The 117,262-nt window shown below is 41.3% G+C and overlaps 9 protein-coding genes and 1 pseudogene across 13 annotated transcripts; 7 read left to right on the top strand and 3 right to left on the bottom strand.

The window, feature by feature from the left end:
* Positions 1-8,028: 8,028 nt before the first annotated feature.
* Positions 8,029-14,607, top strand: LOC133503973 (uncharacterized). Its single transcript, XM_061826027.1, has 5 exons — positions 8,029-8,120; positions 8,968-9,291; positions 9,527-9,673; positions 14,025-14,062; positions 14,137-14,607. Exons 1-5 carry the CDS (start codon positions 8,063-8,065, stop codon positions 14,281-14,283), a joined length of 714 nt encoding a protein of 237 aa, XP_061682011.1. The 5' UTR covers positions 8,029-8,062; the 3' UTR covers positions 14,284-14,607.
* Positions 14,608-16,252: 1,645 nt separating this feature from the next.
* Positions 16,253-28,600, top strand: il12rb1 (interleukin 12 receptor subunit beta 1). Its single transcript, XM_061825483.1, has 17 exons — positions 16,253-16,319; positions 16,412-16,657; positions 16,752-17,034; positions 17,981-18,104; positions 19,634-19,788; positions 20,117-20,253; positions 20,340-20,379; positions 21,262-21,384; positions 21,542-21,618; positions 23,390-23,615; positions 23,986-24,114; positions 24,541-24,639; positions 25,247-25,402; positions 25,476-25,631; positions 25,718-25,793; positions 27,680-27,755; positions 28,209-28,600. The coding sequence occupies exons 3-17, from the start codon at positions 16,959-16,961 to the stop codon at positions 28,263-28,265; spliced, it is 1,707 nt and encodes a 568-aa protein (XP_061681467.1). The 5' UTR covers positions 16,253-16,319; positions 16,412-16,657; positions 16,752-16,958; the 3' UTR covers positions 28,266-28,600.
* Positions 28,601-29,305: 705 nt separating this feature from the next.
* Positions 29,306-36,581, top strand: ddx49 (DEAD (Asp-Glu-Ala-Asp) box polypeptide 49). The gene is made up of 13 exons (XM_061824543.1): positions 29,306-29,555; positions 29,987-30,110; positions 30,334-30,419; positions 30,493-30,614; positions 32,358-32,545; positions 32,632-32,772; positions 33,210-33,285; positions 33,408-33,484; positions 35,305-35,402; positions 35,492-35,566; positions 35,686-35,774; positions 35,873-35,944; positions 36,298-36,581. The coding sequence occupies exons 1-13, from the start codon at positions 29,441-29,443 to the stop codon at positions 36,463-36,465; spliced, it is 1,431 nt and encodes a 476-aa protein (XP_061680527.1). The 5' UTR covers positions 29,306-29,440; the 3' UTR covers positions 36,466-36,581.
* On the bottom strand, positions 36,477-58,094 carry LOC133503202 (regulator of nonsense transcripts 1). Of its 2 annotated transcripts, none has more exons than XM_061824540.1 (24): positions 57,630-58,094; positions 57,105-57,247; positions 52,477-52,566; positions 50,323-50,490; positions 49,709-49,889; positions 49,361-49,522; positions 48,481-48,568; positions 48,149-48,247; positions 47,689-47,797; positions 46,939-47,098; positions 46,581-46,699; positions 46,328-46,492; positions 45,100-45,214; positions 44,823-44,966; positions 43,575-43,788; positions 43,357-43,474; positions 43,060-43,216; positions 42,802-42,944; positions 42,534-42,708; positions 42,350-42,431; positions 42,094-42,258; positions 41,758-41,975; positions 38,984-39,106; positions 36,477-38,708 (listed from the first exon to the last, which is right to left on the bottom strand). In XM_061824540.1, the coding sequence occupies exons 1-23, from the start codon at positions 57,798-57,800 to the stop codon at positions 38,987-38,989; spliced, it is 3,306 nt and encodes a 1,101-aa protein (XP_061680524.1). In that variant the 5' UTR covers positions 57,801-58,094; the 3' UTR covers positions 36,477-38,708; positions 38,984-38,986. The 2 variants fall into 2 exon arrangements, with proteins under 2 accessions (XP_061680524.1, XP_061680525.1); XM_061824541.1 differs by having other exon boundaries at positions 48,484-48,568.
* A 2,213-nt stretch (positions 58,095-60,307) lies between these two features.
* LOC133503932 (pyroglutamyl-peptidase 1-like) lies at positions 60,308-76,304 on the bottom strand. Of its 2 annotated transcripts, none has more exons than XM_061825947.1 (5): positions 76,108-76,304; positions 71,521-71,573; positions 69,596-69,712; positions 66,181-66,413; positions 60,308-64,645 (listed from the first exon to the last, which is right to left on the bottom strand). In XM_061825947.1, exons 3-5 carry the CDS (start codon positions 69,596-69,598, stop codon positions 64,450-64,452), a joined length of 432 nt encoding a protein of 143 aa, XP_061681931.1. In that variant the 5' UTR covers positions 69,599-69,712; positions 71,521-71,573; positions 76,108-76,304; the 3' UTR covers positions 60,308-64,449. The 2 variants fall into 2 exon arrangements, with proteins under 2 accessions (XP_061681931.1, XP_061681930.1); XM_061825946.1 differs by lacking the exon at positions 76,108-76,304 and adding an exon at positions 75,956-76,082.
* A 1,060-nt stretch (positions 76,305-77,364) lies between these two features.
* lsm4 (LSM4 homolog, U6 small nuclear RNA and mRNA degradation associated) lies at positions 77,365-82,760 on the top strand. The gene is made up of 5 exons (XM_061826178.1): positions 77,365-77,505; positions 77,942-77,983; positions 78,096-78,194; positions 79,087-79,267; positions 81,229-82,760. The coding sequence occupies exons 1-5, from the start codon at positions 77,503-77,505 to the stop codon at positions 81,330-81,332; spliced, it is 429 nt and encodes a 142-aa protein (XP_061682162.1). The 5' UTR covers positions 77,365-77,502; the 3' UTR covers positions 81,333-82,760.
* Positions 82,761-85,131: 2,371 nt separating this feature from the next.
* On the top strand, positions 85,132-87,406 carry LOC133503986 (transcription factor JunD-like). The gene has a single exon (XM_061826061.1). The coding sequence runs from the start codon at positions 85,348-85,350 to the stop codon at positions 86,164-86,166; it is 819 nt and encodes a 272-aa protein (XP_061682045.1). The 5' UTR covers positions 85,132-85,347; the 3' UTR covers positions 86,167-87,406.
* Positions 87,407-89,688: 2,282 nt separating this feature from the next.
* On the bottom strand, positions 89,689-102,760 carry rab3ab (RAB3A, member RAS oncogene family, b). Of its 2 annotated transcripts, none has more exons than XM_061825437.1 (5): positions 102,626-102,760; positions 95,582-95,806; positions 93,588-93,706; positions 93,183-93,307; positions 89,689-90,895 (listed from the first exon to the last, which is right to left on the bottom strand). In XM_061825437.1, the coding sequence occupies exons 2-5, from the start codon at positions 95,804-95,806 to the stop codon at positions 90,705-90,707; spliced, it is 660 nt and encodes a 219-aa protein (XP_061681421.1). In that variant the 5' UTR covers positions 102,626-102,760; the 3' UTR covers positions 89,689-90,704. The 2 variants fall into 2 exon arrangements, with proteins under 2 accessions (XP_061681421.1, XP_061681420.1); XM_061825436.1 differs by lacking the exon at positions 102,626-102,760 and adding an exon at positions 101,320-101,513 and having other exon boundaries at positions 89,692-90,895.
* On the top strand, positions 98,228-98,346 carry LOC133504155 (5S ribosomal RNA; annotated as a pseudogene).
* mpv17l2 (MPV17 mitochondrial inner membrane protein like 2) lies at positions 102,713-108,732 on the top strand. Of its 2 annotated transcripts, XM_061825435.1 has the most exons (6): positions 102,713-102,835; positions 102,918-103,098; positions 104,412-104,573; positions 105,031-105,107; positions 106,052-106,180; positions 106,291-108,732. In XM_061825435.1, the coding sequence occupies exons 2-6, from the start codon at positions 103,017-103,019 to the stop codon at positions 106,393-106,395; spliced, it is 555 nt and encodes a 184-aa protein (XP_061681419.1). In that variant the 5' UTR covers positions 102,713-102,835; positions 102,918-103,016; the 3' UTR covers positions 106,396-108,732. The 2 variants fall into 2 exon arrangements, with proteins under 2 accessions (XP_061681419.1, XP_061681418.1); XM_061825434.1 differs by lacking the exon at positions 102,713-102,835 and having other exon boundaries at positions 102,906-103,098.
* The last annotated feature ends 8,530 nt before the right edge of the window (positions 108,733-117,262 follow it).

The raw sequence follows: 117,262 nt of genomic DNA, 5'->3' as shown, positions 1-117,262 counted from the left end.
GTCTTCATGTCTTCCCTCACAACATCCATCAACCTTTTCTTTGGTCTTCCTCTCGCTCTTTTGCCTGGGAGCTCCACCCTCAGCACCCTTCTGCCAATACACTCCCTCTCATATCTGAACATGTCCAAACCTTTCTCTAAGCTTGTCTCCAAAACATCCAACTTTGGCTGTCCCTCTAATGAGCTCATTTCTAATCCTATCCAACCTGTTCACACCGAGCGAGAACCTCAGCATCTTCATTTCTGCTACCTCCAGTTCTGCTTCCTGTTGTTTCTTCAGTGCCCCCGTCCCGAATCCGTACATCATGGCCGGCCTCACCACTGTTTTATAAACTTTGCCCTTCATCCTAGTGGAGACTCTTCTGTCACATAGAACACCAGACACCTTCCGCCAGCTGTTCCACCCCGCTTGGACCCGTTTCTTCACTTCCTTACCACACTCTCCATTGCTCTGTCTTGTTGACCCCAAGTATTTGAAGTTGTCCACCTTTGCTATCTCTTCTCCCTGGAGTTTCACTCTTCCCCCACCGCCCCTCTCATTCCTGAACATATACTCTGTTTTATTTTGGCTAACCTTCATTCCTCTCCTTTCCAGTGCGTGCCTCCATCTTTCCAATTGTTCCTCCACCTGCTCCCTGCTTTCATTGCAGATCACAATATCATCTGCGAACATCATGGTCCAAAGGGATTCTAGTCTTACCTCGTCTGTCAGCCTATCGATTACTACCACAAACAGGAAGGGGCTCAGCGCGGATCCCGGATGCAGTCCCACCTCCACCTTAAATTCTTCTGACACACCTACAGCACATCTCACTGCTGTTCTGCTGCCCTCATACATGTCCTGTACTATTCTAAGATATTTCTCTGCCACACCAGATTTACACAATATTACTGTGAAGGTGTATTGCTCTGCTCTTTTCAATATTTTCGGGATGGATTTAACAGATTGAATGTGTAAATGTTTTAGACCAAGGTTAATGTTGGAGTCATATTTGGCTCTGCTCCGCCAAGTAGTTACAGTTGACTACTCACAAATTCACATATTTGCAGATACTTATTTTTGTATTATTTTATTTTTTCTTGGAAAACCGTCCATTTACAGTTTCTGTGGTCTGAAATGCACTAAGATGCCACAACTGAACTGGATACCAAAGAATTGTCCAAAAGTCTTCATATGCCACAAGATGGCGCCAAAGCCCTTTCTAGGTCCTAAGGAACTATGTTGAAGTGACTTATCTCGAATGAGAGACAATTATGAACACTTTCACGAATGGCATCAGTCACTCGTATACTTTTCACTATTTGCATAAAGGTTTGTTTGCTAATCCCTGCAAACGAAGTGGAGTATTTGGTACTCCACAATTTGTCAAAAGGCTTGCAAATTAAATGTCGATGTTCTGTGTTTATTTCAAGGTGTGCTGGTACTTGATGTCAATGGGGAGGGTGGGATGAAGATGGGGGTCTCCGAAGAACGTCTCCAACGGCAACCGGTGACAGAGATGACTGCAGTGTCTCTGTGGTTGCTAGGGAGCTGGCGATGGTTTGCCTGGTTGCTAGGTCATGTGCCGGAGTGAACACACGTTTCACACTCGGTGACACTTCTCTAGTCACGCAAGTTACTCCAGCCTCGCTCGGTCGGAATCAACACTTGATGTGATTCTGTTATTTTTACTCGAGCACCAGAAAAGTCAGTCCTTTGGGGCAGACAGCGACAAGTGGACAATATGTGTACTGTGATTTTCTTTTTTTATCCTTTGTGTACTTTACTACTGTGTACTTTAACCTTGCTCATTGAAATAGCGCTAAAATGCAAAGATAATTTGCTGCGCAGTACTTGTATCACTATAGTCACGTTTTTGTGAGTTTGACATTTAAAGACCAGCTAGAATGTTTTGTCACGCTGTGTGTGTGTAATGACTAATTTGGGATTAGACGTTAGCAACGATTCCCTTGCGATACTGACAATAAAGCAGACATCTTTGCAAAGACTTGAAGTGAGCAAACCGTGTCCTCGACACGCTGTTTACTACAGTATTTCTGCGAGCTTCGTCTTTGGTGATGAGATTGATGTTCCGTGAAAAGCACAAAAAATGCAATTGGCCCAAGTTTGGAATACAAAACTAACCCAGGGGTTCCCCACTAGATAATTGTTTTGTCACAAGAGCGTTTACTAAGAGAGCCTGTTTCTGCGTTCCCATGGCAACAAGGGCTTTCCTGCTCCTCTCATCAGACTGCACACTTTTCCCATCTTTGCCGCGTAACACGGCGCTTGGCGGTTTCACTTTTTTCCTCAAAGTCATCATTCAGTTATGAATTACAGACTTGGGTTAGCCGGTCAATGAGAGAATTATGTGTACACAACTTATAGAACATTTATGATGGTGCAAAAAAAATCTTTTTATTTTAGGTTATATATCTTAAAGTAATAGTAACACATCTGGTCATTGAGATTGAATAATAATCAATTATTATTAAGAAAATTGGGTAGCTATAGTAACTGATCCCTTGATCAGTCAATGAACCCAATTGGAGTTTTATGTTGTAGATCAGGTGTGTCAAACTCATTTCTGTCGCGGGCCGCATCATCTTTATGGTTTACCCCCCAAGGGCCGTTATGACTGCGAAACCATAAAAATCCTTAATCATCATATTTACACACAGGTTTATGAACTACTTTTGAAAACAGAAATCAAGGGTCAAGGGTTTTGTTCAGGTTTATTAACACTTATACTGCTTATAATATCTGAAAATTATCCATCCATCCATTTTCTTCATCGCTTATCCTCATGAGGGTCGGAGAGAAAGCTGGAGCCTATACCAACTGTCAACGGGCAGGAGGCGGGTAATACCCTGGACTGGTTGGAAGCCAATCGCTGTCATGATCCTCCCGCTCCAGCACGAGCTGTGCGGGTGCCCGCGTGGGTCCGACCAACTTTGTAAGCCTGACTCAGGACGATGCCAGGTAGTTCAAGGAGAAACGTTTATTATATGCCGAGGTCGGGGATCGAGCAGGCAGTCCAGTGCAGCAGGGGTAGTTGGGACGTCGGGCAAAGAGAGCCGGTGAGCGGGCAGGCAGGAGTCAGTACACAGGAGAATGATCAAAGCAGACAGAAGTATCAAAGGAGTCAGGCTTACAAAGTTGGTCGGAGAACAGGCGAAGGTCGGTACACACGGGTTGTCGATCAGGGATACCGGAGCACACGAACGGGACATGAAGCGCAACGAACTGGCGCCCGCCAGTTGTCATCGGGGTCATATAAATACACAGCATAATCAGGCTGCATGAGCCGCAGGTGTGCACCTCCATCAGCGCACCCGCGCAGGCACCAGCGCAGGCACCCACGCGGGCGCCCGCACAGCTCGTGCTGGAGCGGCAGGATCATGACAATCGCAGGGCACATCGAGACAAATACCCGCACTCACAATCACACCAATGGCAATTTTGAGGGTCCAATCAATGTTGCATGTTTTTGGAATGTGGGAGGAAACCGGAGTGCCCGGAGGAAACCCACGCAGGCACGGGGAGAACATGCAAACTCCACACAGGCGGGTCCGGGATCTCAGAACTGTAAGGTCAACACTTTACCATCTGAGCCGCCGTGCCGCCCTGAATATTACCATTTATGACAATTACAAATTTTGGGACACATTTTCCCAAAAATCACAGATTTTGACACAGAAGACTTCGTAGGCCACATAAAATCACGTGGCGGGTAGATCTGCCCCCCGGGCCTTGTGTTTGACATCCGTGTTGTAGATTGTTGATGAATCACATCTTGAAGCAATTGAGGCAAAATGAGGGCAACAATGGAGGCCCTGTTGATTTGGTCTCGACTAGTTTGCAATCTAAAGAAAAACAGCAAAATGACGACTCACCATGACGTGGCATATTCTCCCAGGTGGCAAAAGACAAAGCATTCTACAATGGCACCACAAGTAAACAGCCGCTTAAAATGTCGTTTGACCAAGGCTGAGCAACCACGGGGTAAATAGCGGGAATGAAGCTTTGTGGCAGGAGGCCCAGAAATTATCAGCGGAAAAGAAAATGCTACGGAGCTACTCCGATTGGAAGGGAGAGCAGAGATAGCAATTCATGAAGTGCCTTAACCTTGGTCATGGTTGGGGTCCCCTAAAGGCTACCATACTTTCATCATTTGTAAAGCCTAGCTACTACTGAGTGGTTCTTTTTGATGACTGATGCTTTTTGACTTCTAACAAAATTAAGCTACAGTAGGTGCTGAACCTCCCTGAAATTTTACTCGTAAGACCAGAATGACTTGAGTTTGAGTTTTCTGTTGCTTTTCCTAATGGGAAACATCTGCTCTTTGGACTCTGAAATGGATTTGACTTACCCCTTATCCTCACTGGGATAGGCAAGCTGGAGCCTATCCACTCCGGGCAAAGGGCGGTGTACACCCTGAACTGGTCGTCAGCCAATCACATCACGCATATACACAAAACAACCAGAGGGTTAGAGAGTTCAATAATGATATTGTGCATGTTTCCAGGATGTAGGAGGAAACCGGACTACTCGGCTAAATCGCATGCAGGCACTGGGAGAGTATGCAAACTCCACACAGGCGAGGCCAGATTTGAACCCAGGTCCTCAGAACGGATACGGGTGCGTAATTTAAAAACAATAACCCTTTTTTTCCCGTAGCTGATTAAGGAAATTTTCCCAAAGGCCAATCCCTAGTAATACTGCAATATTTGAACATAGATACACTGCTGTGTTTACATTTACTTGTAATTTGAGCTTCACACACATTGGTGACAAATGCGATGGCTTCATATCAGAGTGCAGATGTATTATTTGTCTTCAACACCAATCAAAAATCGATTATAGATATTGTTTCTGTCAGAAGGGAACCGGAAGAGGATCAGTGTAACAAAAGGACGTCAGTAATGGTAAAGACACCTAGTTAGAAAGAGCTGTACACCACTCTGACGGTCAATAGTTTATAAGCACAGATGAAGGAGCTGCTTTCAGATGCATTATTCAATTCCCTCCACACGGGGGCACAATGGGACCAAAACCAATTCTGGATGGTGCTGCGTAGCCCACGCGGAAAAAAGGAGACATACAAAAACGGTTGAAAATCCATCCTTTCATTTTCTGTACTGCTTATCCTCACGAGGGTCACGGGTGTACTGGAGATTATCCCAGCTATCTTCAGACAAGAGGTGGGGTACACCCTCAACTGGTCACCAGCCAGTCGGCGGGCACATAAAAACAAGCAACCATTTGCACCTAAGAGACATTTAGAGTCTTCAATCCATGTAAGTTTTGGGATGTGAGAGGAAACCGGAGTGCACTGTAAGTTTCTTTGCAGCTAATCACATATATTTGGTTTTCGTTCAGGTATTTAGCCATTCAATTTTTATATTTTGTGACATAATACCCCCTCCTGCGAAGTTGTTATTAGTGCGTTGTTTTTTTTTTTTTTTTTTCACTTTTCCAACAAACCTAACTATCCACATGACCGCATCATCTTCAACTGCAGTTGGCAGGCATGGTTCGCCCCCATTTTTCCATTCCCAATGCTAAGAGATTCATGGCTTCACAATCAATCATTTGTTTAAGAACTGAATCCCTTCCCAGTCCAGGACAAATGACTACATTCGACAAAAATAAGCTGTAGCGTGAAGATAATTAATCTAACAAAGGTAAAAGAAGAAACATTCAGCCCACTGAGACACATAATTGTGTTTCTTATGGCAAGCCAACTGTGCCTCTATTTTTGTGGCTGCACACTGCTGATGGACTCTTGCCACCATCGTGGATCCATATTCTATGCCGCTTATCCTCATTAGCACTCTCACTGGAGCCAATGTCAGCTAACTGCGGGCTAGAGGTGGGATACACCCTGAACTGGTCGCCGGCCAATCGCAGGGAACATTTAAGCAAACAAGTTTTCAAACTAATGGGAAATTTACAGTCTTCAATTAACCTACAATTAATCTTTTTGAGATGTAGGAGGAAACCGAAATACAGGGAGAAAACCCACACGGGCGCAGGGACAACATGTAAACTCCACACATGTGAAAGCGGATTTGAAACTGTGTCCTAGAGCTGTGAGGCAGCTGTCCTAGCCAGTCGCTCACCACGCCGCCTACTCTTGCCACTATTAAATGTGAAATATTTTAAATTTTTCCTCTAACCGAAGAAGAGGGTTTCATGTTCCAGTTTTTTTTTTTCCTTTAAAAGAAGGTCAGCATACATTGTTTTGTTTCAGTGCACAAAAGTTAGCGACGGCATACTGTCTGGCAGTCTCTGTTGCCACACATGCATTGTCTGGACGTAATTTCACAAGTTCTCTATGAAGTACTGGAAACAAAACAGCATGCACGGCATCACAAAAATGTTTGCGGGGACTGCGTTGGTTGGTGTCGTTTATCAAACGGACGTTCAAATTAGAGCATGTTCCAAATAGTTGGGTGTAGTTTCTAGGTCAAGAAAATGAATGAGGGGCATCATGAACACATTTGCACAATATGGTCATCTTTTAATCATTATTTCACAAAGACCAAAATGAATTAAACTCATTTACTGCCATTGAGGCGGCACGGTGTATCAGCTGGTAAAGCGTTGGCCTCACAGTTCTGAGGTCCTGGGTATGATCCCGGCCCCCCCTGTGTGGAGTTTGCATGTTTTCCCCGTACCTGCGTAGGTTTTCTCGGAGCACTCCGGTTTCCTCCCACATCCCAAAAACATGCAACATGAATTGGACACTCTAAATTGCCCCTAGGTGTGATTGTGAGTGCGGCTGTTTGTCTCCATGTGCCCTGCGATTACCTGGCAACCAGTTCAGGGTGTCTGCCTCCTGTCCGTTGACAGCTGGGATAGGCTTCAAAACTCCCGTGACCCTTGTGAGGATAAATGACTATGGAAATGGATGGATGGATACTGCCATTGACAGCTGTTGAAGTGAAATGTTCATGTTAACATTGTGGAAAGGCAGCGAATGAGTTCAACAGAAATTGTGTTGTGATATACACATTATTCATGGTGGGAAAAAAAATTGTGCATTTGGAAGAAAGAACTTGCTACACCGTTTACATACGTCTAAAATCTAATTAAAATAATAAAAAATATTTATAGGCAGCACGGTGGATCTACTGTAAAGCATTGGTCTCACAGTTCTGAGGACCGGGGTTCAAATCCCCCCTGTGTGGAGTTTGCATGTTCTCCCTGTGCCTCCGTCGGTTTTCTCCAGACACTCCGGTGCACTAATTGCAAAAAAATGCATTAATTGGACACTGCCCATAGGTGTGAGTGGAACTGTTGTCTGTCTCAATGTGCCTTGCGATTGGCTGGCGACCAGTTCAGTGTACCCCGCCTCCTGCCCGTTGAGCTGGGAAAGATGCCAGCACTCCCAGGACCCTCGTGAGGATAGGTGGCTCTGAAAATGGATGGATGTATAAAATATTTCTATTGAGCTTTGTGGTTGCTTTGCCAGTTGTTATTGTTTAAAAAACAGAGACACGACATTTTTGATTGAGAAAATGTGCTTTCATTTCATTGTCATTCTTCAATGATAATTTTCATTCTAGTCAGTATTTGCGATGTTTTCTGACACACTTGAAGTGAACTTTTGTGATTGACCTAATACTTATTTCCCACCATAATTAGCTCATAATTTTTTTAAAAATCAGCACAATGTGATTTCATTGACTGTATTTCCGGTTCTTCGATGATCATCTCATTGTTACCGTTCTGTTCTGTGGCGACAACACAAAGAAAAAAATGACTGCTCAAAAAAGTAAACCACACGCCTCAAGTCATCCTAAATGAAGTCAGTATTGCCACTCCAGTGATATCTCAGAATTCAAACCATCAACATTTTCTGAACATAATCACACAATGGTTGCGGTTACATCATGGCAGTTTTGCTTCAGATGACGGGAGGAGCTTTCATAGCTAAAGATCTGATTTTAATTGAAGTTCCACTTCCTGTTCTCACTTGATTCTTCCTGTCATACTAAGACATTCACAGCAGGTTAACATTACCAGTCCAGAGTAGAAGTTCAAGAACCAGTAGTAGAAGTTCAAGAACTAGGATATGATGCACAAACTTCCTTGTTTACTTTCAATGATAGCACCATACTTGTTTATCAATGGTAAGTCTTTTTTTTTTTTTTTTTTGATAATGTGTTGTGTTTAAATACTTTATTTTCACATCATCATATCACACTTACGAATGGATCAGACCAAAAATGTGTGATCTCATAATAATGACAGCTAACTGTCCTTCGATACTGAGAAATGTTTGTTGTATTGTTATATTGTAAATTGGTAGACACTGTGTGTATTGGATGATTTGTTTACTTCTTAAATCAGACTTTGAAGAAAATGTTTGGATTGTAGATGATTTTTTTGTGAGATTTTAAAATGCATTAATTTTCATGTTTAAAAGGAGGACAGAAATTGGATGTATTTATGTCTTGTCTGTCTTTTTCCACCTTTTGCCATCGATTTTTTTCACAATTGTTTCATGAACACTTCATAAATTAATCAGATTGGAAACAGGAAATATTATTTTTACAGTCTATTGCTATATTAGTATTTATGTACTGTAACATGGTTGCTTTATTCCATTCAATTTCAAGTAGAATCAAAGGCAGCCACAATATTCAATATTAATTTTTTAATTCACAATTGAATGATATAGTACTACGCACCGTTAGTTACTAAAAACATTGCCGTCTGTAAATGTGAGAAACAATGTCGATAAACCATCTTACAGAAAACAAGACAGCCTATCCCAGCTGACTTTGAGCGACAGGCAGGGAGAGGGCACAGATGGAATAAAACAACCATGCAGCCTCACACTATACACATTATTAATTGTATAAATTTTACACGAACCATAAAAATCCCATCTCGCCCACGCCGTTGGAACGAATGATCTAAAAAAATTTACCCAGCAGTAGGAATCTCCATTTTATGTATTCTGTCTCCATACAGGCTGCAGTCGGGAAGACGTCGTGGGCATCCTGGGCCGGAACATCACCCTTCGGTTCACATTTAACACCAGCATCACTAACAGCAGCCATTTTGTGGTTTACTTAATGGGCAATAAAACGGCAGAGTACTGTCCTCGAGGAGATTGCCCTGGAAAATCCAGTTTTGAAGTTTACTCTAAAGATTCTTTTGTATTTTGCCACATTACAAACCTCACGCAGAGTCACGGCGGACCGTACACGGCCGCACTCCTCCACAAAACTAGACCAGCTGAGAAAAGTAGCACAGTGCACCTCGTCGTTCAGGAGGCGAAAAGCACGAACAACGGTAAGACCCGAAGTACACGTTTTGTTTGGCAGAATATACACTGTTCCTCTTTCCGTGCACTACATAATGTTCCTCATATCTCTAAATCTGTTTCAAAAATTTCCAATGCAGTTTAGTAGAGTAGAACAGAATAGAATGGACAAAAATAAAAATACAATCTCAACTGAGCATTTGGTGATCTTGGTTATCTCTGCATCAGTTTCACAATTTTTTTTTCTTTTTTACACTCCCGCAGTTTCTCGTGCCCAGGAGAACGATAAAACGACCGAATATGCAGAAGACAATTTTTCCAGTGCGATCATCGCCGTATTTGTGATTATCCCCGTGGTCTTGTTGGTGATTTCTCTGCCTTTGCTCTTCTGGTGTCGTAAACGAGTCAGAGGTTTGGACTTTATTCACTTTCATTTCAGAAGTATGTTTTGTCATTCATTAAATGCAAAAGAGTTCATCAGGGGTGACTGACTCCTATCCATTGATCGTGATTGATTCCTGACAATTCTAGTTAGGCGTGATAGGCTTAACTTTCCTGGAATTCAAATGTTGATGATTCTTAGGATGAGAAAAATTATAACTGCGGACCTTTTTCCAAGTACTTTGGAGACCTTCTGCATATGACTAATATTTCTTCAGAACGTGTCATTGCAATTGCTAAAGTCTCACCATATTTACAAAAGAAGAAGAAGAAAAAAGTATTTGCCGCACACCTGGAGACAAGTCCTTACAGGACAGGGAGCCATTTTAAGAACTGAAGCACAAATCAAAATGCTCTCCATATGCCCCACTCAGCAGATGCATTTCATCACCCCCCCCCCCCATTTCAAAACATTGCGGGTGTAGACTGTTTGTGTTTATTCATTGACAGGTCAGTGCATTTAACTTCAGATAAAGTTTGTCAGATCAAGAATTTTTATTGATGAAAAATTTTAAATACCATTTTGTATTATGTTCTATTAATATCAGTTGAAATTGGAAATGATCATTTCTGAGATTGAAATTTTTGTTTTCTATTTTATTTATGTATTTGTTTATTTTATTTTTAATTTACTGTTATGTTATATTAATCCAGTAAGTTATTTTAAGGTCTTGAGATTCCCTCCCTAATCACACCTGCAACTTTCTCTGCGCGCATGACTGACCACACCTGTACATTTTTCAAATGTGAGTGACTGCAACGTCTCGCAGTTTGGAAACAAGTTTTCATGACTGCCCGACCTTCTACAAATGGTTTTGCAGCGATAACATTTTTTAATCGTGGGTGAACAGCATCACTAAATATCAGTCAGTCAGCAATGGACAGAAAAAAAATGTTTTCGAGGTCTCAAAATATCCCTTATTCTTCTTCCTTGACCCACTCGGTATGTTTTTGTGGGTCACTAAAAAATGAATACAATACAGCACCTCACACGTGGAGCCTCCAAATCCAACACAGGGTCACAGATGTTATTTTGCAGCATGTCGATGTTACAATATACTGAAGATATTTGGTGCTCAATTGCAGGCTGTGTGGTGCGCATTCACCAACTGTAATTTTTCAAATATTTTTGGTTCACTTAAATCATGTTTGATGGGCTTTAATTTTACCACAAAAAGATGCTCCTGATGTTTAGTATGCTGCACTTAGTCCTGCGTGAGCTGGAGCGATCTCAGTGGTAAAATGGGAGTGCTGAGTGTTTCGTCGCTGCGATGGGGGGGTGTACAAGAGTGTTTTGTCGCAGCGATGGGTGTGAAGAAAAGCAAGAAAGATACGGTGAACATCAAGCTAACTCGCCAGCTTGCTAGAACGCGCCTTTTTGTGCACACGCGCAATGACAGGTCAGAAAAGGCCAGGGTTGGCTGAACCGACTGTCAGTCAATTGACACAAGGTGAGAAGCATTTCTGGTGGGGGAAAATATTATGAATCGGTGTGATTAAAGAATCAAAAATAAAAAGCAGACCTTGATATCCTTTTGAATCATGAAGTGACTCATATGCTATACATGTGGCTCCCTTAATTCCTTTTGTGCCCGTTCTTACAGAGACAGAGAAAAGCTTTCTCTTTGTGTTTGAAGTTTTCTTGTGCAATTCACCTTTAAAATTGCTTCTATGACCTGACAAACCAACGGCATTACCCGCTCATGGCCTAGAAATATATAGACTTAAAACCACACGTCCTACTTACGGAATCAAAATATGACACAAAAAAAGTAAAACAATGCTTTCATTACCTTTGTCATGTAACAGGCCTTGATTTGTTCAAGACTAAATTCATAAACAATTTACACAAAAGGCAGGATTAATGAAAAAAAATCATCTTTTTTATGCTTATTGCAAAAGACTACATATCATACAGTGAAGAACATAAGTATTTGAACACCCTGCTTTATTGCAAGTTCTCCCACTCAGAAATCATGGAAGGGTCTGAAATTTTCATCGTAGGTGCATGTCCACTGTGAGAGAGATAATCTAAAAAGAAAAATCCAGAAGTCACAATGTATGTTTTTTTTAATGATTTATTTGTGTGATACAGCTGCAAATAAGTATTTGAACACCTGAGAAAACCAATGTTAATATTTGGGAGAGTAATCTTTGTTTGCAATTACAGAGCTCAAACCTTTCCTGTAGTTGTTCACCAGGTTTGCACACATTGCAGGAGGGATTTTGCTCACTTCTGCACACAGATCTTCTCTATATCAAACAGGTTTCTGGGCTGTCGCTGAGAAACACAGAGTTTCAGCTCCCTCCAAAGATTTTCTATTGGGTTTAGGTCTGGAGATTGGCTAGCCACGCCAGAACCTTGATACGCTTCTTACGGAGCCAATCATTGGTTTTCCTGGCTGTGTTCTTTGGGTCATTGTCATGTTGAAAGACCCAGCCATGACTCATCTTCAATGCTCTGACTGACGGAAAGAGGTGTTTCCCCAAAATCTAACAATACATGGCCGCGGTCATCCTCTCCTGAATACAGTCCAGTCATCCTGTCCCATGTGCAGGAAAAAAAAACCCAAAGCATGATGCTACCACCCCCATGCTTAACAGTAGGGATGGTGTTCTTGGGATGGAACTCAATATTCGTCTTCCTCCAAACACGGTTTGTGGAATTATGACCAAAAGGTTCCATTTTGGTCTCATCTGACCACAAATCTTTCTCCCATGACTCCTCTGTATCATCCAAATGGTCATTGGGAAACTTAGGACAAGCCTTGACATATGCTGGTTTAAGCCGGGGAACTTTCCGTGCCATGCATGATTTCAATCCATGACGTCTTAGTGTATTACCAACAGTCAACTTGGAAACGGTGATCCCAGCTCTTTTCAGGTCATTGATCAAGTCCTGTCGTGTAGTCCTGGGCTGATTCCTCACCTTTCTAAGGATCATCAAGACCCCACAAGGTGATATCTTGCATGGGGCTCCACTCCGATTGGGATTGACCGTCATGTTTAGCGTCTTCGAATTTCCAAATATTGCTCTAACAGTGGAGCTTTTTTCACCAAGCTGCTTCGCAATTTCTCCGTAGCCCTTTCCAGCCATGTGGAGTTGTACAATTTTGTTCCCTGGTGTCTTTGGACAGCTCTTTGGTCTTGGCCATGTTATAAGTTTGAGTCTTACTGATTGTATGGGGTGGACAGGTGTCTTTATGCAGCTAATGACCTCACACAGGTGCATCTGATTCAGGATAATACATGGAGTGGAGGTGGACTTTTAAAGGCGGACTAACAGGTTTCTGAGGGTCAGAATTCTCGCTGATAGGCAGGTGTTCAAATACTTATTTGCAGCTGTATCACACAAATAAATCGTTAAAAAATCATATATTGTGATTTCTGGATTTTTCTTTTTAGATTATCTCTCTCAGAGTGGACATGCACCTACGATGAAAATTTCAAACCCATCCATGATTTATAAGTGGGAGAACTTGCAATATAGCGGGGTGTTCAAATACTTATTTTCTTCACTGTACATAGCAATGTGCAAATCCATCCATTCTCAACACCGCTTATCCTGGTTAGGGTTATTGGGGACTGGAGCCTATCCCAGATGACTTTGGGCAAAAGGCGGACTCCACCCTGAACTGGTCGTCAGTCAGTTGGACACAGGCAACCGTTCACACCAACACTGAGTGTGAATTGAGCCCACATTACCCACACCAAAATCAGTTGAATGTACCACTACACCATCTGGGATGTCACGCTGTGGCGACCCCTAACGGGACAAGCCGAAAGGAAAAGAAGAAGAAGTACAGTATGAATATTTAATAAACGACAGAGGGATTTTCTGTCAAACATTTATTGACCAAGATAAACCGTATTGCGTATGCATTATTGAATTATTCTCCTCTATAATATCAACACATCAGTGGCATTACAAAGAATCAATGATACTTTTGTTCAGCGTGGAAGTTTGTGGGAAAAATATAGCATCCTAAAATATTAGCAATTGTGGCAGGGCGAAACATAATAATACATCGAGAGAGCACAAGAGCATTGGATGATACAAAAATATTGTGCAAACGATACAAATAAAAAAAGGATCATGAAGCAACAACCATCATATTGCAGAGGATTACTCTATATGTACTTTGTGATGATCCAGTAACTTGAAGCTACCCATTTTTCCAGGGTTGGGACTCATTGTTTCCACACATGTACATCCTATGACGTACATAATTTCAACTTTAAAACAATCTATGGACTCGTATGAGTCTAATGTGTTCCATTATGGTAATTTGATTTGCTCAACTTTTGTTCTTTCTTCCAGGCAGGACAACACAACAAAACTCCCCACCCACAAAACAGGTGAGAGAACACATTCTGTCATCAATAAACATTTTTAAAAAAATTATAAATTTTTATTTTTGCTGTCTTCTAAGGCTGACAGTGTGGCATCCAGTAGCATGCACGAGGGCGCGTTTGCCTACAGTGTCCTGAACTTTCCTAAAAGAGAGGTCACGCCGTTGGACTGCAGGGCAAACAATACAGAATATGTCCGAGTTCACCACCACCCTCATCAAAAATGAATGTGCACAACTGGTCTTGCTGCGATTGGCTGGCGACCAATTCAGCGCGTCCCAGAGCACTCACCCAGATGCAGCTGGGATAGGCTCCAGCACACCTGCGTCCCGAGTGGAGATGAGCGCTACGACGGTTTTTTTTTTTGTCTAACCACCGCTCAGTGATAGTAAGCAGAGGGTTGTAAAATGTACTATACATAAATAAATGTCAACTTAATAACTTTTTTTTTTGTTTTCCTGAATATAAAACGTTAGAAAATGAGAAATGCTTTGGGATTTTATCTCATTTAAAATTAGAATTTCCAGGAAGTGTGAGTAACTGTACTTCTGAGAAGGTGAAAACTTTTGGTTTTATTTTCTGTAATCGTATCATCACAGTGGAATAGTGCTGGGAATGTATTTTGTTTTTTCAAGTCCATTCGTGACAATGTTTGTCTTGGCAGCCGCTGTATGTGAATTGTGTTTGTCTCCGCCATGACCCTAATGAGGACAAATACTGCATAAAATAGACGGATTACTGGTAGTTACTGTTTTGGAGTTTGATTGAGGAGCTCAGAAGCGTGGTGTGTTTTTTGTGTATTTGTTTGTGGAAGTATGCCACCATCTCAGCAGCGTTTAGCAGACCCTATCACTGTCATTTTGCTCAGTTCTCATATTATACATTGTATTTTTTTTTTAAACAGACGAAAAATGGCTGTCTACCAGTTCCAGACAAGTAATGGAGAAAAGTAACGGCGTTTGTTTGCCTTTTGATAATGTCGAAAATATCATTGCAGGATGTTTCACACGAGCTTTGAGTTGCATGGAAGTGAAGTAGAACAAGTGCAGTAACAGATGACAATCTGCAAAAGACGTGTGTGTAGTCCACTATAGAAGATGTTATGGCCCCGTCACACCATGACGTTCTGCCCAGCGTCCTATAGCGTTTGAGGAAACGTTGGTAGTCGCCCATGTTTGCCGGGATAGCTCCAGAGTAGCGTTGTTTCCACGCCAGTGAACGTCAATGATCGCTGGGAATCGGCGGAGAACGCCGGTCCGGAAAAAAAGTTTTGAACATGCACAAAAGTTCTCACCGAGACCAGCGTTCATCAACGCTATTGTTAGTCAGTCGTAACTCTAGCTTTACTTGGTTGTTACTTAATCGTTTGCTTTGCAGTGAACGACTCACTGGCAACCTGTCAACGCCCACTGAACAATCAAACAAACAGCGTGTAACAAAAGTGAAACGAACGTCGTTTGGTGTCCATTGAGCGTCATTCGAGCGTTTCCTTAACTTCCATGCATATGGGTATATAAACCGATGCTTTGTAAAAGCAAGGTCCATTTAATATTAAGCTACAGTAGACGGCACCTATGATGGAAGACCCAGAAAGCAGCAGTACGTTTTCGTGGAAAAACTCCACCAGACTATCCTCAACAGCCCGGTCCAGGATCCTGCAATCGTTTCTCTGCTTCTTTTGTCTTTTTGTCGGACCGTCTTCACTGGGGTTTGCAAGGTGTTTAGAGTCCTCAGGGGGTGTCACATGGTGCGTAACTTCACGGATGTGCTCTTCCTCCTGTTGTTTTTCCTCCAAACACATTGCTCGTGATGCTTAGAGGCTTAGCTTTCTTACTAGCAGCGCTAGTTGCTGAAGTCCGCGCCCTCATTTTTTTTCTTCTCGGCGGCATGATGCTCACTGTTCTAACTCACGACAACAACTGAAGTGACTATGAACTTTCCAACGTTTTAGTGCTGGTTCCGCTGTAAAAATGATACGCCAGCAAAACCCTTTTCTGTCGTTATTCACCCATTAGTCACATGCTCAACACGCTCGTCTTACGTTGACAAATCGCTCGTTGCGCCCCAATGACGCGTTTGCACCCGCTAGTGGTTTTTAGGGGTATCTTATTTGGTCGCTGTTACACGCTTTTCGTGCGTTAGACACACATTAAGTCATGCGTTAGACACACGTTAATCACACGCCACATGTGTCATCTGCGTGTGAGAACGCTGAAAAATAGAACGATTGAAATGTTCAGAGGACGTTGACCAGGACGTAATGGTGTGACGGAGTCTTAATATAAAAAATAAATGGGGTTAGATGATCTTAATGAATATAAATACTGATCCATGTAACGCGTGTAAATTCACCAGGGCATGCTACGACATCCTCAATTCGGGAGCAAGGTGCCATTAGGACAACACAGCAGCGGGACCGCGAATGAATGTGCCACTGCTCCCTGGTGGCTGTCAGAACCTGTAATGTACACATCCTAAGTGCCAAAGTGACAGCACTGAACTTCACCCTGTCGAGCTGCCAAGCAATGAGCAGTCTTCACTACAATACGTTTTTGTCAAGATGTTTTCACTCTTTTCTTGACTTCCAGTGACAGTTACCAGGTAGGTAATATTTCTGGTCGGTTGAGGTAAGCTTTTAGGAGCAAATAAAGTTGTCAAAATACTGAAATGGAGACAAATAAATGTCTATGTGCAGGCTTGTGTGGGTGGCGTCACACAGACATACTGTACAGTATATGGAAGCCATCAGTACAGCAAAACACGTGGTTTTCTTCACCTCACAGAACCCCCACCAACCTGAAACCTGTGACATTTCTGAGAAACCGTTCTTGGTTTCGTGAACCGGGTTGAATGGAACACCTTTCTCACACACACTATACTAGAGATCTCTTATCTGGAACTCATGGAAACCTCAGGCTGGAATTCACCGCTGCGATACATTGCGATATTGCTTATATTTCTTACAACGTCCAGCAAAGGTAAATGAACACAAATATTATCACTATTCATTGGAAATATTCTTCAACCTAGCCATTTCTGACTTCCTGTCTACGAACGTAATCCTAGCAAAGTGCAGGATATGATGCTTATCTGATATATATTGTCTGTTGTCAGAGTTTGGAAGATGAATTTTATTTCAGTAGCTGAATTAAAAAAAGTGAATGGTGTATATCATACAGATTCATTAATCACATGGGAAAATACTTTTCAGAGGAACAATTCCTACCTAATGTCTATCTTGAAATTGATTTGGATACTTTTGTTTCAATTTTAAGTTTTGGATTGTAATTAGCCAAATGTTACATCAAAATGATTAAAAAATAAATAAATCCTCTGTAGTTAATCTACCCTACTTTTTGATTCCAACTCCTTCAATAAATAATAATAATAATAAACTAATAATTTTGCCACGATTTTCTAATTTATTAAGATGCACTTGTATGTTTGTGTTGTTATGATTTCAATATTTTTAAGGTTAGCCGGGATAGGCTCCAGCTACCCAGGTGGATGAATGAATATTAACAATGAGGGTCACGTTGACCTTGTACAATGAGACTGATTATCAAGGGTGTTGCTGTTGTAAGTTGGAGGTTTTGTTCCTTGCTCAAGGGCATTTTGACATTACTCTGGAAGAACAGCATTATCTGTCTATCTGTCCATTCATTCTTGAAATATAAATGTGCTTGACTTTTGGCATCAATGATATGGTTGGCTTGTATTTGGTATCGATAACAACTTTGTTGACTTTTTAGTGTGCCAAATGACAATTGATTCGGTGTTGATTTAACGTATGTGTGGTCTGAAGCTTGCTTTCATACCACAGGCAGCAGTGTGGTAATTTCATTCCTCTTTTTTTTCAAACCCAACATTGGGAATCTGAAAAAGTGAGAATCAGATCAATGAGATTATATTTCTTCCAAAAAGGGTCCGAATGTGAGCCTCCTTCAAGTCCCCAGTGCTTCAGAAGAAACAACGAGGCAACTGTTTATGACTGTGAATGGCATATGAATACAACACAGAGGGATGTGACATTTGACCTCCACTTCAGGTAAGAACTAATATGTAAATTAAGGATAAGTTAATATCAATGTTAGGGTGAGCATCTGACTAAATTGAAAACTATTATAATTATTCTCAAATCAATTTCTTTCATTATTAAAACACATTGAAATGTCTCTCTTGAATCTTTCCCAGTCCCAGAATATATTTGTTTCAAATTCTCTTCCAACTATTAGGACTATATTGTAAAAATATTGCGCTTTGGCACCCACAGATTCACCAATTTGTGGAGGTGTTTTTTTTTTCAGACCCCCCCCCCCGCCCCCCATTTTTTTCAATTGTATTTTATTTATTTATTTTGGAGGGTGGGGCAACCCTGAAACACTTATCAATGGTTTATCACCATTGATACAATAATTTAGGGGATTTAAAAAAAATTACTTTTAGCCCAATGCAATTAATATAATCTATTATCTGCTGTCTGACCTACCGGTCAAGTGTCCACATTGAAACCAACATTGAAACACGAGATATTTAAAAAGAAAGACGGGACACAGAAAGAGTTTAACGCTGGCGCGGCGGCGCACTAGCGCTATTGCTAACGCTAGTGCTAATGCTAGCGCCACGCTAAAGCTAGCGCTAACGCTAACAGTGCTCGTTAAAATAAAAGTTATTGGTAAATATCACTGAGACACGCCAGTAACACAGCAGCAACACGCTAGCACAGCGCTAATGCGAGCGCCACGCTAAAGCTAGCGCTAATGCTACCAGGGCCGGTTAAAATAAAACTTACTGGTAAATATCACGGGCGGCACGGTGGAGCAGCTGGTAAAGCATTGGCCTCACAGTTCTGAGGTCCCGGGTTCAATTCTAGACCTGCCTGTGTGGAGTTTGCATGTTCTCCCCGTGCCTGCGTGGGTTTCCTCCAGGCACTCCGGTTTCTCCCACATTCCAAAAACATTCAACATTATTTGGACACTCAAAACTGCCCCTATGTGTAATTGTGAGTGTGGCTGTTTGTCTCGATGTGCCCTGCGATTGGCTGGCAACCAATTCAGGGTGTCTGCCTCCTGTCCGTTGACAGCTGGGATAGGCTTCAACATTCCCGCGACCCTCGTGAGGATAAGTGGTGAAGAAAATGGATGGAAAATGGATGGTATATATCACTGAGACACCCCAGTAACACAGCAGCAACACGCTAGCACAGCACTAACTCTAGCGCAGCGCTCACAGGGCCGGTAAAAGTCACTTCCTCGGCACATATATTCAACCGGTCTCATTCTTACCTTTTCTGTTAAAGTGCCCACTTGGAACCGTTAGAAAAAAATGCACAAATTAGCCGCATCACCGTATAAACCGCAGGGTTGAAAGCATGTGAAAAAAGTCGCGGCTTGTAGGCCGGAAATTCCGGGTAATTAAATCAGTTCTACACAAAAAAACACATTTTAATTGCTTTAAAACACAATTAATCACTTCCACAAGAGCTACAAAAATCTTAATTATCTGATTATGCTCATACCTAATCCATGTCCTTTATTTTCTTTGATCTGATTCTTTCTGTCTACATACCCTAATCAGCAGTGACATAATGTTTGAGAACATTCAAGAAACCCGCAAAGAGATCAATGAGGAGGAGCTGATCAAATATAAACGTGTTGAGATTTGGGTGGAAGCTCAAGTAGGAGATTCTGTGTGCACCTCAACCAGCACCTCTGCCGTACTCAACGAAACAGGTGAGAAGAATACATGTACATTTCTGGTTAGTGTGGAATGCAATACAATATTTGTTGGGGGGGCAAAATTTATAATGGGTACTGCGACACCTTATGTCACCCTTCCTTTGGTGTTCCATCCACATTGATGTGGTGGAAAAAATGTCAAGAAAGGGATGGCAAGAAAGTGAAATACAGACACTAGCCAAAAACACGTGTGAATTGGTAACAACAACAACAAAAAACAGTTGGGTGCAAAAAAAGAAAAAAAAAGGCACATTGAAGCCATCTTGCTTTATTGTGATTAGTATAGGATTAGCAGACAATAACTTCTGCTCCCCATCAACAGTTAAATTTGAAGTGCCACAAAACATTTCAGTGGCCTGGTTTCAAAACCACCTCAACGTGACCTGGAAGGCTCCAGAGAAATACCCGGCCTTGGCTGATGTCTGGTTCCGACTCGATGAGACCAAGCTGTGGGAACAGGTTGTTGTTTTTCACAAATCCCGTGACCAATGAATGCGTTTCCTTACTCTAATGATCATTTTATTCGTATGTTATTTCCATTACAGAGACTGAACACCACACAGTTCACACACAGTAACAAGCGATGTGAGTACTGTTGTATTTTACATTTCGTAAAGTTAAGTCAACTGCTATTTCTTTTTACTCCTTGTTAAACGAAACAAATCAACTATGTTCATCTAAAACACTACTGATCTTAGTTATTATGCATGCAGTGGTCACCACATTAGGAAGCGATACCACCTAGTTCACTACAATATGACAAAATGGTGACACAATGGTGGTGAAGGGCCCAAATGCAAAAAAACTGATCCACCAGACAAGTTGCAAAGGACTATAATAATCATTTTAAGATCAACTGTGGCAGGTCAATTCAAAGTCAGGATACAAAGATGTTTATTTCACAGTTTAAAGGGTCAGGCTTTGAAGAGAGAGAAGTTGACTTGGGCCAAACTAATGCAATGTTCCGTAATCCACAGCAAGGTCTGGAAATGCTCCGTTTTCATTGTTGTAATCCACGATTCACAAAGAGCAGAAACGGGGAAAGTCACACCTTGCCGACCTTGACGGAGAATCCCCACCAGACAGGAACAGGCAAATGTGATCGAGAAGGCAGAACTCTCTCTGGATTGCGTTGTACTGTATTGCCTGTTTGATTGTTGGACACTCTGACACTGGCTGCATCGTCAACAAGGGCTTCAAAAATGAGGTGGAACTAATTGACAGTGGCTAATAGAACATGATTGGCTGACAGGTTAGCCGTGCAATAAAATTTGATTGGCTGACAGATTGGCTGTCTGTCAAGGCCAACTCTGACAATATGTTTATATTAAGTTTCTACTCAGCATTTTTCTTTTTTTTTCATATTTGGGGGTGGGGTCAACTTTGTCAGATGAATGAAGACCACAGAAAAATATTTGAAAGTATCGAATTTATTTCATTGTGTCTTTTTTTGTATTTTCCACGTAGACCATGTACTTGTTAAGAATCTGCAAAAGCGTACATCCTACCAGCTGAAACTCAGACATCGGACCAAAGTGACCCGTAACCCGCTGTGGAGTGATTGGTCTCCACTCATAATTGTTCCTGCAGGTGAGATCACATCTATTTGAACTTTATTACTGATATTGTTGTTTGATTGGGCTATAAATGCAAAATTGAGACATTCACCAAATCAGACACTGAAGCATTAGTTTGTCCACTTGAAAGACGAACAGGCTGCTCACCATTGTTTGACTTTCCACTGCAGAGCTTGAAGATAAACTGGAGGTTAATGTGACGGTGAAGAAATTAAAAGGTGCAAGGAACGTCACACTCGTGTGGAAGGTAAGACAAAATTGGGACAATTTTCCAAAATTATTATGCATACAGGAATGAATTTAAACAAACATGACACTTTGCATATGATGGTTCCCCTGTTTACTGCTATAAATCTCAAATCTTAAACATACTTAAGTAGTAGTATTGAGTTTTAGAGATGAGCCTGATTGAAGGAAAATTACTCAAGGAAGATAGTCCACTTGATAAAGACAAAGTTTTTATTTTATGGCCAGAAAGAAGTAGCTTTCTGCTGATGAGGATTGAACAATATGCAGAATGAGATTTCTGTTCTATTTTGTGTTTGTGAGTCGGTGCAACAGGAAAATCTATGTGAGAAAAATGTGTCACATAAGAGAGCAACTGTGAAACATTCACAGGCAAATAGCAAGCTGGTGATTTCAACCAAAACATGCATTCATTCACAAAGCTATCGACGTAATTTGGCCACCACTAAACAATCTCATAAGAAGTAATACTTACAGTGGGCGTCAATATACATTTTTAAAACCGTTTTATTCACTGACGAATGCCACAGATACACAGAGTTCTATCTGATTGGTGGGTGGCTGTGATGTACCACATCAATACTGGGAGGTTCGGAAAATCTATGAGGATGAAGATCAGTAGGGCAGCGACTTCACAAGGCAATTCGTTGCATCCTCAAATGACATACATTCAGAAATTAGCCTTGGACTCATTTTCATTTTTCTTTTTCTTTTTATGATTTGTACACATTGGCAGAAGTATGACAGACATTGTTCACATTTTGTCTTTGAGATCCCATTTCATTGACACCTCAATAATTCTCACTATGAATGTAGAATATTGAAAACAACTACCAGGATGTTGCAGATGGTGTAGTGGCACATTTGCCTAACTTTATGGGAAGCAGTGTGGGTTCCGGTCCCACTCAATGATGGGCTGAATGTGGCTGTAAATGGTCTTTTCTGGCCATGTGCGCCATGAGATTGAATGATGACCAGTCTAAGTCGTCTGGCTTTCAGATGACTTGGACTCAACCTCGCCACAGGCCTCTCTCAAAGCCATGGAAGAGAAAGTTTGTTTGGACAGTGACTTACGTGGGCATCGTTGAAACCCAACTTGACATACTTAAAGTCACTGTACAATACAATTGTATCTATCCATCCATCCATTTTCTTAGTTGCTTATCCTCACAAGAGTCGCGGGAGTGCTTGAGCCTATCCCACCTGTACAACTTGAACTGGTTGCCAGCCAATCGCAGGGCACATCGAGACAAATAGCTGCACTCACAGTCACACCTCGGGGCAATTTAGAGTGTCCAATTAATGTTGCACGTTTTTGGGATGTGTGATGTGTGCCCGGCGAAAACTCACGCAGGCATGGGGAGAACATGCAAGCTCCACACAGGCGGGGCTGGGATCAAACTCTGGACCTCAGGACTGTGAGGCCAACAGTTTACAGCTGTGCCACTGTGCCACACTCTTTCTATAGATGTACAAATAAAATACAAGTCAGAATTCCAAGGCGTACTGTCATACACAGTAATCAGTGTTTATATTGACAGTATAGAGCTGAGAGACCATGTATTAGAATTCCCTCCCCGGGATGGATTTAAAAACCTCCATGGCATGGAGGAAGAAGGATTTCCTGAGTCTGTCCGGACAAGGACAGTGATGGCAGCCTGCCACTGAAACTGATTTTCTGCTTACGTATTGGATCTCACTGAGGATGTATCTCAGTCACTTGGTACAGTTGTGTTTTTTTATGTCTTACTGAGCAGCACTCTGTCCCTCAGCCAGTTCCCCGTGTAGCAGCGGTACCCGAAGTGAACTACATCCTGAGGGACACTCAGTCTTCCGGAGGATGTCCTTGCGTGAAGACCCATCCCAGCGTCAGGACTGAGTACACAGATTATGTTTCCTACGCACCGGTCAACTTTTCTGTTACTGCCACAAATGCAGCAGGCTCTTCTCCCACAGCCATCGTACGCATACCAGCAGAACCTACTCATGATTTAAAACGTACGATTTACAAAGTCAACTTGGAATTGGGAGCCGCATGTACTGTATTCCATACGGACAAAAGAATTGGGACACGTGGCGATTACACCCACGTGAGGTAGCAATTATAGGCAATATTGTATTTCATCCAGAAGAACATTTGTGATTTGTGAGATGCCAGTGCTTGATAGGGTTGAGGTCTGGGTTCTGTGCAGCTTCCACCGCCATGCACTGGGGCACAGTCACGCTGGAAGAGGTAAAGAAGGGGTATTAGCCCATTTCTATTCATTGATCAAAAGATGTGTTCCAACACTTTTGTCCATAGGGTAGAGTACACTGTATATATCCATAAATGAATATCCTTATAAGTGTTGTATTTTGTATCTTACAGCTTGCAATAAAACACTACTGGATAAAAAACTGAACAAGACCACCTGCCTCGAGTGGTATAAAGATCAAGACGGAGATTTAAGGCTTGTGGCAAGGAAGATTAAAAGAAACATGAAGGGTTTTAGAAACAGTAAGTTGCTGTTAAACGGTCTAGATCCCACTAGAGTTTCTTTTGACTTGACCCGTTAGGGGTCACCACAGCGTAACATCTCAGATAAACGCTCACAAAAAGTAAAAAAAAAAAATTTTTTTTTACATTTGAAAGCAGAGGTTTACATACACTATTCATTAATTTTGCATCCACTAGTCCATACAAAAAACTGTTGGCTTTTTTTCCCTCACTACCTGACATGAAATAGAATTAAAATTCTTTTTTTTTTTTATAGGTCCATTAGACGTCAGAATAATGACAGAATGTAAATGTACTGGATGTAAACGTATCACTTTGAAGAAAGTAATGAAAAAATGTCCCCAAAAAATACATCACTGGTCTTGATACCTCACTTACAGTAGTTATGTAACTGTTTATTTGACCATTTGTCTTTCTGTTATAAAGGTATTGAGGACTACGTGGGTTACGTTTACTTTGAGCACCTGTGCATCAATGAGAGGCCAAAGACAGTACAAATGTGCCGCTTTTATAAAAATGAAAATGGTAGGTTCATTGGAGCATGATCATCACAATTACTGTTTGCTTAATGGCGAAAAGTTGAGGATTGTAGTTTGTCATAAGTGGGGTATGCATTTCATAAAAAACTTTAGGGCACTTCTTAATTGGCTTTTGCACTGTTTCACGTGACAATCGCTGAGCTCGTGATTTTTCCAACCTTTGTGCTGACCGCGTTGATCATAAATATGGCCCATGGCGGATTTGCCAGAGCGTCTGCGCTGCAGTGATGTGGACTCTCCATTGGTCTTTAAGAGTGAAGAAAGAACCGACCCATAAATTGATCTGTCGATCAACTTTCCCAGCCTCACCGACAGTAATGATCCAGTTTCGAAACTGAAAATCATGATGCTCAATAACACAAACGTATGTCACCCTTGAAATGGCAGAACTGTGACACACATAAGCCGCAGGCTTGAAAGCGTGTGAAAAAAGTCGCAGCTTACAGGCCCGAAATTACGGTACTGGCTTTCCTTGGTTGTTTTGTTTTGTTCACATTCATTGTTTTTGGGGGGGCTTGGGGGGGGGGGGGGTCCATCATCCTCGCAATGGTATTCAACATAGCTTTTAACTCAAACTGTCTTCATCTTGTCAGTTCCAAAAACAGCCCCCCAAGACTTATTCCCCTATGATGAAACCCATAGCTCTGCGTCACTGTCCTGGAAGGCCATTCCCGCCGAGGATACGCGAGGTTTCCTCACACACTACAATGTGTGCAGTTTGCAAATAAATTCCGGGGTAGAGCACAAACGTGAGTACATAACTGAGATGATCCAAAGCTTCACTGAACACAGTGACATTTCCTAAATCTCATTTGATTTCAGAATGTCACAGCGTACCAGCTTCCTCAGTCGAAGACCATCTGGTCAACTTGACTCCAGCAACAAAATACAACATCACAGTGGCCGGAGTGACACGAGCAGGAGAAGGTCCGAAGGCCACAGTAACGTTCAGCACGCATCCAATGAATGCTATGAAAGGTAATTGGATCGTCCATTCGTGTAGAATACGGTGCATGCTAAGGGAGTGGCTTTCTACCAATATTTTTTTTCTTTCTGACCAATAGGATGGTTAAAACTTGGCCTGGTTATGGGGTTCCTGTTCACCTTCCTTTTAATAGTGTGCACGTGTGTCTGGAAAAGGTGGGTGAGCCCTGCTTTACACAAAGTACATTTGCAAGTAAACTAACTTGTGATACATAGGAAACAGGGATTTAGCATTAATAGGGCCTCGAGTGAAACACCAGGAAATGAAACAGAGTCGTGGTTTGCATCTGAAAGGTGCCACAGTGGGATAGGCTCCAACTCAAATGCCAAATAAATGATAACAAGCACGATAAAAATAAATAGATGGATGGCTAAAAATTCATCAATATTAAAAAAAATTGACCTAGACAAGAATTTAAAAAGTCTCACTTTTCTTTTTGTTTTTTTACACAATTGTGAATGTTGACATACTTCATTACGTTGTTTCTTTTAAATTATTATGATTATTTGATAATGGCACGGTGGAGGAGCTGGAAAGTGTTGGCCTCACAGGTCTCAGGACACGGGTTGAATCACAGTCATCCCTGTATGGAGTTTGCATGTTCTCACAGCGCCTGCATGTGTTTTCTCCAGGCACTCTGTTTTTTTCCCCCACACCCCCAAAACATGCAACATTAATTGGACACTCTAAATTACCCCTAGGTGTGATTGTGAGTGCAACTGTTGTTTGTCTCCACGTGCCCTGCAATTGGCTGGTAACCAGCTCAGGAAGTACCCTGCCTCCTGCCCAATGATAGCTGGGATAGGCTCCAGCACTCCCTTGTGAGGATAAGCAGTGCAGAAAATGGATGGATGGATATTTGCTAATAGCCTGGTAACTGTAAATATAGAAAATGTACAATATTAGAGAATTTTACTATCAGTTCAACCTTTATGATAGGGGTTTTGTCAAAATACGATTTGAACGTGCAGGGAAACAGTACTTTTCACTGATGCTCAAAAGTAACCCAAACGAGTCCAGAGGTGGCAAAAGTACTAAAACTATGTAATTAAGTAGGAGTACAATTGACCCTACCTCTGTGTATGCCTCTCTACTGCTTATGTTGTGTCATTGTCTCCGGAGGTTGTACATAGTTAAGAACACATTTTGATAAAGTACAGACTATATACTTCAGAAAAAGGAAAAGAAACATTTTTACAAAAATAAATACTGAAGTAAAGTACAGATGCATGAAAAATCTACTTAAGCACAGTAACAACAGCAACAGTGATTACTTGCCACTTGTGTGTACATGAAGAAACTCTGTCCTGAGGACATTGACATAAACAAAAATAGCTTTCAGTGTGTGTGCACGTCACGTTTGTTTGTTGCATTGCACATCAACTGAGAACTCTGAGCAACCTGCTGCCTTGCAGGAAGTGGGTGCAACGTAACAACTCTGAAATTCTGGTTTTGTTGCTAGTGGCCTTTTAATACAACTGGCGGCTTCATGAAATTGTTGGAGTAGATTCTGTGCAGGCAAAGTAGCAAGGACAGTACAGTACTACTTTTGCTTGGAGGAGGATTTTTTTGGTGAGCACTCCCTTTTATAACACACTTCAGTGGAACTGCCAAAGTGGAACCCCCCCCCCCCAAAAAAAAAAGTGATGCGGTCATGTTCTCAGGTTCTTTTTTTTTTCAGTTTTCCCATTAACATGAATTGTACATTGGCATCAGACAAAGAAAACACAAGGATCATATAACGCACATTTAAAATAATGATTTCATTTACTGAGGGGGTGGGGGGGGGGTATTTAAAGTTCCCTTTGTAGAAGAGTAATGGCCCCCTGAACCTAATAAATGGCCGGGCCACCATACTATGTAAATAGTAAGCTGAACAGGACAGGGTAAAAAGAACGGGAGTTAAGAAAATAATCAGGCTGTTTTTTCATGATCTAAATGCAATGATAATTAGAATAAGGATGTTGTAATACTCCAGCAAAAGGATTATTTTATTCAGCAGATATTGCTGGCTAATCTAATATTTGTTTCTTATATTCAGAATGAAAACGAAGATACTTCCTCCAGTACCAAAGCCCGTGGTTTGGCAATTTGACTCTCATCGATCACTGAATGGGGTAAATCTTAACATGTTTTTATATATATATATATATATATATATATATATATATATATATATATAAAACATTAATCACCTAAATCATCTTTGCATTGATGGCAAGTTTAACTCACAAGGAAGATTAGAAAAACATCACGTGACTGTGACTCTGTGTGACATTTCAAGCGGAATAATTCCAAAAGTGAAAAAGGAGAAGGGAGTTAGAATTTGGTTGTTATTTGATGTCTTTTGGGGAAGCCGAGCAAAGGTAAGAAAGTCCCGACCATTGCTGAAAGATGATGTGAGAAAAGTGTAAGATTTTGCTTTGGCTCGTAAGCAACGTTCTGCAAACGCACTCCGTTAACAGTGTTCTCATGGGCCATAGTAGTACTACCTTTACAAAGTGGAAAAAAATGACTATAATCTTGAAGTCAGTCAGAGTAGGAACCTCTGATATGTTGACCGATAACAGGTGAAGCTGGAGGAGAATGACGAGGTGGTGCAGGATGTTACACTGCAGCTGCTGTAGCCGAAGGACCGCGCTCAAAGGGAAGATGCAGAAGGGACCATCGTGTCATCAAAACTTTTTATCGAGCGGACAAGGATGTCTTACAGGAGCAGCGACGATGCCAAATATGGAATCTGGATCAGGATCTGCTTGCCTCGCTGCTATACGGGAAACGATTGCCATTTGATACAAAGACGGACTAGTGTTGCATTGATTACTCTGCGATCATGTATTGAGTATTTCCTCCAGAACTGTTCAGTCACCGTGCTATTTCACTTTACTGCATGTGTCACACCACCTCCTTCTCCAACCACAGAACACCTCCAAATATGACAGCCTCAAGGTGGAGGTTTAGCCATGTGCCACCCTAATATGGATTTCAAATAAAAAGCATGTACGAAAAACACATCTTATGCTTGAGTTTCCCACTGGGATCAAAACAGTCTGAGCAGATGGAAGGATAAGTTCTAAAATTGTCTCACCTGAATAAAGGGTTAGGTTTCAAAAATATTTGAATCTTCTAATATGATTTAGCGGAGTTTGCATGTTCTCCCCGTGCCTGCGTGGGTTTTCTCCGGTTTCCTACCACATCCCAAAAACATGCAACATTAATTGTTGTGTGATTGTGAGTGCGGCTGTTTGTCTTGATGTGCCCTGCGATTGACTGGCAACCGGTTCAGGGGGTACCCTGCCTCCACCCCGTTGACAGCTGGGATTGGCTCCAGCGCTCCCACGACTCTCATGAGGATAAGCAACTAAGAAAATGGATGGATGGAGAGATTACGATATAAAATAAGACATTGACAGCTTCAAATGCCAGCATTTTTTTTTTTTTAGATCCAGTAGGTGTCAGTAGTAAACAACATCAGCCTCATTTGCTTAAGATACGTTGAATAAATTACTACGATGGAAAGACACATTATACAGGTCACAGGAACCTTGTGCTACCAGTAACTCAAAATTCCTGGGCTGGTTGATGCAAAACCTCCTCGAAAAATTGGGGTCATACCACCGTTTGACCACTAGAGAACCCCAAGTGTATTTGCAACATCTGCTATGCTGCCTTTGTACGACAAAGAAGAATTGACATCCATGTTGTGAACGTGCAAAGGACACCACATGAGCTCGTCCTGTCTCAAGTAGAATTTAACATTATTTCGTAGTTATTTGTTCATTTCGAGCGCGTTTGAAGCAAAATGAGTGACTTTTCGTCGCTCGGGCTGTCAGACTGGCTCATTAAACAGTGTAAGCAGTTGGGCATCAACAAACCAACTCCTGTTCAAGAAAATTGCATGCCAGCTATCCTAGAAGGTAAGAAAAAAAAAAAACACGAAATATAAACAACCTGATATGTTAATGTAATTCGTAACGTGTTAATGGAACCAAACGTTTGCGGAAAATACTTGGAGTACCTTGAAGGTAAAAAAAAAAAAGTTATATACATCTGAAAGCTCATTCAACATTCATGCAACATGACAAACGTTAAGTTCAAATTATCTGAGCCTACCTTCATTAGCCACGAGACGCCAAGTCGTAGATTTAGCTGTGGCGAAAGGGAACGCGGTAATAAAGTTAGAATTACCGGGAGTATATGCATGTAAAACACTTTCGAGCCTTCAAGAAAATCTACAGTCGAATGAAAATAGTAAGTAAGGCATGAGCGGATGGCGCCTTCTTGTGGCACTTTACAACGCAGGAAACAAAGAACCACCAGTCCTGTATTTTGTGCTTTTTGGACCCAGGTCGTGACTGTATGGGCTGTGCCAAAACTGGAAGCGGAAAGACCGCAGCGTTTGTGCTTCCGGTGCTACAGAAGCTGTCAGAAGACCCTTATGGCATCTTCTGCTTGGTACTGACGCCCACCAGGTTGGTACTGGACCAATCACACTGCTGCACTTTAGGGTCATTTAAGGGAACATCTGCATCTTTGGGTTTCATTATACACCAATGTTTTTAAAGACAGATCAATTTTTTTCTGTTCTGAAGCGTCTGAATAATAAAGCCCTCCCAACCAACACTGAAGTGTGTTGCTATGTTCAGCCTCAACTCATTAGTCTGATAATCTGCGTGTCAATGTGCTGTCGTGCAGGGAGTTGGCTTACCAGATTGCAGAACAATTCCGAGTGCTTGGGAAGCCACTGGGTCTGCGAGAGTGTATCGTCGTCGGTGGAATGGGTAAGTGCGGCCAGTGCGAGCGGCGATTTAAACTCCGAAAATTTCAAGGCACGGTGTGGTGTGTTCTTCTCAGACATGGTGAGTCAAGCCCGGGAGCTTTCCAACCAGCCTCACGTGGTCGTAGCCACGCCGGGGAGGCTCGCTGATCACATTCGCAGCTCCAACACCTTTAGCATGAAGAAGATCCAGTTCCTGGTGAGTTCATCAAAAATACTGAAAGCTTATGCTGCATATCACTTGTAGGATGCATTGTCTTCTTAAATTGCCACTGTCATGAAATGCATAATTTTGACTACGTTATTATTGAAAAAAACGGCAGCCGACATGGACCCATGTGTTTTTTCACCACAAAACATGATTTTGACGTATACAGCTTTTTATAACTCCCGCCATGAAATTCCTCTCGAGGGATTTGTTTTCGAGAAGAAGCAAGAAGTGACGTACATGGCCAGACCGCCCTCGAGTGGAATCGTTTGTTTCCATTAGTTTTACCTGCGGGAAGGTAGCTTGTTGTTCCTTCGTGTTAGCCAAAATGCCGGCTTGTTGCATTGCTGGACATTGCTTGAACGCTCGGGAAAATGGATTTACCCTTCATAAATTTGCAAGAGACTCGGTTTGTCGTGAAAAATGGATTCCACAGGTGCCAAGGACGAGAGCTTTGTGGGTTCCAAATGACAGGTAGGTGTGTATAGAGCTACTAAAAAAAATAATAGTTTGGGGCAAACCACATAATCCGTCTCTCATAATGTAACAAAAGATCCGCGTGCATATGACAGGGGTGCTGAATGTGTCGATGTGCGCGTCGGACGGGTTCCGCGTCGGGCTTGCCCACAAAGGCTGCCGTGACAACTCTCCAGCGAAGGCTGCCGTATCATGCCTCACAGACGAGCACGGCTTCGGCCACTCATCTTTGGCGCCGAGGTGGCTTGTCATGGTGCCGAGCCGGGCCGTGTTGTCATCGCTCGCGGCTGAGTACACGACAAACTGTCATACTATCGGGGAGTCTGTTGTCAGTTAAAAGTGAGCCGCATGTAATCTAAATATGTCTCAACAATAGGATAATATTGCCCCAGACACTTGACTTGATTGTGAGACGTTCTCTTCTTCAAAAAGAGCTTCCGTGTCCGAAGGGGCGTGTTTTCAATGGCGAATGTCCGGGGTGACGTCACAGACAGTAAATGCAGCCAATGTGGCGACAACTTGGATGTTGAATGAGACTTCCACAACTTTGCGCATGGATGACATGGTCTCCGCTCATAATTATTATTTCCATGTAGACATTGAAGTGAATAAAGTTACGTGTATTTTTCATTTCACTATCTATTAGAATGTTTATAGGGAGGACACTTGACCTTTAAACCCTGTTGAACTCTGTTATGCCATGTAAGGCAGTTATAGGGACACAGTAACCTAGCATTCATGTTTTGTACCTGGAGATACTCATAAGACTGACTCTCAGTCTCCTCTCTAATCAGTTTCAAACTTGGATTTGAGGCTAGGACTCCGTGCAGGCCAGTCAAATTCATCCATGGTAAACATGGATGCACTTATATAGCGATTTACAAAGCCTCTCGTTCACCCTCTGGGAGCAAATGAGGGTTCAGTGTCTGGCCCAAGGACACTTTGATATGCGGACAGTGTTAGCCAGGATTCGAACCAGATACCTTTCAGTCACTGGACGACCTGCTCTACTTACTGAGCCACAGCTGCCCATACTAAAGTCTCTCATCTACGTCTTTACCTCACTTTCTGCAGAGACATCCCAGAAGAGTTCAAGATGTTAATAGATAAATCTGATTCTGATTATAAGTGCAGAGAGTGGACCAATGTCATATTAAACCCTATGGATTAAGAATGGGATGTCAAATAAATATCTGAGTCAAGATAGTTGAGTAAATACTTTTGGCTGTATAGTCTCCAATATGACATGTCCGGCAGATTTTGGACGAGGCAGACCGGCTGCTGGAGCAGGGCTGCACAGACTTCACCAAAGACCTGGAAGTGATCCTCGGAGTGGTGCCGGCCAAACGTCAGACTCTTCTGTTCAGCGCCACGCTCACCGACACGCTGCAGGACCTGAAGAGCATCGCCATGAACAGACCTTTCTTCTGGGAGAGCACATCCGAGTGGGTATCCTGCAGGTTCTCGTTCGGAAGTGACGACGTCTGGGGTAGGCTGATACGGTCGCTGAACGCGTCGCCGTTGTTATCAGGACGCGCACGGTGGAGGAGCTGGACCAGAGGTACATCCTGACTCCTGAGAAGGTGAAGGACGCCTACCTGGTCCACCTCATCCAGACCTTCACGGATGAGCACAACGACTGGTCAATCATTATCTTCACCCACACATGCAAGTAAGACCTGAGACCTGATAAGGATAGAAAAGACATTGGCAGGATTGAACAGAACATTTGAATTTGTTTTACAAAAAAAATTGCTTTGAGGGGGTGGAGATTGGTCAGGATAGGTCAAACCAACTGTCAGTCAATCGACGTGAGCAACGTATTGGCCACACCTGAATCAGGCAACGGGATGGATGATAGGATGATGGTTATTTTTCTCTGGTCATGCGATTGACCAAAACATCCTTTGACACATTGAGCACCCCTGTTTTAGAGAGTGATTCGACAGAATGGCAGCATGTTTACATAACGCTGCTAGCACGAGCCCCATCAATAGCTCGCTAGGCGTATCGTATTGAAAGAAATTCAATGTATTTCCCCCCCTATAATTGTTTCAAATGCACGATTTTCTCTCTGGTTAGTACGAAAAAAATTTTGGTTTTCCGCAGGAGCTGTCAAATCCTGACCATGATGCTTCGCGAATTTAACTTCCCCACAATCTCCCTTCACTCAATGATGAAACAGGTATGGAAGTCATCGTCAGACGAAAGATGAAAACCCCAAATGAAGCCCTAAAAATAGCGGAGCTTGCTGGTCTGTTGTAGGTCACTTTGCGAGGGTGAACACTTGACTCTTTGGTTTTTCAGAAACAACGATTTGCCAATCTCTCCATGTTCAAGGCGAGCGTCTATAAGATCCTGATTGCGACAGATGTAGCTGCCAGGTAAGGAAGTCTCAAGGGGTTAGGGTTATTATGGCTGGGTGATTATTTAGTTTATTTATCACGCCGTAAGCATGTGCCCACTAATGTGACATGGCTGCAAACAGAGGAATTAGTTGCCAAAAGCTGTCAGTCTGTGGAATTGGGTAATTTTTGGGACCGTTTGGGTGTGTTTTGTGTTATATAATGAGGTGCCCTATTTTGAGGTAGGATGCCCAGAGTGACCCCAATTCCACTCTAAACCACATTTTGGGGTTAAGATCTTTTTGGGAGAACAAATCAGAATCATTGTGCATTTTCTTCTGCGGTTCCTCACATTGGACACGAGGGCCCACTGGAGGCCACTACTCAGAGATTTGTGCCACTTGGGGTCACTTTGCCACCACCCGGGGCAGGTGTTGGGGCCTTCGGAGGAACACCTCCGGGGCTCCCCAAAGGGTACTTGATACATCTTGGGCCACTTTGAGAGGAATTAATGCACTCTCTGAGTGAGGTTTGCTGCCATTGCAATCTGACCAGTCCGAAGCCATCTTTCGTTCCGTAGGGTCGACAGACTTTGAAGTTTAGGGGCTGACCCGTTGGATGTTACAAAGGCCAGAAACCAATTTAAGTTGTTCCCACCACTTGGGACCGAGCGGCAAGCTTGGGGAGCTTTCTGATAGTTGTCTTTACTACTCTGACGCATAGAATGTTATCTTGCAATTCTGATGGCGCTTTTGGAAGTTTGGAGGCATCTGAAATCAAGAATACTCGTCCAGAACACGAAGAGGCACACTGTGAAATTTCAGCCTACTGGTTCGAAGCGTTTGTGAAATAGGTAGGGTGCTCTCTGTCCGTTTTGGGGCACCTCTGGAGGTCCTTGACTGGGCCCTTCTCTGTGTTTTGGGGCACCTCCGGAGGTCCTGCACGAGCACTCTGATACATTTTGGCCTTTTGATGGAGTAATCATAGAGGGGCTGAGGAGAGTAATATCAGGCTGCATAATCATGATGGGGCACTTTACCCCAAAATGGTAACTCAGAAGAATGACAGGGACGATTGCCCAATCTGTGGCAGGGACCCCAACGGTCCCCTAAACTTCATCAAATTGCCCCCTCCATTGTGCCACTTGCTGGCCATATCCCAGTAATTACCAAAATTACCCACCGATTTCAGGCAATTACTCAGTGGTTCCCCAAAAGGTCGCAAACAGTCCTGTAGTGTATGTGTGCTGTATGATACACAAGACGCCCCGTGGAAGGCAATTACAGTGGAATGATTGAAATTTAAAGTGTTCTTTTGTGGGTACAAATAGTATTTTAAAGGGGAAATCCAGTGGTTTGCATGAACAATGTATCCAATAGGTCATGTAATATGTACCCTATTTTGACAATGTGAGGTTAAATCCTCTCTCATTTAATAGTGTTTTGAGATTTTTATCGACAATTACACATTTTCAGGGGTGCTGCCATTTTCGCGAGTCACATGACCTACGTGCATGGATGTGATGTGTTACGTGCCATTCCAAACGCTCAATTACATGGGACACCATTTAAGACCAGCGCTGATTTCTCAGATTTATCATCATCTGATGAAGAAATAGCAGTATCGGTTGAGATTTGAACCTGTGGCTGTAATTAATGTTGAATATTCGGATGGTTCTTCGGGTGGAATGACGCAGAGTTTGAGTACTCTGATGCTTCACGCTACATAACTGCGTTAACAAAGGCTCCCGGGAGCTCCGGGCCAGCAGCCGCGGGTTGTTCTTCGGGTGGGAATGAGGCGGAGTCATAATTTGTTAATTAATGCATATCCCCCCCCCCCCCTTTTTGATTTTGCTACAGGGGCTTGGATATTCCAACTGTACAGGTTGTAATCAATCACAACACACCTGGCCTGCCAAAAAACTACATTCACAGGGTGGGCCGAACAGCCAGAGCAGGTAGTCGCCAGTTCAATGCCCATTGGGAAGGCTCAACAATTCCTGTTTGGTCATAGAATCGTGACACAGTTTGTTATGCGGTGTTTCAGGCAGGAACGGGGTGTCCATCACACTGGTGACACAGTACGACATCCACCTTGTCCACGCCATTGAAGAGCAAAGTCGTAAGCAATTCTCAGAAACTCTTAAGTTGGTGTCTTTTGGTTTAGAGCTGACTAACTATCCCATCTATTATTACATTGTCAATGCAACAGATAATTTGCCATTTTTTTCTTTTCTTAAGAGACTAAAATGAAGGAGTTTCCAGTAGAGGAGAAAGAAGTCCTGAAGATCATCACACAAGTCAACGTGACCAAACGAGAGTGTGAAATAGTATGCCCTTTGCTGCATTTGTTGCCATTTGTCAGTTTTCACTGGAAATATATGCCTTCGTTGTGCATGCCTCAATGAAATACTGCATGTTTTTCCAGAGACTTGAAGCTACAGACTTTGATGAGAAAAAGGAGATTAACAAGAGGAAACAGATGATCCTGGAAGGAAAGGCAAGCATCTTTGTTTGCTTTGGAAAACAAATTGAACTGTTACAAACATTGAGTTTCAGTCATCCTTTTTCTTGTAATGTGAAATACAATGCATGTGGTTTTTGTGATTTTTTTTTTTTTTGGGGGGGGGGGGCAATATAAAAAAAAAAAACTTTGCAGGGAGTGCATTTCTTTTACAAATGTTTCTGAAAATGAGACTTGTCAGCAAACAAAGTCTAACCAAAACTCCACTTTCCTCATTGAACGACCATTTTGTGTTTTGGAATAAATAAATACTCTCTTTAGGAGTGATTAATGCTGGGAATATACAACTTAATTTGGTTGATTTTCATGTTGCTTTGGTCTATTTCAAGGATCCAGACTTGGAGGCAAAGAGAAAAGCAGAACTGGAGAAGATCAGGAACCAGAAGAAGAAGTTCAAAGAACGGATCCAGAGGAACATTGAGGGACAGAAACAAAGTCAGCTCAAAAGGAACTTCAAGAGCAAACATATAAAAAAGACAAAACAAGGAACAGACTGACACTTGTTGGGTGGTTTGATCTTTTATTACTGTGCAATATCAAATTGTTTCATATTTATGACATCCTGCAAATCAATGACAATTTTATACCATAAATGAATAAATGCAATACTCAGTTCTTGGCAGCATTTGATTTTATCACTTCACAGGAAATGAGATTGCTTATTTGAACTTCATATTTACATCCCGCTGATGGATGCATGTAAGTGCTGCCTTTAGATGTTGACAAAAATCATGGGAACGATCGAAATCAACTTATCACTATACTGACATGACACAAACGCATTGGCTGTAATAACACAATGCAAGCATTTTTTTCCAAAGCCATTACATGTTAAACAAGTACAACTTAGATGAAGGTAAAAACTAGATCTATACTTGATAAAATTGGAACCACAAGCAGAGTCTGAGAATCGAATGAAGAAAAACTGTTGCCAACATGTTGCTACAAACTAGTAAAAGTAGACAACTGATCAAAATGCACAAAAGCAAACTGATTTCAAGAAGCAAAGGAACACCACAAGAAATACACAACATAGGCAAGTCTGTTGCATGCATCTTAAGTCCACAGAAGCACAAAAAAAAAAAGTCCCATCTTCCATTGATGTCACCCCACAGAGAAGGAAGGTGGCTTATAAACTTATCACCTGGCCTTGTTTTTTTAGAAAAATAAAAGTTTAGCCCTGGGATGTCTGAAAGGGCTTCAATGCTGGTCATTTGGATTTGACAACTACAGTACATTCATGCTTGTGCTGCAGCTACTTTTTTTTTTTTTTAAACAAATATGTAGGCACTGATTCAAGGTCAACAACTGCCATCGGCTGTCCAGCCAGCACTGATTGCCTCGTTCGGTTTGCGCAATAAGTGCATTTCGATTCACTCCAGAAGGGTCCCTATGGATGAGGAGGGGTTGTTTTTATGGCTACAACTCCTGATGTAAAATGTTGTACATTAGGAGATTTGGTCTCAAGTTCGTACATCTTCATCTCTGTGGGTGCATGATAACCACGAGCCTTGCATGATGCACAACTGCCAACTGTCTTTGCCTTTGTCCCATCTTCATTTCTTTCCAAGCCACCTTCCTTTTCTTCTCCTACAAGTGTGTGTGCGTGCGTGTGTACACTGATTAATTAACAAGCTCACTGCAGTCCTTGGTTCCCTTCACCAAAAGCAGGGGTGTGTCAACTCTTCAAAGAATTCACAAGCCTTTTTCCAAATTCAAGCAGACACAAAGAGCTCATGGGCATCCAAAAGATTATAGAAAGCAATAGCCTCAACTGAAACAGACAATATTCAATGCTGGTCAGGTTTGATTTTTTTTTTTTTTTTTTAAGATTTTTCAAATTTTGTGCTCTGTGATTAAAAAGCTACTTCAGAGAAGACAATGGTCTCAAAGAGAGCGGCATGGTGGCATATGTACCGTGCCTTGGAAAAAGTCTGAAATCCCCTAAGCCAGTCCACCACTAATGTGTGGTGCAAAAACCACTCCACGAGAAGACACTGGAAAAGAGCCAGTGGTTCTCTAGGCAAATGGTATAAAGTTTGTCAGTCCCAGGCTCCAAATCGTCAGTGTCAAGCACAGAGAGTTTTCTTGCCTCTCCCCAGAGAGGGGGAGAGAATGTGTCGACTGCCGCGTTTCCTTCAGAGACCCCTGAGGATTTTGGGACCCTCCTCCCAGTGTCGAACAAATTTAGATCAGTCCAAGACTTCTTGCGAGTTTGACATTTTTAGGATGATTTTTTTTTTGCGTTGCCTGTTGGATCACTTTCTGCGATCGTGCCTCGTGCAAGTCTGGAGAACCAATTCTTCAAATTCTGCCGGAAAGCTTGGAGCGTCACCTGCCGTCTTTCCCGGCCTCTGCGAGGTGAATGATGATTGTTGGACATTTGGGTTGGCGTTTTAGCCTCGAGACCGTTGGCCCGTCCCCTCGCTTCCCCTCGGCAGCTGGACAACACGTGACCATCTCCTCGACTTCCCTCCTCACTCGTCGCACCACCGTCGGTGGCCGCCTCCTGCCCGTCCACTGGCCTTTCGCCTCCTCCCCGCCCGTCTCTCCGTGCCTTCGTCTTCTACCCTCTTATTTCTCTCGCTGGTCATTGGTTTGCTATTCCGTCGCTTTCACTCGGTAGTGCTTCGGTTGTAGCAGAGGAAAACAGGTATCCATTTAATGATTTTATTATTTCCCAGATTAAAAAGCTAGTGAACCAAGCTCAGCTCAAGCCTAGCTCACTTCTTCAAGCAACCTGGAAACAGGAGAACAGTTTTTTTTTTTTTTTTTTTTAAAGTGCACACACACTTGAACTCAGTAAGCATAAAAAACAGCAAGACACCTCTGGAAGGAAACTTTTACATAATTTCTAGATTTTTATGCTAAAATTCAGTTTTCCATGATTTTCTAATTTATTAAGAAGCACCTGCAGTTGCTTTCAAAAACAGTGGTTTATGAATGACCGACAACTTTTTGTAGGATTCTGTGCGCGCGCACCAGATGGAATCTAAACTATGTCGGAGCACTTACACTCTAGTACTGTGACAGGCCGGTCACCCCACCATGCTGGTATGCACGTTCACCCTGGTAAGTCGAGTCCTGAGACAAAGCCACGTCGATTTGGGACTTGAACTCATCACCCAAGTAACTGTCCTGTAAACAACATAACAGGAGAGAGGTTCTTGACTCCCAACCTAATGTGCCATCAGAAACCATCAAGTTGACTGTAGGAAATCATCCAATTTAAATCAATTGAAATTTTGGTTTGGTTTGCTTCATCCCCCGAAAGGGTTGGGCATTATTTGAAGTTGAGCAATTCCAGTCCCTAATTTCGATTCCGGTTCCAAATAATTCTCAGTTCCAGTTCTTGTACGGGGTTGTCAAAAGCACCAAAAATGGTTTGAATAAAGGGCGTCCAAATCATGAAGATCCATTTTCTGAGCAGCCCGCAGGAGATACTAAAATTTAACATTTGACTCTGGTTTCTAAAGAACCAAACAGAAAACCTATAAACTAAAAGGCAATGTATGTGTAACCAAGCAAACTGAATTAATATTCATCAACTTTTCCGATAAAAGTTAAATATTGCATTGTTAAAAGTTAGTGACTTATCTCAAATGGTTTATGTGCGCAAGCTTGAACGTGACATCCTTTTTTAAGCTTGCAACATTTATTTTACAGGGTACGCACCAGAAATCAGCATTTTGGTACAAAATTTAACGAGAAAGGAGAATTTTTAAAAACAAATGAAACTAGACAGCAAGACGTAAAAGTAATGCATGGATCCAAATATTACAAAACTGCTTCTTTGCTTACCCACCGATGAGGCACAAAGTGTAGTGTCAGTGATAATGTAATATTTGGGAATTTTGTAATGTAAATTGCTAGCGTGACCTTTGGTGAAGTTTTAGGTCACGGTTAAGCTTGAAATGCAACCTAAAATCTAATGACGTTGGGATGCCATGTTAAAGAGAGAATGCAATTATTTGCAAAACATGTTCAACCTATATTTAATTGAATACACTATAAAGACTAGTTATTTTATGTTAAAACTCAACCTTTATTCATTTTTAAGCAAATCATTAGCTTTGAATTTTATCCCTACAACACGTTCCTAAAAAGCTGGGACAGATGATGAAGAAAGTTTTACATTTGAAAGATGCCAGGAGAACCAGAATATCAGTCCTGGTTCCAATTGGTTCTCAATTCCCATCTATGTCAGTGATATACAATGAAAGACCCAAGATTGCAATGCTCTTTCTTCCCCTAGCAAGTTCAATTAAACTGCGAATCCACCTGTTGCCATCCACACTACAGAATGTTAACTTGTGAACATCCAAATTTCACACTGAAAAAGGAAATTTGTCAGTCTTCACACAAGACCATAATTTCAGTATACAGTGAAGCGGTGCTTTGAGATACAATTTTCATTCATTCCTTGACGACACTCTTAACTTAAAACATATCTCAACCAGTCATAAAACAGTAATGCCAATTAGAGTACCCCCCCCCGCCCTCCAAGACAGATTGCACTGCTTCTTGAGTGCACACACTGTCCACCTGGGGGCAGCATACAATGTGTCAAATCCTCTCAACTTCTCAATACAGCAGTTATAGTCATTTTTCAGAGGATAAAAGAATCTTTGCGTGGGTAAATTATCTGTCTACAAGTGTTGCTTCACCATTTGTATTCAGAGAGTTACAGGGTGACAACGCTGCTCTACAGATGCTAATTGTTTGCCTGTGTGCAGATGGAGTTTTCCAACTATGTTGAAAAAGTAGCAGAAATCTATGTGGTTGTTTGAAACTAATTTTATTTTTTTGTTTTGTTTAGTTTTAAAGTAAGCTTTAGCTGAGAGTGGGAATAAACATGTTGAGGCCACTCTTTTGAATATTTACTAACATTACATTATGCTTAAAAAAAAAATATATATATATATATATATATATGCACACACACACACACACACACACACACACGCCGGCTTGCTAGAACGCGCCTTTATGTGCATGTACTCGACGAGGTGGACGATAGTCGAGCGTGCTTTTTTTTTTTTTTTTTTAATAAACGCCTTCACACTGCCTCGCGATCGACGCAATGAGCACCCCTGGTGTAACTGAATTTCCTTTGACATGGCTCATGATGTTGATGACTTTCGAAGTAAATGCGCCCGCATTACGTGAAACAGTTCTGAACATGTGCTTTTGTACATGCTCAGTACAGTTAACTTGGATTTCCTGTTTCCGGGTAAATAACGGTTGTTTTGGAGCAGACTTGTTTAGTTAATGTTTATAAAATAAACACGTATATTAATGTCAAGACCACACAAAATAAGTGACGTCTTGAGAGAATGCGTGGGGAGGGGCGTTACTCTTACTCGTGTTAGTGCCTCAACATGGCTACGCTCGTGAAAGCAAAACAACGAACTCAAACGCATGTTCGTTCAATGTTAACTAATAACCGGATTAATTTGAGGCAATTTTCCCTCAATTTTCCAGAGCAATTTTCATGAAAATTTAAAAATCCGACATTCCGGAAAATCTGGAGGACTTTCCTCACTAATGAATTCAATCACCCACAACCATACAGTGCTCATGTCTCGAGTTTTCGCCCACAACTCAAAGCAAACAAATAAATACACACACACACACACACACACACACACACACACACACACACACACACACACACCACACACACACACACACACACACACACACACACACACACACCACACACACACACACACACACACACACACACACACACACACACACACACATCACTAACGGTGATGAAATACCTGGGACAGTTCTGGCTGGGAGAGACCAGGCTGGCTCATCTGGGAAGGCTGACTCATTGAGATGTAGCCTTGAGTCAGTGGCCCCTGTGAGAAGGACTGGGACGCCCCGTCCTGGCTGGCTTGGCTGTTTAGTCCGTGACCAACACCTTGGGTTGCTGAGCCACGGGGCCTCTGGCGCCCACCACGTCCTGACTTATTCCCCTTCATTGCTCCACGGGCTGAATAGATCACAGAAGTGTTTTAATGTAGAATTACCTGTGGTAAACTGGGTAATCAGTTGGCTCGGATTCACGGTGTCCTTTTTTTCCTACCATATGATGTGAATGAGTACCTTACCTGCAGCGGGGCCATTAGTCTGGCCTAAGTAACTGGGCGGAGGCATGGGAGGCATCACCAGGTTGAAGGGAATTGGGAGATTCATTGCAGCCATGTGACCAGGGCCCGCTCCAATCATTCCGATTTGGTCATGAGTTTGGAAATACATGTTGGACGGGCGACCAACTGTAAGACAAAAACAAAAAGTAAGATTTAAGAACTGAGCCCAAGTCGTGGTAAAAATACCCTTTAACACAGTAAAAAGATAAATAAGCACCAGTATTGCTGCGGTCATAGGCTGAACCAGGAATGAGAGCTTCACGGGCATCGTACATTGCAGTGCTCATGAAACGTCCGCCCTAAAACAACAAGAAAAAAACTGAGTTGCTTAGTAGCAGCAGCCACGTGAACAAATGTTTCTAGAGTGTGGAATTGCACTGCTGTCATCTTGAATAACTCACAGGATTTATGGTGTTGACCAGCTTGCGTGGCTTGCTGAACTGCATCAGGCTCTCCCTCAGGTTGTTGAGGGGTCCCTCCACGAGGACCTTCTGCTCCTTGTAGTTGTTCAGCAGGTTGTTCCATAAAGGCTGCTTAGAAAGGGCCTTGGGGTTCCCCACAATGATCACTCCATATCTTCAAAAACAAAGTATTTTACAGAGTCAATAAATACAAGCAAAAGTGGCCATGTTGTGTTTCATTATTTAAAAATGTTATGTATTCCCTTACTTGGCTCTGGTCAAAGCCACATTAAGTCGACGTGGATCATTCAAGAAACCGATGCCCTGATGCTCGTTGGCACGAACACATGATAGGATGATGAAGTCTTTCTCTCTGCCCTGGAAGGCATCCACACTTGCGATTTCCACTTGCTGTTATGGGATAGGAAAATGAAGTGTTACTTCTATGCACATGGTTGTGTCATGGAACAGTGTATTTAGAAAATAAAAATTAAAAAAAGATTTTGTGCTCCTGGGTATGATGTACCTGATAGAGTTTAGTGTGCAGAGATCCACTGAACTGCATATATTGGACCAGGTAGGAACGCTGACCCTCATATGGGGTGATGATTCCAATCTGGTCAGGTTTAGCACCTGCCTTCAACAGCCTAGTGGTGATTTTCTCTACATTTGCAGCCTCAGTCCTCAAAAGAAGACAAAAATATATGTATACAAACCAAATCCAACTAGTGGCAAGAGGTGGTTCACTGTTAAAAATGTTGATTGTGAGCAGAGGGATTCTGACTGAATTGCCTGGAATAAGGAAAGCTGCCACAGAGGTTACCTATTCAGGTAGGAGGTTCCAGAGCTAGCAATTTCTTCCTGGCCTTGAGTCACATAAAAGAACATGGGTTTGTCTGGCTGTGGCCACTGGAAGTCAAAGCCTTTCTTGATGCGGTCAGCTGGAAAGAGTAGAAAAAGTTCATGCATCTCTCTCATGGTGCAAAGTCTTATTCTCCTTGACACTGCTCCCACAACTCAATAAATTTGACGGAAACAAACCTGCCGTGACGCCATTTTGCAAGGAGCCCTCATAAAAGATGTTTGATGGGAAAGCACTGAGCGCTGGATGCATTCGGTATTGGACCTGAAGGCGAATTGGCCGGATACCTAGAACCACCAAGCGCTCAAAAAGCGACTGAGACAACCCTGCCTTGGCCGCCTTCTTGCACATCACCACAGGACCAAGTTGGCAGTGGTCCCCCACCAGGATAAGCTGTAGAATGGCAAAAATTGGTCATTGTAATGAAAATGAACAGAGTTCACAAAAATAAACTTCATATTCCCTATAGGGTTTAACTACGCTTTCTTTGCTGAGGGTGAACATTTTGAAAAGAAACATCCAAACAAACTTAAGGTTTAAGTCCTAATGTACCATTTTCGTTACTTTAAAGTTAAATTGTAAGGTATGGTAAAAATATGACACGCCCTTACAAATGAACACATACAGGGCCCCCTCAGTTTAAAATTGATTTCCATGCCCAGCAGTGACAAAGCTAAACTATGCATGCACAGTCAGATTTTGCCTGAAAACCACCTTCCATCACCAAGGGCACTGAAGATGAAACATGGCTGGGTCTTTCAGCATGACAGTGATGCAAAACACCGCACGGGCAACAAAGGAGTGGCTTCGTAAGAAGCATTTCAAGGTCCTGGAGTGGGCGAGCCAAGTCTCCAGATCTCAACCCAATAGAAAATCTTTGGAGGGATTTGAAAGACTGTTGCCCAGCGATAGCATCAAAACATCACTCCTCTAGGAGATCTACATAGAGGAATGGTCCAAAATAACCAGCAATAGTGAGTGAAAACCTTATGAAGACTTACAGAAAACGTTTGACTGTCTCCGTCATCTATTGAGATGAACTTTTGTTAGTGACCAAATATTTTCCACCACATTTTCCTAATAAATTCTTTAAAAATCTGACAGATGTTTTTTTTTCTTCCCCCTCTCATTTTGTCTCTTGTAGGTCAGGTATACCTATGAGAAAAATTACAGCCCTCTCTCATTTTTTAAGTGGGATTTAAAAAGACTAAGTACTTTTTTTTACCCCAGTGTACAGCAGTGTGAGATCAGTTTCCCCATATGGAATTATAACGAGTATGATACAAAAAAGTGTTGATTGTCCACTATTCATAACTTTGAAACGTCACATATCAGGACCGGGATAAACTGAGGACTTAGTACACCTACGACTTGACCAGGAGCAGGATCTCTTTTACATTTTGTACAACGTTTTTGAAGAATCATACCTGCTTTGCTCCAAGAACAACAGGCACCATACACTCTGGCTCGGTGGCCTGTGTGCTCTCATCAATCAGGATGGAGCGAAACTGCATCTTGGCCAGGCGAGGGTCTCCTGCGCCAACGCAGGTGCAGCAGATCACATCTGCATTCTGAACAGAAAAGGACGAAAATTACCATCCTCAAGCCTCCTCAAAAGTAACTTAACTTCTAGGGTTAGCAACTCTAAATTAAAAGGCAATAAAAAGAGCACATTTCGAGACCAGTCGTTTTGGTTGGACTCACCATGAGCAGCTCCCTCTCAGCAGTGCGTTTCAGGGCTCGGTAGCGCTTCTCGTCGGCAGAAGAGAGCTCACCAGTCTCATCCTTTAGCTGCTGAAGTTTCTGAAGTTCTGGCATGCTAAAAGTAAAGCAATAGGATGCCAGAGGAAAATCCATGTAAGCTGCCAATTCAAATACGCAGACTGCCGCTCCTGTCCTTCTTCCTAACCAATATTAACTCACTGGATAATAAATTATATCAAATTACTTAGTTTATTAACCCAGTGATGGAAATCAGATTTGCTTCATACAGTTTTTAAACCCTTTCCACAGGAGTTTGTTTCCTGTGAAATGTATTTAAAAAAAAAAAAAAGACTTAAGGTTTACGCATGCACCCACATACTCGCAATTATGAAAAACGACAATATATGACATCACCACAGAAAAACGTTTTATATTCCTGGTGACACGTTTTGCAGTGGAAATAGTGTTTAAATAAGGTAGTGAGTGATTTGTGACTTGATAGTGTAATGTTTATCAAATTTAGCTATGGGCTGCTGTACAAGTTTGATAAGATAGCTCCCCCATCACAAAACCAGCAGCAGTCCAAATGACTGAGTGTTTTTCTTTATAACTATTCTCCAAAATGAATAAGTACTTTAGTGAAAACAGACATTTTTAAACAACAATGCTTTTGGAAAGGCAACATGGCCATTCAACTAGAGGCTGCTCTAGCTGCACTCCATTATAGATGTCACCATTTACGCACATGTTGCTCTGCTAAACTTCCTAAAGGTTGCTCGGCCCGCTAGTATGAAAACAGTAGTGTTTAAAGAACCAAGTAACCTCTGCATTAAAAATGTAATGTGAAATAATTTTCTAAAAATATTTTCAAAAAAAAGTCATAAATGTACTGTAATCTGTCTCTTTTCAGTAATGGACCACATTATAACACCCCAGCACCAAATTTGAATAAGTAACGGGACATGACACCTGGCCAAGCCTGTTAAGCAAGGTGCTTGTGTACACCTGGCTGGGAAACATTTGCTGTAAGGTAAATGCAAATAAAGTACAGGTCTACAGGATTATAATTCATTCTTTGGTACAAGAGCTAAAACTCTTACAATACATCCTGAACAACCAAGGTAAGATGCTGGTAAGTCATTCAAAATTGGGCTCACTTGACCCTAGTCATCCTCTAAAGATTCATGACTTTATTGGGGCAGTAGGACTCTAATTTCCATAGACTGACCTGTCCATATTGCTGATCTGGTTATGCAATGCCAGAAAAGACACTGGTGACTCAATAGCCTCACGGCTTTTAGCACACAGCCTGACCACCTTAAGCCCAGTCTTGTCAATCTTCTCGGTTAACTGGTCCACTGCAATGTTACTGGGAGCGCACACAAGGACTGGTCTACAAAGTCAGAGAGAGGACAATATTAACAGAAACAGATATTAAAATGTATTACAGAATTCAGAACTAAATTTAAGAAGACTGTTACCCGTTGCCTTGACGTGAAAGGTGATAGACAATAGTGGCAGAGGTAACAGTCTTGCCAGTACCAGGAGGACCCTGGATAAGACTGAGAGGTCTCTGTAGCACCGTCTTCACAGCATACACCTACACACACACACACACACACACCACACACACACACACACACACACACACACACACACACGAGTAGTAGTACATATTACAAATAAGAACACGAAAATGGCTTTAATGGTCAGCAGATAATAAACTCATGAAAACCCAAAAATTCCACCTTCCTGAACCCATATAAATGAATAACGACAACCTACCGGAGACTATGGTTCTACGAAGGGAAACAAAAAGGAAAGCTTGATAAGTCTGACCTGTGAGTGATTGAGATCAGGTAGGCCCTGGGCAGTGAAGCGCTTGGGCAGCTGACACTTGATGGTAACATCTTCCACCTCGTGCCCCAGCAGTTTGTGGTAAATATAGCCTGACACAGAGGTTTCATCCACAGCAAAGGTCTTCAGAGCACTCTGCATCCTACAATGGGGTATGCAAAAGTGGTTAGCATCACTGCCTGACACCCATTTGATATGAACAAAAAATGACAAGCCACATCTAGTGTGGAAGTATAAATTACAAAGGAACACAAACATTTTGTCAACCAAATCAAGGTAGTCAGAAATCCATCCATTTTCAACAGTTTATCCTGGTTAGGGTCACTGGAGCCTATCTTGGCTGACTGCAGGTGAAAGGCAAACTACACCCTGAACTGGTTGCCAGTCAGTCACAGAGCATAAATGTTTAGACTTGCAATTTTCTGAATATCTTGTTCCCATTATTCAAGAGTGGAGTTCTGATTTCCAGTCGAAGTTAGCACGAACAATCAATGTCGCGCAGGTTCTAGGGCTGCAATGGTATTATCCAGAAAAACATAATGTCAGTTGAACTACCTTCCACTGATGTGATATTTTGGATTCTTCATGACACTTTTTAAACTACATTTTTATGTATTTTAAGGTGCATCAGTATTCACATTTTACAACTCACTATCAGATTATACCAAGTAATAGGAACAGTAGAGGTTAGTAAAAGAGCTGCAGAAAGAATCATATCCGGCATTAGCCTACCTGTCAAAGGAAGTAGCCTTCCACACAAAGTCCACCTGGAAGTTATGTGGAATTTCCACAGGGGCTCCAACACTACTCCTCAGTTCAATAGCAATTTCATCCCCATAGTCTATAAAAGGAAGCTGTGAAGGAACAATGGATGCTTGGAAAGTGTCTGAAAGAGCCAAGTTTGTCTTTTACAGCCGCTACACAGTGGAAAAATGTGGCTGTAAAATTACATTAGTGCCAACACAACACACACACAAAAAATGTAAACAGATTTGTTGGCGATGTGTTAGCCTTTAAACATGACACCCTTTCTGTAATATCCTACCACTAGAGATTTTGTAACTGTAAGTAAATCTCCTACCAATGTGAACCCAGCATTTTAACATTTTGTTGAACATTATTTTTACTCAGGGGGCTGTTGTGAAATAAAAGGATGAAATGAAACCAGAAGTGTTAATTGTGAAAAGGATACTGTCTGGAACTTTGATGACATGGCCAATCCCTTTCCACAGTGGCGCTAGGTCTCCTTTGTAGCGCAGGCAGATCTCATCACCTTGCATTAAGCGCATATCTGATATTGACAGAACAGAAAGCATATTGTTTGAATACACAAAAACTAAAATTGGTAATAAATCCAATGACAATTCATAAAAAACAAAACCTGACTAGAAGCCAGTAAAGAACAAAACCAAGCATGCATGCATGCTACTAAATAATGACGGTTGGAGGAAGTTGTGCGCAGTCAGGGGAGGAGACAAGATGATCTTTCTGCATGACTGGGAAGAAGTGAATCTCAGGAATTACCACCTGAATCTGTCTTCGGCAGAGTGAAATATGCAATCCGCTTCTTATTCAGTCCCAAGTCCCACCTTACTGTTATATTATCTTGGGTCTGCAAACAGAAAATATTAAAAAAAAAATAAAAAAAAAACTTAATCAAAAGGATACAAAAGTATACTACTGTAGAGTTCAACATCCTTCTCCATTGCTTCCTGTACACTCACACACGATTATGTTCACAGCCCCCCAGAAAATCAGAAACCAGACTCATGAACAATGTGAAGGACTGCTAAAGTATGCATCATGGAGCAGTCCCTACAGAGATAATAATTCCTCCGGAAATATGGCATTTGCCATATCAAAGAGCTACGCGGATGTTCATGACTTGGCCGTGCCAGATGGACTGAATAATATTACCCAAGATTCATTCACCACAACATGGCAGATGATTGATTAACGAGCAGCTAAACTAACTAGCTGGCTAAGTAGAAGCAGATGTTGCCAGCCAGCAAGGATTTACACTTCTTACAACTTAAAAACAAAACAGACCATGGCCATGATTCAGTGAGGGACCCTGGCCAAAGTCAGCCATTTTAAACTAAAAAGAAGCATATTCTCACACCAGGCAAAATGTCTAAGCTCTCCTTTATAGTGTTGTGTGACAAAATCTGTAACCAGTCCAAAGTTTTCAAATAATCAAATCAAAGTCATCTTGACTTTGGAATAATACAATGAGTAATGATGTGCATGTGAGTCACTATTCATTCGTTACAGTCAATGAGAGTAGCGATTGAGGATTTACATCTTGGGACAGAGCTCTAACATACAAACATTTCAACGTTTCTTTACTGTAGATAAACCAATACTGCAGAGAGGCTTGAATTTAGAATCACTGCACAAATACCTGAGACTCCTTGAGCTTCTTGTCGTAGTCTGCCTCCAGTTTGACCAAAGGACCAAAAATGTTTTGGTACTGGTAGGCATCTTCATAGCGCAGCAACACATGTTGGGGCTCTTCATCCACACCAGGTTTCTCCAAGTCCTCCAAGGTGGCAGTGGGGTTGTCCTGAAAGAAATAAATTGCAGTATCTGTAGGCATCATCCACATTAAAACTGTTCAATCACTGGTTGACGCCAGTCTTTTAAAAAAAAAAAAAAACAAAAAAAACAACCATTTACATCTTCTAAAGGGTCTCGCATAATCTAACAAAGATGCCTTAGTGAATAGCCATCCAGGATGTCCAGTACCAACCTTCCAGAGTTCCTCCAGCTTGTTGATCTGCTGGGCAGTGATCTGCCGGGCACGCAACTGCTCCTGCTCCGACGGGATCTTCACCAGCCATGAGAGAAAACAGCGATCTTGGATCAGCGGCTGCCACTGGGAGCTATCCCAGTTGATGTCTTTCAGGCTACTCTGGCTGGCACAAGGCTGTCTGTAAGGAGACGTAAAGTTCAGACAGAACCACATGAAACTTGAGGTTTCGCTACTCATGACCAGCAAACCAGAGTTGGCCAATATATTAGAGGGTCAGGAGAGGTAGTAAACGCTTTTTTTTAAACTGCATCTTCCAAATGAAGTTGTTTAGTCAATTTCAACAACCCTGTTCATGGCACCCCCGCCCAAAAAAAAAAAACAAAAACAGTATTTGCATTTAACAGTCAAATTTTTCCAACAGCATTTCCTCGACAATAAAACTCCAATTGAAGATTGTGAAATGACAAATTGCTACGTACAGTTAGATCTTAACTACTCACACATGAATTGCATACAATTATATTCACAAGAAAAGAAAGACTAATCTTCTGGGGGTGAGATAAAATTTACAAGACATTGTGTTTCAGTACAACTTTGCCACAGTCCCTTACCTACAAAGGAGCACCACTACAGAATCAGCCTTGGCAGGGATGAAACCCAGTAGGAAGACATTGCGACACCCGCAGTTGTAACACTCCAGCACAGTTTCTCCCAAAGGTCCATCTTTGTGAAGTGTCACTTCTTTGCATTTGGCTCGTACCAAATGATTTACTATGTGGCTAAAAGTGAAATGGTGAGAAAGGTTACGAGGTTACGACATTGAACAAAAATATAACCCACACTTTTGTTTTTGCTTCCATTTTTTTGGGTGAGTTGGACTCAAAGATCTAAAACTTTATACAGACACAAAAGCCCGTTTCCCTCAATTGTTCTTCACAAATCTGTATTAGTGACCATTTCTCCTTTGTAGAGCTAATCCCACCACACAAGTGTGGCATATCAAGATGCTGATTAGAGAGCATAATTATTGCCTTAAGATCGTCACAATAAAAGTACACTAAGAAATATGGACTTTTCAGATCTGGGGGGCTCAGAAAACGAGTCAGTATGTGTTCTGACAACCATTTGCTTCACATAGCACATCTTTGCACCAAGTTGAACAAGTTGTTTTGCGGGCTGAAGAATGTTGGTCCACTCTTCTGTGCCAAGTTAGTAGATATTGGCATGAACCTGAACACGTTGTCGTATACGTCAATCAAAATCATCCTCAAACATGCTTAATGGGTGACATGGCTGGGAGTATGCTGGCCATGCAAGAACTGGGCTGTTTTCAGCTTCCAGAAATTGTGTAAAAATCCTTGGAACAAGGTGCCGTCCATTATCATGCTGCAACATGAGGTGATGGCCGTGGATGAATGCGAAAATAAGGGGCCACAGGATCTCGTCACATTACTCCGTGCATTCAATATTCCATCAATAAACTGCGTGTATTTGTATCGCCTGTAACATACACTCATTCCACCGCTACCAGGGGACACACAATCAAAGTTGACGTCAGCAAACTGTTCACCCACACGACACTAAACATGCTCTCTGCCATCAGCTCTGAACAGTGAAAGATTAATCCATGAAGAGAATACCTCTCTAACTTTCCATCGAATCTGAGTATTCTCCCAGTCAAATTGGTTACAAATATGAACTGCAGGCAGGTCAAAATCCCGATGAGGATGACAAGCATCCAAAGGAACTTCCCTGAGACGGTTTCTTACAGTTTGTGCAGAAATTCTTTACTTATGCAAACCGATTGCTGGAACAGCTGTCGGGGTGGCTGGTCTCAAACCATCGAGGTGGTGAACATGCTGGATCTGGAGGTCCTGGGTTGGTGTGGTTACATACAGTCTGCGGTTCTAAGTCCGGTTGGATGTACTGCCAATTGTCTGAAATGCCTTTGGAGACTCCTTATGGTATGGTAGGTAGAGATAACATTCAATTCAGTCAACAGCTCTGGTGGACATTCCTGCTGTCAGGATGCCAAACGCACGCTCCCTCATAACTTGTGACATCTGTGGCATTGTGCTGCGTGATAAAGCTGCACATTTTATAGTGGGGTTTTATTTTTCCAGCATATGGCACAGCTGTGGAATAATCATGGTGTCTAATCAGCAATTTGATATGTCACACCTGTGAGGTGGGATGGATTATCTTGACAAAGGAGAAATGCTCAAAAAGATTTAGACAGATTTGTTTAACAATATTTGAGGAAAATTGTGTATCTATAAAAAGACTTAGATCTTGAAGTCCAGCTCACAAAACATGGGACCAAAATAAAGTTTTATATTTTTGTTCAATGTGAAAGTTCAAGTAAAAACAAACGGGAAAACAATGATAATACTCTAAATGATAGAACTGGAAAATATTATGTAAAATACTACGTTACATTGACAAGTGAAATTTGGCGACAGTGATTCAATTCTGCCTACACCAGTCATAATGCAATTGAATCTGTGTGTGTGTGTGTGTGTGTGTTGGTAATGGTGGATAGGGGAGGGGACAATATGAATAATTAGCGAGTAGCAGCTTCTCTCAAGGTATGCAGAGCTGTATCAGGTTTTGTTGGAGGCAAATGTAGTTGTTTATAAAGGTTTTATGGCAATGCCAGTCTGACTAGTAAACAGGTTATTTCAAAAGGGGAAAATATTTTCTCACATTCTTGGGCAGACTGACATTTAGGACTCCTGTATAATGCAGATAGTATTCCTACACACCTGCCAGATGTATTTCCACGTCCATTACAAAACCACTTTTTGCTGGTGTTGCAGTAAACCACACAGGCTGGATCATGAATGCCACAATAGCTGAAAAAGTAAAGTGTTGGACAACATTTGGATTTTAGTGCATGTAGTCAAACCGAAGTACACGCACAGCTGAATAAATTTGAATTATAAAACCATGGATTTTTCCAGTTCAATTCAAAAACTCAAATTATAAAGATTCACTCCAGAGTAAACTATTTTTTTAAATTATGCTATGGTACACTGAATGGAAAACACACATTTTATCATCTTAGAAATTTTAATGGTACACAATAAAGTCAAAAAGATTTTCATATGGAAATGACATTAGAATTGGCCTTCAAAAAATTATTTGCTTGTAGTGAATGAATTTTTTATGATCTGAGTTTCACTCATGGAATTGCAATGTTGAAAATACTATGAGTATTTTAATTTATCGAGATGTAGTTGAAGCCAGAAGTTTACATATACTGTACAAAGACATTTCATTTTTTGTCTCACTGTGAACTCAAATCAGACAAAACCTCTCCTGTTTCAGGTCAGTCAGGATCACCAAAATTAATTAATTGTGTTAAATGCCACAATTATGGGAGCAAATTTCTTTGAGAATTTTATATTATTTTCTCCGAAGTAAAACATTAACATACATTTTGTTTAAAAAAAAAACAAAAAAAAAAACGAGTAACATTTCCTTTGAAATGCATGACTTGCATTAAAATGTTTTTGGTAACCTTTTTGGTAAACTTCTAACACTATTCTGCAGGAATCCTGCCCCATTCATCCTGACGGTCTGTGTGACTGAGTGAGGTTTGTCAGTTGCCTTACTCACACACGCCTTTTCAAATCTGCTCACAAATTTTCAATGGGATTCAGATCAGGTCTTTGTAATGCCCACTCTGAGACATTGCCTTTGTTATCCTCAAGCCACATTTTTTTTAACCATTTTGTCAGTATCCTTAGGGTCATTGTCCATTTGGGAGACCCGATTGGGGCCACGTTTTAGCTTCTTGGCTGATGTCTTGAGATGTTGGCGTAATATCTCCGGATGATGTCCTTTCTTCTTGATACAGTACAGTCTATTTTATGAAGAGCTCCTGCTGCAGCTAAACAGCCCCACAACGTGATGCTGCCACCAACATGCTTCACAGTTGATATGGTGTTTTCAGGGCAAGCTTCCTTCTTTTTCCATGCAGATAGGATGGATATTATGCCGAAACATCTCCACTTTAGTTTTATCAGACCACAGGACATGACCCCAAAAGGTCTTTTTCTTCGAGTCTTTGTGCAAACTGTAATGTCTTTTTTGAATGTATTTTTTAGGAGTAATGGCTTCATTCTTGAGGAGTGGCCTTTTCTCCCACGGCAACGTAGGACTCGTTTCACTGTGGATAATGACACTTTCTTACTAGCTTCGTTCGGCATTTTCACAAGGTCTTCAGCTTTTGTTCTGCATTGATTTGCACATTTCGAACCAAAACACATTCATCTGTGAGATACAGAGCCCTCTCCGTCCTGAGCGGTGTGTTGGCTGGATATTCCCATGACGTTTATACTTGTGTATAATTGTTTGAACGGATGAACGTGGCATGTTCGAGCATTTGAAAATTGTACCCAAGGATGAACCAGACTTGTGGCGATACACAATCCTTTCCCTGATTTTCTGTCAGGTTTCTTTGGATTTTCCCATGATTTCAAACAAAGAAGCCGAGTAATTGAGCTGTGGCCTTGAATACATCCCCAGGTGTGCTGTCAATTAACTCACATGTATCAGTTAACCTCTCAGGAGCTTCCAAATCCATGTCCTCATCATCTGGGCTTCCCCATGTTCTTTAAAGACATACTACCTTTTGTTTTAATGAAACTTTTAAACCTGAAGAAAGTAACATGATTCTCTAAGAAATTTTGTCTCTCATTATTGTGGAATTTAGCAAATATAAATGACTGACATGAAACAGGAGGTTTAGTTTGACTTGACTTCAGACAATGAGAAAAAATTAAATGTTTTTGCAGTGTACGTAAACTTGTAGATTCTACTGTATATATACACTCACCTCATATTACATACACATTACAATTAAGATGCCACTCCACAAGATAACCGACTAGTCAATGGTGTGTGGCCAAACATTTCAGTCATAACATTGTTTTGCTGTGAAAACAGTACTTGCACAAAGGAAGTAAAAACATCACAGGAAGCCGGTTTGATGGTTGCAAGTCATCACAGTGTACTTTAGCTTTTAGCAAAAAACACTAATTGGCTGTTTGCAGTGTCGTGGAAGAAACATGAACCTTAGTGAACCCTGCTATTATACTTCAATGCGTTCAGCAGGAGTATGTTCAAACACTACTTTTTTTCTAGAAACAGAAAAAGAATTTAACATTAAGCACTGTACAACTGCTGCTTCATGTTACTAGTCACTATTTTGTGGCATGAAAAAATATCAACGGGACTAACAATGTTAAACATTATGAACTGAAAGCAATGAAACTATGTACAAACGAGTCTTGTAAGACAAAATACTGTGGAGCTACTTTTCTAGCAAAGACAATTTACTAGTCCCAGTTTTTGCATAAACCTGTCCATTTGAGACTTTCAGGTTGCAGAAACTCGACACTTATAACTCATTTGGAAAATCTCATTTTGATGTCATGCTGTAAAGCATTAATGTTGGGGAAAGGTTTCTTTTGTGCAATGTCAAGACAACAAAACAAAAAAAAAAGTCCATCAAAAAAAATCCTTTACATCTGAAAATGGTACCGATATAGATTATGGGGATTTTCTACATTTAAGATGATTGAAAACATCCAGCCATCCATTTTCTGAGGCGCTGATCCTCACATGGATCGCAGGAGTGCTTGAGCCTTTCTCAGCTATAGAGATCGTGCGCGTGATGGTCTGAATGATCCCCGTGCTGAAAAATCTCCTTGCGATTAATGTGCATGCGTTACTAATAGGGGAATTCTGGGTACATTGTAGACCCGTACCAGGAAATCCCTCAGTCTCATAGTTCCCCTTCTTCTACATAGAGGGAGCTAACATACATTATATCAATCTTTATGCGAGTGTAGCCCTTAAAACAAAAGTTGATAAAAAGATATACACATACATGTATGTGTGAGAATAGCACAAATTGAAGAAGCATGGATGGGGATGTTTCAGACTGTCCAGAAGTTCACAAAATATACACGCATTAATCACAAGGAGATTTTCAGCACAGGGATCGTTCAGACCGTCACACCGGTCAAACAAAGCTGCTCAGCGGTGTGGGAATCCCTGAACCGGAGCATATTTTTCACAATGCCCGAGACCTATTGTGTTGTCGGTTGTCACAGTAGACGAGACAGTTCTTCAAAGATATTATTCTATGGAATACCGGGGGGGAGAATCGATGAATTTCGGCAATTGAATGGGATGGATGGTCCCCAACGAAATACACATTCTTATGTAGCGATCATTTCATTTCAGGTAAGAATTATTCTTCTCAATCTCAATTTATAAATATTTATAATGCCAAGTTGACTCATTTGAGAACAATGCTTATTTTAAAAAAAATAATTGTCACAGAAGTTTACGGAGATGACTCCCTTCCAATCATAGGTTGGTATTTGTATTGAAAAAAAAGTGAATGGGTTCATCACTATGTGAGATTTATTTCTGATTGAGAACAGATCAAGAAAGATTGTATATTTTAATTGGGCATGTATCTAGGCTATGCAATGAAGCATGAGCAATGAAGTATTTGTATGGGTCCAGACTTTTATATACTTTAAAACTCTTCTGTGTAAATCTCAACGACTTATTCACCAGATACATGAGTATATATGTATGTCCAAGACAGGAAAGCGAATTAACAGTCAAATTTCTTATTGGCGAAAACATCGACTTCAGCATTAAAAATGGATCCTCTATGCCGAGGGTCTGTAATTTTTCCACGTATCTTTGTTTATCATCACCTATCAAATGTTTAACGGTATCGGAAAAACTCTGGGTGTCGTGCTATTGTACATATTTTCGTTTTGTCTCAACGAAATTGACTTTTAACAATGCTTTGTTTGACCGGCGGGATGGCGGCATAAATAAAAATCACGTGATTTTATGACGTAGGCGCATTCCCTCTATAGTCGGGCAGGAGGCGGGGTACACCCTGAACTGGTTGCCAGCTAACCCCAGGGCACATAGACACGAACAACCATTTGCACTCAGAATCACACTGTAGATTTAGAGTCTCCAATTAATGCATGTTTTGGGGAAGTGGGAGGAAACCGGAGTGCCCACAGAAAACCCACGCAGGCAAGGGGAGAACATGGAAACTCTACAGAGGCGGGGCTGAGATTTAAACTCCAGTCCTCAGAACTGGGAGGCCAATGCTCCAACGGGTTGTCCCACCGTGCCACCTGATTGAAAACAATAACTTGAAAATACATTGATGGCAAAAATATTTGTCTGCAAAGGACTCAACTTTTGTAGGAACAGAATCCAAGAAAATTGTTCACTGTAACGTTTATGTTTGCTTGAGCTTGTTCTTTAAATCCAGTGTTGAAGCAACTGCAACAAGTGTGGGTATTCCTTAGTGTCGGTAACGTGTTGCTGTCAAGTGTACCTGCAAGCGTGCACGGGCAGGTCCTTCGTGTAGTAGGCGTCTTCTTCATCCTCCTCAAAATTGAGTTCCGCCAACAACTGACTGGCTTTAGCCACAGAATCTTCGACCCCACCGTTGTGGAGCCCTTCATCGGGACCGTTTACCTGCGGCACATTACACTACATCGCTAACTAGTCAAAGCTAATATTAGCGGGGAGAAATCACATTGCGGAAAAGACGCTGAAATAAAAGTTTCGTTAACGTCGCCATACTGTGAAAGCACATTTTCTCCCCTATCTTACGCAAACAGATATATGGATTGAGTACTATGAAATATGTAAACTTTACAAATACACACATCAATATTAAAGGTTTATCGGAAGGGTGGCTTAGCACAAGCTAACAGTCTCAGCTAACGTTAGCAACTGTCAAGCTAAGTGACGAGTGGTCCAATAATGGCCACTTCGCATGCTTGCTAGCTAGCCTAAGCTAACGTCAGTAAACCGGGCGTTGTTGATTCTTCCCAGCATACACAGAGACGCAAACCTGGCTTTCCAGCTGGCTCTGGGTGTGCCCCTGGGTCTGAGTCTGGCTCGGAAGGGTGAAGTCGGTGAAGTCGTATTCGGAGCCCTGGGTGTCCGCTCCGAGCAACTCGGTTTCCTCGGTGTCCAAAAAGGTGAGGGTCTGGGAGCTTGGCCCGTATGCCTCCACACTCATCTCGAGTCAACTTTCGTTTCAGTCAAATATTTTCGGCGGTCGTGCAACTAGTTTAGACTCGGCACCGTATGTGCTCGTTGCTACGTGGACGCGAACCCGACACGAAAAGTCTGACGTTAAACCCGGAGGTAAAATGGTCCCGAACAGAACCTCGATAGGCTTCGGAAGGTCCAATAGCGACGGATTTCTGTGCGGCGCTCGCCGTGTGACGTCCCTTACGTTTACAGTGAAGAGCAGAGAGAGGCGATCACATGAAGAGCTCTCACTCAGGGCTCGTTTCCGGGTGTCGAAAGACAAACGGGGTAAAAAGCTTTGCGAAGCAAACATCAAAGACATCGAAATGATGTAGCATTTAATGTGGCCCGATGTTACATCACAGCAACCCTCACGTATCTTTTTACCCTCCATCACATTTCTGTACTTACGGATGCAAGAATTACGGTACCTATTTGGTAGAAAGTTGAATTCACTTCAACATTTTTAATTTATCTTCTAAATAATTACTTTTGATTTTTTTCCCAATGTAGTAAATGGGACTTCAATGTAACACGCTGCATGAGTCTACGTAATGCGCTGTTTTCCAAATTAATCACTTTAATGTAATGACCCCATGATAAGTATACTCAGTGTAGTGAACAATTAACCAACATTGCCCATGATTGAATGTACGTAGTTGGATGTACATGTAGGTGGATGTTTGGTGGGCTTTCGGTGGGGCTGTAGGCACAGAATGGCAGCCACGCTTCTGCCAGACTCTCGAAGGAGCTTAATAGCATCATGTGTGATCGTAGAGTCAATGAATAACCTTCACAATTGTGTAGCGTCTCTGGGTATCGAGGAAAGCAATATACACTATAAGTCTGATGCATTAACAGTTATCCTATAATGTCAATTATTAGTCTTCTTGCACTAGGATTATATAAATCTAAATGTTTAACTGTAAATATTATTTAATCCATCCATCCATCCATCCATTTTCTACGTTGCTTATCCTGCAGCCAAGAGGTGGGGTACACCCACAACTGGTTGCCAGCCAATCGCAGGGCAGATATAAACATACACAATTCACACCTACAGACAATTTTGAGTCTACACTTAATTACCATGCATGTTTTTGAGATGTGGGAGGAAACTGGAGCACCCAGAAAAAAACTCACACAGCACACAGAGAACATGCAAACTCTACACAGGCAAGTTCGGATTCAAACTCAGGTCCTCAGAACTGTGAGGCAGATGGGCTGACCAGTCGATCACTGCAGCACCTGTCATTTAAAGTATAGTACATTTTCCTGATACAATACCTTAGACTTCCATTTAAGTTCATGTATTTTATTGTCACATATACTATCACGGTAATGCTCTAAATCAATTTTCTTAACGTTTAAGAATAATTATATATATTAGGGCAGCACAGGGTGGAACAGTGAACGACTGGTCAGGGCGCCTGGCACACAGTTCTGCGGGCCAGGGTTCAAATCCCGGCCCCACTCTTGTGGCGTTTGCATGTTCTCCATGTGTCCATGTCAGTTTTCTCTGGGCAATCCCATTTCCTCCTCCATTCCGAAAATGTGCATTAATTGGAGACTGTAAAATTGCTCATACGTGTGAATCTGGGGATGAATGGCTTTTTGTTTATATGTGCTCTGCAATTAGCTGGTGACCAAGTGACGCTGTACCCTGCCCCTCTGCTGAAACACCTGCAATAGTCTCCACCACCCCCACGACTGTAGTGAGGATACGTTGTACAGAAAATGGATTGGTATACTTAGCAGCAATTCATTAAACTATGGAAAATGGATGAGTGAATAATTATTTGGTTAATGTCCAACAACACTTTAGAGGGAGTCCTCGGTGTATGACTGAGATCCGTTCCTATAGTAGCGACTTAACTCAAATTTCGACTTAAGTTGGATTCCACCATTAAAGTCAGAATTTACATCAAAATAATTTGTATAAAAAAACAAATACATTGAGATAAGCAAGATGATGTACTTAGCATTAATGCTGAGTGGTGGATGGAGAAGAAGGGGAGGCTGTGCTTAGCGATTGTGAAGGAACCTGGTCCTCAATCCTCTCCATCTCGACAAGTATCAAAAAACCTTCTTTTGTGATCATTGTATCTGACATAGGAACGGAATCCTTCATATGCCCCAAGATACGGGCTTTGTCTTTAATAATTGTCACCACAGTCGACCGAATGAAGCCTTGGTGGTCTCTAATTTTTTTTATGATCTTGAGCTTCATTTCCATGGTGACGGATTTTCTTTTGGCTGCAGAAAAATTGCTAAAAGACACAGCTTTCTTCTTTGGGGCGATAATGTCTAAAAAGGAGGGCGAAAAATGTGAAGATACTCCCGGCGCACAAACACGGACAAGCATTAGCCAGACAAAATGGCGGACGGGGGACGGGTGTCGTAAAGTCAAAACGTCTTAGGTCGAGACCGTCTTAACCCGAGGACTCCCTGTCGTAGCAAAATGTTTTTAAACAAACACGTGACACATGGATCCATTTTTAACATCCAAATTATCTTTATTTAAAAGCCTTTCCTGTTATAAAGCCAATCTTACTTATTGTAACAGTGCCTTGATAATGTCAGAAGCAGGGAACAAGCCTCACATGCCATGTTCCCAAACAGAGGTATCGTACGTACTTACATTAACTCACAGTTATAATGTTGAGCCCACATTGAGATTAAAAAATAGATTTGAGGTAGCCACACATTTGCCTGGAATATATCCAAATATATCTTTGAACTGACCGGCCATCCAACATATCAGGCCTTTTCCAAACAAAAATAAATAACAGCAAGGCACAGGAGTTAAGGTGGGTAAAAGTCACTTGAAACAAACTAGCTATACATTTGTGAGCAGCTATTTCGATACAGCACACCGCATTCATATAGTTGCACTCACAATGCCACACCCCATTAAACATTAGCACCCACCAATTCTGCCAACTTAAAATACGACAACAAAGGTTAAATGTACAGTGCTTGACAAATATATTAGACCACCCATCAGAAAAATGAAAACACACCATCCACAATCATGGAATACTTCAATGTAGACTCGTTCAATGAGCTTTTAACATTTTTCAGTTTCAAAGGTCAATGATGAATTTGAAATCAAGTGAAACTGAAAATTAATTTCCCCTTTTATCCCAAAATTTGGGCTGGCTGGCAAACTGTTTTTGTTTGTTTGTTTGTTTCTGTTCAGGAATAAGTATTCCTTTGCATCTCATATTGCACTGTATTTTTTTCATCATCGGGACTGTATTCTAGCATTTAAAAATATAACATTGGTTTGAATAACTTCTATATACTGGTTTACAGAAACAAAACGAAAAAAAATATTTGGGTAATCACCAGTGCTGCTTATTCAGGGCAGTTGTGCCATAAACCATACACTGGATGGTGGTTTAATCGATATGTTAAGCATTGTACAAGCTCTATTTCAGTTAACTGGTTGCTACTTTATGCCAAGGAAACAAAAAAAATCAACTAGACTACTATTACCCATTTTAAAATATATTTAAACTGAAAGCTATGAGACTACTATGTCATGCTGCAACACAAAACAGTGTTGAGTTAGTTTTCTAGCCAAGACAATTTACTCCAGCTCTTCCACAAACATATATTCATTGGGGCACTCGGGCTGCAGAAACTATGCACAGCTTGGACGCTATTTAAAACAAAACAGACCAAAAATCACATTTTGATGTCATGCTGACGAGCCACTATTGTCAGGGAAAGGCTGCAGTTGTACATGACCAAACTGGAGACAACTTGAAAAAAGACATTGCCATATAAGATCACATTTACATCTGGAAGTGGCACCAACACAGACTAAGGGTATTTGCTACATATTTGTTAATATTACTGAGCAAAATAAACAATATAACAATAATGGAAAAAACATTAAACAGTGTGTGTTTGTCTGCAACTGTACATACAGTGCTCAACATAACTGAGTACACTACCTTTGAAAAGTAAGCATTATATCTATTTCTCAGTAAATAAATGCAATTTTCTGAATTTTGACAATGATTACACAAACCTGTGGTAAGATTCTTGGGAATTTCCATTTTTTATCCTGGACATTAATCGGTGTGTTTTATTGCAACTTTGCAACAATAAATGAATCTTACAAAATGTACATTCTTTTGTGTGTATATCATCGCCAAATCTCATCTGCAATCAATGGCCGAAGGTTTTCTCGCAAATGTACTCCTGGCTGTTGAGCACTGTACTGTATTGTAATAGTAATTAACTACAAGTGGAAAAACTATTTTCTTGAGATAGTAAAAACAGTTTATGGCCAAAAAAAGTGGAAAAACAAAGTGCTACAGAAATCAGAATTTCCGGCCCAAATCTGACTTGACACAGGTTCACAGATTCTTATACAGTATAACTTGAGCAAATATTAATGACCTTGGAAAGCTTTAAACAAGGAAAATATTTTCGGGCTTTACAATTTGAGGAAGGGAAAACATTGTGCTTATAGGCAAAAATGGTACTGCAATCTGTTTTTGCATAGGGAACAATGAAAGAAGAAGAAAATGCAGTCTATAATCCTTTGTTGTACATTTCATAAAAGAGGTGTTAATTCACTTTCCAGTCATCAATGTTACAGTGTTAATTGTTCCACTTTTGTTTACATCACAGAATATAATCCACACCTTTTCAGAAAAACTGATGCTGCAAAAAAGAAAAATCTACAAACTGCATTCATCCATTCAGTTTCTGAATCACACATTCTCACCAGCGGCCTCATTTATCTCAATAATGAACATAAAACTTTGAAAATTTGGTTGTCGAACTGGAATTTAGATTAGGATTTATCTCAATACAAAAAATCTGTATTTATCAAGTGTGCTGACACCTGTTGTACACACACCAGTTCCACCTGTTCTAAACTGCCATGCTCACTCACATTTGGCCTCATTTGCATTGAAAAAAAAATCCCTCCAACTGACCATATATGGTCGCCGTAATCCCTTTAAGAATGTGCTCCTACTTCCCTCTCCAAAATCATGGCAAAAAATGGCGGAGAAAAGGAATATCTCCCTGACCGACAATGATGTATATAGTATTTGTCTGAAAACTGGAACCAAATCAAAAAACACTGTTTGGGACAATTAATGCAGCCTACAAAAGTATATATAAAAAAAAATCACATGGAAGAATGTAACCATTACTCATTGCCCCCAAAAACATAATGGAGCAGAGACAAGATCTTGAGTTAACTGCAGGAAGACAAGCAAGTCATATGGATAACCAGATTGCAAACATTATTGGGGACACATCATTGCAGCCAACCACCTTCAACAGCTCCTCATGCTCCAGGCGGACATCCACAGAGCTATTCTCTAGAATGAATGAATGATGCATCCTTCCAAAAAATGTGAATCACAAATTACTTGTGCATTGATAGAATGAAAACCTTTCCTGTTCGCGTTGCTGAATTTGTTGTGCGATGGTGTTTTTATTGAAATGTGTGGGCAAACCATTATTCCACATTATTTGGAAAACTGTTATTTAATTGAAACCGTTATTTAATTTATTTAGTTTCTTGGTGATGTCTGAAGGGGAACTGGATTTAAGTTGGGGCCAGGGAAATACAGTAATAGTATCCAACACTGCCAGGATAATACAGTTTTTTTGTTTGTTGTGAAATGCTGCATGTCTCAAATCTCCCACAAAAATGTCTTGGCGGTCACAGCGACATTGTGCCACTAGCTACAGTCTCGACAATATTACTGGCTATACAGCAAACAATGATTTACGTTCTCAAATAATTATGCAGCCTTGTATACCTAGAAAACCAGAGGAGATGTGTTAATATCATATTCCACAACCTTTGATCAGATCTCAGGGAGCTGAATTATTGGATGCTGGTCAGAAATGGGCTACAAACTAGGGGAATGTGAGATTGAAACAAGTCGTTCCCAATTTTAGATGACCTTTTTAAAAGAAGGCAAATTCACAACTTCTTATAAAGAAAAAGTCCAGAAACAATTCAACATAAATGTGAAATAGCACAGATAGACTTAAGATAGAGAGCAGGATTTATGCTAAGGTTTTCTACTTGAACATACTTATTTAATTGTGTAAGCATAAGCATTCACAATGATAATCTGCTGACTGGTGGTGGCATGTGTATTGAGAATGAAAACAAACAAAACATCATCAGTAACCTGGAACCTTGAGACACGTAGAAGGCAAAATCCTGAAACATGAGAATGAACATTTCCTAATTCAACCCATGTAAAGCTGGCAAATGTGCCTTCTGTAACCATTTCAGTAACCCTAAAACTAGAAGGTGCAATATTAGTAGCCACATTTGGACTAATGCTGTGTAGAGACTGCTACACGTTGCAAAAACTACAGTTTTTGTGAATCAAAAAGCTTCCTGTGCTTTGGAGGTAAAAGCTAAAATTCACACATCTTTATCGTTGCAACAGGAAAATCTATCATTTCACCATTATTGAGGGGCAAAATAGGAAATTTAAGCAAGAACAGAGAGTGCCCTACACACTGAAGCTTTCATTACATCTGACAGGATAGGAAAAAGAAAGAACTTGGCTACTTGTGGTTGAGTGCAATTTGTCTTGCGTGGCTGGAGAGGCTGGCTGGCATCGAGAGGTCACTTAGTGGAAGTGCTGCTGGCAGTGAATTTTCTCCTTAGCGTTATCCAGAAGTTCCAGCATCTCCTGCACAATGGCCTGCAACGCACGGCCCAGGTCTTCACCACTATATGGCTTCCCAAGAGGAGGCACGTGAATGAACGCCGAGCGACCATGGCTCATGTACAGGGATGTGTAATAGGTGAAGTCACATAGATACCTGTAAAAAAAGACAGGGTTGAGCAAAGCCTGCGGCTAAAAGAAACAGAAAGAAAGAAACACTAAGAATTCATGTATAGGTCGCTGTTTAGCATCCATGGTGATTATTCTATCAAAAAATTCAGAAATAAAATGCTCTTATACTACCAAGTCTTAATCGCATGGCAATAGCAAAAGGCATGAATATAAATTACTAAACCCACCAAACAAACATTATTTGTAATAGAGACTGATGGACTTTGAGGAGATTTATTTGAAGTGACTATTCTGTTACCACATGGGCATAATTATATACAGTATATGCTGTACGATATATATTACGCTCTCAAGTTAAACCCACTCATTCAAAGCTATACTATAGCTATGCATTAGGGCCAGGTAGAGATACAGTGTTGAGTAATCAATGCATTGAAAATCTTTGACCTGTAATCCAATACTGATTCAGCAAAGTTTCTGAAATTAGGCTTGTCACGCTTATTTTTTTTTTTTTTTGCAAAAAACAATTCATTTCCCCATAGCTGTCACGATAAACGATAATATCTTTATCATGTTTTTTAAGCCTCTAGAATCATGGAAAATAATGGCCATCATAATTTTCTTAATATTTTATTTTTTTGTTTTGTTTGATTTTTTTAATATCAGTGTTCTTATTGATTGATTGATGATTATAGTTATTATTATTTCCGTATAATGTTTCTCTATTAAATTGTGTTTCTTTAATCTGTGATATTGATCCCTGGAGCCCTTCATCTGTCAATCAAACATACTCTGACGTTTGCCAACTACTGGTTAAATAATATGCCCCACAGAGGCTATGCTTGAAAAACAGTTAACTTTCCAGTGTTTGTGCTAATTAGGGAGGAAGACATACCACAACTCGGAGAGACGTGCTTACGTTTTTAAGTGACTTCTATCCAGTTGAGCGACCTGTTATTTCCTTAGCTCGCTGGCTCATTAAATCGCGGGCTAGTGAACGTAAACTGTAACTTTTTCTGTGTGTTAATTGGGCACTAACATACAGCATAACTTGGCATGAAGCCCTGACATCTTAAATCACATTGCTCCGGTACAGCCAGCTGTTTAGCTCCTTAACTCGCAAGCTAGCATGTTAGCTCGTAGCCTAGGTTGTTAGCTTGCAGGCTATCTTATTCACATGCTAGCAAATACAGTAAACGGGTAATGTTTCCTTAAGCATCTCTGTTGTGTGAATGTACATGCTACACATGGAGCAAGGCTGTGGAGTATTGGACAGAGCCAACACCGGTGAGATCACTAGCAGCGACTGACAAAGTTGTCCAACTCTGTCACCTCATTGTGTGATCAACACGTCGGCTCACCACAATAACAATTTATCAAGTCCATAAAAACTTTTGTTTCTATTTTATTTATCGGACGATATGTCAATATAGTAATTATTGTGAGGGCCTCTCTGAAACGATTCACCTCCTGGCCAGTGAAAGATACCTTGCATGTGCCCAGCCCTACTATGTTTGACCAATTCCAGATGATCTCAAACAAAAAAAAAGTGAAGAATACCTTCCAGCATCTTTAGAGACAGACACAGCAACTCCTAGTCCAGAGGCAGTCACTCTCTTGCAGACTGATTCCATGTCAATAACGGAGTCAATACAGTCTGGGCCCCCCACAATGCAACACTGTGAATCAGGACAGAAGCTGCTGTTGTCCAGGCCCTTGTAGCCATGATTTCTGCCACACTTCTCTAACGTGACAGTGGTGGCCATGCCTGATACTCCTACATGAACAACCAGCTGGAAAATGGAAAAATAAAAGCAGATAGCGTATATAATGCTGTATGTTTTGCAGAAAAACATGGTGTAAATTAAAGAACTACTGCAATTTGTGTAACTTTCAATGAGACTTCAGCAACCCTCATTAGGTATATTGGCACACTCATCATGAGCTAACTGCTCCACTTGTCTCAGGTTTGAAGGCTGCTTTCTCCAAACAGCATAAGTGAGCTCCTTCCACAGATGTTCAATAGGCTTTAGTGCCCACAGAAGGCCACTCCAGAATAGTCTAATCTTTTGCTCATAGCCATTCTTGAGTGTTTTTAGCTGTGCGTTTTTTGTCTTCATCGTGTTGCAAGACCCATGACCTCTTGTCTAAAGATAGCTGGGAAAGTCTCCACTACACCCCCCTTGTTAGGATAGGCAGTACAGAACATGAATAGATGGATTTTCAATCGTGGTGTCATCCTTGGTCATCTTCCATGAATTCCAATTTGGCTCAAACAATCATAGATGGGATCATATAACAATAATGAACCTTGACCTTGGAATTCAGGACTTTTTTCTCATCATTTGTATTATCAGTCAATTATCATATAGTCAGTCAATTTGTCATTATTCGGGCACATCCGGGCACGTTGGGTACCATCCCTTGGAACTTGCATAAGTCAGAAAATAACATCAAGCTGCATGGAGATCGTATTATTGCCTTCACCTTTATCATGCTTGTCTAAAATTTTGTTTCGAATCACCTCAAACAACACTCTCCTTCACTTCCTCTGGTCTATGTTTTGTATAATAAACGCCATACCATCAAACACCAGTGACTACTTGTCAACCTCTACATCGCATGGCTTAGTACAAGTTTGAAGATGCTTGTAGTGCTAATGGATCTTTCCGACTAGTCACTCGTACAAAAATAGCCAATCAGATAGTTGCATTGTCTTAACCCCTGGCTTGACACAGACCTCTCGCTGTATTGTCCCACAAGCGATGCTGGTTGTCAGTAGCGTTCGCTTGGAAAAGTTAATGTTACGAAGAAAATGGTCCTCAGATGCGTTTGAGGAACGTGCAATTCTGATGAAAGATATCTTGCTAGGTTACAAGGGGGCCGGTTGATTCATTTTCCAAAGCCTAAAACACAGCGGAAGTACTGGAGCCTATCCCAGCTGTCAACGGGCAGGAGGCAGGGTACACCTTGAACGGGTTGCCAGCCAATCGCAGGGCACATTGAGACAAACAGCCACAATCACAATCACACCTACGGGAAATTTAGAGTGTCCAATTAATGTTGCATGTTTTTGGGATGTGGGAGGAAACCGGAGTGCCCGGAAAAAACCCATGCAAGCAAAGGGGGAACATGCAAACTCCATACAGGCGGGTCCAGGATTGAACCTGGGACCTCAGAACTCTGAAGCCAATTCTTTCCAGCTGATCCACAATACTGCCGTGTCTTTTTAATTTAAATTATAAATGATACACTTGCTGTTATTAATTCTGTACTTAATTGTTCAAAAAAAGTATCCATTCGTTTGTTCCATTCAATTTTCCAAGCCAATCATCCTCACAAGGGTTACAAGAGTGCCGCGCCATATCCCAGCTAACTTCGGACGAAAGACAAACTGCACCCTGAACAGGTTGCCAGCCAATCGCAGGGCACATAGAAACAAACAAGCATTTGCACTCACAATCACACCTGAGGGCAATTTAGAGTGTCCAATTAATGTTGCATGATTTTGGAATGTGGGAGGAAACCGGAGTGCCCAAAGAAAACCCATGCAGATACGGGAATAACATGCAAACACCACACAGGCGTTTCTGGTACTGAACTCAGGGCCTCAGAACTGTGAGGCCAATGCTTTCCATCTGACCTACCGTGCTGCCTCAAACAAGTATATTTACAATAAATAATGTATCTTTGTTCATCTATTTATGCCAATGAATGATATTGAAAAAAATGAATGGTCTTCTATTAGATGCCAGGAAGTAGATACAATAATTAATGTCTCCACTTTTTGGCATGCTTCTTACAACACAACCGGGGCAATCCACTCTTATTGTCGTCGCCATAGATACGATAGTATAGCGTCGTGTTTGTGAGCTAACGAGATAAAATGCAATGATTATAAAAAAAAAATGGAATGCCGTGTAGAATCCAGCATACAAGATTAATTGCAGTAATCTGACATAGTGCAATCATGAAAGAGGAAATTTGCCTAGTAAGTGGTCTGATCCATGTATTACTTGTCTGTCTCAGACAGGTTGTCTTTCCCACACCACTGACATTTTCTTAAATAACTTTATTGGTGATCAGCTATTTAACAGTACTACGTCAAAAGAGATGCAACAAAGTTAAAAATAAAGTAGCTTTTAGCTTTAAATATGTCTTTTGCAGAGCCCAGCAGTGAAATCATAAATCAGATCGCCCAATTATGACACTAAAGTCACTCAGCCAATCAGTGTAAAATCCTAAATATTGTCAGATATTAATCAGGCCCATCATATCAGTGTAAAGTCATATAATGACCAAAATCATATTTGAAAATACAATTAAGATCATGTATTCTTCACATCAAATGCCTTTTGTGATATAATAATGGACTAGAAATTGTAGAAACAAGAGTGCTGTAATTTTTTTACATATAGATAAAATATACATATGTATGATATATATATATCCATCCATTTTCCAAGCCCCATATATATACCATAAATATACGATACATATACCATGTATATAAATATGAAAATAAGAAATTCACTAAGAAATTCTCTCTCTTATTATTGTAGCATTTAACAAAACGAAACAATTTTGGTGATCCTGACTGACGTGAAACAGTAGAGGTTTAGCCTGATCTGATTTCAGACAGAGAGACAAAAAATGAAACTTGCCTTTTTGCACAGTGTATGTAATCATCCTATTTCGAGTGTATATAAAAGATGCAGGCATAAAAAATAGGGATAGGATACAAATGGGCTAATTCCATTATTACAAAATCTTTCAAGCTTATCATAATATTTTGAATAAATACATAAATATAAGTATATATGAAGTTTTGTCAGTTGTCATTCCACTTTCACTGATGTTTTAGATTTTTGCAGTGGCATCATACCATTATCAAGGTACTTTATGTCGGTATAGTATCGATGTCAGAATTTTGGTATTGTGACACAATGAATTACGATGTTTCTGTCTCTCTTACCATCGGATGATACTTCTTCCATAATGATGGAACTAAACTCTGCACTGTTTGGTACTCTACAGGAACCTCGTAGACTTGCAAGTCCACTTCAGTACCGAGTCCAAGCTTCTTCAGCTCCTGTCAGCACAGAAAAAGACTTTCACAAGGCGTAGTTTTGCTTTGCTTTTACAATTATCAATCTTGAATCTATACCCTTTTTTTTCCGTCAACGTATTTTTTTCTCTGTAGTCAGTTGCATACTACTTTTAAAACTGTATTTTTATTGGACCTATATTTTATGCTCTAAATAAATAGCAGAGACATTAACTTCCATCCATTTCCTATTTCAGTTGTCCTAAATATGGCGGGCCTTTGGTGAATTGTATTTCAGTTGTCCTAAATATGGCGGGCCTTTGGTGAATTGGAATCAATCCCACCTGACTTTGGGCAATAGCATCGTGCACACAACAAATGATAAGATTTTAGAGATTACAATTCAATGATCAATAGGATTCCTTAGTGATTCTCATTGGGTGTGGGTATTAAACAATTTCAATGATATACGAGTGATCTATGTGCAATATGGACAAAATTTTGTATCCCTGTTGTACACAAATTGTTTTGAAGGACTGTACACATAGTACACATTGTAATGTAATGTAATGTAATGTACAATGTTGTTTATGTCTCTGCTCCTAGAGCAGTTCTGTAAACTACTACTCCTGCAAAGAATTTGCAGGTGATGTAAACATGCCAGTGCAAAGTAGAAGCAATGCTGCAGTTACATTAACTGTGTTGTTCATACAATATTTGTTTAGCTGATCTCAAGTCCCTGTTGACTTGGGAACTTGTTCCGATTTTTATGGCATTTACTGTATGATGGGATTCTAATAGGCATGGTCCTGTTTGAGGCTCAAACCCACCTTACCACGATCCTGTTGGTTGCGAGTCGAGTGCACTAACAAGCAAGTTTAAAGCTTTGGTTGCTAACCCACTGTTTGCTGCTTCTCTTAAGGATCTCCAGGAGTGAGATTTGACAACATACTTTTCAACATCGTGCTGGCATACGTTATACATCCAAACTGCGTGGACACCGTTTATTGAATTGGGCTTACGAAACACAAGCATAATAGTAACAGTCGCTTCTTTAACATTCTATTACAGTACAAAGAATTGTTTGTTTGCTTAACTGACGATTCCACTGATCAACTCCTCTTTGCATCCAAGACAATAAAACAAAAGTCATCTTTCCATTGCGTCATCTTTGTTCCCCATTTTCTTAGCATGATTAATCGCTTTACACTCAATCTAATGGTTAGACTAAAGAATGTTACATTCTGCGTCTTGTTTGATTGGTCAAGGACTGTTTTGTGATTCCTATCCTTACAACGGAATGAGAAAATTACACCCCCGCTCCCGCAAAACTCGATGGATAGTTTAAAAAAAGAAATCATTCAAAAACAAGAAGACAAATGTGTGTACAATTCGCAAGCAAAGGACCACCTCCTCCCCCCATCTACTTCCAGGACAAATAGCCCTGGACACTGACCCCCACTGCCCTGAAAGGAGGCTCCTTCGACCACGTCTGTAACCCCACCTCAAAAGCTCCCATTTGTGTGCCTTTAATATCCTTTTCAAGTTTGTCTAGACACCCTGACAACCAACCCCCCCCACACACACACACACACATACACACACATGCTGTTAATAGACCAACCAGGAACTTGAGACACCTGCGAGCACAACCTTTATTCCCTTAAAAGGTAAAAGTGAACCTTTGAAGATTCCATGAAAATGTGTTGTTACAGATGAAACTAGAAACGATATCTCCCAACAAAAAATACAAGTCTTAATTATAGACTTGGCTTATTTGAACAAATATATGTGCAATGCTGTATATTTGACCATGTAAATCACTGATGTGTATCAACAGTGGTTAAACCCACCTGTACTGCAACCCAGCTGGCATTGACTGTGTGCTCTCCGAATGGCCCAAAACCTGCAAAATATTGACTGTTACTTGAGCTGTATAAGTACAAAATATTGTACACAGTTTTTTTGTGACACAAAGTGCAATTAGGCTCATTCCCTCTGAAATCCAATTTCTAAACACCGAAGGTGCGAAGTCGGGGCCTGCAAACCCTTCTCTCCTGGTTTTGACACTATCTACATTTAAAATTTAAGATATAAAATGTAACTTATGTCGCCACCTAGGTTGGAATTCAGAATTACAACAACAGAAATCCTCGCTTTAATATGAAAAAGGTTCTTGCATGCGACATGACATGACATTGTCATGAGATTTTCAACACCGCTGATCTTGGTTTGGGTTGCAGAGCACTGAAGCCTATCGCATCTGATTTCCGCTTGTATGTGACGATTCTATATATTATAGAATATTTTCATCGTGTTTTGAAGAAAAGCTAGTATAGAAAAAAATATGGGGTCCCCAGAAGAGGCAATGGTTTTGAATTCACGATTGTTGCTGCATTTTGTGTATGCACGGCTCAGATGTTGCTGAACATTGTTTATTTTACATCAGGCACCTTTTTGGGCAGCTAAGGGGTCCTCAAGAAAATTGATCTTGGTCACAGCAGGCGGCTGTTATTGTTTTCTTTTGTACAGAGACCCTAACGTGACATGGGGGGAAGGGGAGACATGTTTCTCATTACAATGAGCAACTTCTTTTGCATCCTAATCAGAGACCTCGTTCGAAAGAGGAACTTTCTCGTTAGGATGAGAAAGTTTCTCATCCTTCTGCATTTATTGTGGTGAATGTCTATTTAGGTTTACAGTTACTTCTTGTACAAACCTAATTCCAATGAAGTTTGGATGTTGTGTTAGACAAAGATAAAAGCAGAATAGAATGATTTGGAAAGCATGTTCAACATATTGTATTGAATACATTACTCTGATAAGATATTTGACGTTCAAACTGATAAGTTTTATTCATCCATCCATTTTCTTTGCCGCCTAGCCTCACAAGGGTCACAGGGAGTGCTGGAACCTATCCCAGCTGTCAACGGGTAGGAGGCGGGGTACACCCTGAACTGGATGCCAGCCAATCGCAAGGCACATACAGACAAACAGTCGCACTCACAATCACACCTAGGGACAATTTAGAGTGTCCAATTAATGTTGCATGTTTTTGGGATGTTGGAGGAAACCGGGGTGCCCGGAGAAAACCCACACAGGCACAGGAAGAACATGCAAACTTAACACAGGGAGGACTGGAATCGAACCCGGGTCCTCAGAACTGTGAGGCCATCACTTTCCAGCTGCTCCACCGCGCCGCCCCAAATAATTATTAATTTCAAATTTTATGGATGCAACACGTTCCAAAAAAGCTGCGACAGGGCCATGTTTACCATTCTGTTATATCAACTTTCCCTTTACCCACATTTAATAAATATTTGGGAACTGAGGACAGGTAATGGTTGATACTTTGTAAGTGGTACCACACATTTTCAATGGGAGACTGGTCTGGACTAGAGGCAGGCAGGCCACTTGAGTACCCGCACTCTTTTACTAAAAGGTCACGCTGTTGTAACGTCCAGAATGTGTATTGGCATTGTCTTGCTGAAATAAGCTTGGGCAGCCATGTAAGAGACATTGTTTGGATGGTAGCGTATGTTTCTCCAAAATCTGTGGCATCTGTCAACATAACAAACGTGTACTTTAACAAGTGGATCTTCTACACAGAGGCAACCAATCAGAGGAAAGTGGGCAGTCTAAGTCAAATATGGACAGAGGGGATACAAAACTGGGTCAAACATAAGTAGCTGTCAGAAGGGTCTTTTCTGCATACTTGCGTGACAAAATCAAGGTGTTTTTTTTTAAATGAAATTGACACTTATAAAATGTCCATGTTAAAGAGTCACTCTATGGCGGCCTAGATAGCATAAATATGTCAACTTTAATAAAAACAAGTTAAGCTATGATTTGAGTTACAGTAGAAAGTATGGCTCAAAAACATGGGAGTTCAAACCATCATTATGCTTGTCGTCATGCAAAGCCTGAGAAAAGCTTGTGAGACTTCAGCACAATGACCCTCAAAAAGGATTGACTGCGCACGTGTTATGCTCCTTGTATGACATTCACGTGTTTTTGTGCTTGTCCCAACAATGAACTTTTTGTGACATAGAAAAACATCAAGCTCCTAATTAGAATATGGTACCCAACCCAGCATGATTGTAATGTATATAACATGTAGTAGAAAGCAAACTAGTTAAAAATAAGGATGAAAAGGATGAGAGATTTTCTCATCCTCTCTCCATTGTGTCCATCTTCAAAGTGTATAGCTGTTTCTTTTAGTTTTGCTTAGTTGAGTTATACAGTTGTTAACTACTCTGACTTTCTAGTAATAAATGCTTCAAGATGTTAATAGTTTTAGCATTGCATAATAATTTCCAATATTTCCTATTTGAACTTTACTTTTGATAATTAAAACAAATCTACCTCGCAAATTTTCCATGACCTGCAAAACTAGCTGCAAAAGACAAAAATATTCCTTCACACAGCCTTGTTTATATTGGGATCTATAGCCAAGCCACCTCCACCATGACTCCAAGGGTCAGCGGGTCCCTGGGGGTTGGGTGGAGGGAGGATCAGTCTATCTGACAGACTGCTGAATAGGAGCCGAGCGAGAGGTCGCTAGTTGCCAGCCGGCAAGCTATTGTGAGGAGGCCGTTCCCAGGCATCCTATACAGCCAGCATCAGCTGGGATGCCTTTGTGTCTGGAAATAGAATAAACCCACTACAGTACAAGCCCATCACACAAATGTGATGCTCAATTGAAAGGAAATATTGATACACTTTTAATTGGTTCTGCTCAGGGAAAGGAATCTTCCACTGTTGAGCTTGTGATTTCCTTTCAAGAGTGCCAAAGCACTCACAAAGCCACAAAACCTGATTCAACTGTCAGATCATGAAACGTGATCATCTCAATTAAAGACTTTAACACACACTATGGAAAGCAATAGGTACTATATAAGTCATTGTCATACTTCCTTTACCTAGCTAAACATCAGCACGAACAGCAAATAAACAAACGTCTTGAAAATAATGCAACAAAGTGTTGATCTGTCACGACAACAATGGATATTTTGAAAGTCAACTCCATACGTAATGTTAAAAATGTTGAGGAAAAAACTTCAAAGGTGCCTGTAAGTCAGCAGCCTGTTATAACAGATCCGCTCATTTTTTGATTCAGTTGTACCTCTCCACCCTTTTGTACCATTCAATGTACATTTTGCACTATGCTCAAGTGTTTTACACTAAGGTGTTTTATTCGTGACATTTTTGTCTGAGGTTATTGGTGCTTGTTGTTGTGTGGGCCTGTGAATCAGCAGCCCATTTGCAACAGCTCCTTTATTTTTAATTCCATCCCCTTGTTCTTTTTGCGTTGTGCTACACAGTTTGCAAACATAGCAGGACTATCATGGCAATTGGATAGTCAACGTTTGTCCACAATGTTACAACTGCGAGGGGCTTCGTTGGCCCCAACATGGAACCCCGCTGGCGTCTCATCAGCGAAAGATACGAAGGGTGTAAGATGGCACTCACATTACATAATGAAGACTAGATGGGTCAAGAGGATATGAACCATTCCTTCTGTGTACCTGTTACTTGTCAATGGACAAATGAATGGCTATTAGTAAACGGCAGTTGTTTGTTTGCATTCAAACTGCAGCTGGCAAGTGATGTCATGCACGTACTCACAATGGTCATTTGAGACTTCAATTATTCTACTAACAACTTTGTCGCAACATGTAAAACGTGCAACAAAATGTGAAGGGAGTACTTCTTGTATACATTAATAATGAGGAAAAGAACATCTATATTATTTGTAATAATCGTATACTTATTGTGTTTTTTGGTGTGATCTTATGTACAACAATTTGGTAAACCCACAGTTGTTTTTAAGTGCTCTAGAATCAAGTTGAGTTGAGTGTAAAAGAATCTTGGATATGTTCTGGAGTTTTAAACATGTATGCCATCATACAAGTTATAGACATTGCGGTATAGTTGCACAATTACAAGTACATTATCACATAACTTTGTTGTGGTTAAGCTCAATCATCAAATAATGCATGCAGGTTCCTGGAATTTGGTTAGCACAACGTGCGAAACAAACAGCGCAATTCCAATAAATCCATAAGCGTACAATACCGTGTTTAATGGTGTTAAAATGCTTCTTTGGGCTCTTTGCAAAGGCAGCAGAGTGGAGCAGAAACAGGCCGACGCCATTAGCGTTCGAGCAGCTGTCATCAACCAACCAACTTTTCCACTACTTCCACCCGATGACTACCTCGCCGACTGCTACTCGATAAAACGGGAGCAAAAAAAAATAAAACATGAAAATAATCAATATGGACGAACCTGTAACGACCACAGTCCGTTTACTGTTGTCCATTTCCCTTCGTAAAACGTCGAGTGTTTCGGTGTTGTATTTGGCCTGTGTCGTGCAGCAAGACCATAAAGTCTCCCCCCCCGACCCCCTCCCTCTCTCTGCAGCCTAAGTGGCAACGAACCTCATACGGCGGACGACCAAAACATCCACGGCGAGAAAGAGGCGTGATGACATCACATGTGACGTGGCCATGGCTACGGCAGATGAACGTGTCAAGTCAAAAACACGTTTAGAAAAAAAAAAAAATCTGTCCTTTGTTGTCCATTTATCATCCATTATTACGTTATTTATTATTTATTTATTAATCCTGATCCTGCGCAAGAGCAAAAAAAAAAAAAAAAGCGAAAAACTACGTTATGCAAGTAATATAATTAAGCGCAATGATGGGATAATTTTGATTTACGCGTTTATTTTGTTCCGTGGCGAAGCTCTTCATTTAAATTCACTCGTATAATAACTCCATTTTCTCTATTGAAATACTACGGATGCTTTCCACCCCCCGAAAAATGAACACGTTTGAGATCTGTTTTGAAAAAGGCAAACAGAACTCTACTGTTTAAAAAAAAAATGAATGAAAAATAAAGATAATCTAAAGAAATGGACAAGACAAAATTAATACATATTCAAGTCAAAAATACAGATGTAGTGTCAAGGATACGCCTTTAAAATTTCCTAAATTAAAAAAATAAAAACAATACAATTTTTCCCCACAATTGATATGATCGGCCTTGCTCTCTTTGGAATGGAAATGGTCCAACAAATTCCTGAAAAGTGGTGGTTTTGGAGATGTAAAGGTTTCTGCCAGCGAGAAGCATTTGGTGTTTTCAAATCATTTTTAAAAATAAAATAATTAGACAATTAATGGACTGACTGGCAACCAGTTCAAGAACTCTGAAGCCTTTCGCCTGAAGTTAGCTGGGATAGGATGCAGCACTCCCGCCACCCTTGTGAAGATAAGCGGCTTGTGAAATCGATATGGGTAGATATGGATATGTATTATTAACAACTTTAAATAAATTTTCCATTTTAAATTAATTAATGTACGGTGAATAGTGCATGGTTATTATTATTATCATCATTATTATCATTGAAAGTAGTACATTGAAATATGTAACATTTTAGAGAATCGTTTTACCTTTTTATATTTACTTTATAATTTAATCGATTAATGAATTAAAATGTAATTAATCATGGGTAATACTTTTTGAGCATATTAACACTTAGAAAGAACAGTACAACGAATATTTCTTTATCTTCTATATCGATTTTTTTTTTTTTACCAACAATGTCATGGCTCATCTGTCAGGTTTTTTTTCATCAAACGTGGCCATGAGCACAAGTTTGCCCACCCAGTTCGAAAACAGTCTACTTGTGGTACCCGCCTATGACTGAAGAGGGCAGAAGTTGACATGACAGCCATAATCTGCCTTGAAACATTTTCAGAAGAAGACGGAGACAAATCGTGTGCTTCTAAATCTGAAACGCCGATTAAATATCTCAACCGTACGTTATCATAATGGTACGTAACCTAACGTTGTATTTCTATAAAATATAATACAACCTTGAAGGAAAAAAGTTGATAGCTAGTATGCAATTTAAACAGCTATTAGGGGCTGCAGGACACCAACGTTGACAACTACTCAGTGGTTGGCTAGTTAGCTGCGAAGTCGTAACACTCAAATATTTGGCTGATAGGGCTCCTTTTTCTAAAGAGTAAATGCCGAAAGGTTTTACTCACAGCTCATAACCATTGCCTCGTTAGAACTGCTTATTATGTATAAACAGATTCAGTAGTAGTATACTTTATAAATTGGTTTTAGTTACAATGTCGCGTGGACTAGAGCTGTTTTGTTTTACTTAAGTCAAATACTTATACTGCTACAACATGATGAAATAACGCTTGGAATATCCACGAATTTTAAATTTGTAAAAAAGGAATTTTGTTTTTTTTCCAGCTTCCTTTGTCCCTGCTGAAAACTGCCCAGAACCATCCAATGGTGAGACTGAAACGATTCCTGTGTAATATCGTGCATTAGCAATGAATGAAGAAAACCAGGAGCCGGTGCAGGTGGTTAGTCACATATATATTTTTTAACCTTTTCTCAACAGCTGGTGGAGCTAAAAAATGGCGAGACGTACAATGGCCACCTGGTCAGCTGTGACAACTGGATGAACATCAATTTGAGAGAAGTTATTTGCACCTCTCGGGTACTGCTTCCACTTCATTTGATTAATACTAAATGGCTTGTCAACGCAACTCCTCAAGATTTAAAGGACACTTTTTTTTTGACAATATAAAATGGAACCCATGTGTCTTTATCTTCTAATAATTTCTGACATGGTCTCATCAAAGATCAAGAATTGCAGGACACTTTTCACCACCCTATTTCTTGATAAAATTAGCACGCACCACATCATCCATATAATACTTGACCAATGTTTCATTACCATTAAGACTGGTGGTTGAACAGGCAAACAACCTTAGAGTGTGGAGGGGAAAAAAATCAGTCTGTAAATTAACAAAAAGTATTTTTACTCATGGGGCGACAGCAGCATACCATAATGTATGTATGTTGTTCATGGTGGTCATATTGCCAAACCCAAATAACCATCCCTAAAGCAGCAAATGCTTCACTGAGTAACCAATATATGATGCTAATCATAATCAATTGCTGTTAGCCAATACTAATCACTGCATCCCAAAACACATTGAACCTCTGCTTACCTTTTGATTTAATAGCAAGTGTCTCACACAATGGAGAAAGTTGGTGTGTGGGGCGGTTATTGTGCAATTATGTGGTCGGTCAAATGTGGGCCCAAAAATTAGAAAGCGTCTCACTTAAATGGATTTCAATAAATATGCAGGCTGTTTAATTTTGTACTTGGTAGGTGGACAGAGACCCCAGGGACCAACATTTTCTTGGCTAAGCAACTAAGTAATACATGAATGTTAAGTCGAGTAAATATTCCATACTATGTCCCCGTCAAGATTTGCATTAAGTGGTTCCTCGTAGTTGGTGCCGGCAACATTCAAATTCCAATTGGAATTGCTCATGGACGCACACTCTGTATATGACATTTCTTCACTCGTCTCTCACAGGATGGTGACAAGTTCTGGCGGATGCCCGAGTGCTACATCCGAGGGAGCACCATTAAGTATCTGCGAATCCCGGACGAGATCATCGACATGGTGAAGGAAGAGGTGGTGTCGAAGGGTCGCGGGCGGGGTGGCGCCCAGCATAACAAACAGCAGGCCAAAGGAAGAGGAGGAGTGGGCCGAGGTGAGCTTTACTTCTCCTGGATTTCCCTAGCTGGAATACACATGGCTGCTGCTACATATTACACATATCCACACTTCCATTGTCAGCTGTTCCCTTTTCATACATTTTCAGTGGTGCTTGAAAATATAACTACTAGATTGTGTATATACCACGGCCCCTGTGATTTTACTGTCTGAGAATTGACCATAATCTCAAGGTTTCAACTACCACCATGCATACATGGTGAGACCATCAACGCCACAATGTGCAAGCATCAAAATGTTTAGAAGGCATGTTTTGCATTTTCTTTGACTTTTTACCATATTAATTTTTAGGATGTTTGACAAAATGTTCAAACCCCAATTTTCAACTGTCTACGTCTTTTCTCAATTAAACAATTGTAAATGCCATTAATGTGTTCCAGCCTCCACCACAAAAAACAAAAAAAGTTTCAATGTGTTTTAATGAACACTAGCACTCCATAATGTTGCACTTTATGAAAACATAGAAACAAGGATTAAACAATTTTGTCTCTTATAGCATCAATTGAAACGCTATTGTGTTGCTGTTTCTGGTGTTCCCTCTTGGCCATGTGGGAGTAGTACAAGACGGACGGATATACCAGTCACTCACATTTGAAAAATGTACGGGTGTGGTCCACTAGTCATGCACACAAATATAAAGTTGTGGGTGTGTGTTCGTTTTGTAATTATGAGTGCATCGCTTTAAGAGTGGAGGAGGGCGATGTCAGGTAAACTAGGAAGTAGAAGTAGACTGAGCAGCAGCTTGTCATGTGCTTCTGTGTTTTGACAAAAAAAAAGACATCAGGCTTGGTTCACTGCGCTGGATCAGTGGCACAGCTTAGAGGGAACATTGGTCAAGACTACACAAAATAAGCGACAACTGTCAAAATCTATGTATGTCTACTCAGAAATTTTACACGTGTGATTTTTCATGCTCGACTGTGCAGCTTTGTGAGTGCGATGGTGCATATGTGCCCGTCAAATCACACTGACTGGATACACTGTTCATTGAGACATCTCAACTCCTAACAGCTCGTCATTACGGCACTAATAGTTGTTGTGCTTTGCAGAGGATAAAGAATATAACTGTTTTTCTACGTTGTGCTGCCCCATTTGACAGCTCAATTTCGAAAACCTCACAAGTGAAGTCACTCGTATTTCAATATGTCAATATGTTTTTATTCCTCCTTTCTTCAAAAATAGTCATTTTAGGGGCAGCTTGGTGGCACAGCTGGAAAGCGTTAGCATCAGTTCAGAGATCCCAGGTTCAATCTCGGACGGGTCTGTTTAGAGTTTGCATGTTCTCCCCGTGCCCGTGTTGATTTTCTCTCGGCACTCACGTCCTACCACATCCCAAAAATATGCAACATTAATTGGACACTCCAAATTGCCCCTAGGTGTGATTTTGAGTGCAGCTGTTTGTCTTGATGTGCCCTGGGATTGCCAGGCTGTCAGTTCAGGGTGTACTCTGCCTCCTGCCCGTGGACAGCTGGGAAAGGCTCCAGCATTCCCGCGTCTCTTGTGAGGATAAGCGGCTTGGAAAATGGATGGTCATTATAGGTGTTGAAAAAGTCCAAGGTGGAAACTGTTGCTCTACCCCCAATTGTCATGGTAACTAAGGCTGTACTCCACCCTAAAAACAAGCGGTTTCAACCAATGTGTGCCAAGTGGCACTTTAAGTATCTTCTATTTCTTTGCCCCCCGTGTATTTTGACCAAAGATTGTCAGAGATATTTTACCTCCTTTAAACTGTGACTTGATTTTGTTGAAACTGTGTATCCAGGAGGCTTGAAGTTTGTTGCATCACATCATACAATTGTTTATTAATCTATTGCAGGAGTACACTGTAACTTTGTAGTGCCTCATTATCCAAAATACATTGTTCTGGAAATGACATTTTTCCACACTAGCCTGTTTCGGTATTCATGGATCGTCCTTATCTGCCTCTTTTCCCACTAGGTGTGTTTGGCGGTCGAGGCAGAGGAATGAGCGGTCCCGGAAGGGGTCAGCAGCAGCCGGATAAGAAAGCAGGCAAACCACAGGGCATGAAGAACCAGCACTGACGTGTTGAATCAGCCACACACACACACACACAAGAGCCACTTCCTCAGCACTCAGACATTGAAGGAACAGTCAAATAGTCAGGATGAAACATGATGCCCTGGATCTTTTTTTTTTTTCCTTTTACTGCCAGGAAGATGGCATTTACGTTTTAGTCACAGTAGTTTGCAGTGACCTGGCAAGTTCATTTAGATGTTGTGGCAACAGGTTTAGTTTCTTTATATTCATAAAATGTCAGTCATGTGGTTCACTGAAATAAGCTTTTGGGTTCCTGTTGGTTGGTTTACAATTGTCTCTTTGAATAGAGTTTTACCAGAGTTGCAACTTGAGTTGCATAAATGTCCTTTTTTTTCCCCCTATGACTGGTCTTTACTTTTTTTATACTCTGACATTCTGTGGTTTTTCCAGCCCTTTATTTGACCTGCTGTGTCATGTTATCGGTAGATCGCAGCAGGTGAAGCAGCAAACTGACTGCCCCAATTGTGAACATTTTTGTTCAGGTATTTGATGAAGATTTGTGACTGAAAAAAAAAAAAAAAAATCCAAGATTCTCCTTCTGTTAATTCCATATTGTGTTGTGATGCTTGTTTTTTCTTTTGCCATCATAAAAGAGTGGTAATTTATGTACATGAAAACAAGTTTTTTTTTAATGTTGCATTGACTTAATCTTTTTAATTTGACAGATTAACAGAGTAATCTGCACCAGCACTATTTTGTCTGGAGCCTGACCTTTGTCCACCGTACCTACTGGAAGTGAAACTTTGTATGTCGTGTGGGGTGTGCCTGTGAAACAAAATGTGTGAGGCAAGAACTCAATCATGCCCCTTCACTCCAAAGGTCTTTCAAGTCATTCTTCCACACCAAACATCATATTTACCATAATGTTCGGGACCTTGATTGATGCCCAGGGCCACAACCATGCTTGAACAGAATTGTATTCCTTAAACGTTTTCCATCAACTAGGAAACCTAAAATGTCTTGGTAAACGAAGAACTAAAATGCAGGATAAACTAGGGAACCTTTTATACAGTAGAGGTTCGTTTGCCTGTGTTCAGTAGCCACTTATTGTGTAAATGTGACCATAAACACCAAGTGCACTCTTAATAGCACTAGCAACGGTTACACAGTGTCGGCCGACTGTGGACTGACACTACTTGGCGTAGACTCCAGCATCCTGTGGCCCTTTAAATAAGTAGTGTGGACAATAGATTGATGGGTGAGCTAAAACTAAGGTGTGAAGTACAATAAAATTTAATACGTGATGTTTGAAATGCTTCTATAACATACAGTACTTGCGTATGCCTTCCCTGTCTCTTACAGTTTTGCAAATACAATTCATCCTACAGGCAACTGATTATATTATTTCTCTGCATAGATTGTTATACTGTATTGTGAAATACAATAAAATAAACATTTTACATATACCACTATATTATCAGCATAAATTATATTGATAAACATTTTACTTGGAAGGAATACAATATACTGCACCTGCGGTTTACTTTCGTCATCCATCCACCAGGTGTCACGAAAGTTCCATCCTTTTCCCCCATCCATTTGTCGTATGGACTGTAATTTAGTCAATGAACTACCACTGTGGATAAGTGTTATTTGACCATTGCCTTCCATTTTTCAATTCAATGTTCTATTTTGTTACATTGCGGGTCAGAACGGAGCAGCTGGTAAAGAGTTGGCCTCACAGTTCTGAGGACCCGGGTTCGAACCCAGCCCCGCCTGTGTGGAGTTTGCATGTTCTCTCTGTGCTTGCATGGGTTATATCCGGACACTCCAATTTCCTCCCACATCCTAAAAACATGCAACATTAATTAACAAAGTCCAAATTGCCCCAAGGTTTGATTGTGAAGGCAACTGTTGTCAATCTACACGTTCCCTGCGATTGGCTGGCAACGAGTTCAGTTCGTGCCCGTTGACAGCTGGGATAGGCTCCAGCACTCCCCGCGACCCACGTGAGGATAAGTGGCAAAGAAAATAGATGGATGAAATTTATTACATTGCATTTTTGTAGATCAATCATGTAAAACCTATTTTTCGCGGGCCACACTTTAGTTATGGTTGGGCCGTTTTGACTGCAAACATATGCAGTATAAATGTACGATTGTCTCATATTCTCGCATATACTGGTACACAACAAAATGGTGGATAACTAATTTTGGAATCAGAGGCTAATTGGTAAGAAAAATGCGAGCAATATCTCAGAGTGACTAAAAATAAAGACAATTTGAAATTTTGGTATTTTATCAACAAAAAAAAAAATGTTGACTCATGATATGTTTTTGCAGGCCACATAAAAGGTGTGTCCCCCAGGCCTGGAGTGTGTTGTAGATCTTGAGAAAGCAGATGATAAAGTACTCAGACAGGAACGGGATGTCTGGATTAACAGAGAAGTATGTTTGGATAATATCGGACAATAGAACAGGGGTGAGGTGTGCTCTAGGCACTCAAGAGACAACAGGAAGCAGAGCTGGAAGCGGCAGAAATGAAGATGTTGGAAGTTCTCTCTAGGAATAAGCAGGTTGGATTGGATTAGAAATGAGTTTGACAGAGAGATGGACAAGATTAGATGTTTTGGGGATAAAGTCAGAGAGGACACATTGATGGTTTGGGCAGAGAGAAAGGTGGAAGGCAAGCAAACTCAAGGAAGACCAAAAAGATTGACATTGGTAGACGTGAGGAATATTTGTGTTTGAGAGGAGGATGCAGGAGGAACTCGCATGGAACAGGATAAAGTGGAACAGTGGCGCAGCTGTAAACCTTTGGCCTCACAGTTTTGATGACCAGAGTTCAAGACCGGCCCCGCCTATGTCGAGTTTGCATGCTGTCCACGTGCCTGCGTGGGTTTTCTCAGAGCTCTCCGGTTTCCTCCCGAATCCCAAAAACATGCAACATTAATTGGACACTCTAAATTGCCCCTAGGTGTGATTGCGAGTGCGGCTGTTTGTCTCTATGTGCCCTGTGATTGGCTGGCAACCAGTCCAGGGTGTACCCCGCCTCCTGCCCGTTGACAACTGGGATAGGCTCCTGCACTCCTGTGACCCTCGTGAGGATAAGCAGCTCAGAAAATGGATGGATGGAAATAGATAATGCACTGTGGAGAATCCTTACAGGACAAGAAAAGAAAATATTTATGTTGCTGAATAGCAGTCGTTCATGTGCATGTCTGAGGACAGAACATACAGTAGAAGTATATTTAAAAGTGCATGTGTGTATGAATTTGGGAGGGGGGGGGTGACATCTATATCAGTGTCCTGCCACTCCATCCTCCATCTCCCATCTGTGCAGTTGCCAGCCAATTGCCTTTCTGCTGCTTTCACCTGCGTCACACTGCACGCGTTGCCTTGGCAACCTCCAATGCTCCCCAACCCCACTTTCACACTCAAATTTATCCTCCAGCCATGAAGGCGATACGTGTGGATGCTGATGCAGGCAGGGTGCACACGTCATCACTCCCCGGAGGATGAAGGCCTATTTTTATCAATGGGCACAATATACCACGATGCACAACATACATTATTTATGCATTTATCCCTGCTTTCCTGCACAATGTTTCTGTCCGTATTCATAGGGACATAGTGAGCTTCCAAGGAAAATGACCTGACCGGTCAGATTTGGCCTTCAATTTGACAATTTTGACGTATAAAATACTACATATACATGAATGAATCACAATTATGTAATACCTTGCGCTATAAATCACTCAAATTCCAAAGCAGAGTGAGACCTTAGCTTCCTGCCACTATCTCTGGATGTACTGCTATTCAAAAACGTACGCGGTGAGCTGCTACTGCGCATGCGTTGTGGTGACGTAACACAAGCGTGGAGCACAGAAAGGCTCCGGGCGGCGTCGGCTCGCTGGCATTGCTCGGAAGCAGCTGCCGCAAGCGGAAGTAGGCGTCAGGATACAATTCGCCATGGTGCTCGCCTGTCAGGTCGTGGCCAGAGCACAGCGCTAAAGGTGTGCCAAAGGAAAGAAAAAAAAAAAGAAAAAGCCTCCAAATAATGATGAAGAAGGATATTAACTTGAGTCTGACCGACACAGACATGAAAGCGCCCCTTCGCGACGTTGACGGCATCCTTGGCTCCCCAGATTTGGGTCTCCTCAAACTGTCCTCCCCGGACCTCGAGCGTCTTATCATCCAGTCCAACGGGATGGTCACCGGCACGCCGACGAGCTCCCAGTTCCTGTACCCGAAACCCGGGACGGACGAGCAGGAGTTCGCCGACGGCTTCGTGAAGGCGTTGGAGGACCTGCACAAACAGAACCTGGGGGCGACGAACGCGACGTTGGGTCTGAGCGCCAGCATCAACATCGGCCCGGTTACGCCGAAGCTGGAGCTCCCTGTCTATACTAACCTGAACAGCTACGGCAGCGGGCCTTTGGGGACCACCGTCAACTACTCGACGGACACGGTGCCTTTCCCGCCTCCGCCTCACCATTTGGGCGCAGCGCCTCCGCCGGAGCCGTCGGAGCTCTCCGGCCGAGTGCTGCCGCCTAAGGAGGAACCTCAGACGGTGCCGGACGTGCAGAGCTTCGGGGAGAGCCCGCCGCTGTCTCCCGTCGACATGGACTCGCAAGAGCGTATCAAGGCCGACAGGAAGAGGCTCCGGAACCGGATCGCCGCTTCCAAGTGTCGCCGACGCAAGCTGGAGCGGATCTCCAGGCTGGAGGACAAGGTGACGACGCTCAAGAACCAAAACACCGACTTGGCTTCTACGGCCAACGTCCTCAGAGAGCAAGTGGCCCAGCTCAAGGAGAAAGTCCTCAACCACGTCAACAGCGGCTGTCAGCTGCTACCGCGGGAGGTTCAGGTGCACTAGGGCAACCTTGCAAATCAGCATAAAATGCTACTCGGCGGATATCGATTAAGCCGGTCAGATCGGTGTAAAATCTAGTTTGCAATTATTTTTCATGTATGTTGATAAAGCTACATTGTTTTGATGAGCACTTGGGCCTACATCATTGCTGTATTTTTAATGTTGATCATGGTGGTAGTACTTGGAGACCTAATATGTATATATATAATATTTCGTTTCAAAGGCTTGCGAACCACCAATAGTAGAGGAGCACGAAAGTGTTTTCCCTGTCACTATATGTTGCTCTCATAGATATGTCAACAAAGACAGATTTAAAGTAAACAAATAATTATTTTTGGACCAGTTTAATGAAATTGGATCATTCCTCTCACTGCAATAGACAAGCCTGAAAGCCCATTTCCTCCAGAAACACTCAGCAGTGGACAATGTGTGTTGTGCAATGTTGTCACTGCACTTCATGTATCACAAAGCAGCTTTAATCATGGAACTTTAAAAAAATAATAATAATAAGCGCAAATTCACATATAGTCACACGTCAAATTTTTGCATGTTCTTTTCGATATACAAGTTGTGTTTTGTGGACTAGAAACACTGACTCTGAGGACAATACATCATTCACATTTGCAGTATTTACAGTCCAATGTGTATTTGTCATCATAACATTAGGTGCACTTGTACGATACATGGAAAATGCATCTTCAAGCTGCACATGGACTCGCGCTCAGTTATCATTGTACTTCCTGTTTTTCATATGATTGCTCTGTGTTTATGCCCTCATTGTTTTTCATACAAATCTTTGCTGTAATTGTCACTACTACTGCGTTAGCCTATGACTTAAGTCTCAGTGACGGACGCTTTAGGCAGGAACCTTTTTTTTGGAGATAATATTACTGTATTGACTTAAGTTTATTGTTGTGAATGTGGTATACGGTGATCTAGAAATGCACTGTATCATACTGAGATATAGCCATTGCATTCATTTGCCCCTCGACCCAGTATGATGCACCACGGTTCGACACCACGAGTATTGGATCACATTACATTGTCCAGGCACACATATTAAAATGTGTTCGTTTGCATGTTGTCCACAAACTCGAATGTAGCCAACTGCTGAGCGTCAACTTAATTAGCTGTGTGTGTGGCATGCCATGCAGTCCTCAAGTTTTCTATTTCAGCGCAGCGTTCGGGATGACATCCAGAGCCCACAGTTAATGTCTTGTGAAATAAATTATGCCGTATTAAATGCTGCATGTGTTCCTTTTGTAAACATGTTTACACAAGGGTAAATGTGCCATTATTTTTTTTAATATAAAATCATTTGAATTGACATGATTTCTATGATCTGCAGCAACATGTTAATTTGTATTTGATATTAAACTCTTGTAGTGTAAGGATTATATTTCCTCTTCAAATGAGTTTTTTTTCAATTAATGGAATTCATCCATCCATCTATTTTCTTAGCTGCTTATCCTCACAAGGGATGCGAGAGAGAGCTGGAGCCTATCCTAGTTGTCAACGGGCAGGAGGTGAGGTACACCCTGAACTGGTTGCCAGCCAATCACAGGCCACATGGAGACAAACAGCTGCACTCACAATCCCACTTAGAGGCAATTTACAGTGTCCAATTAATGTTGCATGTTTTTGGGATGTGGGAGGAAACCGGAGTGCCCGGACGAAACCCACGCTGGCATAGGGACGGCATAGAAACACCACACAGGCGGGTCCGGGTTTGAACCTGGGACCTCAGAACTGTGAGGTGGAATTATGTTTATATGGAATGAAATTCTATTTCCAGCGTCCACATTTGGAAATTGCTTTTGTTTTAAGAAATGTTCGAAAATGTAAATTTTTTTATGTCCATTTTTTTTGCCTCATCTCCAGGTACATTCCAAATGTGCACGATATTTGCCAATGTCAATTTTTAGTGGAGGTTTTGAAAGTTATTCTTTTTTTCATTTTTAACTCAATTTTGAAGATTTTATTCACTTTTAATCCCAGCTCTAAGCACATTGAGATTAATCAAATTTTATCCATTTATTTTTAATTGCATACTGTGGTTATTTAATTTTCTCTTCAAATGAGTTTGCCCTGGTCAAGTCCAGCCACTGACGCCTCAAGATGTTGCGATGTGCTTCCATCTGCTGGATGGTAAAAGTACAACATATTCTAATCCACAGGGACATGAAATCCATTATTGAATAGAATAACAACTGTTCATCCAAATTTTCTACAGTGCTTCCTTGTATTCATTCGGGTCACGTGTGAGCGGCATACCCACTGGACTGGTCACCAGCCATTCGCATGGCACATAGGTTTAAGACCAGTCATCCACGCATTTTCCGAGCTGCTTATCCTCACAAGGGTTGCTGTAGTGCAAGAGCCTATCCCAGCTATCTTCAAGCAGGATGCAGGGTAGACCCTGACCTGGCTGCCAGCCAACATAGAAATAAAACCATTAGCACTAAAATTCACACCTATGTGCAATGTAGTCATGTTTACATTAATTTAACACCAATGAACAATCTAGAGTCTTTAATCAACACAACATAGTTGTTTTTGTAATGCGGGAAGAACCTGCCTTGCACTCTGGCAGAAAGAAAGATAATTTCACCAAGAAGTATGAAGAGAAGACTACAGAAAATTGAAAGAACCCAGCTAACTGACGTCCGATCTGGTGGCCATGTTTACGGGAGCAATGTTCCTATCAAAGGCAATGCATATACATTAAATGTAGTCATAACATTTTACATTTTTTTTAATCACTTTTTATGTGGCTTACTTTGTTGTCAACGGCTTAGGGTTGTACTTACTTGTACTTACGTTTTATTTACTTGTGAATCGTACAAGTAGTTTTCAATTCACTTGTTGTGATTGTACAGCAATGCATGCTGCTGTTTACTGCGCAATGTGTAGTGTTGGAGGAGCTAGTTGGGTCATTTTTGTAACAGTTCAGAAAAAAAAAGTCACCATCAGAAGGACAAAAGTAGTCTCCTTGTTTTTTCTTATTAGCATTAAAAAAATAAAAGCATCGCACGCTCTCCGAATGAAACATTGTGATGTGACATGTTGACAAAGGGGTAAAACAAATGTACCTCAAAATAGACATGATGGAATAATGTTTTTAATCATTTTTTCATGCTTTGCCCTAAATCCTTTGCGCCTACCCTCACGCGAGGGCTGAGGGTCACTTGGAAAAGCTTTAATATACTATGAAAAAAAACGAATTTCAGGTTGTGTGGATGTAAAACACAACAACACTGTGTATAGTTTTCAAAGTTCAACATATAAAGTGTTGAATTTTTTGAAGTATTACAATGCATGTGGAAATATTATAACCCACCTTTATGTGAGCATTTAACCAGATGGAAACAAGCTGGTTTGAAATAGACAAGTCATTAAATATGACTGACATGATACAGTATATTATCTTTACTATTCTGTGACTGTAAGGTATTTAATCCACTGTGATTGCTTTCAACAGCATTAAAATGTTACAATGATATTTTGAAGATCATTTGAAGGTCTGGTATAGTATTAGCTAAATGCAATGGCGCTGAATATTAAATCATTAAAATTGTTTGAATAGAAGTGGTATTTGAACTGGATGATGGAAAGTGTAGCTTTTATCGGTAATTCAAGGGCTGCTTTGTCGCGTGATTTGGCAAAATCTCAGCAAAGCTGCCTGAGACCAAATCAACAGGGGCACCGACTTAAGGAGTTCATCACACACAAATCATCCACACAAACTTCACAACATAGACCTGATAGATATACAGTATAGCTTCATAGAACATCATATCTTTTAAAGTTTATTTTGAGAAATGCCCACCTGTATATATGTATTGCACAATAATCATCTTTACATCTGAAATAAATAAAATGTAATTTCCTCAACTGTTTTTTTCCCCTCAATCTTGTTCTTCCATCCAGTGCTTAATGTAGCAAAATAAATATATATATATTTTTTAATGTAAAAAAAAAAAAAAAGCTCAGGTCTTGACACCTTCCAGGACAATATGTAAATACAAGGCGAGACAAACATATTCATACCCAACAGTGTAACTAAGAGAATATAGATGGATTTTAGGTAGGAGGCTCCTGTCAAGTACACCACACATGACTCCACAGTTGAGTTCTTGTCCGCTAGATCCCAACAAATGTAAAAGAACTTGTAAACTTCAGAAGGATTTCAATGGCACTCTGAGGGTGGATGGATGCTGTCGAATCCATTTAAAGACACACACGCAGAGAAACAATAAAATAATCCCGACGAACCTGAGGTTGCAAAGAGTCTGAAATATGGTGGTGTGATTGAACATAATAAAAAGATTTTTGAACTATTAGATGGAGTCGCAAACAAGTGCACCTCAAGAACTGGTCTGCTCAGAGAATAATTTCAGACACTTTTACAAGCTGGTTCTCGAGACCATCAGCCAACGGTCCTCAGTCAAAAGAAGGAAGCTATAAAGTTGGTGGAAAAGTTTGATGGACACTGGAGCCGCTGGGAGCGTGGAGGACAAGAAGGAAGCAGACGGGCATTTTTAACATGCACAGTCCTGGTGTGGTGGAGCAGGCTGCTCTGTCAGCTGAGGCCCCTGCTTGGCCCCCGTGACGGCAGGATCGCCAGCATCCAGACTCTCAGACATCTTTTCACATATAATGTCGACCAGACGCTCAAAGGTCTGCTTCACGTTGATGTTGTCTTTGGCGCTGGCCTCGAAGAACTCAAAACCTGCAAGGAGGAAAAGGAGAGAATCACTTATTGGGATCATCTTTGGGGGGAAAAAAAAACAAAAAACAAAAACATATAGCACGGGTGTACTAGCGAGACACTTGCACCGATTTAATCGGCCTATGTATCCGTCGATAATTATCATTTTATGATGATCGGCTTCAAAGTCCCAATTCACCAATCTGATCAATACCATCAGTGATTGCCTCTGCGCGTTGCCATCGTGTACTGGATATTTGAACGTGAAGGCTAGTTTATTATAGAGATGAAAGTGTACTCTCGTAAAAATCCCTGAAAATACAAATGCGAGCACTAGGGTGGTCCGGGGGCCTGCACCCTCGGGAAATTTTTGAAAAAAATGGATGGCTTTGGTGCATTCTAGCAATATCTGTGAACAAAACTGAAACTGAAAGTAAATATGTCTTGACCAAAAAAAAAAAAAAAATTGGGCATAAGTTCCCCAAGGGCCAACCCCAGAATTTTTTGCCCCCCATCACCCTATCACTGTATGGCACAAAATCACATTTGTCATGAAAATATGTAAGCATATCTCAAGACAAATGAATTAAGTGAACTATTCAGTAAAAAGACATCTAAAATTGTCCTTTTCCCCACATTATACATATTATAGTATTGATATAGAATATACATGAAAATATATCCTAGAATTTCTACACCGTACAGCAAAACATGTTAAAGAAGTTTATCTGTAACGTTTTAAGTCTCAAACTTGTTGCGTCGCGTTGTACTGATACACTCGACCACATTGCTCACTATTTTAGATATAGATCTAGTAAGACTAATAGTATAATCACAAGCCTTTTTATATATAATAAACATGGCTACGCTCCTGAAAGCAAAACAAACTCAAACGCACGTTCGTTCAATGTTGTCAACTAATATCCAGATTAATTTTAGGCAATTTTGCCTCAATTTTCCAGAACAATTTTCATGAAAATTTAAAGATCCGGAATCCAGGAAAATCCGGAGGACTTTCGTCACTGTTATTATTAATCTTGTCGTGTGTCTTCTGACAAAGTACTGTAAATATCTGACAACCAGCAAGGTCATATTTAAAAAAAAAAACAAAAAAACATGTCAGTGATGTGAACCAGACAACACATAATGCCTGGATCAGACTACAAGACAAATGTGGTTTTTCATGACTGCACTATGTCAGACTACTGCAATAAAATCTTGTATTCTTTTACCAGCACATCCTGTCTTTTATAGTCACTGGGCTTTATCTCATCAACCTAAACGTGACCGGATGCAATCATTATCATGGCGACGACATTGCGACATGTATATTGAAAAAAACAAAATGGGGGGGGGGGGGGGTTGATGGTGGTCATCGGTGCTCGGGAGATTACGTTTATTTTAGGCTTGCTTGTGGTATGTTCTCATACTTTTAATAGTACACCGCTCGCAAGTGGGCAACATAATGTTATGTGGCCTAGCAAGCTAGTGATAGCACCAACAGTTGTGCGTAAACATGCTGGCGTTCTGTCGAATCATGCTCTAAAGTTTCAGTGTTTAAAGTAATTTCATTGCAATAAAGTGTTGCAACTACAGTCGGTTAGCTCCCATTATTTCTGCCATGTTGGTTTTAGCTGACTGATTAGAGTACACGATCAGACTAGAGCGCAGATTTCCAACCTTTATGTAGCAAAGGCACATATTTTACAATTAAAAATATCACGGCACACCAACAAACAAAAATGTCACAAAAAGTAGGCAGTTATGGGTACATACAGTACTTCCTGTCATCTAATAAAAAAACATTTTTTGTTCTGTCAATATGCTACACTGGCATAAATGGCGGAAGAAAGATATATTATTTATTTCTTTTGAGAGTTAAATAAAATTTGAGTGAGAATTTCCCATGGGACACCTGAAGACTGCTCAAGGCAGACTACCTTGACACTACACACTAGTTGGGAGTCACTGGATGACAGAAGATACAAGTACCGTAATTTCCGGCCTGTACACTTTCAACTCCGCGGTTTATGTGTGATGCGGCGCTAGCGCACCTGGTTATAAGCCTCAGTACACAGAAAGAGTTTAACACTAGCGTTGGCCTAATGCAAGTGCCGCGCTAGCGTGTGTACCGTGGCTTATGACCAGGTGCACGCTGCAGGCCGGGAATTACGGTATATACAATAAATAGACAAAATCATTTAAATTCACACTTTGCTCCATCTTGTGATCGGATGTTTGTTTTTTTTTTCTTTTTTATTAATTGATCGGCCTCAAAAGTCCCACTATTGTAAAGTCTAGTACTCACCGAGATGTTCAGACAGCTGCCGGCCTCTGTCGCCACTCACCATGCGCTCATCATCCATATCACATTTATTTCCAACCAGCAGCACCTGGGCATTGTCCCATGAGTAAGTCTTAATTTGAGTGGACCTACGAGAAAAACGCACTTGTGATGCTGTGTGAAGGAAACCTAAACTCTAACATTGGAATAGCCATTAAAAATGATTTTCTTTTTGTTTCTTGACAGTTTTCCTCCATCCAACAATTATATATATATATATATATATACATATATATAAAATTAAAAAAAAAAACACCATCTCATTCTCCATCATGACTGTACTAATTAAAGCATTATTAAGTGGACTATCAATGACTTCAATTTCTTGAGGTGTAGGTCAAACTATCTCAGTACTTGGCTTCAACATACCAATCTTGGACAGCATTGAAGGATTCCTCGTTAGTGATATCATACATGAGGATGAAGCCCATGGCACCTCGGTAGTAAGCCGTCGTGATGGTGCGGTAACGCTCCTGACCCGCTGTGTCCTTCAAATCAAAGAAAATAGTAGAACAAGCCTGTTGACTTGATTTTTTTTTTTTTTTTCAATACAGAGCCACTTCCTATTCTTTCAGTGATTACCTCATTTTTACAGTTGTAGGCTAGTTACATATAGTACAATGTTACATCAAAACTTGGCAGGTCTTGTGACGTCAACATTTTCACCCTGCAACAGATCACTTATTCATCTCTGGGTAAACACTCGCAATCTGCAATATAATTTGCATATTGTAATGCTACTTATGTAAGAGCCCGTCAATGGTGAAACATGATCTAAGCAATCCATACATTAGCATGCATAAATTGTGTTTTCTCATCACGCACTTTCCCGCTCAGAGAGGTCACAAATACAAAAACGTCTACAGTACTTATAGCTGCAGTGCTGATACATTTTAAACGTCTTTCTAGCCACTCATTGTGCTTGTAGAATCATTTATATGACTAAAATGTCAGTGTAGGTAGCACTGAGTATTGTTACATAAGCAGGAGACCATGACTCACCATGAGTGCCCTATATAAAAGTGGAGAAAATATTACGGTACATTCAAATGAGATTATTTTCATTGATGGAGTGTCACATTGGTGTAGAACTTGCTAGTAAATTGTATTACTTCATTTTATAATTCCTGCCCTGAATAAATTTATGCTGTGTTTTACTGGAAAAAAAAAAAAAAAAAAGATGGTGACCTAGAAGATCCAGTATGTATTTGAGATGTTATAGGTGGGTAAGAGAATTTGAGCTCAAAATACATTCTTTGTGTGACTAGATCGAGAGCGTTGTGGAAATGGGGGATGGGATTTTGGATGTCTGTGTGTGTGTGAATGTAACAAAGGGTACTATATTTTCTCTGATGTCTGGTAAAGAAGGAGGGGGAGATCAGCACCGGTCACCCTACACTCTTTTTCTGACTGGCTGATTTATCTTCATAGCTGGAGGACAGATTTAAAAAAAAAAAGGCTATCAGATGCAAACATACAGGCACAAACTAGATGCTTACTTACATTCAAGAAAACGTGTATACGTATAACCCAGAGCTGCTTATGTAAAAGAGTAAGCAACAAAGTTCAACAATCAATCAATCAATCTTCTGTGCAGTTTTTCCTCATTAAGGTTGAAGTTGACCTGGAGTCTTTCCCAGCTGACTTTGGGGTGAGAGGTGGGTGGGGTACACCCTGGACCGGTTGCCAGCCAATCACAGGGCACATATACAGTATATAAAGAACTACACTCTTAGACACACCATGCATTAAGCAGGATAACTTTTTGGACATTTTGTTTTTTAAAATAATTTTGATTGTTTCTTGTCTAATACACGAAAAAGCTTCAGAATGTAAATTTTGGGATATTGTTGTTGTATCAAAATAATTTTAAAAAAATTAACTCGTGAAAGGGCAACATGGGGGCTCAGCTGGTCAAGCGTTGGTCTCTCAGTTCTGAGGACCCGGCTACGATCCCAGCCCCGCCTCTGTGGGGTTTGCATGTTCTCCCAGTCCCTGCGTGGGTTTTCTCCGGGCACTCCGGTTTCTTCCCACATCTCAAAAACATGCAACATTTATTGGACACACTAAATTTCCACCTTGGTGTGATTGTGAGTGTGGCTGTCTGTATGTGCCCTGTTATTGACTGGCACTGGCAACCTGTTCTGGGTGTGCCCTGCCTCCTGCCTGTTTACTGCTGGGATAGGCTCCAGCACTCCCCGTGACCTTCGTGAGGATAAGCGGCAAAGAAAATGGATGGATGGATAAGTGGTGCAAAATTTCAGTGTGGTGAATCAATATATTACAGTATATGAGAGAATATAATCACTTTTTGCATTGAACTGTGAAAATTAAGTTTTCTTAATTGCGTTCAAATGACTTACCCAGATCTGCAGTTTGATCCTCTTATCATTCCTGTAGATGGTCTTCACCTTGAAGTCGATGCCCACCGTACTGACAAAGGCGGGGGTGAAGGAGTCATCGGCGTAACGGAACAAGAAGGAGGTTTTTCCCACACTGCTGTTGCCGATGATTAGGATCTTGAACATATAGTCAAAGTTCTGGTCTGAGGACTCCTTTTGTCCGTAGGTCGCTGTGGCTGATGCCATCTGCAGTCAGAGATGGAGGAGTGGAAAGTGAACTTTTGTGATCCTGTCATATTTCTTCATAGGGAGTTGATATTACAGGTAGTAGGCAGAGTAGTTTAAGATGTAGGTGGAACTGGATCAGGGATCAGCTCTGGCACGAACTCTTTAGATCGAAACTAGAACTAGAGCTAAAGAACCAGAGGCGGGCTGAGACCTTCCAACACTCACACAAGTTTTAGTTAGTTTAAAATTTGAGCAAAGGCTTTGCATCACGTTTGTCAGTCCCAAGATTCGCCTCTTCGGGTGCTCTTGCTTCACTATTCAGTTACTGAAGATAAGGCTTTTCTGTGTCTCATCACAGGAGTCTTTTGTTGTACTTAACGGAGACTGCAGAGTGATGCGTTCTCTTTGATCCACCAGTCAGTGGCTTGCAAATATGATTTATCAAGCTATTGGCAAAAGAGTTAGTCCAGACCTTCTGTCTTTTGATCGCTGTAACCAGTAGAGGATCTGGCTCGTTGAGTTCTCTTTGTTGTAAGGAGGGAGAAGAGGGTCTGCTGGTAGGCCTGATGGTCTTTTTGTCCTTTAAAGGAGGGTTTGGAGTTCTGTCTTTTTGGCGAGTCACCAATATTAATTACAAGCAAAAAATGCACCCCCCACCAAGTTTACAGTTGAGACCACAATTAGTTTTACTCTAATCACTCAATCAATCAAATTTGAAAAGATAGACAGCCAAATAGTAATCATGTGATCCAAAACAATTATTAGAGTACTGTATACCTGTATTAATCTCAATGCAATGCAAAAGTAATGTGCTCCCCGGTCAATGGTTGCAGTCGTATCTCTTGGAGATTGTAAGAGTATAAAGATTAATTCATTAAAATGGATTTAATTGGAGAGCAGCGGTCTTTCCAGGTGACTAATTCTCAGTAGCAATCTGGTATAATTAACTTAATCTTCTGCATGTGCTAAATGCTAAAACAAAAGTGTTTGAAAAACAGTAAATAGTGCAAAAAGGCGATCAATACATAAAGAATGTGAAATAAGAGATCCTCGTCAAGTGAAACCAAGAGTTCGAGTTTCAAAATGAACTGCATCAAGGGATTTTTGAAGAGGTGAGGCTATGAACTGAAAGGCTGTTATGTAACAGTATCTGAATAAAATGCAGTGTCTCGACAGAGTGCACCAGACCACCAAGCGATCCAGAGTAAATAATACTAAACACAAATCGAAAAGGGGTGGCACGGTGGCGCAGCTGGAAAGCGTAGGCCTCACAGTTCTGAGGTCGTGGATTCAATCCCGGAACTGCCTATGTGGAGTTTGCATGTTCGCTCCATGCCTGCGTGGGTTTTCTCCAGGCACTGTCAACCAGTTTGTCTCTGGCGCTCATCCTTATTAGGCTCACGGCAGCTATTAGTGGTCACTGCCACTTTCAAACCTATGGACAATCCTTCAACTGACCCATGATGCATGGTTTTGGAGTGTGGGATGAAGCCAATTCAAGAACAGGAAGACCAGAGCAGAGATTCAAACCCAGAACCAGAGCCAAGTGTGATGCACGCATGCTAACCACTAGTGATAATGACCAATGACTCCAACATCACCTTTTTAAGTGACTAAATCAGTCGTTGGAGAACGTCAGTTTAAAAATTGACTGACCCCATCATAAACAAAAAAAAAAAAACTGTAAAACAGCCCTGTGCAACTGTACTGGTATTTTGAGTATTAATACAAGTCACTACGAATCATTAGACTTCAACCTCCCAATGTTCCTCAACAGTACATCTCTACAGTGCATTATACTGAGAACAAGGGCAGAGCGGCTAAAAGGGTTGTGAAAACCTGGAGACCTTGAGAAAATGTTGACTTCAACAAAGTACTCTAAGAGTCCCAATGGCTTGCTCTATGTTTAGACTCTTATCTTGACTTGCTGCAGTGCAATATGAGAATGCTGGGAGCCTAAATCGCAAGGCAAAATAACTGCACCCTGCTATCAGCTTACATGAAGGAACACAAGAGATGCTGGATAAATAATGAAGTAGCACAAACCCAAAAGGTAAGAATGAAGCTTTTGTCTACACCCGTAAGTGAGAACTGGTCTTTGGTTTTGGTCAAGTTGCAATTTACGCAGCAGGTCTTTATGCAATTCTTGTATACTGTAGTGCCCATTTCTGCTTTATTGTTGGTATTTTTTTACTTTTACTAAATATGTCCTAGAAGTATACAGGCACGAAATGCAAGTAAACAGAAGTGGAGGGCAACAAAAAAGAACCAAATATTTTCCCAAATATGTAGCATTTTGTCAAAATAAAAAATAAAAGGCTACATCTTTTGTTTAGCTTTATTGGGCTGTTCACATTGCACCTTTGGGAACATTCTGACAGTTTCATTTCAAATCCTGTAAAACCAAAAAAAAATGACTTTAGTAAAGGGAGACAATTTGCTTACGGCCATGCTACCCTGAGAACGCCTGATCTCGTCAGATCTAGGAAGCTAAGCGGGTTTGACCCTGGTTAGTACTTGGATGGGAGACCACCCGGGAATACCAGGTGCTGTAAGCATCTCTCCCCGGCTAAAATGCAGAGTGGTTGCCTCAGGAAGGGCATCCGGTGTAAAACTGTGCCAAACAAATATGTGTTCATCTGAGATGAGACACTGCGGCAACCCCTAACGGGACAAGCCAAAAGGAAAAGAAGAAGTAAAAGGGAGAAAATTTAGGTGGGTGAGCTGGAGTCTATCGCAGTTGACTTTGTATGAGGGTGACGGAAAACACTGGACTGGTTGCCAGACGCAGGCAGGGCACATATAGACAACAAACTGTTGACTCCAATTTAGAGTTTTCAATGAACCTAACATGCACGTTTTGGACCTCCACACAGCAAGGCTGGAACAGAGATTTCCAAAAATTGAGCCTCAGTTGGGCAGACTTGCTCACCACTACTGCAATGTTCTGCCTATGTTTGTGTTTTCAGTAGTTTGCTCATGAAAAGGACTTTCTGTCCTGGGTGAAGATGACAACACTAGGTGCTCCCTTAAAACTGTCAACTAAAGAGGATTCACGAGCAGGACTCATCTGGACCTAAGTGCTGCTGCCACCTATTCATGCTCATTTAATTCATCAGTGTTGGCTGCCTCTCCGTAGAATGGCAGTTCAACCTCAGCCAGATTACTACGCCACTTGAGAAACCAGCCGAGACCCATGACGGTGACCTCCCAAGTGCAACCCGAGCCCAGAATCCAGTGTAGAACTCAAGCAGTTTTCAAGATGCTACTTTACACCTCCAGGTCATGTGACCATCCATCCATCCAATTTCTATAGCGCATCTCCTCATTAGGGCAACAAGTGAGCTCGAACCTACCCCAGTTGACTGTGAACAAGGGGTGGGGTCCATCCTGCATCAATACTTTCCTTTGCAATCTTCTCAATGAAAATTCAAACGTGGCTTATCACATGACCATTGGTGATGTAACTATGAAGATCCTGTTATCCACAGTAATGCAGCATCTTGTCCTCACAATCCCCTCCAATCACGCGCCTCTTTTTCTAGGAAGCGCGTGGATACAGTTGAGGAGGAGGAGGAAGATATAAATAGCACCGCTTCATCCCCCCCCCCCCTTTTCTGCACAGCAAACAGAAAAGCGAAGAAGCTAGGACAAAAGAGCGGAGCAGGTTGTTGAAAGCCAGTGAATGAAAACAGGAATGGAAATATCGGGCTTAAATTTCTGCATTGTATTCTCATGTTCCTTGTTTTTAAAACAGGATGATAAACTGTTATGTGTAATTGATCAAAAATGGATCACGTTACATTCTTTTTTGTTGTTGTTAAAACTAATGGGAGGCAAATTGTATAAAGATGTATAAACAGTATATATATATATATATATATATATATATATATATATCTCCATCCTTTTTCTATGCTGCTCATCCTTATCAGCGTCACGGGGAGCCTGGAGTATCCATCCATCCATCTTCTACCGCTTCTCCGGGTCGGGTCGCGGGGGAAGTAGCTTCACCAGGGATACCCAGACTTCCGGAGGGATCCCGAGGCATTCCTAGACCAACCGAGAGACATAGTCTCTCCAGCATGTCCTGGGTCATCCCAGGGGTCTCTTTCCAGTGGGACACACCTGGAACACCTCACCAGGGAGGCGTCTGGGAGGCATCCGAATCAGATGCCCCAGCCACCTCATCTGGGTCCTCTCAATGCGGAGGAGCAGCGGCTCAACACTGAGCCCCTCCCAGATGACCGAGCTTCTCAGCCTGTCTCTAAGGGAGAGCCCGGCCACGCTACGAAGGAAACTTATTTCGGCCGCTTGTATCCGGGATCTCGGGATCTTTTGGCTTAGTTCCTTCTTTACCATCGGGACCAATACAAAGTCCGCATCACTGCAGACGCTGCACCGATCCGTCTGTCGATCTCCCGCTTCATTCTTCCCTCACTCGTGAGCAAGACCCCAAGATACTGGAGCATATCCCAGATAAGATTGGGCAAAACCTGGACCTTCGAATGGTCGCCAGTTAATTTCAGGGCTCATGTGGAGAACATCAGCCAATCAGCAAACAAATGGAATGGAACACGACATCATACTACTACTAATAATCAATGAGTGCATTTTGACCGGTTATAAAATCTACCATGCAGTTCTGAAGTTGAAGGTTCAAAACTCTCCTTTTCCTTTGTAAAGTTGGCCTCGCTGGCCCTGGTTTTTTCAAGATACTGCGGCTTGCTCCATCCTCCCAAACACATGCATGTTAGCTTCACTAAAGAGTTTCAAATGCTTCTAAGTGTGAATGTGTACATTAATTTTTTTTTAACATGTACCCTCAAGCAACCCTGACCTTTAAGAGAACAAGCGCTATAGAAAATACACAGATAACAACCAGATGACTCCCATTCAGCATGTGTGAAACTAACCTTTGTCTATGTGACCTGTGTCTGTTTTAAAATGCATTTTTTTAAAATGTATGTATTTATGTTGTTTTTTCCCCCCATTAAGACACTGCTCTCGTTAATGCGACGCCATGTGATTGGTTTAGAAACAAATGTTCCATCTTATCACAGGCAATGCTTCATTTAAAATGACCATGTTATATCGCACCAAACAGCATTAAAACAGTAAATGCACAAAAGCATGGGAATGATTACAAAACTAGAATGTGTGGTGATTCACTATTTCCTTTGTGCCCGCAGATCAATTAGGGTCCATTAAGTCGATTGGTAGCATCCGACAGAGAAACGCATTTGCGTGCGAGATGCCTTGCATCATCTCCAAACACAATAACCAGAACGCACCCGAAGCCGCGACGAATAAAGACGTTGAGATTACAATAATTAAATAAGAACGCTTTTTAAAACATTCTGCTGAAACGCCAATATTTTATGAGCGTGGCATTTCACGCCTCGTATTTGTTGTTTGCAAGGGAATTCAATATATTCTTCGTCAATGTAATAAATTGAAGAGGGATGTTTTTTTTTTTTTTAAAGGTGAAAAAGCATTATACAGTTTAAATTCTAGCAACAAGACCCCACCTTTGGAGATATCTGTCCGGCTGCTGTCCACCGCGTCTTGCATCTGACACCACCACAATTTAAATTCCGTTTGCACTTTCAAAATAAATGCGTGGACGTAGACCTAAAAATGTGATATGTGTGATGACTGAATGTGATTTTTTTTCAACAAAATATCAATAGAGATGCCGAATTTTATCATGTGTAAACGGATCAACCGGCTTCACCACTGTAACCTTTTCTCGCCAAGCTTTTACTTTGAATGCACTGTTAGTTTCCCTCATTTTTTCCAACTCTACTAAATACAATAAGACGCCACGGCGGATCAAAGATGGAAACCCTGGTTGACCAAGGAAGAACACGCCCAAAACCTCTTTGTCATTATTATCCATCCATTTTCTAAGCCACGTATCCTCACAAGTGTCATGGGAGTGCTGGAGTCTAAGACAGCTATAATCGGGTGGGAGGCAGGGTATACCCTTAACTGGTTGCCAGCCAGTCGCAGGGCACACGGGGACAGACAATAGTCAAACTCACAATGACACCTATGGGCAATTTAGAGTCTTCCAATGAATGCATGTTTTTGGGGTGTGGAATGAAACCGGAGTGCACGGAGAAAACCCACACAGGCACGGCGAGAACATCCAAACTCCACACAAGCAGCTTTGAACCCTGGTTCTCCAACGCTCTACAGCTGCGCCACCATGACGCCCCGTCACGTTATTCTTCAATCCATCCATCCATTTTCTTTGCCGCTTATCCTCACGAGGGTAGCGGGGAGTGCTGGAGTCTATCCCAGCTGTCAACAGGCAGGAGGCGGGGTACACCCTGAACTGGTTGCCAGCCAATCGCAGGGCACATAGAGACAAACAGCCGCACTCACAATCACACCTCGGGGCAATTTAGAGTGTCCAATTAGTGTTGCATGTTTTTGGGATGTGGGAGGAAACCGTAGTAGCCAGAGGAAACCCACCCAAACATTCAAACTCCACAGAGGCGTGTCCGGGATTGAACCCGGGACGTCAAAACTGTGAGGCTAACGCTTTACCAGCTGCGCCGCCCCCGTTATTCTTTTACGTCTCATTTTTATAGTTCTTATCGATGGTCCATACGTATTTTTCAGTTAACCTTCTATTATGTTATGTTTAAAATAAGCTCAATTGATCGCCAGAGGTAAATTCAGGTGTCGCACCAGTGAACAAAAACAGCTTATGGCATAAATGTCTTTTCCATCCAATTATTTACTATAATTATGACTTCGTTACTGTTTTCGCGTAGCTTTGTGACCGACGACGACACCTTCCGAAATAAAATTGATGTACGTCACCTTCGTTGGATCAAAGCTCGGTCGTAAATCGAGCGCACTGCACTCTACTGTACTGTGGCATTCGGCGCTTATGTGAAAACTGCATTCCTCCACTACAGCAGACGGCGCTCGAACATTTGCTTTCTTCTTTCTTGAATATTTTCCTCTGTTTGTTTCGAATCACCCGTCTTCCTGTTACGTCTTGTCATTGAGGAACGGAGTGAGAGTTCTGTACGTCAAACCCGTTTCTCCCCGAAAAACGAAGTTTTTAGATGACAGTGTTTTCTATAGTCTGGACGTTATGCTTCCCCAGGCGGGCAAAGAGTTTGTGGTCCGCATACGGTTCTCCTCGTGGCGGCGGCTGTTCCAGGGCCGTTACCTGCTGCTCACGAACACGGTGAGCGGAGGAGGCATGCTGGCGCTGGGTGACTTGATTCAGCAGAGCCGGGAAACGCGAAAAAACCCGAACAGGATTCGAGACTGGAACAGGACAGGTGAGAAGATAAGGGGAAAGCCACCCACACTGGATTTGAAGGTGTGGTTAACGAATAAACTCGGGCTCAGGCTGACGGGTTAATGATGCGGGCGCATCTAGATGCCTCATTGAGACAGTCGTCCCGTTCGTATACGTCTACGAGTTCGCCACATTGGATGTGGAAAGGGGTGTTCTAATGCTAGTAAAGTGACTAAACTTATAGTGGCTTTTTCCTTTCTATGATACACTGTTACTGCGGGAAAGGGGTTTGAAACACTATGGATATCAAAATATTCAATTCTTATCAACATTACAATTTTGAATTTTATTAAGTACACTGCTTCTTGCCCAAAGTCATAGGGTGAGATAGGCGCCAGCACGCCTGCGACACCGGTAAGGAAAATGGATGGAATATTACACACATTTTATTCCCAAAAAGGGGAAATTCTTAAATCCAATGTCCAGTCGCTACTTTCTTCATCAGTGGATGTCACATTGGCGAAGAGGTTTCATGACCCAATATCAATCCTGAATGGGAATAAGTGTGTCATATTACATCTTAGGCAATGTGGGTCAAGGTATAAAAATGTCCTATCCACATTTGTGTAGTGCGCCACAACATCACGTGTTTATCATGCTGTTAAACCTCTGAGGACCTGGGTTCAAATCCCGGTCCCGCCTGTGTGGTTTTTGCATGTTCTCCCTGTGCCTGTGTGGGTTTTCTCCGGACTCTCCCGTTTCATTCCACATCCCAAAAACCTCCATTCATTGGAGACTCTAAATTGTCCCTAGTTATGATTGTGAGTGGCAATGCTTGTTTGTTTTGATGTGACCTGCGATTGGCCGGCAACCAGTTCAGGATGTATCGCCCTCCTGTCTGAAGATAGCTGGGATAGGCTCCAGCACTCCCGCGACCCTTGTGAGGATAAGCCGTTCAGAAAATTGATGGATGGATATAAGAAATAGATCACTCCATAGTATAGACAGCATCACATTGGATACTGTAAATGTATCTATGCATAGAAAGTCATGGTTGTGCATATACATGGAAATTTTTTCCCTGATGTTTGGAGTAAATTGGGGGGGGGTGGCACAATATACTTGAGTGTATATTATATATGAGAAATTATGGTAATTTATCATCTGCTCTCAAGGAACTACATTAGTTGAGTGACGTTAATACCACGATCAATACAGAATAAAGGCTCTCAAAATATAAATCTTTGTGAAAGTTTTTGTAAAAGAAAATAAAAAATAAGTGAGCTGTTGTTAAACTTTATATGCAAAACTCAACAGTAACATTTTTTTTTTGTCCTTTCTTGTTCCCAAAAGGTCGTATGTTTGTGGTAGGGTGCTCCATGGGTCCAGTGCTGCACTTTTGGTACACATGGCTCGACCGAAGATTTGTGGGATATGCTCTAAACACAGTGGTCAAGAAGGTTCTGGTGGATCAGATGATAGCATCCCCAACACTTGGCATGTGGTACTTTTTAGGTGGGGAAATTCCCGTGTTGTTTTGCTATGCAGCCATTTTGCACCATTTAGAGGTTATGCTTTGCTATGCCACCAGGGTCCTGTCCCCCAACCCAATCTGGCAACTGCTGGCCATTTATTAACAACAAGTAGTAATTATTGTGCATTCCTTTCAAGTGTATCATAAATGTCTTGTACTGCATTACTGTTTCTCAAGAATATTCTGACTTGCAAAACAGGTGAGTACAGGGTCAAAGGTCTTGATGTGGGTGAGGTTAAACAAAAGACGGTATGTTTTCATATCAGAAATAGTTCAAAGGTTGTGCGTGATAGATGAGATTGATGCTTTGTTTGGTGCCGCCTTTCAATGTTTTACAAGAGTTGTGCTCACCACTAACATGCAACTTATCTCGAGCTTGTCGTGATGAAGTGCCCCGCTTACGCACGTCTGACTGATTCACAACTGTGTCTATTGCAGGAATGGGGGTCATGGAGGGACGCTCCATATCTCACGGATGGGAAGAGTTTAAAGATAAATTCTGGGAATTTTATAAAGTAAGTGCACATGCTTGTAGGGTCACCATGAGTCTATAGAAACGTGACAAGTGAGTTTAGTTTTGTTTGTGTTCTTGGTGTTGTAGTCCAAGCACAAGCACTCCAATGTAGCTTGGAGGCAATTTTCAGTTCAGGGTGGGCCCTGTTTCTTGCCCGAATATAGCTGGGTTAGGCACCACAACACCCGTAAACCTAGAAATGCAGTACGGAAGATGAATGTTCAATTTGTACTGCAATGGCAGACTGCTTAATTTGAGGCTTGCACATGTATAACTGTCAGTTAAGGTTTGGTCTGCTCAAATATTTAACTGCACATTGTTGTTAGCTCAACTATTTAGTTAATGTTAACGTGAGCTCACAAACTAAATGAGGTGTGTGCATTATGGTGTTCTTTAACCGTTCATGGCTAAATGTTTTTTTTTTTGCAAGAAGGTTAAAAATTCACTTTAGTACCACATTAAAAAAAAAGTTGTGGTCGTCCTTTTTTTTTTTTTGCAATTGTCGGTAGGGCTGCAAAGGGCTGGATCATCTCTGGATAGTTTATGGTTAATTTCCATGAGAGGTTAAGATGCTGTCTTCTAAGTGCTTATTAAGAGATTTATATGGATTAACTGTGATTTAAGGGGAATTTCATGGAAAGGAATCTTATTTGATCCGAAATCTCGTTTTAGTCAGGATTCCCGGCGATGATTAAGCTCGATATTAAGAACCAACCTTCAATATTTTAAATTCCTGGTTTACTCCCATTAGTCCCCAGGAGTTCCCATGGTAAGATGAAAACTTGGACATTTTCTCAGCTAGGAGTGACTAATGTAGCAAAGTGAGCCTCCATGTGATTGTGTGTACCAACATTTGACTTTTAACGTGGATCTTTAACAAGGTTTGTGATGTCTCATCTTCTGTAGTTTGTTCATGCTGATCTGTGTCCCTCCTCCCGCTGACAGGCTGACTGGTGCGTTTGGCCTGCAGCTCAAATGATGAACTTTTATTTCCTCTCCCCGAAATTCCGTGTCGTCTATGTCAACATCGTCACTTTGGGGTGGGACACCTACCTCTCCTATCTCAAACACAGAGTAAGTTGCCCTCGCAGGGCCTTAAAGGGACTTTCTCGTTCATAGTCCTCATTGTTTGAGCATGAGAAATGTACTTTTGTTTAGTTTTGGGGCGTATGCTTGTGTTGCAGGATGACAGTCAGCCCACAGACCTGCTTCCAGAGAGCAGTTTGTCAGATGTGCAGCAGAAAGCTCTTTCACCATCCAAACCTCGGGAGGAAAGCAGTGGATGGTGAAAGCTACTCTTCCCAAAATGCACTTTTTCAAACCTGTTGCACGGGGACGTTGGAAGTGATTGTGTCGCGATGCCGTTCTTCCATCTATGTTAACTTTATTGGTCGTAGTATTCAGACCCTGTGCCCTGTGTCCCACGTTTGTGCTGACACCCCCAAAAAAAACTCTTTAGCCCAAAAACTCTCCCCAGCTCATTAATGCGGGTGCACGCCAAGACTGCTACATTGCCAACATGACTTATTCCTGATTGAGTATCGCCAAACACAAAGTTTGGCATGTTTTATTTTATGGAATGTACAATCAGTTAAAAATGAGAGGTGATTAATTTCCCCGATGACCCAATGAAATAGGCGACGTCCACAGTGATTTTCCATGCAAGCCCTGCACCCATTTGGGTGTGTGACACTGTCATTAGTTACAGTGAAGGAAATAAGTATTTGAACACCCTGCTTTATTGCAAGTTCTCTCACCTAGAAATCATGGAGGGGTCTGAAATTTTTATCTTCGGTGCATGTCCAATGTGTGAGAGATAATCTAAAAAGAAAAATACAGAAATCACAATGTATAATTTTTTTTAACGATTTGTTTGTGTGATACAGCTGCAAATAAGTATTTGAACACCTGTCAATCAGAGTCCTGACCCTCAAAGAGGTGTTTGTCCACCTTTAAAAGTCCACCTCCACTCCATTTATTATCCTGAATCAGATGCACCTGTGTGAGGTCATGAGCTGCATAAAGACACCTGTCCACCCCATACAAGTAGTAAGACTCAAACTTGTAACATGGCCAAGACCAAAGAGCTGTCCAAAGACACCAGAGACAAAATTGTACAACTCCACATGGCTGGAAAGGGTTACAGAGAAATTGCCAAGCAGCTTGGTGAAAAAAGGGCCATTGTTGGAGCAATCATTAGAAAATGGAAGAAGCTAAACATGATGGTCAATCTCAATCGGAGTGGAGTCCCGTGCAGGATATCACCTCTTGGGGTCTCAATGATCCTTAGAAAGGTGAGGAATGAGCCCAGGACTACACGACAAGACTTGGTCAATGACCTGAAAAGAGCTGAGACCACCGTTTCCAAGGTGATTGTTGGTAATACACTAAGAGATCATGGTTTGAAATCATGCATGGCACGGAAGGTTCCCCTGGTTGAACCAGCACATGACAAGGCCCGTCTTAAGTTTGCCAATGACCATTTGGATGATACAGAGGAGTCATGGGAGAAAGTTTTGGTACTTTTTGGTCATGATTCCACGAACCGTGTTTGGAGGAAGATGAAGGATGAGTTGCATCTCAAGAACACCATCCCAACTGTGAAGCATGGGGTTGGTAGCATCATTTTTCTGCACATGGGACAGGATGACTGCACTATATTCAGGAAAGGATGACCATAGCCATGTATTGTGAGATTTTGGGGAAGAACCTTTTTTTTCAGTCTGAGCATTGGATATGGGTCTTGGCTGGGTGCCAACATGACAATGACCCGAAGCACACTTCCAGGTAAACAAAGGAGTGGCTCCATAAGAAGCATATCGAGGTTCTGGCGTGGGCTAGACAGTCTCCAGACCTAAACCCAATAGAAAATCTTTGGAGGGAGCTGAAACTCCGTGTTTCTCAGAGACAGGGCAGAAACATGATTGATCTTGAGAAGATCTGTGTGGAGGAGTGGGCCAGAATCCCTCCTGCAGTATGTGCAAACCTGGTGAACAAGTACAGGAAACGTTTGATCTCTAATTGCAAACAAAGGCTACTTTACCAAATATTAACATTGGTTTTCTGAGGTGTTCAAATACTTATTCGCAGCTGTACCACATAAATAAATCGTTAAAAAAAATCATACATTGCGATTTCTGGATTTTTCTTTTTAGATTCTCTCTCACAGTGGACATGCACCTACAATGAAAATTTCACACCCCTCCATGATTTCTAAGTGGGAGAACTTGCAATATAGCAGGGTGTTCAAATATGTTTTTCTTAATTGTATTTTTGACCTTGTTTTGTCTCATGATTGGTCCAAATTCAATATTTTTTTTTTACTTTTTTTTGCTAAGCGGGCAGTGAAAAAAGTCTGCGTGAAGGCGCTTGTTTTATTGGTTTCATGTGGCTCGTCACGTTTGTCCGTGTTTGTGTGTGTGAACCTTATCTGATTTGACGTTTTGCACGCCGTAGTGTTTAGTGCTTCAATCTCTTGTTTTCAGTCTGGCATGGTTGTCATGCTTGTAAGAGAACAAATCTTTTTTTGTGCAATTACTATTTTGTGTAAAATAGTGCTTGATTTTTCATCGAAATGGTCTTGTTTTCAAGCTGAATAAAATGACAGCATTTTTTTATAATCTAGAGACTTGGCAATAGTTAAATATTTTTTTGCTTATTGTAAGAGTAAGAGCTTGTTTATTGTTAATCCACACTTGAGATCTATACAACCGAGTTACAATGAAGTTAGGATGTAAATGTAAACAAAAACATGATATGATTTGCAATTACTTTTGCTAACTAATTTAACAAATACAATTTGCTAAATTTCATAGACTACAAAGACATTTGAATTTCCCACTGATGAAATGCTGTTTAAATATATATACAATATACAGTATATACACAGGGTTTCCCCAAAAAATGTATACAGAATTTAAATAATGATATTTGTAAATTGGCGGCATGGTGGGGCAGCTCGTAAAGCGTTGGCCTCACAGTTCTGAGGACCTGAGTTCAATCCCGGCCCCACCTGTGTGGAGTTTGCATGTTCTCCCTGTGCCTGTGTGGGTTTTCTCCGGGCACTCCGGTTTCCTCCCACACTCCAAAAACATGCAACATTAATTTGACACTCTAAATTGCCCCTAGGTGTGATTGTGAGTGCTATTGTTGTCTGTCTCCATGTGCCTTACGATTGGCTGGCAACCAGGTCAGGGTGTACCTCGCCTCCTGCCTGTTAACAGCTGGGGTAGGTTCCAGCACTCCCTGCGATCCTCGTGAGGATAAGCGGCAAAGAAAACGAATGGATGGATAAAAACACACATATATATGTATCTGGGAGAGGGGAAACAGACGACTGGAAGTGTTGATGAATGCTCTAAAACCAGTTGTTTGGAAAATTCCACTGGTGTTGAGGTAAGTGGAAACAGGTGAGTGTCATAATCGTGTGTAAAAGGAGCATCCCCGAAAGGCTCAGTTGTTCACAAGCAAAGATTGGGTAAGGTCAGAAAAAAGAAAAAACTGAATCAGCAAACAGTCCAACAGTTTTCAGAACATTTCCTCATGTAAAATTGCAAGGAAATTCGTGATTTCATCATTCACTGTCTATAATATTGTCAAAAGATTCAGAGAATCTGGATAAATCCTTGCATGTAAGTGGCAAGGCCAAAAACCCAACATTGAATTCTTGTGACCTTTAATTCCTCAGGTGGTACTGGCAAAAAAACTGGCATCATTGTATAAGGGCTAATTACTCATTGGGTCAGGAACACTTCAAAAAGCCATTGTCTGTTGACAGAGTTGGTTAATACATCTAAAATTGCTCATTAAAATTACCATGCAAAACAAAAGCAATACAGTCCGCAAAACGCCGCAGACTTCTGCTCCTAACTCATGGACTGATGCAAAATGGAAAAGTGTGCTGTGGTCTCCCGAGTCTACATTTAAACTTCCATCCATATTCGTTGTAGCTTACTCTCAAGAAGGTTGCGGGAGTGCTGGAGCCTATCCCAGCTGTCAATGGGCAGGAGGCGGGGTACACCGTGAACTGGTTGCCACCTAAGGGCAATTTAGAGTGTCCAATTAATGCATGTTTTTGGGATGTGGGAGGAAACCGGAGTGGCCGGAGGAAACCCACACAGGCACGGAGAGAACATGCAAACATGTAAACTCCACATAGGCATCTCCGTGATTGAACCCTGGACCTCAGAACTGTGAGGCCAACGCTTTACCATGAGTCACTGTGCCGCCCAGATTTAAACTTTTTTTTTTTTTTTTTTTTTTTTTAAATTACGGACATGTCCTTTGGGCCAAAGAATAATAGGACCATCCTGGTTGTTGGTGCAAAGTTCTAAAGCCAGCATCTGTTATGATATGGGAGTGTGACAGTGCCCATGGGCAATCTGTATGGCACCATTAATGCTGAGCAGGACAGGTCATACTGGTTTTGGAGCAGCATATGCTGCCATTTAAGGAATGTATTTTTCAGGGACGTCCATTCTTATTTCATCAAGACAATGTCGAGCCACATTTTGCACATGACAGCAGCATGAGTACAATGTTGTAACTCATCTTGTTTAGCTATGATGAGGTGCAGTACTGTATTACTACAATAATCAAAATATAAATTTATCCAGTACTATATCTACATCTTTGATATGTGACAATTTATATCCACTAACACCAACTGTATAAAAACATTATTTGATACAGCGCTTGTTATGGATCAAATCACAGCGTGTTTCCCTATTAAATTAGTGCTGAGTAAAGGGAATCATAAAATCACATTGATGAGCATCATGGGATGGAATGGTTCCAGGTTCTGTACTGAAGGCTTGTGTTGCAGAGCACGATGCCAACACGGCTACAGTACTGTTCAAACACTGAAGAACAAACTTCTCGGAGATTACTCATTGGCCAAACAGACATGCCACACATCCTGCTCTTTAGGATGTGTGTGTCTGTGCGCGTGCTGCCATCATTTCACCAGCAATGCATCTGATTCTGCTCATCGCCCTGTCGACTGTGACCATCGGCCAAAGTAAGTCAATCTTTCACATTTCTACTGGTTAAAGATGCTGGATATAAATCAAAGTGATAGTTTAGTTTTACCTCATTACCTGTGTAGATAGTTGTAGAAGTATTACACAAACACGAGGTGATCAATAAAGTGAATCTGAACAGCAACACAAGTTGGAATTTTATTTCCAACAGCAAAAATTGTGACAGACTGAATATTCATATTGTTTTGTATCCCACCAAAATCTGACCGGAATGTTCTATAAATAGATGTTCTAATTAAGTTGTTTTTATTCTGAGATGTAGGGGCTCAAATGTCATTTTGTATAATTTTGTGATTACATGTTCATTATGACATAAGAGTACAGAAACATCTATTGTACATTTTGAGGACATGTTGTAACTTAGTTGTTATTAACCACTTCTCCATGTTTTGGTTGACTTCCTCAGGCTATGTGTTGTATCAATGTCCACAGAAGTGAAGATTGTGTATGATCGGCTGAACAATTAAAAAAAAAAAATCATAGAATTGAAAATAAAATGGCGTCTCAACTGGAACCGGTCTCCATTTATTGTACGCTAACAACAATTTCATTTTGCCACATGAAAAAAATGGAAATGTAAAATATTTTTAACCACTGTCAAGCTTTTGACTTGTTAGCGTTTCAGAATGATGCTGTGTGAAACATAAACTGTAATTAAAAAAAAAGTGTTCATTCATTTGCAGCCTCCGCCTTCTCTTCAAAAACTAATCACACGCCCATGACAACGATCACCGCTTTGACGGTGACAAAAAGTGAGGGTTGGACAAGCCACAGCACAAAGCTGCGACCGGCCACCCGTGAAGGGACATTACAGGCATCAGCGTGGCCTCCGTCAACAACCAACGGTACACGTGAGCTTGTCACTGCGCTTACCGGGCGGACTTCCAAAGACACAACATCACTTTTATCGACAATCTCAGCAGCAGCAGCAGCAGCCTCAACTGACGTCACACCTCACCCAAACAATACCGGCCAAGGTCAGCCTGGTCCGTCAAGACATCAATGATACGCTTATCACTCATGGCACAAGTATTTACTGTTACAGCCATATTTGTGTTGAAAACATCCATCCATCCATCCATTTTGTATACCACTAATCCTCCCTTGATGCTGGAGCATCCCAACTATCTTTGGCCGAGAGGGGTGCACCCTGAACTGGTCGCCAGCCAATATATGAAAGTAAAACCAACCCCGAACGTCAGAATTGTGAAGCCAGTTTTGTTTTAGATCTAAATATGACAAATTCATTATTACATGATTGCCTTCATTCCATTTTGTTGCCTCACGTATGACATTTGTTTTGAGTGACGTTCACCCCAAAATGGGTCCTTGCCTTATAAAGGAACAGAAAATAGCCCAAATGATCCCATTTCTGAATTTGTCCCCCTCAGCTCACCCTCAGGACTTTGGCAAGGATGACTTGAGAGGAAACCCTGGCCTTGTGGCCGTCATCACCATCTTCTGCATCATCGTCGCGCTTGCACTCATGGTGGCCACAGTCCAATGTATCCAGTCACCGAGGTCGGAATTCGAGCGCCTTGAAGATTTACGCATGGTGAGTTTTATGCATCAAATCAATTGAGATTGTATTTCCCGATGTGCTTTGCAGTCCCCCGTTGTTACAAATAACTGTCAAGCAATTGTGTCTATGTATTTTTATGTTTCTTTCGGCTTGTCCCTTTCGGGGTTGCCACAGCGTGTCATCTCAGATGAACGCACATATATGTTTGGCACAATTTTTACGCCGGATGCTCTTCCTGACGTAACCCTTCTCAGGGAGTGGAGGCCCCAGTGGGATATGAACCCACAACCCCTGGTTTACCAAACCAGTGTATGTCTGTGTATGTAGTACAGTATATGTAAAGCAAAGCAAAGTATATTTATTTGTATAGCGCATTTCATACACGAGGTAACTCAATGTGCTTTACATAATGAAAAGCATTTGAAAACAAAGAGATAAAACATTTGAAACGGGATAAAAACAATAAAAATGACAAACAAAATATTAAAAAAAAGACAATTAAAACAGCCTACAGTTCAAGTAACATGATCGAAAAGTGGATATAGTTTAAAAAGCAAGAGAAAACAGAAGAGTTTCCAGCCTGGATTTAAAAACTTTCACAGTTGGGGCTGACCTCATCTCTGTTGGCAACTTATTCCATTTCTGTGCAGCATAATAGCTAAATGCTGCTTCACTTTGCTACTTCGCTTTGGACTCTGCGCTCCACTATTTAGCCTGAGTCAGTCGATCTCAGAGCTCTGCTGGGTTTGTATTCCGTAAGCATTTCTTTCATGTATTCAGGACCGAAATCATTTAGTGATTAATAGACCAGAAGCAGAACTTTAAAATCTATTCTAAAGCTGACTGGGAGCCAGTGCAAGGACTTTAGGATTGGCGTTATATGCTCTGACCGCTTTGTTTTGGTCAGAATGTGAGTTGCAGCATTCTGAATCAGCTGCAGCTGTTTAATACTTTTTTTGGGGTGTCCAGTCAGAAGACCATTGCAGTAATCAAGTCTACTTGAGATAAAAGGATGGATGATCTTTTCCTGGTCTGCTTGACAAATACAAGACTTCACTCTCGATATGTTCTTCAGATGGTAGAAGGCAGTTTTTGTGATTGGTTTGATATGATTGTTGAAAGTCTGGTTGAAATCAATCAGAACACCAATTTTTCGGACTTGGTCTTGGGTTTTGAAAGATAGAGAGTCCGGGCGTTTACTAAAAGCAATTCTCTTTTCTTTATTGCCAAAAGCAACTGTCTCCGTTTTGTTGTGATTTAGTTGAAGAAAGTTTTGGCTCATTCAGTTATTTATCTGATTTAGACAGTGGCAGAATACCGCAATTGAACTGCAGTCATCTTGAGACACTGCTAAATATAACTGTGTCATCTGCATAGCCGTGGTAATCAAAATTAAAGTTTTGAAGAATTTGACCCAAGGGTAGCATATATAGGCTGAACAGGAGTGGTCCAAGAACTGACCCTTGAGGGATCCCATAGGTCATTGTCATTAGCTGAGACCGAGCATGTAGAGGACCAAAACACTTGATTCTCTCAAGTCTAATGCTCCTCTGGCCTTAAAAAAATCTGATTTTTTTTAAATTATTGTCTTCAAATTTTTTTAAAACACAAATATAGTGCATGAGTAGTTTTGTTATTTACCGGATCACTGTGTAAAGCGCTTTGTGATAATTTCAAGATTTGCACAATATGGCTTGACTTACAGTACTCCAAACACCTGAACAAGGGCTATAAAGAGAAGCTTCATCATGCATATCATGCATTTTTGTTTTTATGTTGCAGTAGTGGTTAGCTTCTTTTTACCTGTAACTAAGAATGATGTTAAAGCATGAAATGTGAGTGAGCGTATATCTTTGTTTTCTAATTAAGTAATTTCTCTTGATTAAAAAAAAAAAATCCTACTAAATTCTGATAAAAACAGGTTGGGGTCAGAACAATTGTGCAGCCATTGTGCTACCACTCGGTTACAGTATTCCCCTCGCAGAAGCCGGCGTGAAGCAAATCGTGATACTTCCACTCTGCAGCCAAATGCGAATGAATGGTGGCTGTTATGAAGTGATAAGCTCTACGGGGAATTGAACACACAACTGCGGCGGGGAATGAAAGCTTGCATTGAAAACACATGCATACACATCACTTGGTCCTCTACGCCCCTCTGTGGTTTTTCTCTTTATTCTTTCACGGCAACAGGAAAGCTGACTGGATTGTTGTGCTTGAAGAAGTCAGAGAGGCAGGAAGACAGGAATGTTTTTGTCGTTGCAGAGCTTTTTTTTAAAGCATTACTGCCAAACGCTATCATTCAAAAAAAAAAAAAAAACATGAGCGACAAACACCACTATTCAGAATTTTACATCAGCATTAAATATCACATTACAAATTGAATAATTCTTTCAAGTTTACACTAAGCCCTGTGGTCATTTTATCTTTGATGACGCTACTAGTGTGTAAGTTGTTCGACTTCATAGTGGTTCTAGTGTAGCACTTTATTTTGCAAAACTGAGCATTATTATCTTTGCAAAGGCACGAAAATACTTCCGTACATCTCTTGTATTAGATTACATTGGATTGTGTACTCGTGCCTAGTGAAGTGGCCGGCGTTGTATGTCGGCACGCTGTGGCCTGCACATGCTCACAAGTGTACAAACACTGACTCTGCAAAGTGAGAAGGTGATGATTACCAGATATGAGGCGGGCTTCATAAATGACAGCCAGGAAAAGTGAAGGAATCATCAGGTCGCTTCTAGGGCGATGAGCTGGAAGTGACTTTTTTTGCATCAAATGATATTGAAAAAAAAAAAGGCGGCTGAGTTAAGTGGAAGTGTCATAATTTACATATCCTGTGGGCTCATTGTTTTGTTTCAACATGACTGACTTTCATTTAAATACTGCAGTGGGCAAGAGCAGAAGCAATAATTGAATTTGTTTCTGGTGAATTTGAGTGTTATCAATACTTTCTTCAGTCACTCATTACAATCTCTAAAATGAAAAGAAGCCACGTTTGGAAACTTATGGTAACTATTTGGTGTTGAATTAGTTTCTTCGAGCCAGTCAGCAAAGAAAATATGTTAATTTATGCACGTATTTAAATGCTGTATGCACATATTTACTGTACTGTATTGCAAAACTAAATGTCTTTTAGTACTTTACTAATTTACTACGAAAATGCTCTTTTCCATGTACTGTTGTCCAGTTAATGCCCCATCAGTTGAAGGACAATTGTCGGCTATACCTGATGGAATCAAATGAAAATATTAAATACAGTATCATTTTTTTTCCTGATATCTAATTCTATTTACATTTTTGTCTACCTTTTCAGGATAAAATGAATGAAGAATCTCCATTTGCCCGCTTCTCTAAATAACGTCCATGACCTCAAGACGTCAGACACGCAGCTCAGCGGTAGCGGTGTCGCCGACGTCTCCGCTCCGATCTCCACGTACAGAACTTCACGACAAGCCATTAATAATTCAGCTTCTGCTTCTCCTTTTCAAGAGGACAATCAGTCATTGCCGGCAACGTAATGTCACATTTTCATTGCAAGAGCCGTGCAGTTCACACTCGCTCCTGGCCGAAGTTGGGCATATTATACTGCAGAATGTAGAGCTGCATAATAAACATGTTCACGATTTGACGGTAATAGCAAAGAATGTCATTTGCATTGTAAAAGTAGTGCTTTTCTTAGGGTTAGAGTCAGGGGTGAACTGGAGCTGATCCAAGTGCACTTTTGGGTTAGAGGCAAGGTACACCCTGGATACCTCGTCAGCCAATCACAGGGTTGGGTTTTGTCTGTGTTGCCCTTCTGGGTGGGGGTCTGCTCTCCTGCCTTGGACGACCCCGCCTTCTGGGCACTGTAGTAGTGATACACTCGCCCGACTTTGGTACAGACAGCGTGGGTTCAGTTCTCACTCAGTGACCGTGTCTATAAGTGCCCTGCGACTGACTGGTGACCAGTTCAGGGTGTAGTCTGCCTTTCACTCAGTTAGCTTGGACAGGCTCCAACACTCCCGCGGCCCTTGTGAGGATAAATTATTTGGAAAATGGATGGATGAATTTTTAATGCACCACATACATTCACACATCCTTTGGGGAGCTGCTTGAGTTGCGGGTCAAAATTGTCCTGTGAACGTATCTTTTCACCCCCACCAGTCTCTGCAATTTTAATGCACTACACCCCATGCCAGACGATGACGGTACAGGGATAATGGTTTCCTGTTGGGGACTTGATAACCAAAATAAAATGGTGGGTGGTGGGGATTGAGAGTTCTCTCGGCTTCAACCTTGGGGATTGGGTTGACTCCTGAGCCCAAAATAGAACCTTGAGGCTCTCCAGATCTGAGAGGAACGGAAGACGACTCAGCAACCCAGACAGAAACTAAATTTTCTACCTGTAAATTAGGACGGAATACACTCAAAGGCAGAATTCCCACAAACTTCAGCTTGAACACGAGGATATGGTTGTCCACAGGGTCAAAGGCAGCGGTTTAATCTAACAAAATCAATTTTAAAAGCATTTTTTGTAGGGCAGCATGGTGACCTAATGGTGAGTTTGTGTGCATCACAGCCCTAACATTCTGGATTAGAAATTTCAGTTTG

This window comes from Syngnathoides biaculeatus, chromosome 7, assembly GCF_019802595.1.
Source record: "Syngnathoides biaculeatus isolate LvHL_M chromosome 7, ASM1980259v1, whole genome shotgun sequence".
NCBI lineage: Eukaryota > Metazoa > Chordata > Actinopteri > Syngnathiformes > Syngnathidae > Syngnathoides > Syngnathoides biaculeatus.
This window is presented reverse-complemented; position numbering and strand designations above follow the sequence as displayed.

What these genes read in the sequence shown, in the direction of transcription:
- lsm4 (XM_061826178.1), top strand. An exon ending in CTGCCCAGAACCATCCAATG is followed by an intron (nt 77,984 to 78,095) that starts GTGAGACTGAAA and finishes TTTTCTCAACAG; the next exon opens with CTGGTGGAGCTAAAAAATGG. An exon ending in AAGAGGAGGAGTGGGCCGAG is followed by an intron (nt 79,268 to 81,228) that starts GTGAGCTTTACT and finishes TTTTCCCACTAG; the next exon opens with GTGTGTTTGGCGGTCGAGGC.
- LOC133503932 (XM_061825946.1), bottom strand. Translation starts at nt 75,989, where the DNA reads ATGGACAACAGTAAACGGACTGTGGTCGTTACAG. An exon ending in CCAGCTGGGTTGCAGTACAG is followed by an intron (nt 69,713 to 71,520) that starts GTGGGTTTAACC and finishes CTGTGCTGACAG; the next exon opens with GAGCTGAAGAAGCTTGGACT. An exon ending in GGAAGAAGTATCATCCGATG is followed by an intron (nt 66,414 to 69,595) that starts GTAAGAGAGACA and finishes TCCATTTTCCAG; the next exon opens with CTGGTTGTTCATGTAGGAGT.
- LOC133503986 (XM_061826061.1), top strand. Translation starts at nt 85,348, where the DNA reads ATGATGAAGAAGGATATTAACTTGAGTCTGACCGACACAGACATGAAA.
- il12rb1 (XM_061825483.1), top strand. Translation starts at nt 16,959, where the DNA reads ATGGAAACCTCAGGCTGGAATTCACCGCTGCGATACATTGCGATATTG. An exon ending in TGCCGTACTCAACGAAACAG is followed by an intron (nt 19,789 to 20,116) that starts GTGAGAAGAATA and finishes CCCCATCAACAG; the next exon opens with TTAAATTTGAAGTGCCACAA. An exon ending in CTTTTATAAAAATGAAAATG is followed by an intron (nt 24,640 to 25,246) that starts GTAGGTTCATTG and finishes TCATCTTGTCAG; the next exon opens with TTCCAAAAACAGCCCCCCAA.
- mpv17l2 (XM_061825434.1), top strand. Translation starts at nt 102,906, where the DNA reads ATGCTTCCCCAGGCGGGCAAAGAGTTTGTGGTCCGCATACGGTTCTCC. An exon ending in TGGCATGTGGTACTTTTTAG is followed by an intron (nt 104,574 to 105,030) that starts GTGGGGAAATTC and finishes TGTCTATTGCAG; the next exon opens with GAATGGGGGTCATGGAGGGA. An exon ending in TCTCCTATCTCAAACACAGA is followed by an intron (nt 106,181 to 106,290) that starts GTAAGTTGCCCT and finishes CTTGTGTTGCAG; the next exon opens with GATGACAGTCAGCCCACAGA.
- LOC133503202 (XM_061824540.1), bottom strand. Translation starts at nt 57,800, where the DNA reads ATGAGTGTGGAGGCATACGGGCCAAGCTCCCAGACCCTCACCTTTTTG. An exon ending in AGAGCCAGCTGGAAAGCCAG is followed by an intron (nt 57,248 to 57,629) that starts GTTTGCGTCTCT and finishes AATGTGCCGCAG; the next exon opens with GTAAACGGTCCCGATGAAGG. An exon ending in TGGTCAACACCATAAATCCT is followed by an intron (nt 42,432 to 42,533) that starts GTGAGTTATTCA and finishes TTGTTGTTTTAG; the next exon opens with GGCGGACGTTTCATGAGCAC.
- LOC133503973 (XM_061826027.1), top strand. Translation starts at nt 8,063, where the DNA reads ATGATGCACAAACTTCCTTGTTTACTTTCAATGATAGCACCATACTTG. An exon ending in ACCATACTTGTTTATCAATG is followed by an intron (nt 8,121 to 8,967) that starts GTAAGTCTTTTT and finishes GTCTCCATACAG; the next exon opens with GCTGCAGTCGGGAAGACGTC. An exon ending in GTGTCGTAAACGAGTCAGAG is followed by an intron (nt 9,674 to 14,024) that starts GTTTGGACTTTA and finishes TCTTTCTTCCAG; the next exon opens with GCAGGACAACACAACAAAAC.
- rab3ab (XM_061825437.1), bottom strand. Translation starts at nt 95,806, where the DNA reads ATGGCATCAGCCACAGCGACCTACGGACAAAAGGAGTCCTCAGACCAG. An exon ending in GGATCAAACTGCAGATCTGG is followed by an intron (nt 93,707 to 95,581) that starts GTAAGTCATTTG and finishes TTTGATTTGAAG; the next exon opens with GACACAGCGGGTCAGGAGCG. An exon ending in TTCAATGCTGTCCAAGATTG is followed by an intron (nt 93,308 to 93,587) that starts GTATGTTGAAGC and finishes TTTTTCTCGTAG; the next exon opens with GTCCACTCAAATTAAGACTT.
- ddx49 (XM_061824543.1), top strand. Translation starts at nt 29,441, where the DNA reads ATGAGTGACTTTTCGTCGCTCGGGCTGTCAGACTGGCTCATTAAACAG. An exon ending in CGCCATTGAAGAGCAAAGTC is followed by an intron (nt 35,567 to 35,685) that starts GTAAGCAATTCT and finishes TCTTTTCTTAAG; the next exon opens with AGACTAAAATGAAGGAGTTT. An exon ending in CCAAACGAGAGTGTGAAATA is followed by an intron (nt 35,775 to 35,872) that starts GTATGCCCTTTG and finishes ATGTTTTTCCAG; the next exon opens with AGACTTGAAGCTACAGACTT.